Source organism: Schistocerca americana, chromosome 3 (assembly GCF_021461395.2).
Source record: "Schistocerca americana isolate TAMUIC-IGC-003095 chromosome 3, iqSchAmer2.1, whole genome shotgun sequence".
Lineage (NCBI taxonomy): Eukaryota > Metazoa > Arthropoda > Insecta > Orthoptera > Acrididae > Schistocerca > Schistocerca americana.
In genome coordinates this window covers 275856054-276000232 of record NC_060121.1, presented here as the reverse complement: position 1 = coordinate 276000232, position 144179 = coordinate 275856054, and positions in this window count along the sequence as shown.

Below are 144179 nucleotides of genomic sequence, written 5' to 3'. Positions count from 1 at the left end.
GCACAAGGCAGATATTGTATCACTAGTAAATTCTTATTCAAATACGCAGTCAGATAGCTTATCCAAATGTTAGTTTTAAGTTTTTCATGTAACGATATGTTGAGGGCTTAAATGACAGTGAAACTGACGCTCTTACAACACGCACACAGTATTATGCAGGTTAGATTCCAATTACTGGCAGCTCAGATTGCTTATCGAGTCCATTTTCACTGACGAACATAGGCAATATGTTGCATACGCGCACAGTACACACAAAATCGACTTTCGGAAATCGCTAAATGTTCACGTAATCATCATGCAAATATTACAGAATGACATTATAATCTCTCGAAACTAGCGTGAAGTACACTCTGATCTCGAAACTTCAAGCTTACTGTACACTCTCATTATTTTCTTTAACAAACACATAACAAAAGCAGCAAGAGGATAACATAATCATGGTTGCATGATAATTGTGTGGAATTCTCAGTCACTTTTTGTACTCTAGCTTTCGGAATAATTGCGCAAATGTAATTACTTTCCTGTGATAAAGTTAATTTTTGTATTTTACTTGGAGATGGATCATTTCAGGCGTCAACGCATTCCGCGTAGAGCCACGGTAAATTAGCTGCAGTAATAGAACGCATGTTGTACAGCTTACCGGGTGCAGGATCAACTGCGGTAATTTGTCCTCAGGATCCGTGGAGGTTAAGTAAGCAGATGGTGTGTAATGTGTACAGTATGATAATTGTGTCATATGCACATATTGATCAGTGTTTACTCTCACAACACGAAGCCCGGTTGGAATGCACTGCTCATCTATGTGGCTGTCTTCCGATTTGATATTACAACAAAGGATGTAATGTGGAATTCCTACTCTGAATCTGTCATTTCCGATGCTGATGAACGCACAGTTCTTAAATAAAGACTAAGGAAGCCACGTTTCCTTAAATGAAAGTCAAGTTTATAGTGTCTAATTAATACACTGGATTATTTTCCAGTAACAGGTATCGATGATCAACGCTGATAATGCAAGCCTCTCTCTTGAATAATAACAAAAAAGAATTCTATGTCTTTCAGATTGCAAATATAAATCAGGTACCGGTGGTGCAGACACATCGTTCGGTCTAATTTGTGTTCAGGGGATGCAGAAATATTGTTGCTCTAAGCGAATTTGACAAAAGACTAGTATGGCTTGGGCCCTGCGTTACTACATACCAAAGAACGTAGCTTTTTGCCTGCCGTTCTCCCTACCTATTCCTGTCAATGATTTTCCTTAATTTATGAAGAATTGCCTGTATTCGTCACCAGGGGTGGTTTCAAGAGGAAAAAGTGAAATAATGTTGAGCATACGTAACAAGACTCATGACAGCGACGAATATGCGTACGGATTGGGATCCTGTCTCTGTAGTCGACACTGTGGAAGACGACTACAAGAAATGGTCTATCGACAGCGTTGGCTACTGTGTTAGTTTCAGACAGTGCGAGTAGTTTCGATGTTTTAGTCTTCGTTGTTGATGAACAGCAATATTTCATATTTGCTCGGAAACTAGCTGTCTCTTTCGTTTCTCCTTTGACCTACTCCACACTCCAGTATCCACTTATCCCTCCTCCCTTCTCACCCTCCGAGAAATTTGGGCATCCATTAGCTCACTGCATTCCTCGCTTCCAGGTTATAAGTGTCCCACGCTCGAAAACTTAGTGGGTGACGAACGAACTTTGTTAAATTTTGGTACCATGACTAGGCACGTTTCGTAGATGTGGGCTGTAGGAATGCATTACAATTAAGTTAAAGGACTTTTTAAATAAAATGTGATCCTTTTATAGTATTTTGAATTGGAAGGCTCGTCTTACTTTTTGTTTACCGATGACTTAGTTCCCTCAACTTTACATTTTGCTCGCTGCAAAACCATGTCGAGCCGCAGTACTCGGTGGTATAGAGAACTCGAGTCACATCCATGTTACTCTGAAAACTTCTCGTTGATACTATCACGTGACGGCTATTCTCTAGCATAGTAAGATCATGATGTTATGGTCAAATGTTCTTCTTCCTAAAAAGGTTCTCATTTATTTAATTATAATAGACTGAATTCATTTTGAACTCATCTTTTTAATACAATCAAATTAATATTCGACTAATAAAGCTAAAATAGTATAGCCGAGTTTAAAACATACAGAACTGAGAATGAAACGTTATGCCAAAATTTGAAAGTGATTGGCACATATTCAACTATAGCTTGTAATCAATGACTTAATTACAAAATACTTAATAAATTACTAACATATATAAATTGAATTTTAGAAGTGAGATAGATAACAGTGATTTCTAACTTTATTCCCACTATTTTAAATTATTCCAATTTAAAATTTTCAATTATGTGCTAATTGGAGTACAATATTTTGGTTAACCTGCCTTTTGCTAACATGAATAAATTTGATGATCTTACCTCATGCGAGCAGGCGACGTATTTTCCAAGTCCAAACCGCAAGTATACATTGTTTGGCCTTGAGATTTATTGATGGTCATCGCGAAACCCAAACGAATCGTAAACTGAAACCTTCTAATGGTATTGGAGATTCTGACGGTATCATTGGAATAAGTGGCAACTAGAAGATTTTTCCTTTAAACTTTCCTGTCAAAATGGTTGCTTCGACAACATTTCCGGTGATCCTTTTGATGTCCAAACGTGTACCGCTGCATAATCTAGGTTGGTTTATATTATGGAGAAGAAGAATCGGTGAACCAATCTTCAACCGAAGATTGTGTGGTGGCGTTCCTCGTGTATTCAGAGAATTTACAAATTCAGTTGGAAAATTTACGGCTTCGTCTCCATCAACAATTGTGTCGATTGATTTAAAAGACATCAAATCATCGGGGAACAACTATTGTATCTGGAAATTAATTCCGTCAACATCAATATTTCTTTCTACCAAAATAGTACGATTAATGTGTCAATTGCGATCCAAATAATTATTCAATATATCCGAGAAGCCTCAATTAGTTCACTTTTTGTCTCAACAACAATGCATAAATTGTCTGGAAATCTGATATATTGCCTATTTTGATGCAGTTTAATTGTACCGTTTCCAATATCCAGCAATTGCTCAGAAAATACATGTACCGATTGATCATTTTGCAATTGCACTCGGATGTTCATGGTCAATCAAAGTGTCTCGACACTTCTCTATAGAAACGATTGTTTTCAACATGCTATAATTTCATCGGCAAAATTAGAGCAAGGAATGACTGGTAATGTCTGCCGGAAGTCACCAGACAGTAGTAAGACAGTAGCACAGAAGGTTTATCGTTGACTCTCAAATCTTGCATAATTCTGTCAAATGCTTCGAGCGAAAGTTTGTGACATATAGTATACTCATCTCAAATTATAATTGAGCTCTTTTGCAACACTACAGCCATTCCGATCTTTTTCTAATGTTATACATAGCGTTTGGTTTGCTATGAATGTCTAGTGGCAACTTAAAGGTTGATTGTGCCGTTCGTCTACCATCTAGTAAAGTGGCAACAATGACCTCTTTGGTTGTCAACCGCGGCACCCTTACAGCACAGTGGTACGTAGACAATATTACACGACACTCTTCTTGTCTTTCAAGGCAAGCAATCCTGGGCATACATTTCATCAAGATAATGCCCGTCTGCACACGAGAGTTTCTGCTGCTTCTCTTTGTGCTTGCCAAACCTTGCCTTGGCCAACAAGGTCGCCTAATCTCCTCCCAGTTGAGAGCGTTTGGAGCATTACAAGCAGGGGCATCCAGCCAGCTCGAGATTTTGACGAGCGAACGCGTCAGTTGGACAGAATTTACGCGATATCCTTCGGGAAGACATCCAACAACTCCAACAATCAATGCCAAGCAGAATAACTGCTTGTGTAATGAAGAGGAGATAGTGATCCAACGCGATACTGACTTCCTCAATTTGGGAAGCTCTTCTTCTTCTTTTTTTTTTAAAAAAAATAAAGCGTCCCGTTTTCTGAAACTGTAATCTTCTTTTTTATTATTATTATTATTCTTTATTTTGAGTGCTCATTTATCTGCAGCGTAGCCTAAACTTCCTTTCACGTGAGCTCGCCCACATGTTTCCGCTAGGCTAAAGAAGTTTCGCTAGCAAGACCTTACATATCCTCTATACAGCCCCGATCACTCTCCATGTGATTTTCGTGTTTTGGAGCCCTGAAGAAAGATATTAATGACCGTGCACGCATGGGTACGATCTTGGTTATATAGGCAACCGGAAATATTTTGTGAGGAAGGCTTTGACCTTCTTGTCTCACAGTGGGCTAGCTGTATTAACGGTTATGGCGAGTACTTTTGAAATAAAATATACGGGTTTCTTTCTTTTTTCTACCTTTCTTGTTTTCATTTGTCTCCCCTTTATGTGCTGAGTTCAAAATGACTCTAAGCACTATGGCACTTAACATCTGAGGTCGTCAGTCCCCTAGACTTAGAACTACTTAAACCTAACTAACCTAATTACATCACACACATCCATGCCCGAGGCAGGATTCGAACCTGAGACCGTACCAGTAGCGCGATTCTGGACTGAAGCTCCTAGGACCGCTCGGCCACAGCGGCCGGCTATTTACTGGGTGTTTGTGTCAACCTGAGACAAGTAAATATCTCGAAAACGACGCATCCTACGAAGAAAATGTTGTAGGTGGAAAGTTTATATTGATGAAGGGGACGCTTAGATGTGTTTTTACTGGCAACCTCTTAACAACTTCTCCTGCGTGGGCGGGGTCAGCTGTGTGTTTTCAAAAGAGAGCCTCCCATTTTCTTGCATACTCGGATTCTGCGCCAAAAATGTGTGCGATTCATTCAAACCATAGTTTTCCATTCGTGGTAGATGGTGCTGTAATCGTCAAATATCAAATGTGTCTGTTTTCCCAGTTAAGAACCGAGGCATTTGATTCTACATTTAATTTACGATGTAAATGTAAACGTTTGTGCTCTAACGGTTGTTAGATATGTTTGTAATTTATTGTAGTGTTGCAAATTTGATTTTACAATACAATATGGATAGACATTTCCATGCCTGGTTAGAAATTACGTTTAGCGTGATCCAGGGACAACGATGTGGGTGTAAGTTCCCATCGGCATGCTTGATATCGGAGAGTCCCCTCGCCTGCGTTTGATTCCGATAAGTATCCATAGAAAATATGCCTGTCACCATCACTTCATGGACATGTTACCCTATTACAATGTTTGTGGTTTGTGTTCCGTCAAAAGCCGCGTAGCTGCCCGCCTGAGAATTACGCCGTTTGGATGGAAACACACCCTTATGGAGGGGTTCGGTGGCGGCCACCGAAATTAAGTATTCCGATGGTTTGGAGACTCACCACAATCAACCACGCAGGGAACATAAAACTATGTTACCGTACAAGTAGCTTATTTTCCAGAAATGTCAGTTTCTAGCCGTACTATTTATATTATACTGTCACATTTGCAACACTGGAGTAATGTCTGAATATCAATATCAACCGTTTGAACACAAATGTTTCATTTCTATCGCAAATGAAATACAATCAAATGTCTTTGTTCTTAATTGCATAAACAGGCACAGTTGATATTTGTCGATTACAGCGTCGTCTACCACGAATGGGAAACAATGGTTCTGGTAAAACGTACGCATGTTTTGTCGAAGAATACTAATATGCTATAAAAATGAAGTATATACGCAAATGTAACGCATTGTGCAATAGTAGATACGACCGCACAGTGCTTAACCGTCATTAAATTTGGATACAATTGTGATTGTATAAGCGATGTGTTAAGTGTTGAGTCAAAACATCGCAACAGGGAATACATTCTGGTATCCCTTAAAATTACGTACTCGTTACCTGAAAGTAGACCTATAAATTCCTATGGCAGATTCAGAGAGCCAAGTTGTCGACGGAAGCGCGATCGCGGGAAACTTGTGCATGAGCAATACGTCTGTAGAAGACGCCATTTGGACAAACAGAACTTCGGTGACATGTGCCCGATATGTACACGTCCAGCTGCAACCCTCACGTGAACCTTTAGGACGTTACAGCCAGCTTTGCCCTGACGTCCTTGAGATGTTCCACTTTGATTCTGGACTTCACTAACGCTGGACATCCAACTCTGGCCGCTTCCAAAAGACATGTGCTGCCGCTGTATCCAACCCGCCACCCGAAGATGCTCACAGATGACTACAGACCGCATTCAGCTGAGGCGACGGCAGCCAACCATTGCCCAGTAAATGACATGCAACGTCTGTCTGCCAGTTCTGTTTGTCTCTTATTAGTCACGATTAAAGTCCTGGTAACGACAGTCAGAACATTTTTGTTGTTAATGTGCATCTCATCATTTTACTTCATTAGTGGTAAAGGAAAGAAGTCTAGCATTTTGTAACAGTGCGCAGCCCGTGGCCTGGTGGCTGGCGTTGCTACGTCTGGATCACGGGGTCCCGTATTCGATTCCTGGCGGGGTTGGGGATTTTCCCTGCCCGGGGACTGGGCGTTTGTGTTGACCTCATCATTTGGAACAGTGGCAAGATTGGACTTTGAAAAAAACTGTACTGTGAAAAAATTGTGACTTTGTACGGGCGCTGATGACCGTGCAGTTGAGCGCCCCACAAACTAAAAATTTCATCATTTTGTAATAGTGTTTTGTAAAGATTAGTAGACATGGTCTTAAACACTATTGTTAATTAAAAGAAATATTTGTGACAATATAATTTCATTCTTGCCGCTGACGCTCCTTACTCCGTTATTTGTTATGCAATGCCGCGCTCAGATAGAGATTAAAGTATGATAATTAGTAAATGTCAACACAGAAGTGTGGTGATTACAATATCTACAACCTAACGGTTGTTATACACTACCGGAAAAAATGCAACACCCTCAATGACAAGGTCATTTAATTGACAAGGGGGTGACAGTTTATCACCGTAGGAATTCAGACCAAATGAAATACACATGTTAATCTAACAGGTGCCCAAACAATCACTTGGATACACACCGTACCCCCACCACGCAGACGTGTATTCTCGCATGCAAACGATCATAAAGGTGAAATTAAATGAAATGTCAAGTGGCTAGGGTCTCACGTCGGGTAGACCAGTCGCCTACTGCAAATTTTTTTAGTTGAAGCCACTTCGGCGACTTGCGTGTCCCTGAGGATCAAGTGATGACAAAGACAGTTCAACACCCAGTCCCCGAGCGGAGAAAATATACGAAGCAGTCGAGAATAGAATCCGGGCCCCTCGCATGGCATTTTGCCGCGCTGACCATTCACGTGTTGATGGACATCATGAAGGTGACGAATGGCATGCTCTGGTGGAGTGTCCAAAGCATCTTGCGCCAATTATTTCAAGTCCACAATGTCTCTTGCAGGTCTTGGAGAACTAGCAATTTTCCACTTCATCATGTTCAATACGTGTTCAAATGGCGAGAATCTAGCGATCTCACTGGTCAGGAATGTCGTTGTACATCACGATGAGCACGTTGCGTCGCACCAGCCATATGTAGATGTGCATTGTCCTGCTGAAAAAGCACATCCCCTTCCTGCCGAAGAAATGGCTGTAGCACGGGGCAAACAGCCTGTGAAATGTAGCGGACACTGGTTGCTCTATCCTACAAAAGTACCAAATGCGGCCACGAGCTGTAACTGTCTCTCACACCATGAAGACTGGGATGGGAGATGGGAACTGTATGTTGCGGGTGAATGCACTCTGGAATAGGCAGCTCGCCAAGTACACGCCATACACATTTCTGTCCATCGTTCACATTCAGGCTGAATCTATAATCATCGCTGAAGGCAAGAGAGTGCCACCCGAATCTCCTGTCAACTCTTTCATGACACCAGAGTAGCCTTGTTTGGCGATGTGGTAGCCTGGACAGAGGCACACGCGGTCTAATCCTGTTGCAAACAGGCGGTTCCCAGTGGCCATTTGTGTCGCAGCAGGTGCAACATATGCCCTCGTCCCTGGATGATGTTTGGTTGGCCACCGCTGTTCGCACAATGCTTAGATCATGATGTGCGTCTGCACTGCAGTGCGTCTGTAGTGCAGAACCTGGTCAACTTGTGTGGAATGTTCCAAAGTCCAATACCGAAAGCAGTGACACACCACACACACACACTGGGCCGAACATGTGCAACAGTCCGTCGATACGTCCATGCAGCTTCCCGCAGGCCCACAATGCGACATCATTCAAATGACTGGAGCTGTTCAACAGGAGTGGATACTCGTCGGTGGAGCATGGTTGTACCCCATATTGAAAGTTCGCCCCTAAAAGCGCAATTACTGCCTACAGAGTCGATGCAATGTGTGAACGGACAGGCCTCTGCCATTTGATCGCTGATAATGGTGACGAATGAATCGCTAGCACTACAACCCTTCGCTATGCACATCATATATCATGGTGGCACCGAACGCAGTCCGTGAGGGTATTGCGTTTCTCTTTTACAGTCAGTACAGATGGAGCGTACAGCAAGTTGGGACTGTGCTAGATGACAATCCTGGCAGCAATTCCTGCAGTCATTGTTCTCTCTGTAACCCCAGCCACCCACCACATAACTTCGCCGTGTCACAGAAGCGATTCTTTCCCGTATTTATTACCATGGGCCAGCCGAAGTGACAGTTTTGGTCTTTACGCGTACGATGACAGACACTAATTTAGCGTTAGTAACATCCCTGTCAGACTCTTAATTTCAACTTCAAATTATTGTGCTTTTTTCCCTTTATTTGCTGTCTCCGGTAATAGTGATACTTAATACAGTGTCATTTATCTTCCGTCCCCAAAACTCTTGGATGACGGGTATCTTCATTATCACATTATGTCTTATATTTTCTGGAAACCGAATGTCCAATTATGGAAACGTACTAGAACATATTCCAGCACACGGATTCCATGTGCTCACTTTCCTGTATCGCTCCACAACGCCAGGGTTCCACGTCTTGCATCGTTCTCCCCTTCGTCGGAGGTTCGAGTTCTCTCTCGGGCATGGGTGTATGTGTTGTCCTTAGTGTAAGTTAGTTTAAGTAGTGTGTAAGCCTAGGGACCGATCACCACAGCAGTTTGGTCCCATGAGAACTTACCACAAATTTCCAATTTCTTGCTTCATTCATAGACACGACCGTGATTGCTGTTCCCTGCAAAGATCAAAAACATAATGGTGAGCTGCGCGTACATCTACGCTAAGGCGCCTGGGGTATGGTCTTTAATTAGTTTATCTACAAGTTCACCACTCTGTGTGTGTGTTTGTGTGTGTGTGTGTGTGAGTGAGTTACAGTTGTTACTCTTCATAGTGGTCTTTAAAACAAGTCACTGAAGTAGTAAATTGAACCCAAGATCTTTATGTCACTTTGGATTATTTAAAGATAAAACAATTGGTTCACACTGCCTCAGTGTAATGTTGACTTAAAGCAGTTTAAATCAGTTAACAACACAGAGCTGGCCTGTCCTGATTTCAAAGTATTAATTGAATTATTAAGACCAGAATTCAAGTTTAATTAATTCAGGGCAGAGGAAGGATGTAATAGTTTTGAGCAAATAAATGATAGATCACGCATAACCAAAGAGAATTGTATCATATTACCTCACTTATAGTCGAATTGATGAAGTGGTTCGGATTCGTACACTCTCTACCAAACAAACAATAACGACATTTTTGCGCTCATATGGCAGGCATTCTGGGTGGCATCTTCTTTCCGCACACGATTAATGAAGACCAGTGATGCATCCGTAATCATAGATTTACATACATTGTCTTTGGTTGCTTCACAGACCAATCGGCTCAGCTATGCCTTCGCGCCATAAGTTAAGAATTTTTGAGGCTAGCAGAACATTTTCCCATATTTAGTGCTCGACTCTACTGGGTAGACCCTAAAAATGCGTGCGAGTTCCTTAATGTTGTTTGATTTGATGTTGTTGATTATTTCATTATAAAATCTGATTGTTATTTCGAAATAATACCTGTCCGCCCTCTTATGTAAGACACATATTTAACCAATTACTCTTAAAAATTGTTTCTACATTAAACTAAACAGTTTTGCTATTTGCATGGCTGTAATAATTCGGCATATAGACACACAGTTAGTGTTATTACAACGTCCAACAACGCGGATATGTTTCGAAGCTCACAAATGTGGCTGCGTAAGACATAAAAGGATGATCCACTGCATCACATGGCAGTTATTTGTATTAATAAATTACGAAGCCGTAACCCAATACAGGCAACTTTATACGTATATTTTTATTTGATAAGAGAATCATCAGAAACAGGCAAATTGTGTTTGTTACTGGGCAGTTACTTTCATTAAACTATTCATATAGGAAGAAGCAGTGTGGAAATGATCCTCTTCACAACACGTGTGTTACTAAGGCCAATGGAAAATTAAATTTCTATGTCAGTTGGGAACTCAGCGTCATCACGTTCCGAGAGTTTGGAGTAAACGAAATACGAATCGGTAATTGAATCTAATACTATTATAATATTAACCGAAGTAAACATGAGAGTTAGTCGTTGTTACCTAATACTGTGAAATAAGCAGCAAAGATGCGACGTTTTTGTGACGTCACACCGAAAACTGGTTTGATGCAGCTCTCCAAGCGCTCTGTCCTGTGCAAGACTCCTCATCTGATGATAGCTAATGCAACCAACATCCATTTTAACGTTATTACGTGTTCATCTCTTGGTCCTTCTGCACAATTCACCCTCCCTCCCCTCCTTTCCCACCCTGTCACGCTTTCTTCCAGTACTAAATCGAAAAACTTTCTATTCTCTTGTGTGAATGGCTTTTCGTCCGTGTTTCATTTGCATACATGGCTACACTCCAGAACTTAAAAAGACTTCGTAACACTTAAATTTATATTCAGCGATACCAAATTTCTCTTATACCGAAGCGCTTTTCTTCACATTGACAGTCTACATTTTATTTCTTCTCTACAACGACCACCATCATTTATTTTACTGCCCAACTAAGAACTTATCTACTATTTTTAATGTCTCATTTCTTAAGCTAACTCCCTTAGCATCGCCTGATTTAATTCGCCTATACTCCATTACCATTCTTTTGCTTTTGTTAATGTTCATCTTATATCGTCACTTCAAGACACTATCCACTCCGTCCAGCTGCCCTCGCATCCTTTCCTGTCTGTGACAGAATTACAATTTCGTCTCTATCAGTTTTTCTTTAGTTTCGTTTACTAGTTGCTTTATGTACAGAGTGAACAACATCGGGGTTGGGCTACACCTGTGTCTCATTCCCTTCTCATTCACTGCTTCCCTTTCATCCCCTTCGACTTTTATAACGGCTGTCTTGTTTCTATACAAGTTGTGAAAAACCTTTCGCTCTGTATTTAACCGGTGGAGAATTTCAAAGAGTATATTCCATTCAATACTGCCAAAAACTCTAAGTCAACAAATTCTATAAACGTAGGTTTGCCTTTTTTTCAATCTACCTTCTATGTGACGTCACAGGGTCAATATTGCCTCGCGTGTACCTAAATATCATTGGATTCGAAACTAATCTTCTCCGGGATCGGCTTCTATTAGTTTCTACGTCCTTATGTAAATAATTGTTATCAGTATTTTGGAACCTTCTTATTAAAACGACAGTCTATAATTCCTCAAACGTCACGACTTACTTAATTTGGAATTGAAATTATTACATTCTTCCTGAAGTCTGACGGTACTTCCCTGTCTCACCTGGGATACCAGATTGAATAGTTTTATCATGTCTGGCTCTCCCAACGATGTCAGTAGTTCTGAGGGAATATCGTCAAATCGAGGGGCCTTGTTTCGGCTTATATGTTTCAGTGCTACCAAGTGATGTAGCGCAGTGGTTAATACACTGGACCAGCATTCTGGAGGACAACGGTTCAAACACGCGTCCGCCCATCCTGATTTACGTTTTCCGTGATTTCTCTAATTCGCTTCAGGCAAATGTCAGGATGGTTCCTTTGAAAGAGCACCGCCGACTTCCTTCACCATCCGTCCCTAATCCGATGGGACCGCTGACCTCGCTGTTTGGTCCTCTCCGCCGAATCAACCAAGCAACTATATTTCAGTGCTCTGTTAAATTCTTCTCGCAGTATTATATCTCTCATCTCATCCTCCTCTACTTCCCCTTCTATTTCTACAGTACTGCCTGCAAGTTCATTTCCGTTATACAGTCCCTCTAAATATTTCTTCCACTTTTCAGCCGGCCGGGGTGGCCGAGCGGCTCTAGACGCTACAGTCTGGAACTGCGCGACCGCTAGGGACGCAGGTTCGAATCCTGCCACGGGCATGGATGTGTGTGATGTCCTTAGGTTAGTTAGGTTTAAGTAGTTCTAAGTTCTAGGGGACTGATGACCTCAGAAGTTAAATCCCATAGTGCTCAGAGCCATTTTTTTCCACTTTTCAGGCTTCCCTTCCTTGCTTAGTACTGGTTTTCCATCTGAGCTCTTTTCTCCAAACCTATCTCGAAATTTCCGGTAGGTGATGTCTATCCTTCCCCTTGTGATATACGCTGATCAGCCAGAACAATATGTCCATCTCTCTGGTAGCCGGTATTTCCAAATTTGGCACGGATAACAACGGTGACGCGTCGTGGAATGGAAGCAGTGAGGCCTTGGCAGGTGGCTGGAGGGAGCTGGCACTACCTCTGCACAAACAAGTCACCTAATTCCCGTAAATTCCAAGTAAGGGGCAATGAGCTCTGAATCCACGTTCAATCACATGCCAGTTGCGTACGATCGGGTAGAGTTCTGAGGAGCTGGCTGCAAGCACATCGATTGGAACTCACCACTGTACTCCTCGAACTGCTCCGTCAAACTCCTGGTCTCGTAGTATGGCGCATTACCTTGTTCAAAGATGCCACTGCCGTCGGTGAACATGACTGTCATGAAGGGGTGTAAGTGATCTGCAACCAGAGGCCGATACTCCTCGGCCATCATGGTGCCTTGCATGAGCTCCACTGGATCCATGGATGCCCATGTGAATGTTTCCCAGAGCATAATGGAGCCACCGTCACCTTTTCTCCATCCCACAGCACAGGTGTCAAGGAGATGTTCCTCTAGATGCGACAGATTCTCGCCCTCCCATCGGCATCATGAAGAAGGTATCGGGGTTCATCAGACTATATAACACTCTGCCACTATGCCAGCATCCAGTGCCTACAGTCACGTGCCCATTTCAGTCGTAGTTGCCGATGTCGTGGTTTTAACATTGGCTCACGCATGGGTCGTCGGCTGCGAAGACCCGTCGTTAGGAATGTTCGGTGCAGTGTGTGTTCAGTCGCACTTGTACATTGCCCACCAGTGACCAGTGAAGGTTGGCAGCCCTGCAGCCAAGCGACAAGCGCGAGGTTTGGTGTTCTCGTAAAGATAAGTTATTTTAGATTATAAAACACATAGATTAGTACTGATTACGTGGTAAATAAGTGTATTAGTGTGCCGTTTAAGTGTACCATTAAAGGTTTCATTTCTCATTACGTAATATAGCAGAAAACGCGAAAAGACCGTACAGTCGTATTTTCTGTTTACGTTCTGCTGCAGCAAATCTATAGAATTTCGTTTAGTTGTTCCTTGCTCTCTCCAGCAATTTAACTTAGCGTACCTCTTCATTATTTAACTAGCATTTCCGGAAAGTAGCGTAAAGTTTAACTTGTTGTTTCAGAAACTTTGCACTTTTGTTTTTGTTTACACACAGTTGCGTATAGGCCAAATTTGTGTAACCATATTTTCGTGTTTATCTGTAATTTAACTGACTTATTCTTAATAAATTATTACGTTTATCATGAGTGAAAAGTGCCTGACTTGCCGTAGAATTGTTAGGTCGGGGCTTTGGTGTGATGGGTGCTGTAGTTTTTTCCATGTGGGTGACTGTAGTGGCGTGGGAATAGGGGAAGTAAATGAGACTCATCAGTGGTTTTGTAGGATTTGTAGTAGAGATAGGAAGATACTGGAACAGGAGGGGAAAATTGCTGCCCTTCAGGCTGAGTTAGACAAGGCCAGGGGAGATCTTGACAGGTTAAGGAGGGAGAAGGGTAAAGAGAGGTGGGAAGTGGCAACAGGCAACAGGAGGAACAGGCCTAGAACTTTGTCTGACAGCTTTATGGTGAATGTGGAAAATAGATTTGACCTGTTGCTTCAGTTAGAAGCTGGTGAGCCTCAAGCAGTTACAGGTGTAAACAGGGCACAACAAACTTTCAGCAGCAAATTGAAAAGTAAGAATGTAGGGAAATCAGTAAAGAGAAAGAAAGTGTTGTTGTTAGGTAGTTCCCATGGAAGAGGTGTTGGCCAACTCTTGCAGGATGAACTAGGATCAGAATACCAGGTCACCAATTTTTTTAAACCTAGTGCTGGTCTGGAGCAGGTGACAGAGGATTTAGGATCACTTTGCAAAGATTTCACTAAGGAAGACACCGTGGTTATAGTGGGTGGGGCAGGTAACAGTATTGACAGAGATCCTGGGTACAGCATAGAGTGTGACCTGGCGAAGATTGCATCAGCATCGAGGCATACCAGTGTTGAGTTTGTATCTGTTCTTGGGCGCCATGACCGACCTCATTTGAACTCTTCTGTCAAGAGAGTTAATTTGGAGCTGGAACGGCTGCTCATGTCGGGTGCGGGGTCACACATTGGTGTGGTTCATGTTGATTCTGTCAGTAGGTGGGATTATACTAGGCATGGCCTTCACCTCAACAGGAAGGGGAAGGGTAAATTGGCTGGGGAAATAGCAGGAAAGTTAAAGGGGGGAGGCACTGTCATGAGTGGTAAAATACCAGTGGTTATAGGATTCAGAAAAGACCCTTTTTTAGGGTAGGGAGGACAGAAAGAAAACAAATTTTAAGAGAGGTTAGAACTGATACAAACCTTCAGTTTGAGAAAGAAATCAAAAAACATAATTCCAGCTTATTACATCAACATAAACAGCCATTGGTTAAGAATTTTCAACTGTCAGCAGATATTTTAACTCCATCCAATTTTAAGTCAGTCAATGTGAAATGTCAGCTATCTTTATTGCATCAAAATATTCGAGGACTGAGAAATAAAATTAATGAATTAACTATCTGCATAGATGAATTAGAGTCTTCAAACCCAGCTGACATAATCTGCCTCTCTGAACATCATGTGACCACTGGTATAGAACTTTTAAGTGTTACAGGGTTTAGGTTAGCATCTCACTATTGTAGATCAGAAATGGAGAAAGGAGGAGTTGCCACATTCATCAGGAACTGTCATAAATTTAAGAACATAGACATTCATAAATTTTGCCTAGAACAGCATATGGAAGCATGTGCAACAGAATTAGATTTTCACAAAAAATCTTTCATAATATTAAGTGTATATCGAGCACCTGCAGGTAACTTTAATCTGTTTGTAAACCACCTTGAAGCTATACTGGCCCATTTAACAACCAAAAACAAAGAAATAGTGGTTGCTGGTGATTTCAATGTAGATTTCCTTAAAGACTCTCCCAATAAGAACCTATTTGAGTTAGTAACACTATCATTCAACTTAATTCCCACAGTAAAGTTCCCCACTAGGATAACCACTTGCTCACAAACAGCCATTGATAATATCTTTATAAAAAAGTCAAATGAACAAAATTATATTACAAAACCAATAGTCAATGGCCTCTCAGACCATGACACGCAGTTCCTTCTGTTAAATGTTAATACTGAACAGGATATAAAATCTGTTAAATCTGAGCTCAAGAGGGTAATCAGTAAGCCAAAAATTGATTATTTTAGGACACTCCTCAGAGACATTCACTGGACTGATGTTTACAGTGCTCATGGCATGAATGAAAAATATAACATTTTTGCTAATAAAGTGCTTACCTTATTTGAACACTGCTTTCCCCCAAAACTTACCAAGGTTAGAGCAAAGTCTACAAAGAAGCCATGGATTACTCGAGGAATAGGGGTATCTTGTAAAACAAAAAGAAAACTGTATCTGTCAATCCAAAACATTTCCAATGTTGATGCTATAGCACATTATAAGAAATACTGCAAAATATTAAAGACTGTAATACGGATGTCAAAGCAAATATATTACAAGGAAAAGATAGTCATATCAGATAACAAAATAAAGACAATATGGGATATAGTGAAGGAGGAGACCGGTAGAACCAGACATGAAGAGGAACAAATAGCATTAAGAGTAAATGATGCATTGGTGACAGATGTGTATAGTGTTGCAGAACTTTTTAACAAACATTTTATAACTGTTACTGAAAAGATGGGGTTGTCAGGTTCGGTAGATGCTGCTATGGATTACCTTAGACCAGACATTTCAAGTAACTTCCATAATATGAATTTGACCCTCACTACCCAACAGAAATAATGTCCATCATAAAATCTTTAAAATCAAAAACATCTAGTGGGTATGATGAAATATCAACAAAGTTAATTAAAGAATGTGATTCTGAGCTAAGTAACATATTAAGCTATCTGTGTAACCAGTCGTTTATCAGTGGAATATTTCCCGAATGGCTGAAATATGCTGAAGTTAAGCCACTGTTTAAGAAGGGAGATAAAGAAATAGCATCAAATTTCCGTCCAATTTCACTGTTGCCAGCATTCTCAAAAATTTTCGAAAAAGTAATGTACAGTCGTCTTTATAACCATCTTATCTCAAATAACATACTGTCAAAGTCACAGTTTGGATTTCTAAAAGGTTCTGATATTGAGAAGGCTATCTACACTTACAGTGAAAATGTACTTAATTCATTAGACAAAAAATTGCAGGCAACTGGTATATTTTGTGATCTGTCAAAGGCATTTGACTGTGTAAATCACAATATCCTTTTAAGTAAACTAGAATATTATAGTGTAACAGGAAATGCTGCAAAATGGTTCAAATCTTATATCTCTGGCAGGAAACAAAGGGTGTTATTAGGAAAGAGACATGTATCAAGCTATCAGGCATCATCCAACTGGGAACTAATTACATGTGGGGTCCCACAAGGTTCCATTTTGGGGCCCTTACTTTTTCTTGTGTATATCAATGACCTTTCATCAGTAACATTACCAGATGCCAAGTTTGTTTTGTTTGCTGATGATACAAACATTGCAATAAATAGCAAATCAAGTGTAGTCTTAGAAAGATCAGCCAATAAAATATTTGTAGACATTAATCACTGGTTCCTAGCCAATTCTTTGTCACTAAACTTTGAAAAAACACACTACACGCAGTTCAGAACTTGTAAGGGGTGTCCCAAGAGTATATGTCTAACATATGATGACAAGAAGATAGAAGAAGTGGACGGTGTTAAATTCTTGGGATTACAGCTTGATAATAAATTCAACTGGGAGGAGCACACCACAGAACTGCTGAAGCGTCTTAACAAATCTCTGTTTGCAATGCGAATTTTGTCAGACATAGGGGATATAAAAATGAAAAAGCTGGCATACTATGCTTACTTTCATTCCATAATGTCATATGGGATTATTTTCTGGGGTAATTCATCAAGCCAAGCTAAAGTTTTCCGGGCACAAAAACGTGCAGTAAGAATTATATGTGGTGTGAACTCAAGAACATCCTGCAGAAGCCTGTTTAGGGAACTAGGGATACTAACTACAGCTTCCCAATATATTTATTCCTTAATGAAATTTGTCATTAAAAATATATCACTTTTTCAAACCAACAGCTCAATTCATGGAATCAATACTAGAAATAAGAATAATCTTCACAAGGATTTAAAGTCACTTAGTCTTGTACAAAAAGGTGTGCATTATTCAGGAACACACATTTTCAATAACTTGCCAGCAGCCATAAAAAGCTTAACAACCAATGAAATTCAGTTTAAGAGAAGCCTAAAGGATTTATTGGTGGCCAACTCCTTCTACTCCATTGATGAATTTCTGAGGAAAACCAACTGATTTGTATATAAGTACAACATAACTTCTGCACAATTTCAGTGCAGTAATGTGTTCACTGAAAATTTGTGTGTGTGTGTGTGTGTGTGTGTGTGTGTAAGTATAATCTAACTTCTGCACCATTTCAGTGCAGTAATGTGTTCATTGTAAATAAGTATTACAGTAGTTGTAGTACATGTTTCTTACCTTATAAATAAATATAAAACTTTTTTATTTTAAATTCAGTGCAATAGTATTTGTAAAATGACTCTTAGTGTTCATTAAAAAATGACGATCATTCCACTTGGGACCTGTGGAATGGTACATTAGCTTATTTGCTTTAGTTTAAATATTTGTCATGTATTGTTGTTTTTCTGATATGTTCCACATCCTGGAGGACCTCCTCACTACGGATCAATTGGAATGAAAGTAAATCTAATCTAATCTAATCTAATGTTAGTTCTCCCCTGTCCTGTTTTACCAGTCTGCCCAGCCTACGACGTCTGTAATAAAGGCTGGTCGCCGAACCCCACTGCGTCTGGACGTGGTTTCACATTGGTTTCGCCACGTGTTGGAGACACTCACCACAGTACTCATAGAATACCCGACAAGTCTTGCAGTTTCCGAAATGCTCGTGCCGAGCCCTCGGCCTTTCACAGTCTGCCCTTGGTCAAATTCTGATAGACCGCGTGCCTTCTCCAGTCTAAACATGGACAGCACTCTCACTGATACTACATGCACCGTGTGTGTGATGAGGGACGGCCACCTAATCTCACGATGTCTCGAGTTGGTTCACCTTGGTTTCGCCACCTGTTGAAGACACTCATCACAGCACTCTTCGAAGTTGCCGAAAGCTCGTGGCGAGCCTCTACGCCATCAAGTCTGCCCTCGGTAAAACTCAGATAGATCGCGCACCTTCCCAGTTCTACACACTGCCAGTACGCTCACTTATACTACTTGCACCGTGCGTGTGTCTGATTAGCAGTAATTCCTTGCCAGGTGACGCTGCTATCGCCTGGACAGGTTCAAATGGTTCAAATGGCTCTGAGCACTATGGGACTCAACTGCTGAGGTCATTAGTCCCCTAGAACTTAGAACTAGTTAAACCTAACTAACCTAAGGACATCACAAACATCCATGCCCGAGGCAGGACTCGAACCTGCGACCGTAGCGGTCTTGCGGTTCCAGACTGCAGCGCCTTTAACCGCACGGCCACTTCGGCCGGCGCCTGGACAGGTTCATGTCGATACTAAGGAGGTGGTTACAATACTCTGGCAGATCAGTGTATCCTTCTAAATCTTCACATTTGTCCTCTAGCCATTCCTGTTTAACAGTTTCGCACATTCTGTCAATCTTTTTATACCTGTGTCCCCTTTTGGCTGCTTCATTTATGTGTTCTCATATTTTCTTCTGTCATCAGTTAAATTCATTATATCCTGTGGTATCCAAGGATTTCTATTAGACCTCGTTTTTGTACCCATTTAATCCTCTGCATTCTTTACTAATTCATCTCACTAAGTCACCCAATCGTCTTCTAATGTATTCCTTTCCCCCGTTTCAGCAATCGTCACCTCCATCTGAAGCTCTCAGCAACATCTGGTTCTTTCAAATTATCCATGTCCCATTTTCGTAACTCCATACCTTTTGGGATTGTCATCGATTTGAGTTTACACTTCACAACCAATAAATTGTTGTCGGAGTTAACATTTATCTTTGGAAATGTCTTAGAGTTTAAAATCCGGTTCCGAAGTCTGTCTCCAGGTTCCTTTCCTGTGTACGTCCTTCATTCACGAGTTTTGAAACAAGTGTTAGCGATGACTGAACTATGCTCTGTTCAAAATTCTATCAAGCGGCTTCCTCTTTCATTCATTTCCTCGCTCCACATTCTCCTACTACTTTTCCTTCTCATCCTTTCCTACTACCCAGTTATGGTCCCATACCATAATTAAATGTTCATCTCGTTTAACTATCTGAATAAATTCTTTTACCTCATCATACATTCTTTCAATCTCTCCATAAACTGCAGTGCTGGTTGACGTATAGACTTGTAATGTTGTGGTTGGTGTTAGTTTCGTGTCAGTCTTGCCTATGATGATTCGTTCACTATTCTGTTCAAAGTAGCTTAACCGTATTCCTATTTTCTTATAGGATATGACATAAGGACTCGTGCTGTCAATTTTGTAATACAGATATACTGTCTATAATCGTTGTAGTCTAAATTAATTTACGATTGGAAAATTAATTAAGTGAATAGAAATAAAAGGGTCATTAATCAGCCTCTAAATGATGTTCTCCAGATGGCTAGATGTAAAAGAAAAATACAGCAGAGGAGAAAGTAAAGTAATAAGTACGGAAAATGCAATGTGGGACGTGAAGGATTTTCACATTTCTGGTGTTAAGAGTGTACAATAAACATGTGGCATGATATAACACTCGAATAAGTAACAGCTGACGCAGGGAAAAGAGGTTTATTGAATACAAGTCGTCTGGTGATGCCACATAACAACGTGGAAAATCGAAAAAAAGGAAACAGGAAGAATGTGATGATACTGATATATGTGTGGATAGGTGAATCACACGTCCAGAATTGCTACAGAGTAGTTACAGGAACACTGTTCTGAGTTTAAACACTTACTCTGGCCACCAAACTCCATTGACCAGATGTTTTCAATTGGTGAGAGATCTGGAGAATGTGCCGGCCAGGGCAGCAGTGGAACATTTTCTGTATGCAGAAAGGCCCGTACAGGACCTGCAACATGTGGTCGTACATTATCCTGCTGAAATGTAGGGTTTCGCAGGGATCGAATGAAGGGTAGAGCAACGGGTCGTAAAGCATCTGAAATCCAACGTCACTGTTCAAAGTGCCGTCAATGCGAAAAAGAGGTGACCGAGACGTGTAACCAATGGCACCCCATACCATCACGCCGGATGATATGCCAGTATGGCGATGACGAATACACGCTTACTATGTGCGTTCACCACGATGTCGCCAAACACGGATGCGACCATCATGATGCTGTACACAGAACCTCGATTCATCCGAAAAAATGACGGTTTGCCATTCGTGCACCAAGGGCCGTCGTTGAGTACACCAATGCAGACGCTCCTGTCTGTGATGCTGCGTCAAGGGTAACCGCAACCATGTTCTCCGAGCTGATAGTCCATGCTGCTGCAAACGTCGTCGAACTGTCGTGCAGATGGTTGTCTTACAAACTTCCCCGTCTGTTGACTCAGGGATCGAGACATGGCTGCGCGATCCGTTACAGCCATGCGGATAAGATGCCTGTCATCTCGACTGCTAGTGATACGAGGCCGTTGGGATCCAGCACAGCGTTCCGTATTGCCCTCCTGAACCGACAAATCCCATATTCTGCTAACAGCCATTGGATCTCGACCAAAACGAGCAGCAATGTCACGATACGATAAACCGCAATCACGATAGGCTACAATCCGACCTTTATCAAAGACGGAAACGTGATGGTACGCATTTCTCCTCCTTACACGAGGCATCACAACAACGTTTCACCAGGCAACGCCGGTCAACTGCTGTTTGTGTATGAGAAATCGGTTCGAAACGTTCCTCATGCCAGCACGTTGTAGGTGTCGCCACCGGCGCCAACTTTGTGTGAATGCTCTGAAAAGCTAATCATTTGCATATCACAGCATCTTCTTCCTGTCGGATAAATTTCGCGTCGGTAGCACGTCATCTTCGTGGTGTAGCAATTTTAATGGCCGGTGGTGTACAAATCCACTTACTTACATACTTCGTAGGCCACCGTATGATGCGTGTCGGAGGGGAACTTCTACCAGTACATGATCGTTATTGAGCATATCTGGGATGCCTTGCAACGTGCGATTGAGAACAGATAACCACCCTCCGTATTCTTTCGGATTTATGGACAGGCCTTCAGGACTCATGATGTCAGTTCCCTCCAGCTCTACTTCAGAAATTAGTCGAGTACATGCTACCTCGTGTTGCTCAGTGGCCCTACACGATATTAGGCCAGTGTACCAGTTTCTTTGATTCTTCAGAGTATAATGAAGATCTGAGAATGAACATAAGTTTTCTGTCCACTATGTCGGAAGGGTTATGGCAGAAAGTACTGCTTAAACTGCTGTACAAACAAGTATTTAGCATGTTTATGGATTCGAAAGTACACATCTGAATGAAATGACGAAAACGAGAAGCTCTGCAACGGTGAAACAAATCACAGTGGATATGACTGATCCTAGCCGCTATAGAAACATGGCAGTGATGTAGAGAGGGTGTAATGAAAGCGCTATGACCTCATTCCAGAAAAAGAGGCATTCGGTTATCTAGTAGAGTGTGTGTTGGCGGTTACCGGGTAGCAATCCACTTATCCAGTACATGCTACACACGTTCTGTAGAAATTCTTACTGGCTAGATCGTGTGATGGATAGCTATACCTACTAGAAATTCATTCACTAATGCAGCTGAATGTGAGAGGACAAAACGATATTTATCTGCTAGATCGCGCGCGTTAGCACACACACACACACACACACACACACACACACACACATGCGGACCCACTCACGCACATTCACAGAGAGAGAGAGAGAGAGAGAGAGAGAGAGAGAGAGAAGGAGAGAGAGAGAGAGAGAGGGGTGGGGTGGGGTGGGAGGGAAAGAGTGGTGAGGGGAGGAGTGGGGAGGGGGGGGGGCAGGAAGAGAAAGAGAGAGACGAATATGACCCAAAGATAACAACACCCCTCTGCATCCTAAAATCATCACTCTATTGCTCCCTCAATAGACCAGAACTTCGTATGATTCATCACATAATTATACTGTGAGTTTAAATAAAATGTAGTGTAAACATACAAGATGTTCTCTTTTGTTAAATAAAGGTGCTCTTGGATAATCTTGGTGTTTATTTGATACAATATGTACAGGGTCTTTCAAAAATGACCGGTATATTTGAAACGGCAATAAAAACTAAACGAGCAGCGATAGAAATACACCGTTTGTTGCAATATGCTTGGGACAACAGTACATTTTCAGGCAGACAAACTTTCGAAATTACAGTAGTTACAATTTTCAACAACAGATGGCGCTGCGGTCTGGGAAACTCTATAGTACGATATTTTCCACATATCCACCATGCGTAGCAATAATATGGCGTAGTCTCTGAATGAAATTACCCGAAACCTTTGACAACGTGTCTGGCGGAATGGCTTCACATGCAGATGAGATGTACTGCTTCAGCTGTTCAATTGTTTCTGGATTCTGGCGGTACACCTGGTCTTTCAAGTGTCCCCACAGAAAGAAGTCACAGGGGTTCATGTCTGGCGAATATGGAGGCCAATCCACGCCGCCTCCTGTATGTTTCGGATAGCCCAAAGCAATCACACGATCATCGAAATATTCATTCAGGAAATTAAAGACGTCGGCCGTGCGATGTGGCCGGGCACCATCTTGCATAAACCACAAGGTGTTCACAGTGTCGTCTAAGGCAGTTTGTACCGCCACAAATTCACGAAGAATGTCCAGATAGCGTGATGCAGTAATCGTTTCGGATCTGAAAAATGGGCCAATGATTCCTTTGGAAGAAATGGCGGCCCAGACCAGTACTTTTTGAGGATGCAGGGAAGATGGGACTGCAACATGGGGCTTTTCGGTTCCCCATATGCGCCAGTTCTGTTTATTGACGAAGCCGTCCAGGTAAAAATAAGCTTCATCAGTAAACCAAATGCTGCCCACATGCATATCGCCGTCATCAATCCTGTGCACTATATCGTTAGCGAATGTCTCTCGTGCAGCAATGGTAGCGTCACTGAGGGGTTTCCGCGTTTGAATTTTGTATGGATAGAGGTGTAAACTCTGGCGCATGAGACGATACCTGGACGTTGGCGTCATTTGGACCGCAGCTGCAACATGGCGAACGGAAGCCCGAGGCCGCTGTTGGATCACCTGCTGCACTAGCTGCGCGTTGCCCTCTGTGGTTGCTGTACGCGGTCGCCCTACCTTTCCAGCACGTTCATCCGTCACGTTCCCAGTCCGTTGAAATTTTTAAAACAGATCCTTTATTGTATCGCTTTTCGGTCCTTCGGTTACATTAAACCTCCGTTGAAAACTTCGTCTTGTTGCAACAACACTGTGTTCCAGGCGGTGGAATTCCAACACCAGAAAAATCCTCTGGTCTAAGGAATAAACCATGTTGTCTACAGCACACTTGCACGTTGTGAACAGCACACGCTTACAGCAGAAAGACGACGTACAGAATGGCGCACCCGCAGACTGCGTTGTCGTCTATATGTTTCACATCACTTGCAGCACCATCTGTTGTTGAAAATTGTAACTACTGTAATTTCGAAAGTTTGTCCGCCTGAAAATGTACTGTTGTCCCAAGCATATTGCAACAAACGGTGTATTTCTATCGCTGCTCGTTTAGTTTTTATTGCCGTTTCAAATATACCGGTCATTTTTGAAACACCCTGTATATAACATGCAGCAGTAATCTACCAGAATTCGATTTTGATTGACTTTGTTTAAAGAGCACCAGTACTGATTTAAAATTTATGAGTCATCAAGATGAAGAAAAATATTTTCAGTAGAAAAGGTGATGAAAAATATTTTCAGTAGAAAACAGACCACAAAGAATGTTAATTTTGGGTATAACGGTGCTGCACAATTAGTGAAGTCTACGGTAAAAGTGCCTAATATGTAGCGTTTGATTTCGAGTGTACACAGTCTTTTTTTTCAGTCATGTTTCAGGTTTAATGTGGCCCGCCACCACTTCCTCACCTGTGTCAACCCTTTTATCTCTTGAGTAGCATCTGCAACCGATGTTTTCTGTTACTAGTTGCACGTAGAAAATTCCTTTAAAAATTATTAGGTTGTTGTGAGATATTGTTGATTTTGAATTAACGGTTGTTTCGCTTGGATAGTCTGAAAGGTTGCAAACAATGAATCAAAACAGAAGTTAACCTGGCTGCGTGATTTCCAAGAAAGTGTACTGAGTAGCCTAATGAAGAAAACCAGATTCTACCTAATTTCTCTTCAAAAATCGTAATACTCTGTTTCACACTTCCTCTGACAGGAATTATGACAACGCCGTAAGTGATTTATGGTCGTATGAAAGGAAGACCCTTGAAATCCAAATTGTAATTTTTTTTTGTTTTTATCTGTTGGCTTACCGGTGCGAATGACTAGCGCTTAGAAAACTATTGCTGCTATTGGAAGCTTCTAAAAAGGCGCGTCTCATTTACTGAGCGCCAATTTAACTACAGCTGAACTACAGGTGCAATGAGTAACCGTAATGTGCCTGTCTTCTAAATTACAGTTGTAAAACTTTATCTAGTGAATGAGAAAGATTGGATAATGGTAAATTACGTTAATGCAGATTCGTTTAAAAGGTTTATTGCCAGATTTAAAAAAAAAGTCGCTTAACAAAAGTATTTTTCATTATAATCAAGAACTTCCACGAAATGACAAACTCTGGAAATACTTTAAAGTTTGTAGCGAATTAAGAAATTGTTTGTGATACCCCATAGCATGCGAATTTTTAATGAGATCGCCCTGCATTGGGCGCCAAGTATGTAGTGAGCTGAGAATTGTTCTTTGCTGTCTGACGTGAAATGACATGCAGATGACTATCGAGGTAGACCCCGCGTTGTGTACCACCATGTAGTGAATCGAGAAACTGTTTCTGATATAACGTAGCATGCAAGTTACTGACGAGATCGCCCCTCATTGGGCACCAAAAATGTCGTGAATTTAGATTTCTTCTCTGCTGTCTGACGTCAAGTGACGTACAGATGAGTAATAAGATAGTCCCATGTTGGGAGCCAACAGTTTAGTGACATCAGTACCTAAATGAAATCAAGCACAATAGGCTATGAGATTAAAAGGTTGATGTATGAATAGAACAGATTGTTTAGATGATTAAAACATGAAATAAATGTATTTATTTCAATATTTTTTACACGAAACAAATCAGGAAGCCCAGAATGAGATTTTCACTCTGCAGCAGAGCGTGCGCTGATGTGAAACTTCTTGGCAGATTAAAACTGTGTGCCCGACCGAGTCTCGAACTCGGGACCTTTGGCTCTCGCGGGCAAGTGCTCTACCATCTTTTTTTAATTTTTTTATTTTTTTCTTTTATTTTTTTATTTCTTTTGGAACTACAAAAAAATCCTAAGTGCCACCGCCACTTTTCATCATATGACAAAAAAAAAAAAAATATCTGGTCCGCTTCAGGCGTTGGCTCCTGGCTAAACCTACTCCAGAGAAATATGGGAAATCAAGGTTAGGGCTATTCTTACAAACAAAATAAAATCTTCATTTTTCTGAATTTTATTTTTATTTTCATTGTTTTTATTTTTTATCTTTTTTTCTCTTTTCCTTTCTTGTTTTTTTTTCTTTTTGTTGTGTAATTGATCAGAGGCTTTCTGCGCCCCGCTGGTAATATGTTGAGTCACGTCTTCTCGAAATTGATGTGTTCCGTTAAATTGTTCAGAAATGTTCATTGGTTCAAACAGGAAACCTTCTTCTCTCTTGGCTTAACACATTCCAGCTGCGAGGCGGGTCGTGGAAAGCACTCCCAAGGAAGTTTGAGAAAAATTGTCCGTATTTTGGGTGACGGACAACGACATAATGACGGTCATTGAGGTATGTCTAAAAATCGAGTACAGGGTCTACAGTTTGTCCAAATAGGTAGTGAATGGCATGTTCGCGAATCCAATTCACAGCATTGGTCTTTGTCTGAGGAAAATAGTCACTTTCTGAAAATAATAATGAAAGGGGAGTAATCCGATCCGGAATGTCCCGCGTTAGAAAAGCCACAATACGACGAACCAAGTGCCAAACCTCCGCCGCCGGTCCGCAAACAAACCGATGTTCATCATTGTCTGGCACTCCACACGTGGAACATAGAGGTGATTGGGCGAGGTGTATACGATGAAGGCGAAATTGGTTGATGTGCATACCATTGACAGTTAAGTACCAGAGAGATTGAACATTCGTGTCAAGGTCACAGGCGAACACCGCGCGCCAAACATGACGCCAGTCAACCTGGGGGAACTTTTGTTCAATCGGGTTAGGTGGACGTTCCTAATTAGAGGACATTGTATACTGCCTTTGTCTTGAGTAAAAGTTGTCTTGGTAAGATGAGGCGTAGATAACTGAGTTCAAGAAAGAAGTATCGTATATAATGGAACTGGGCCGGAACATCTGAGATCATCACTGGGACTGACAGTGAGACCGGCGAATATGCCGACAGGAGGAGACCAGTGAGGCTCGTTGGGCAACGTGTCCATACCGTCATCTGGGAGCTGACAAATAGGGCGCGAGCTCTATCCGGCACGTGAAACAGACCTATCCCACCTCGCTCACGGGGAAGAGTAAGGGTTGCATAGTTAACTTTGAACAACAGCCCAGAGCTGACGAAAGATGCCATCGCTGCCAACATACGACGTGTCACAGTAAGCGGGAAAGGTAGAACTTGTGCTATATGGGGAACTCGGGATGCGACATACATATTTACATATCGAGCTCGTTGGAGAATATCTAGAGATCGAAGGCGATGGTCCATAAGACCTGCTCTGATCATTAAAAGGAGGCGTCGGCAGTTGATGGTGGCTGAAGGCCGGAGATCAGATGAAAAATCTATTCCCAAACAGTGAATGGTATCAACGGTGGTGAGAGGTGTAACGCACTCCACGGGAAGTCCCGTGCCAATGAACATAACTTGTGACTTACGTACGTTTAGAGCTACCCGACGCCTCACCATAAGTCGCTACCCACGTCAAAACAGCTCGAACTTCGTCGGGATTACGTAAACAGATGACTCCATCGTCAGCATAGGCCATGCAACAGAATCGGCAGCGATCTATGGACAACCCTACCAAACGTTGTCTTAGTCCACATAGTCCACATAGCAAGGATTCCAAGGAAAATGCGTACAAAATCGCTGAGAGAGGGCAACCATGACGTGCGGATCGACCTATTTTTATCGGAGGAGTGAGTCTGCCATTGTACATAATCCTGGATGAGGCACCCCGCAGAAGGCGCATCACTACCGTGATAACGGCGACTGGGAAACCCATATGGTGGAGAACGGCCGTGAGGAACGAATGATCAACCCTATCAAAAGCTTGACTAAAGTCCAAAGACGCAAGTGCCCCAGACAGACGTTGTGCCTGGGTAACGGCGATCATATCCCTGTAGCGGCATAAAGCCGTGCGGATATTATTATCCCCTCCCAAAGATGCTTGGTCTGGCGACACAACATATCGGGCAACGTTTTTAAGTCGTGCCGCCAAAAGGCGAGTGAAGATTTTCGTATCACTGTTAAGGAGGGTGATGGGCCGATAATCACTGATATTGTTGCCACCATGCGGTTTATGCACAGGAATAATAATTCCTTCCATTAAAGCGTCCGGCACAGGTACTTCCGGAGACATCAGTTCCCGACAGATGGAGGTGAAGGTGGACTCTAACAAATCACGGAAGGTGCGATAAAATTCGAGGGGAAGACCGTCGGGTCCTGGGGAGCGATTGATGGTTCCTGCCCGGATCGCATCGTGGACTTCATCATGTCACCTCTGACATCAAGTCAATCGCCGCATCTGCTGGGATACCACCGAAGTTGAGCTGTGAGACTTCCTCGATCAACTCTGGGGAATGTGGAATTGCGGCGTAGAGCTGCTGGTAGTGGGCGTGAAGCACATTCCCTATTGCAGATTGGGTTACGTATCGACGCCTTTCTTGGTCTGTTAGGACGTGAAACAATTTTCGGAGTCGATTTTGGCGTTCTTGGATGAGATGGTACATCGACGGATGTTCATGAGGCATGCGATCAGCAGTACGAGATCGTACTAACGCTCCTTCCAAATGCTTCCGCGTGAGATTGGAGATTTGTGCCTTAGCATGGTTCATCCTTGTATGGCGCTCAGGGGAGGCTGGCATCGTGGAGCATTCTCGTAGGATCCTGTAGTAAAAGTCCATAGTGCTCTTCCTCCAGGCAACAACATCTTTGCCATACCGGATCAAAGTTTGTCGAAGAGCAGGTTTTGCACACTGGATCCACCAGTATATGGTAGACGGATACGTGGGACGGCGTCTATTACATGTGATCCAAGTTTCTTCTATTAGAAGTCGACAGTCAGGTGAATTAAGAAGTGCCGTGTTCAGTTTCCATAGACCACGTCCGTGCCATACTGCCTGTCTTGTGAGAACAACGTCACAGAAGTAAGCCTCATGATCTGAGAAAGCAACAGGCCAGATTTCAGCCTGTCGAGTGTGTTGTATTAGGTTCAAAAATGGTTCAAATGGCTCTGTGCACTGTGGGACTTAACATCTATGGTCATGAGTCTCCTAGAACTTAGAACTACTTATACCTAACTAACCTAAGGACAGCACACAACACCCAATCATCACGAGGCGTTGTATTAGGGATCGCGAGATGTAGATGCGATCCAGTCGGCTAGAGGAGTGCGCAGTGTAGTACGTAAAGCCCATAAGGTCACCGTGAACATGTCTCCACGTGTCGACAAATTGTAGCCGCGTGATTGTTTCCAGAGCTGCGCATGGTGAGTGAAGCGGCAATTGATCCTGAGGTCGCTGGGTGCAGTTGAAGTCTCCACCCATGACCCAGTCATCGTGTGGTCCCATAAAAAGGAGTGTAACTTCATTCGCGAAGAAGGCATTGCGTTCACGACGGTAGCTGGAGCCCGACGGCGCATAAATGTTGACGATGCGTACACCAAAGAGAGTAAGGGCCATACCTCTGCCGTTGGGGAGGTATAGGACATCTTCGTCAGGAAGACCTTCTCGTAAGATGATGGCAACACCACTACCGGTGTCCGAAGGGGGAGAAAGATGCGCCGTGAAACCATGTGGTGGTGAAAAATCGGCGACATGCACTTCCTGAAAAAGCGCAATATCTATGTCCGCATCATAAAACATATCGCGGAGCAGCGCTAGTTTGTGGGGCGCACGAATGGTCGCGAGGTTAATCGTTGCGACACGATAATGCTGGTGTTGGAGGCCCACAGGCACAGGTGGCGCTCCTTCTTGAGGAGCGAGAGGTCGTCGATCGTGCCGGTCCGCTGAAGAGGTTGCTATTGTGGAGAGTTTGCGGGCGCGGGCGCAACCGATGGGGGCGCCACATCATCAGCACCGTCCACCCCAGTCCCTTCGATCTCCACGTCGTCTGCCCAGGAGACTGATACTGTGGCAGGGCATCGGTTGTGCACATCATCCACGCGGAGAGGAGACGTAGTTTTCGGCTCAGCGGATAGGCTGTCTTCAACGTCGACCTGTGGGGGCGACGGCGCCAGTAAGGAGGGGTGTTCGTTGCCAGTGGTCGCCTGTGGTGGGTCGTTCGCATCAGACTTTTGGTCATCAAAGAGCGGTTTTTCGTCCATCTTCGGGTCTGCATCCCTGGTATCCATCCGTAGAATGGATTCATCAGGGAGTGTACGGCTACGTTTCTTTCTCTTTCGTGTCGACCCTTGTTTTCGAACATGTCGTTCAGAGTCTGATTGCGGGTGGCTTTCGTCTGACTACGGACCAGTCTGAAGGAAAGCAGAAGTAGGTACCACTCCCGATTCAACGTCCATCTCAGTAGCAGTTTCAGTCTCAGTGCCGCGAAGATTCGGCAGGTCAGGATCTGGCGTCTGTGGCACCTCAGAAGGAATCTCAGTAGCGGTTGCATCTACCTGATCAGACGACGTCAACGGAGCCGGAAGACCCTGTGTAGAGGTGCTACCTTCCTTGGCAACCTTGGGACATGTGACAGCGATCTGAGTGATCACCGCTGGGGACGCTTCCTCGCCGACCGGCGTCTGGATCAGGCGGCGTCGCAAGCAGGCGGATCTGACGTGGCCTTCTTGTCCACAACTGGCACATGTCCGGGGTTGGCCGTCGTACATGACGATGGCTCGCACCCCGCCAATTGTTAGGTATGATGGTATATGTTTTTTCAGTTCAATTTTGACCTGACGCACACCATTAAGGACATGGTAGGTCGTGAAGGTTTGCCATTTTTCCTCTACGTAACCGATGACGTTACCGTATCGTTGTAACGCAGAGACAACTTCGTCCTTCGGCACTTCAAAAGGTAGTTCAAACACCCTAATCGTGCGTTGACCGTACTCTGCGAGTTAAAGTGTTACAGCTCCGACGTGACCATCAGAGTATTTGAACTTAAGTCCATTGGCATGGCGGCGAATAACATCTTCACACACCTCGGTGTTTGTCATTTTAATATAAACGACACTACTCGTGGTCGAAAAATGGATTTCGATAACGTGGTTAGGATCCAAACGAACTTCTTCACGTATGAACGTTTCAGCTTCATGGCACGAGGTCTCGCATGTTCAGCTGGGGAGGAAACTTTAAGGGTCGCACGGCGGTAAGCGCTCGACATGTTGTTCACGGTAAACGGACACAAGCCTTAAAGCTATGACGCGGAAGTAAACAACGCCTGCAGCGGAGCACTGGCCGGCGCGCGGGGCCGTCCACACGCTGCCACGTCTGAGAGCCGACTGTCCATCTGAGCTACCGAAGCACGACTCACCGCCGGTCCTCACAGCTTTACTTCTGCCAGTATCTCGTCTCCTACCTTCCAAACTTTACAGAAGCTCTCCTGCGAACCTTGCAGAACTAGCACTCCTGAAAGGGGGCAAACTGTGAGGACCGGACGTGAGTCGTGCTTCGGTAACTCAGATGGTAGAGCACTTGCCCGCGAAAGGCAAAGGTCCCGAGTTCGAGTCTCGGTCGGGCACACAGTTTTAATCTGCCAGGAAGTTTCACATCAGCGCACACTTCGCTGCAGAGTGAAAATCTCATTCTGGAAACCTCCCCCAAGCTATGGCTAAACCATGTCTCCACAGTATCCTTTCTTTCAGCAGTGCTAGTTCGGCAAGGTTCGCAGGAGAGCTTCCGTAAAGTTTGGAAGGTAGGAGACGAGATACTGGCAGAAGTACAGCTGTGAGGACCGGGCGTGAGTCGTGCTTCGGTAGCTCAGATGGCAGAGCACTTGTCCGCGAAAGACAAAGGTCCCGAAAACGAGTCTCGGGAGGGCACACAGTTTTAATCTGCCAGGAAGTTTCACAAACTAGGAAATGTCAGGGTCGATTACACTGGGCGTGGGAATTACTCAGTTATTAATGGGAAGGAGGGGGAGGGGGCGGGCGGTTGAGGACGAATCATCTCACCATTAATCGTGATCGTTCGTCGTGTACTGCAATCGGGAGTGGACTCTACGTCGGGACGACGCGTCGACTCATAGTCATAGCGGCGGCTGCCAGTCAGCGGCTTTCATCGACGTTCTGCGGCCTTACGGCGAGGCCCAGGTACGGTCTACGAGATGACTGCCCACCGTGTGTCGCCATAGCCGAAGTGGCGTTTCACGGTATCAGAAAGCGGACGATGAGGCGGATGGAAGAGCCTTCGTATCTTTTTGCTTCTTGGTTGTCTCACTGACTCCTCCTTCATCTCTAAACTCAAATACTCTTTCTTCCACTGGATTCTGTCAATGGCGGACCAAATTTGCAATGCCGCTTAATGACTGGTCGCCGTGTCATGACCACGCGTCTCCGTGCAACTTGGAAATTTCCTATCATGCAAAGGAAAACTTCGGCGTGACTCGGGAACTGGCGTCTTTCTTACTATTGCACCAGCCTTGGCGGCACTTTTTTCCGATGTTTCTCTGCTTTACAAAGTTGTGATACCAGCCACGCAACACTTCTTTGTAACTGCTATCCCTGCATGAGGGCTCGACATTCTTATGTTTGAGAGCAGTTTCTGCTGGCAGCCATGATTTATACGGAACGTTCTTACCGTGCAGAAAACATCTTCTTATGAACACGGCTTCTTTCACACGCCTCCCAGTGGGAATTCTTCACTTTTCTAGTACACTCCTCCCAGTGCCTGCGGGTGCTCGAATTGTCGACATGTTTGAACAGTGCTGCGGCTCGCATTGGTGCCGTGTGTAGGTTTCTGCCAGACCATATCGTTTAGTTGGCATGGTTGCTTTGTTTGTCTTCTTCTCGTGTTCACTGGCGTCACTCGGTTTCGTAAAGGTTGCCTGTCCGCTAGTGACAGCAGTGGCAGCAGTGCCGCTTATCGATATATAGTCCTGCTGCCTCATCTTTGGGGCGAACTCGTGCTTGTTCCATGTGGTGTGAGTGTGGAGTTCGGTTGGGGACACAGGAGCAGCGAGGTCCGCGCAGAGCAAAAACACACCGGGACCGCTGGCGGCGTGTATGGACTGCCGGATCGAAGGGCAGTGGTCACGAGAGTGTACGACCTCGTCGGAACCGGATCCTGAGTGTTTGAGTGCATCGCAATTCGCGTAGAGAAACCTCCACCACTGTGAAATCTCGCGATTCTCCAGTGGCTTGGGTTCGTGTTGCTGCTCGTAGTGTCGCCGAGGCGAAAAGCAGCGAGTGGAGTACCTGCGGAAGGCGGATCTGATTAGCCTTCCTGAGCTTCTAATTACTATTTACTATTTTCAGCTTCTTACATTGTTAAGTTCAGCCAGCGATATTTTTTTTTGTCTTGTGGCCGCTAGCACCGTAGTTACCCGCCCTGGGGTTAGTGTATGTAACGGCAGTGTACATTTCCTTGCCTTGCCACCGCTCTCTGGTGAGGCGTGTAAGTTTGACATCTTCTTGATTGTAGGTTGAGTGGCGTTCTTCTACCTTAGTGGTAGTCATTCCTTCTTGTTCCGGGCGCTCTAAGCACAATAATCTGTGGGCAGACCCCAGACCACCGGCTCCGGCTTTGGCGTAATTTTACATCTTGCATTTGTTTGGTTGGATGTCAGGTAGCATCACCAAGAGTATCATCAGTCGCTCGTTAGACTGCCACTAGTCCGAGTTACCATCTTGTGATCTGAATGCAACTCTTGGCTGACTTTCTCCTCGCTCGCGAAAGCGTTTTTGGTGTGACCTACTCAGAGGTTGATTCCTGGAGCACCGTCTGTCATTGGCCCTTGTGTTTTATTTTATTATTGTGTTATTAAGTTACCATCATTTGTCGTACCTGTCTGGTGATCTGTTGCTTGTATTTTTAAAAAAATTAACTTTCGCTATGCTATTCGCTGTTTGACAGTATATTTGTTAAAATTTTTTGTAATTGCCATTTTAGCATTAATGGCCTTCAGCCGTGATTGTGGTTACTTGCTTTAAAATGCTGATGCGACCACATTGGCTTATCTTCAAAAATTATTTTCTGTCCGTATTTTATGTATGTTTGTTAAATTTTTTAATAATTGCCATTTTGGGTGATAAAGGCCTTTAGTCCTGACAGTGGCTACTTGCCTTAAAATTCTGATCGCACTGTTTCAAAACCTGTTCTCTGAGTTTGACACCAGGCACACCATATATGATCGCATCACGCAACATAACATCTGAATATAAAGCACTGCAAGCACATTTGAATTTGCATTTCATTGTCATACCTTGCAAATCTGTTACCCACTCGCGATAAGTTTGTTCTGGCTGTTTTTTGCAACTAAAGAACTGATATATAGCTCCTACCACATTCACTTGTTGGTGATAATAGTTTGTTAGCGAGTTTATAATACTATCATGTGCAAGTTCACGCAGAGTAGCGTTAGGAAAGAGTTTTTTAATTAATCTGAACAGTGCACTTCCTACCGTTGATAATAGACAGGGAAGTATCACAGTACCTAGTACATTGTGGGCGATGACGTGGGCTTCATATTGGGACAACCACTCGAGCCATTCCTCCTCCTGTTCTGTTCACGAAATTGTCGAAAAGGTGGTATAGCAGCTGTTGTAGGTGGTGCTTGTTCCATCGGGCGCACAGCGTTCGCCAGTAGCATCTCCACTGTGTTGAGTAGTGCAGAAATGTGCTGCGTGTGGAACTGAAACATCTGCATTAGTTGTGTGGCATCTATGCTGCGGTGCTTGAGCGGGGGCAGGACAGATGGGGTGGGAATGTTGGAAGACAAATGTAACAAACAGACAAAAAAGGCAAAGAAATTTCTGCAACACCATCCTGAAAACACTGTTTAGCAAAAACGACAAGTAACTGTTGGAGCAAATAAGCCCCTGCAAAGTATAAACAAGAGAGAATTAAGGCGCCAGCTATAAAGTTTGTGTCCATCGGGCACTGGGTTCGTCGGATACTCATTGCCAAATGTGGGGTATTGCCCATTCGTCTCGTATAGGGTGCCTAAGGGATGCTGCATTCTCGGAATGCTATGAAACAATTCAACCAAATAACATTAGTAGTTTTTATCACAAATAAGAAGATTGACGATACTTAGCTTGTATTTACATCGTGTTAGCACAAGCGATGGGCGACATGCTATACAAATCAGGGTCCTTTGCTATATACAATATTCATGCAAGTTTGTCACACAGTTTGTGGATCACTAATAACTGCTACCGTAACTTTTCTGCTTAGCCTGTCAATATACTCTCCCGATACTGAGCGGCCGAGGCTGGCATTAGCGGTGCTTGTATTCTCCTCTTGTAGAGGTGTCTCCTGTCGTGCTTCAGTCCTAATCAGCTCACCATTGGCCGACGTCATTCCACTGCCTTCTATTTTCTTGGATTCCTTATCTTCATTCCGGTGCTTGTGGTTATGCCAGAACAACCCATGGACTGAGGAAGCGGAAAAAAATAAAAGGTACTGCCGAAATTCACAGACATAAAAGATATCCCAACAGACACTTCTTTAGGAGCACTGCAAACAAAGATTAAAGATAGAGGTAGTCGCTTGTGATGTATCAGTTTCTCAAAATGTGGCTATGGGAAGCTGTATGACAGATATTCAGTCTTTGATCATCATCAACAACATAATGACAAACTATATTTGCGTTATTGGAAGTCAACTGAAATGTTTTAGTTAAAGCTTGATCCTATTTTAACACTAGAGTGGCCGTGCCATTTTTCGTAACATGAGTGGGCAAGCGGTGCTCTTTGTATACATGTAAAGTATAGCTGTCTTTATGTTACCAAAGTAAACGTGGATGATCAAAATTACAGTTTTATGCTAGTTTAATTTAACAACAATAAAATAAACTAACATTATACGAGCAATATCGCTGTTTACTTAAACAATAATAAAATAAATCTTTCACTCTATTGCCGCACACAAGTGTTACAGCATAGTAATGAGCCACTCGAAGCATTAAACAGCGTAATTGCATCAGATACCTGCCAACCTCTTATTTGATTTCTAATTATCTTGTAGATATCTCCATGAGTGTGGGTTTGAGCTGCTAGCTCGGAACTTGGTTATTTTTTTACATAGATCGTAAATTTTTTCTCTCCTAGATTGCTGTTTATTTTATATTACTGTTACTCACTTGGAGGTATGACAACTCAACCTGTTACTGTTTTACCCGAAGCAGTAATGAAGGAATAGATACGGGCTCACATCTCTAAAACAACAAATGGAACGGTACTAAACAATGCCATTTGTGAGTGGCACACTTTATACACAGATGTGCCCGCTCAAGGGTGCAAGAGACATTGTTTCAAAGTTTGGCACAGTTTCTTCTGTAGGTACAACAGAAACGAATCCTCCTTTTTCGTGCCTTATTTGCTTATTTCGGCTAGAGAAAATTATCGTTCTGTGATATGTTTATGGTTAACAGTGCTAGTCACCGTTTTAGAACTCCAGTGAAGTAATTGATGATAAATAAAACATTAATAATACTAAGACAGTCGCTTAATGTTATAATGGAAATGATATAAAAGAATCAGAAAAGAAAAATGTAGACATTCAAGGTCGTCCACTATGAAGGAAGTGGGCATTGGGCGTCATTTTCGCAATGAGATTGTACAAACAGAATTACGTGAATAATGGTTCGTGTTCATTACGCCGCTAAGCATCTGCTGTGCCTTTGTGAACCAGCTCATTTATGTAAACACATCGCCGAAAGAGATTAAAATATAAATGAGAAGCTCCCTCTGGTTTGTGAAACTGGAGTTGTAGTAATGAGACTGTGGGTTGTAGAATCGCTTGTTACCAATGCGCTGGAAATGTTGCTTTACTAACTGATTTTACTGTGCAATATTTATTCTTGGAGTTTATAAAGATTTTAACTTCAACGTTCAGCGTCTGTCAGTTGTATGACCTCTTGAAAAACACGACCAACTTAAAAAGTTATTGCACGCACCTGACAGATACCTCAGACACATGTCAAGTTATTCGCAAAATGGACACAAACAGAAATATATCTTTGTGTTCCATATTATTATCCTGCTTTTGATTTCAGCTCTCTTCTGCTATTACTTTGTAAACATTTTTATATACAACGACGACACGAAAATACACAAAATTTTCCAGAACGTTATCAATTTGCTTTGTTTACACTCGACATGTCACAGGTAACAGCCCATGGTGACCACCAATATAATACAGTTCTACCAACTCGTACATTAACTACATTATATAAGCATAATTCGTACATTAACTACGTATATAACAGTAAATACAATTGCGTTATCTAACATTTTTTTGGCTGATTACACCCATCTGCAACTGTAGTCCCGTTTTAATATAATGGATGCGAAGCCAGAGCAAAACGAAACGTTGTGAAATATGGCAAATTGGTGTTTTCTTATTTAGTAAGCAAACAATTCCATCTGGGCTATATTATTCTCCTTCATTGTTGCTCTGCAAGTGCCATGTTTCAGGAAACACACACATTTTCAGGCATACCTCTGGCAGGGGAAAATATTTGTAATGCAAATATCACTTATATTTCTCGCACTTCTAACACAAGTCGTAATCAGATATCAAATATAGGTTGATAGCCCATGAAAGTGGATAGACTGCTACATGAACTAAAGGTCTATATTTCGATTGTGCCATTTGTTAAGAATACGAGAAACGTTCCTATAATATAATTGGCGTATAGAAATGACATCCTAAACGTTATATGCATAGTTGAAGAATAGAGGACAACAATTCAACGAAAATGAAATTATTTCCTTGTTTAGCGTTTAAGTTATGCGTTTTTTGTATCATTCTGTACCTGCAACAAGGTGTATTGTTTCGAGTAACTACACTATAGTCATTTTTAATTATATTGTTCTAACTTAAGTTCGTATTTTTAGAAATCTTATTGGGTTACATTTTCGATACAGCATCGCAGCCAAAGAATATACTAACGATGAAAGACATAACAAATCCTTACTCTGTAAATGGATTGGACACACGGACCACTGTCAGAAAAACGTTTGACATTACGCATCCATACGTGAATTGTGAGTCATTGGTATGACTCAAAGACTATATAGTCCACGTTTTCGTCTGCTGCGAAAGTCATATCTCTGTTTGTACGGTGCAGCCTTATTAGCGGTGCAGTCTTATTAGCAAATCCGGTTGCATGGTGCAGATTTTCGAGTTCGAGTAGGACCATGTGAAGACCCTCCTCCCGTGGTCGCCGCGTGGCGCTGTGAGCAGCGAGCTACCCGATGTCGATTCGTTCACACGTTTTTGTCTTGTGTGTTATGAAGACGGGCGTTTCTAAGCCGCAGCGTTCAGGATTTATGGTGAGAGCCTTTCTTGTTGGCGTTGCATTGGCGTAATTCTATTTCACATGTTTTTCAGGTTTGCTAATTTGTAGTCACGTTTGTGAGGTCATGCCTTTGTTCGATTTGATTCTTTGCTTGATTTAACGGGAATCACTGTTTATATTTACTTGAGTCAGCTGCAAATAGCAGTCGCTTTTTAGTTTAAGTTTTCACTCGCTATGGGGCTACTTTTCCGTTTTTGTGAGTGTGTGGTAGTGTAGATTCACATGGCATCTTGGAGGGCATTTATATCTTCTGCTCGTAAACTTTCTTGCACATATATTGAATAATATGTCATGTTAATGTCAAGGTTATAGATAAGTATTTTCTCTTGAAGACATCTCTTAAAAGTTACTACCTTTTATGTTTATTTTTGTACTGGTCGTCTAGCGCTTGTTCACATTAGTAGCCGGTGCGAGCACAGCTTACTGCAAATGATCTAGCTTCAGAAGAATTAGTAGTGCTGAAAACTTTTCCTTCAAAAGTTGGAGTATGTCCACATTTACCCGTAAATTTTCAACCAAGCAAGATAGGTTTCAGTTAACATGGTTCAAATGGCTCTGAGCACTATGAGACTTAACATCTGAGGTCATCGGTCCCCTAGAACCTAGAACTACTTAAACCTAACTAACCTAAGGACATCACACACATCCATACCCGAGGCAGGATTCGAACCTGCGACCGTAGCGGTCTCGCGGTTCCAGACTGTAGCGTCTAGAACCGCGCGGCCACACCGGCCGGCGGTTTCAGAACTATAAGACACGTGTTGATGCCTTACAAGGTCCAGTCAGATCTGCAGTGCACGCTTTGTAAGTAGGCTGTTTAGGTTTTTATGTTGGTAACGCCACGTAGCTCTCTGTATGAAAATCACTGTCTGTGCTGTGTGCAGCCTGTGGCTGGTTGGCATTGTTGGAATATTCTCTATTGTAGCGTTGGGCAGTTGGAGGTGAGCCGCCAGAATTTTGAGCTATTATAATGAGCGGACGAGCTGCACGTATGTCCGTCAGAAAAAGGAAATTTGCCAAACTGGATGTCACAAATTATACATATATATTATGAGTTTTGTACACTATTAAGGTAAATACATTGTTTGTTCTCTATCAAAATCTCTCATTTGCTAACTATATGCCTATCAGTAGTTACTGCCTTCAGTAGTTAGAATCTTTTATTTAGCTGGAGTATTGGCGCTCGCTGTATTGCAGTAGTTCGAGTAACGAAGATTTTTGTGAGGTAAGTGATTCATGAAAGGTCTAGATTATTGTTAGTTACGGCCATTCTTTTGTAGGGATTATTGAAAGTCAGATTGCGTTGCGCTAAAAATATTGTGTCAGTTTAGTGTCGATCAGAATAAGTAAAGAGAGAAATGTCTGAGTACGTTCAGTTTTGCTCAGCTGTTTGAAAATCAAATAACATTAGAAGTTTACCATCACAGTCATCTGTAAATTTTTTTACGGGGATGTTTCAACGTCTTTTGTACAAGAATAGACGAATTTACACTTATAGGTTGCGTTAAAACCGTTGAAGAGTTTGGTTGTGAGGTAGTTTCCTTTGATTCATGCTATACACACCCTTTACGTATTCTGTGGCAGCTCGAAAGAAAGCTTATTACCTCGAATTTCATTGACAGTGAAAAGAATGAGCTGTTGTTCATTCATGCGTTAAATTTTATACAAAGAGGAATGTTTTCAGGACATTAATACCGGTGTCACAACTACAACGAACTCCGAACTGAAACAGTTAACATGTAGTAGCGCTTACAACACCAAGACCTGTATATATTTCGAAAGTGGAAATAATGTCACGAGATACGGTTATATTCCGTATGAGGTCGTTCAGAATGAACTGGCGCAGCCCGCCGAGCTGTGTCTGGAAGCTGCTCGCCGGTGGGCGTGACCGCAGAGTCCAGCAGGCAGCCGGGACCTCCCTTCCCTTGTACCATTATCGACGATTCTTTCGGCTACAGCGGTAGCTGACCGAAAGCTGGGCTGGCCATTAAGCTGACGCCAGCAACATCAGCTGAGGACCTCTGCGTTCTTTAGCTATCTGTTGTTAGCGGCACTAGGCAGTCAAATTTATCTCATAGTGCTGGAAGTTACACGTCTGGCATCCACACGGCTCAGCACTATGCTGAGATTGACTGTGTGTGCCTTTGAGGATCTGCTGGAGAACGATCAGTTAGGCTTTATAAAAGCTAAAGACACAGGAGAGGCAAGATTGATGTACCACTTAAGACTACACAAGAACAGGATGACAGCACTAATGATTGAAATGGAAAGACCATAAACGAAGAGTCTCAGGTAGCAGGTATGTTTAATAATCAAATCTTTGAAAAAAACACAATGTGCAGGAACAAACAGAGCAAGACAAAAACCAAAAGCACGTGTTACAAAAGCGATTCATATACAATTCAGTCATATGGATGTCTCACCCTCTGCTTCTTCTGAAGTTAAGAAAATCATATATTTTCCGAAAAAGAAAGCTCATCCGAATTTGATGATGTTTCCAATAGAGACTTGTTGCCTTATAATAAGCACTGCTGTTCCTAAAATACGTAATGCGTTGAGGCTATTTTTCCAGAGAGAGGTTAAAATTTGCCATTGTTAAACCCCAGTATGAAAGGTGATAGAAGATATGTCAGTAACACCGATCCCTTACACTACTGACATCAGTTTCCAAAATTAGTATGTGGGTGATGCAGTCTAGAACAGCACCCCACCTAAGCAACAATATCACCAGTAAAGAAAAGTTTAGATTACAGAAGAGTTGCTCAGCTGTGAATGCCATTTGAATGACCGATACAACATTTAGCAAGCATTAAATAGCGAAAAGGATTTTCTCTGACCTATCTAAGGCATCTGAATGTATGACCCACAATATTCGCCTAAATAAATAGAGATTTTATGGAACTGATGGTATAGCCAACCAATAAATGTCATCTCAAAAAAAAAGGCTAACTATTGTACTTCATAATTCAACCAATGTGAGGAGCGGAGATTGTTCTCAATAGGCAGAAATCTCTGTTGGCTTCCACAAGCTCCAATATTAGGTCCATTGTTGTTTTTCGTGTATGTAAACGACATTCCGTCTGATATGTAACGAGATTTTGGTCGTACGTAAAATCAGTAAGTGGGTCAAAATCATCTATTCATTCTCTCGGCGACCACACCGGCACCGAAACGGAAGATAACAAAGAGAAGGCCGAAATACTGAATTCAGTCTTCCCAAGTCGTTTCACCGCGAAAGATCGTAACACTGTCCCTCCTTCTAATCGTCGTGTGAACGTCAAAATGGCAGACAATGAGATAACCGATCGCGGATTGAAAAGCAGCTACAATTGCTTAGTAGTGGAAAGACTTCAGAACCACATGAGATATCTGTAAGATTATGCGAAAGAACTTGCTCCCCTTCTAGCAGTAATTTATCGTAGATCGCTTGAGCAACGAAAGGTACCTAACGACTGAAAAAAAAAGAAAACGCAGCACCTCATTCCCGTTTTTAAGAAAGGACGTAAGACAGATCCACACGATTATAGACCTATATCGGTGACGGAACATGTTTTATGCTCAAGAATTATGACGTTCTTGGAAAATTAACATCTCCTCTATAAAAATCAACATGGATTCCGCAAACAGAGATCCTGCGAAACTCAGCTCGTTCTCTTCCTCCATGATATCCACAGCGCATTGGACAACGGTGCTCAGGTTGATGCCATGTTCCTTGATTTCAGTAAAGCATTTGACATCGTCCCGCATTGCCGTTTAATAAAGAAAATACGATCTTACGGAGCATCGGAGCAGACCTGCTATTGGATTCAAGACTTCCTTGCAGATAAAACTCAACACAATGCTCTTACCGGAACTAAATCGACAGATGTAAAGGTAATATCCGGAACATCGCAGGGAAGTCTGATAGGACCGTTGCTGTTTACAATATATATAAATGATCTAGTAGAAAGCGTTGGGTGCTCTTTAAGGCTATTCGCAGATGATGCAGTTGTTTATAGCAAAGTAGAAATGCCAGAAGATAGTAAGAATTTGCAGAACGACCTGCAGAGAATTGATGAATGGTGCAGACTCTGGCAGTTGATCTTGAACGTAAATAAATGTAACGTATTGCGCATACACAGGAAAAGAAATCCACTACTGTACAGCTACAATACTGATGACAAACAGCTGGAAACAGCGTTTGGCGTAAAATATCTAGGCGTAACTGTCCAGAGCGACCTCAAGTCCAATGAACGTATGAAACAGATAGTGTGGAAAGCAGACACCAGACTCATATTCATCGGAAGAATCTTGAGGAAATATAGCTCATCCACGAAAGAAGTGGCTTATAAGACGCTTGTTCACCCGATTCTTGAGTATTGTTCATCTGTCTGGTATCCCTATCAGGTAGGACTGATAGGACTGATAGAGGAGATAGAAAAGGTCCAACGAAGAGCGGCACGTTTCGTCACGGGATCGTTTAACTGGCGAGATGCTAATCAAACTCCACTGGCAGATGTTACAAGAGAGGCGTTGTGCATCACAGGAAGATTTCCTATGAAAATTTCGGGATAGCACTTTTCAGGAGGAGTCAGACAACGTATTACTCCCCCCCCCCCCCCCCATGCACACACACACACACACACACACACACACACACACACACACGCGCACACACGCACACATCTTACGTATTGACCACGAGGAGAAAATTCGAGAAATTAGAGCCAATACAGGGGCTTACCGACTGTCATTCTTCCCACGCACTATTCGCGAGTTGAACAGGGTTGGAGGGATACCGAAAGTACCCTCCGCCACACACCATTAGTTGGCTTGCGGAGTATGATGTACATGTAGATTTGTTCTTATTGAAGACGACACTAGTGTTTTAATTAATCAAAACATACATACAGAAATAGAAGGTATGGTAAATAATGTTCTGAAAAGTACTATTTATCGGTTTTCTGAACACAGTCTCATACTCAGATCGAAAAATATGCAACATAGTCAGTTCTGCACATCTAGAGAAACCACAGCAACATAAGTGTAACACATGGTGAAATGATAACTGGGATGAAGCTGTTCATATTGATAAGAACTAAACCACAGCAACATAAGTGTAACACATGGTGGAATGATAACTGGGATGAAGCTGTTCATATTGATAAGAACTAAACCACAGCAACATAAGTGTAACACATGGTGGAATGATAACTGGGATGAAGCTGTTCATATTGATAAGAACTAAACCACAGCAACATAAGTGTAACACATGGTGGAATGATAACTGGGATGAAGCTGTTCATATTGATAAGAACTAAACCACAGCAACATAAGTGTAACACATGGTGGAATGATAACTGGGATGAAGCTGTTCATATTGATAAGAACTAAACCACAGCAACATAAGTGTAACACATGGTGGAATGATAACTGGGATGAAGCTGTTCATATTGATAAGAACTAAACCACAGCAACATAAATGTAACACATGGTGGAATAATAACTGGGATGAAGCTGTTCATATTGATAAGAACTTAGCCTAAAGTGGAAAAAAATACTTTTTGGTACTCTTTAAGTTATTTAATTTAGGCACGTTCCCACTTCTAAACATTGCAAATCTAGGGGATGGACAAGTCAGTAAATTAACATATTTTGCGTATTTCCATTCTGTAATGCCCTGTGGAATAATGTTCTGCGACAACTCGTCTTTAAGAAAGAAAATCTTCATCGCTCAAAAATAATACGTGGTGTTGACTCACTATCAACTTGCAGACAGCCGTTTCAGAAGTTATGCATTTTGACTACTACTTCACACTATATTTATTCCGTCATGAAGTCTGTTGTAAATAACCCTCTACGGTTCAAAGGACCCATGATGTACGTAGTTATACTATCAGAAGAGAAAATGACTTTTATAGTTCAACATTAAGGTTGTCTTCGACAAAATTGGTTGTACAACTCTGTCACCAACATTTTTAATCGTTAACTAAATGTAATAAAAAAAATTCAGAGAGACACCGATGACAAATTTGAAAACCAACTGAAAAAGTTTCTCGTTGACAGCTCTGTAAACTGTACTTAAATATTTCTTCCAGTTTGCCTCACGTTCTCCATTTCACAATCCTGACACTTTATTTTATAACTCCCACTTTAAGGTTCAAAGATTTTGCGATAGATAGTACCACACGTGGGTGTTGTGATACATTCGTCATAGGATAGTACTATGTTTGGTAGGCGAAGGCAAGGCAAGTGCCTTTAGTATACTGCTGAGCTTTGTTCAAGTATGATGCACCAACATGACCTGTTCAAAGGAGAGTTTTGTGTTTGACAATGCATGTTAACTGCTGTCTATTTACTTTTCACAGTGCGTAATGACACAAAGGCCTTAAGGTATGTTGTATTACAGTAAAACGTTTGATTATTTTTTTGCTCTAATCTTTATTCTCACATTTGATAATGTAACGATGCGTGAATAGGAGAACCATATTTTAATTGTAAAGAAGAACACGATTTTGATATATGTTCAAAGACTGCATTTAACATGCCGAAAATTGCAGAAGTTGTGACAGTGGCGAATGCAAAGCCACTGAATATGAAAGGACCGCTGTTCTTTTGTCTTCTTGTGCTATCACATTTTGTGGTGTGAAGCTTCAACTGAGCAGAAGTAATTGCCGTAGCAGCAATTATATTTTGTTCGATAAAGGATATTTAACTGTTGTGTCGGCTCCGTTATTGATTGAAGCTATTACCTTGTGTTTTAATCCTTTACGTTATCGTTTTTGAATGTTACAGTAATTAAAATAGGCGAGATTGGCGGCGGATTGTTCGGACATAATTAGCGTCCTTTCGGTAATTACTTTTCAACCCCCATGAGATGTTTATCCCGATCGGTGTGCAACATTTTGCAGTGTAAATTGTGTGGGTCTAATCGGTTTCTGTTTCCGAACACTGTCGTCTGTCAGCTGATTCAGTTGCCTAATACAATGCGTGTCTGCAAATAAACTGCAAGCGGGTGGATTTTTGTAAGGTAGAATGAGGAATAAAAGCGGGGAATTTTCCTGTAACGCACGACACTGTGAACTTCTCCGTAAAATTATCCATCCACAATGAGGTTGCCTCCATGTCGCCGGTATTCTATTGTTCTAAATTGGCCCACGCGTAAACTGTTAAATTCTTGCCCCACCTTTGAGAAACGCCTCATGTGGCTCTCATTGCGAGACGTGGGCTAGCGCTTCATGTGGCCTCCGACGTAGGGCTCGAAAATTGTCTGGTAATTTCTGTTATTGTTTTTCATTACATCCTGTGTCGTTTTTGTTTCTGCTGGAGCGATATATTATAATATATGAAGGAAGAGCGTTGGAACGAAACACGTATTAAGAAAAATATATAAAGAAGAAATTTTATTGTATGGTATCAGGAGCGGTAACACATCGTGGAAGACAAAAGAGAAATTAAACCTAAGAGATATCCTTGTCTATTGCTTGCATATCATGAGTCACGTTGTTTTCCTTTTATAAAATATCTCATTGAGCAATTCGCAGCTCAAATTAAATGATAGTAAGTTATATGTTGAGAGACACGGAATTCTGTTAATCGCATTGTTATGAAAGGTCGTGACCAGTATGTCAGCATTTCGGCAGTGCACAAATAAGATGGACGTTAGATGACTTTCTGCAGTCATAAAAATTAGCTTCCATCTTGTTCAAAAGCAATTATAAATAATTTTTGCTGGGCGTAATCGTAACGTTTGTAATTCGTATTTTAAGTCAGTTCCAAGTAACACTGATATTCCCACATAATGACCAAAATAGGGGAATACATACCAACGGGAAAATCAGATGACTATTGAACCTAATGGCCGATGTCGGTAGTAATGTTTACTCGGCAAGAAAGAAAGTGAACCGACTCATTTCTGAAACACTCAAACCCACAAGCAGTGTCTAGTGAGGAAATACTGATAATACAGATCCATTCATAATGTTAGTTAAGAAAACCGCAATAATGATTAATAAGCGCGACAGCGAAATGGCCGCTGCAACTAGCATGTCAAATAGTTTGCCATGTAAATAGGCAATACTCTAGCAGAACGGGACGAACAGTTTACCGTGCAAATTAATACCACACCTGCCTAGCGAGGTAAGGAATAGCCGCTCCCATAGATACCGGTTTGTCGAGTATCTCTATCGAAATTTCGAAACTTAAGTAAACTTACTATGGCATACCGGAGGCAGAAAGAAGTTAACAAGCAGTGTACGGTCACTGAGGCGGTGCAGTCAACAACAGAAAACCACTGTACACCAGCTGTATCAGAGAGCTGAGAGTTTAGTACCCGATCCTGAGGAAGTTGGTCGTAAGCGCTTAGACGATCATGATCAAAGATTTTCCAAGGAACTTGCTAAGTAGTTGGAAGAAATTGACAAAGAGGTCAACGAAAAGTTAAATATCGGGTGGAAACATACTGCGACTTAACGCAGAGGCTCGAAACCGAATCCGGTGCTGTGGGTGAAACCATTGAAAATGGTCTAGCATGTATATAGGGTGTACTGAATCGCCACATTCCTGACTGGCACAAGTCACGGACTTGCACCGCGAGGTTACGGCACAGCCACATCGCAGCGAGCTCGAAGCAACAGACATTCGCGAAATGTATGAGTCGGGTAATCCTCAACGCCGCATTTACTGGAATGAAGCAGGACCGCTTACTCCCCTTTCAGAATATGTGAATGAATCTGTGGTGGCAGCACCCATGTTAGCGGCGAAACTTCTCGAAGAAAGACTACTAAAGCGTCGCCAGTTTCACTTATATTCGCCTGAAAAGAAACCCTCACACCCTGTTGTGTTCATAAAGGCAGTTAGAGGTGTCTTGACTAGATCTGGTTGGGGGAGGTGGGGGGGAGGGGGGTTCAGTTTGTCTCAGCATATATCTAGGGCGAAGGGGCCCTATGGGCAACTGCTGCTGCTGATAAACGTACCATATATGTCGAGATTTAGAACGCTTTCCTGGCTAAGTTTTGGTTAGGAGCTGTCCAGAAGCCTCTCTGGAAGGACGTTTTTAACCCAGAAGTGTATAACCCTAAAAAGCATCTCTTGAGAAAATACTTCGATCACTACATTAATGAGACAAGATTGTCGCACACAAAATTGTACTGTGGATTATAAAGGCAAAATTGCCGAATAATAGAAGTGATATTTAGCAGATGGGACCTGGATAATTTGAAACAACAAGTCGGTGTTGAGAGTTTCGGAGGGATCATTAGGCAACGGTTAACTAGAAAAGGGGAGATAAATGCAGTAGAAAACGAATGGGTAGCTTTAAGAGATGAAGTAGTGAAGACGACAGAGGATGAAATAGGTACAAAGAAAAGGCCTAACAGAAATCCTTGGATAACACAAAATGTTTTGAGTTTAACTGCTGAAAGGCAGCCGGCCGCTGTGGCCGAGCGGTTCTGGGCGCTTCAGTCCGGCACCGCGCTGCTGCTACGGTCGCAGATTCGAATCCTGCCTCGGGTATGGATGTGTGTGATGTCCTTAGGTTAGTTAGATTTAAATACTTCTGAGTCTAGGGGACTGATGAACTCAGATGTTAAGTCCCATAGTGCTTAGAGCCATTTGAACCATTTTTTTGATAAAAGGCGAAAATTTAAAAACCCAACAAATGAAGCAGGCGAGATAGAAAGCAAACTGTTGTGGACTGACAAGACAGCCAGTCCACAGTGACGGGTAACCGAAAGGCACGCTCTTAAACTCACGCAGGCTGGCGTGAGGTCTGAAACAGGATACGTATTGAATGCTATAAAGAAAAGTACGTAGCTTCTGGAATACTTAACTTTAATCCATCATTTGTATACATCGTTCTTGATGAGACATGCTTCATACGATAACTATCAATTGCTATGGCGCCTTGCTAGGTCGTAGCCATTGACTTAGCTGAAGGCTATTCTAACTATCTTCTCTGCAAATAAACGAGGCTTCGTCAGTGTTGCATCGCTAGCTAAGTCGGCTGTACAACTGGGACGAGTGCTAGTACGTCTCTCGAGACCTGCCGTGTGGTGGCGCTCGGTCTGGGATCACTGACAGTGGCGACACGCGGGTCCGACATGTACTAATGGACCGCGGCCGATTTAAAAGGCTACCACCTAGCAAGTGTGGTGTCTGGCGGTGACACCACACAAACCTTTAAAAAATGAGACGGACAGAAAGTGCAAAATTGCTAAGCCGTAAAGGCTAGAGGACAAATGTAAGGATATAGGAGCAGATTTCACTAGGGCGAAGACAGATACCATCTAAAGGAAATCAGACTAAGAGCAGGCGACCAGTTGCAAAGGATAAAGTAATCTTTACCTAGGTTTCAATAGATATAAATCTATCTTCTTCAGAAGACGGCAGTATTATAACAACATGAAGTGATATGTCCTTATCGTTTAGGCAAACATCTGCATAGTTACATTAATCATATAATATTATATGATTAATGTAACTATGCAGATGTTTGCCTAAACGATAAGGACATATCACTTCATGTTGTTATAATACTGCCGTCTTCTGAAGAAGATAGATTTATATCTATTGAAACCTAGGTAAAGATTACTTTATCCTTTGCAACTGGTCGGCTGCTCTTAGTCTGATTTACGTGGAACCGTTGCTGTAGCGCAGCTATGTTTAAAGTACTGAATCTAAAGGAAAATTAAAGAGACCTTTGGAGAAAAAAGAAGCAACTGTATGAAGATCAGGAGCTTAGATGAGAAAGCAGTCCTAAGCAAAGAAGGGAAAGCTGATAGGCGGAAGGAGTATATAGAGTGTCTATACAAGGGAGATAAATTTGAAAGCAATATTGTAGAAAGTAAAGGACATAGATCAAGATGAGATATGAGATATGATACTGCGGAAAGCATTTGACAAATCTCTGACATATCTAAGCCGAAACAAGGCTCCAGGGGTAGATGATATTCCGTCAGAACTACTGATAGCCTTGGGAGAGCCTGTCATGACAAAACTCTTCCATCTGTTACGCATGACGTATGAGACAGGCGAAATACCCTCATACTTCGAGAAGAATATAGTAATTCCAATTCCAAAGAAAGTAGTTGCTGGCAGGTGTAAAAATTACCGAACTATCAGTTTAATAAGTCATGGTTGCAAAATAATAACGCGAATTCTTTGCAGAAGAATGCAAAACTGGTAGAAGCCAAACTCGGGGAAGATCATTTTGGATTCCGGGGAAATGTAGGGACATGTGAGGCAATACTGACCCTATGACTTACCTTATAAGATAGGTTAAGGAAAGGCAAACCTACAAATATAGCAGTTGTAGACTTAGAGAAAGCATTTAACAATGTTGACTGGAATACTCTCTTTGAAATTCCGACGGTAGCAGGGGTAAAATAAAGGTAGCTAAAGGTTATTTAAAATGTCGTACAGGAACAGACGGCAGTTATCATAGTCGAGGGGCATGAAAGGGAGGCGGTGGGTGAAATGGTAATGAGACAGAGGTGTATCCGCGATGTTATTCAATATGTACACTGAGCAAGCAGTAAAGGAAACCAAAGAAAAATTTGAAATAGGACTGAAAGACCAGGCAGAAGAAATAAAACTTGGCGGTTTTCCGATGGGACTGTACTTCTGTCAGATAGAGCAAAGGACTTGGAAGAACTATTGAACGGTATGGGCAGTGTCTTGAAAGGAGGATATAAGGTGAACCTCAACAAAAGCAAAACAGGAATAATGAAATGTAGTCGAATTAAATCAGGTGATGCTAAGGTAATCAGATTAGGAAAAGAGACACATAATGTAATAGATGAGTTTTGCCGAAGTGGAGAGGATATAAAATGTAGACTGATAACGGCAAGAAAAGCATTTCTGAGGAAGAGAAATTTATTAACATCGACTAGAGATTTTAGTGTAACGAAGTCTTTTTTGAAAGTACTTGTGTGAGTGTAGCTATGCATGAAAGTGAAATATGGACGATAAACAGTTTCGATAAAAAAAAGCTTTCGAAATGTGGCGCTGCAGAAGAATGCCGTAGTTAGACGCCTCGATCACGTAAGAGCTGGGGAGACAATATTTGTGTCACACATCCTGAGACATCAGTTTAGTATGGGAGATACGTTTGGCCCTAAAAATCGTAGGGGGAGACCAAGAGATGAATACAGTAATCAGAACCAGAAAGATGTAGGTTGCAGTAGTTATTTGGACGTGAAGACGCTCGCACAGGATAGAGCAGCATAGAGAGTAGCGTCAAACCAGCCTTTGGACTCAAGACCACCACAGCAACATGCGTGTCAAGCTAATCATGAGGCCAGACGATGATTTGGAATACTTCCTCTCGGTCCTACATTCGCTCGATTTGATACATTAAGATTGGAAATACGCTAATGGGTACAGCGTTGTGCAGCCTGTCAACACCGGCGCGTACGACAACAATCACGGACGCGGTTAACGAACGCTGTAGCAACGGCGCAGCCCGTAGCGGCGAATCAACACAAATTATCCAAACACTTACACCTCGGCTGCTTTTTACCGGCATTCGTGAGATAATAACCACCATTTCAACCGGGAATACCATACAACCCGCAATAGGACCCCATAGAACGAGTCGCATTCAAATTTTGACAATAGTTGCACCAAATTCACGAAAATCGGCCACCCTCACGAAAATCTAATCATGATAAGAGACATGCGAACAATGCGAGACCTGCAGCAAATGGCTCACTAACTGAAAACGCTAATTTTGACGACATGCTAGCGAAAAATACGGAGTCTTCACCGAATTAGCCACAATCGGGAACTGTTGAGGTGACAGGTGAGTACTCCATGACAACGAACGAAGAAAAGCAAATTATTTTTATTAGCACCCGAATAACAAGTTTTCAGTTTCGTGATACGTTGGTAGCACAATATCACAGTACTCGATGTAATGCAAGCTATGAAGTGTTCAATGAGTGTTTCCCCCTAATTTCTATTTCTTGATATCTTTCGCAATCACGGATAGTTTTCTTTGTTTTGGTTAGCTTGTCATATCCGATCTGAGCTCGCGTGTGACGATATATCGCGTGTGAGCATGAAACAATGGTATCCCACATACTGGAATTTTCACCTGTATTATTTTTTGTATAAAAGAAAAGAAAAAAAAAAACGGGAACGATTTTTACGTATGAGGCTATTTAGTTCCATACGAGAATTTTATTTTTATTCCAGTTTGACAGGACAAAGTAGTATGTGGCACGCTCAGGCAAGCGAAGATGCTGAGTGTTGCACGGAAGCAGACATTTAAAAAAGACAACTGAAAATGCACAGCGCCTGCGTACTCAGTCTGATGAACCGGTGGAGACGTGGAAATGAGCGCTGAATGCAATGACGCCCCTTGTATTCTGTATATCCTGCAGTTGGTGATCAACACTCGCACTCACAAAGAACGAGATACCGATGCAAGCAACGGACATAAACCAACTTCTTGCTCAAACAGCGGGTATCAATAATGCCACGCCAACCTCAGTTGTCGACCTGTATCTTGTAAACTGAATGTGATTGAATTAAATGCGAATCAAGCACCGTTACCCTGCACTGACATTCGCTTGCTCTTAGTGATTAACATTTAAGTGACTCCTAAGCAACTAAACGTTTCATGTGAAATATTTGAGAAGAGCAGTCTTATTTGTAAATACACTACTGGCCATTAAAATTGCTACACCACGAAGATGACATGCTACAGACGCGAAATTTAACCGACAGGAAGAAGATGCGGTGATATGCAAATGGTTAGCTTTTCAGAACATTCACACAAGGTTGGCGCCGGTGGTGACACCAACAACGTGCTGACATGAGGAAAATTTCCAACAGATTTCTCATACACAAACAGCAGTTGACCGGCGTTGCCTGGTGAAACGTTGTTGTGATGCTTCGTGTAAGGAGGAGAAATGCGTACCATCACGTTTCCGACTTTGATAAAGGTCGGATTGTAGCCTATCGCGATTGCGGTTTATCTTATCGTGACACTGCTGCTCGCGTTGGTCGAGATCCAATGACTGTTAGCAGAATATAGAATCGGTGGGTTCAGGAGGGTAATACGAAACGCCGTGCTGGATCCTAACGGCCTCGTATCACTAGCGGTCGAGATGACAGGCATCTTATCCGCATGGCTGTAACGGATCGTGCAGCCACGTCTCGATCCCTGAGTCAACAGATGGGGACGTTTGCAAGACAACAACCATCTGCACAGACAGTTCGATGACCCTAGCAGCAGCATGCACTATCAGCTCGGAGACCATGTCTGCGGTTACCCTTGACGCTGCATCACAGACAGGAGCGCCGGCGATGGTGTACTCAACGACGAACCTGGGTGCACGAATTGCAAAACTTCATTTTTTCTGATAAATTCAGGTTCTGTTTACAGCATCATGATGGTCGCATCCGTGTTTGGCGACATTGCGGTGAACGCACATTGGAAGCGTGTATTCGTCATCGCCATACTGGCGTATCACCTGGCGTGATGGTAAGGGGTGCCACTGGTTACACGTCTCGGTCACCTCTTGTTCGCATTGATGGCACTTTGAACAGTGGACGTTACATTTCAGATGTGTTGCGACCCGTGGCTCTACCCTTCATTCGATCCCTGCGAAACCCGACATTTCAGCAGGATAATGCACGACCGCATGTTGCAGGTTCTGTAAGGACTTTTCTGGGTACAGAAAATGTTCGACTGCTGCCCTGTCCAGCACATTCTCCAGATCTCTCACCAATTGAAAACGTCTGGTCAATGGTGGCCGAGAAACTGGCTCGTCACAATACGCCAGTCGCTACTCTTGATGAACTGTGGTATCGTGTTGAAGCTGCATGGGCAGCTGTACCTGTACACGCCATCCAAGATCTGTTTGACTCAATGCCCAGGCGTATCAAGGCCGCTATTACGGCCAGAGGTGGTCGTTCTGTGTACTGATTTCTCAGGATCTATGCTCCCAAATTGCGTGAAAATGCAATCACATTGTAACGCTTCCGCCCTGCTCGGACGTACGTTATCTCTATAAAGCCTGTACTGCAATAAGTTCACGGGCTTCACCTTATAAACAAGGATTTTAGTACATAAGTTGACCGCGTGTACCTAATAGAAGCAAGATCGGACTTTTACTCAGTCAATAACTACAGTGATGCATCAAGCAAATGTAAAGTATAATTACTCTTTCGCATGGACAAGAAGTACACACAGTAGATGCTACCTGTAATTAACAATTCGGTCGCCAGCCTACTTAGGCAATGAGTGAGTTTTTCCTTGTACAAGTGGGTGCATGTACAAGCATAACTACACGTAGTAAAGTTGCGTTATACGGCAAAGTTTGGAACCAGAAAAATCCACTGAACTAAAGTTTTCTCTTTTAGTACTAATTTGAACGAGCTATAAATACACAACACCACACAGCAATGATTACTACGAACTACATTTTGTATATTGGTCAGACTGAAATCGGGCATAGATTGCCCTAGCATTAGCAATCTCGAAAGTACACACACTACGTCACTATTAAGGATGGAAAAACACTAATACACTTAGGATTAATATATAATTTAGCTTTACTGGTCAAATCTGATCAACACAGTTCAAGGTTTGCATGAATGGACAAGAGAAGGGGGGGGGGGGGGGGGGGGGGGGCTGAAACTGTTATAGTCGTTATACTGAAACTGTTAAGTACTGAAGGCAAATTAACACTCAAAATTTTCAATCTATGGATAACTACTCATTTGTATTACTTCTGAATAATTTAACTGTCATTATTTCTGTCTCAAATTAATTAAATAACATCGCTAACTCAATCCAACAAAAACTCTCTTCCAATTTAGTCACACTTTTGTTCTTTCTCAACATTTGCAATAACACATAGAAATTTTAGGCTCCTTTATGGCATAGATTAATCTGCTGATAATTTTCATTAACACTAACATTAAACTTTCAGTTTAGGATACTCGGGTTGCACAATACGAGGTAAGGATCCTGTCTAGGTCAGTGATCAGGATAAGTCATGGCTAATGCAATTCTGGTAAAAGTCACGTTATTATTGAACAGTCAGAAACATTTTCGACACTGGTCCACACAGATACACTTCTAAAGATGAAATAAATGTTTGACCTGTGCAAGTCGGTGCGGCGGTTGGCGGGCAGCGAGATAGCGGGCAGCACGGCACACATACAAGCACGGCTAAGGCTCACACAACATCGGCACTTTCCATCTTCTTAGCGTCGTAATCTTTCCAATTTTGTGCCTCAGAATATAGCCCTGCCAAGTAGTCGTCGGAATCGGTTCATCCGAGGCTCAATGGAATCCACTTTTCCTGGGTAGCCTCCTCGGTACAGTACGTGTACTTCCGACTGTTGCTCGCCTCCGACTGTGTTACTGTGCCCGTTGTTCCGAACCGCGCCAGTGTGCGTTTTCCCGCCTCGCCTGCCTCCACCTTTTCCCGCTCCCCTGAAGGTAGGGTATTCACCACAGGTTTTCTACTACACATATCCTAATGCATTACCTACGTATGAACCAAGTGTATAAATTACAATTTTCACATCTTACAATAGTTTTAACATTAAATACACTTTCCTTTGATTACCACATTATTCGAAATCTAACATAAATAATAATATTCATTTCAAAAGTTGCTCACAGTCTCTTTAACATAACGATACGAACCGAAAAAAAAATTTTTAAAACCTTGCTTATATTAATTTATCTAAATTCATAAAGAAAGAAATTATTATAGGTACAGTTGTCGTTACAACATGCAGTTCTAGTATAAAATATAATGAATACCCGTTTATCATCTGCATTTCTTGTTGGTGTGGCAATTTTAATTGCCAGTAGTGTATGTTACGCGTTGCATCCATCAAACAGCACCAAATCATGTGAAAAATCTACATGTCTCAACTGATTTTGGCCATGCAAGAGAGCAAATATGCTTACACATATGTGAAAAGCAGTGTTTGCTTGTTACATGAATATACCAGTCAACTTTATCACAGGGCAGCGTCGCGCGTCAAGTCTGAATGAAAAACTGACGCTGCCCCTGCAAATATTTCATGTATCTATTGACGACCGGTTTCAAGAACATCAAGCCATCCGACCTGAGCAGCGACCGGCAGCTGCCCTTCGCGGCGGTTGTGCTTGATGACGCCCTCGCACCACAGCTGACATGGCATCATTTCACTGTTATGTGCAAAATGTTTCTAGAGAACTAAACTTTCACAAGAAAAGTTAAACGTTAATGATTACTTACTTTATTAGTCAATTTGTATGTGGAAAGAACACAATTTTGAACACTCTATGAACGAACCTTTTTACGAGTGTGAACAGTGAAAAGTGTATAAAACCTGAGGTTCTGTGTGTATAATAAAGCATGATTGTAACTCATGAAAACGTTACTCATTGTAAAATTTTGAGTCAAAGCACTGGAAGTATAGAACCCATTACGGTGTCCCTAGCTCCGTCGGTTTTCTTCTCTTTGTTCTTTTTTTAACGCGAGGTGATCCCAGTTGGGGTGGGACGGAGAACTCAAAACGATAAATGACCCAAGAACATTAGACTAATTGTTGAATTCTCATCGAGTACTGAAACGTAAAAATTGATTTTGTTTTCATTTGAATACTAATCAACGATGTGATTATCCTGAACATCTTGTAAGAATTTACTATATTTGTAAAGTTTCCCTAACAAATCATTCATCATTTCCTTTTCTACACTCCGTGTTTCCTCATTAATAGGTAACATGAAAATAATATCCGCAAGATAACTTCCACCCGTACTGCCTTTCAGTGTTTCTACTATACACCGTTCACACGGTAACTAAAATCGTTCATGTGGCTGATAAAACATTTCATGTTTTTTATTCTCACAGTAGATAATGTAATGATGTGTACAAAGGAATATTTTAATTGCAAAGGAGAACACGAGTTTGATATGCGTTCAAAGCTTGCATTTACCATCTCGAAACTTCCAGAAGTTGTAGAAGTGATGAACTGAAAGCCACTGAGGAGAAATGAAGAGCGCTGAGGAGAAACGAAGTAGCGCTGTTCTTTTATCTTCTTCTTATGTTGTCACATTTTGTGATTTGGAGATAGAGCTAATCAGATGTAAATGTCGTAGTAGTAATTATATTTGTTCGGTTGATGTTATTTAAATCTATCTGTTGTGTCGGCTCCGTTATTGATTCAAGCTATTACCTTGTCTTTTAATCCTTTATGTTATGCATTTTAAAGGTTACTGCAATAAAAATAGGCGAGGTTGGCGGCGGATTGATTGGACACGAACGATCGGACATAGTTAGTGTTCTTTCATCAGTTACTTTTCAGTTGAGTGGCTGAACCCATTAGAGATGTTTATTCCGATCTTTTCTTGTCGGCATGCAATTACAACTGCGCGGATCTGATCTGCTTTTGTTTGTGGACCATGTCGTCTGTCAGACTATTCATTGGCTTAACACAACGCAGATATCCAAATAAACTGCAAGAGGGTTGATTTTTATAAGGTAAATTGTGGAATAAAAGTGGAAAATTTTCTTGTGACCCACTACTTTGTGCATTTCGTAGAATTACCCATCTTCAATAGCGGTTTCCACGTCGCAGGTCTTCTATTGTTCTAAATTTCCTCATTTGTAAACTATTAAATTATTGCTGCACCTCTGAGAAAGACCTCATCCTCCTCTCATTACGAGACGTGGGGTAACGCCTCAAGAGGACGATATAAATGTTTTCAGAGTCTCAGTATCTGCAGTACTGCGTTGTATTGAACTGTTTCCTTGTTTTAGCACGTATAATGTGGTAACGTAGTACCGAATATGTTTGACAGCTGTTTCTTAACATTCTCGGTACTGATTCATGCGACCGTTGTACGATGGCTCCACAGCAGAAAGGTGTGAGCAAATCAAAATGAGTCATGAAATCAGAGTACAATAGACTTACAGAAATTGAAAGACTATAAATCGAGGAACATCAGATGCCATCATGCTGAACAACTACCAGCAAACAGAATTTGCATACTCGCCGCTTTTGGACTCTGCCAAAATAGTTAAAGGAAAACGGATTCTCCTCGGTCTATGTTCACTCCGGAGAATATACACATTACAATATTCAAACATCGCCAAGTATTGCTAGAATAGTTGGAAAAACCGAAACGACTTACAACTACCTGTCAACATAATGTAGTAATAATCTATACATTTAACTATGGACGGCAATGTCCTGATGTATTATAGGTTGGTGTGTAAGTTCATAGTGTTTTTGCATAAGTATAAGAAACACAACAGATACACATAAACGAGAATTTAGTCACCAATAATAGATTTTCCTTCACTATTTACAACAGTCAGCCAACGCTGAGGTAACTTTGTGATTCCGCGACTGTATAAGTAACGTGGTTTGGAGGTGATGGTCTCTTCGAGCCATGGTCGGAGCGCATTTTCATCCGGGCAGAAAGTTCCTCGAAGGCTATTAGACAGAGCGGAAAATGTGAAAATCTAAGGACGCGAGACCAGGTGAGTAAGGTGAGTGAGGAATGACTTCCAAACCCATCACCTGTATAGTGTTTTCTGACAGTACAGCATCAGTTCACACAGCCTTCCTGGTCGTTGTTCTTGGACAGCTTCTGCAAGATGTCTCAGCAGTGATGTTTACACTTCGTGGAAGCAATTCGTAATGCCGTACATCACACCGTCGCTGTTCCACCAGATGCATAACATTATGTTTTGCAGACGCACTCATGTGTTTGTACAGAGACTCTTCTATTTCAGCTTAACCGTTCCTTTCTTTTTCTTGTGTTGGTACACACTGAGGTACAAAAGTCAAGGGATACCTCCTACTATCGTGTTGGACTCTTTTTGTTCGGCCTAATGTCGCAACTCGACGTGGCATGGACTCAACATGTCGCTGGGAGTTCCCTACAGAAATACTGAGCCATGCCGCTCCTACAACAGTCCATAATTGCGAAAATGTTGCCGCTGCAGGAGTTTGCGCACGAACTGACCTCCAGATTATCTCCCATAAATGTTCGATAGGAATCATGTCGGACGATCTGGGTGGCTATATCATTCACTCGAATTGTTCAGAATGTTCTTCAAACCAATCGCAAACAGTTGTGGCCCAGTGACATGACGTCGTTGTTTCGGAACATGAAATCCACGAATGGCTGCAAATTGTCTATAAAGAGCCGAACATAAACATTTTCAGTCAATGGTCGGTTCAGTTCGACCAGAAAACACAGTCCATTCCACGTAAACACAGCTCACACCATTATGAAGCTACCACTAGCTTGCACAGTGCAATTCAGTCTGCGCCACACTCAGACCTTACCACCAGCAGGCTACGGTTTTCCAGTCGTCTAGAGTCCCACCGACCTGGTCACGAGTCCAGGAGAGGTGTTGCAAGCCATGTCGTGCTATTAGCAAAGGCACTCGCGTTGATCGTCTGCTGCCATAGCCCATTAACATTAAATTTCACCGCTCTATTCTAAAGGATACGTTCGTCGTACATCCTCTATTGATTTCTGCGGTTATTTCACACTGTGTTGCTTGTATGTTTGCACTGACGTCTCTACACAAATGCCGCTGCTCTCGGTCGGCAAGTGAAGGCCATCAGCCATTGCGTTGTCTTTGGCGAGGAGTAACACCTGAAATTTGGTACTCTCGACAGACTCTTGACACTGTGAATCTCGTAATATTGAATATCGTAATTATTTTCGAAATTGAATGTCCCATGCGTCTAATTCCAACTATCATTACGCATTCAAAGTCTGTTAATTCCTGCCATGCGGTCATAATCACTTCGGAAACCATTAAATTTGAATGATCTGAGTACAAATCGTAGCTCCACCAAAGCATTAGTCCTTTATACCTAGTCTACGAGATACTAACGCCACCTCTTTATGTACATTTCTCTTTCACATGACTTGTCAGTGTAGAGATACCATTTCTCGCCACAAGTAAAGATACACGGTTTTTGTTGCTCACGAACCAACTCATGACGGGAAAGCAGAAATGTAGATATGACCACCGGTTGATATTTGTGATTTTGGCTTAGATCATGCAGTACCCATATGCCCTATTTTTTAACCTTCCCCAATGCATGCAAATGTCGCACGATGGTGAAATGACCACAGTTCATCACATTTTCCAGTTCTTGAGTACACTGACGGTGGATCATTGTGAATTAATGAGTGTAAATGATCTTCATCAAACCCCGTAGGTTGTCCTGAACATGGAGAGCTACTAATGTCAAGACGGTCCTCCTTAAAACGAGAAAACCATTTAAGAATATGCCAAGAACGTTCCGATTTGTTCTTTTGCCACTCGATTTTCTAGCGTCCACAGCTCCACACCCTACCTCCAGATCACAAAATGACAATATGTAAACTCAAATAGCAACAATGAACTATAAATAAAAAATGACAATCGATGTAGAAACTCATAGCAACCGGAATACAACATTCAAAACAATAACACTACGAACTTATGCACCAGTCTAATATTTCGGAAGCTTTTAAATAATCTTGCATGATCCCCTCACAGCTGGGACTGTTCGCAATACAAGTAACAGACGTTTCCCCGGAACTCAAATATCCGTGCGAAGACGGTAGCAGCTCTCGGGTGGGTGGGGCGCCAGCTTTGCCTTTTGTGTGCAGCAGTGGAGAACTTTCAGCGGCGCCGCAAACCAGAATCCTCGCCGCAGGTATCTTCGTGCAGAGCCTGACTTGCGCCCCCTGGTTTCTCGGAACAGCGAATAGGTGAGACTCTGAACATTGCGGCGACAGCTTCCTACAAGTATGCCTTTGTTCTCTGCGCGTTTCTGGAATACAGAATAACTACGCTGGTTTTGCTGTGAGGATAACGTGGTTTTCGTCACAGATGTTCACCACCTGCTGTAATTTTTTTCATGCACTCTGGTGCTATGTTGTTGTCCTTTTGTTTGTCACGTGTTATTTAGTCACCCACATCTCTTTTATTGTGCGACATACTATTTGTAGACTACGGTAATCACAGCGATCTTGCAGGAGAATAATTTTATTTATTCGCCTACATCAATATTGTCCCTTTCAGTTATTCCTCATGAGACACTGTACTCTTATTTCAGCGCCAATTCCAATCGCCGAAACACTTCTGGAACATTATCTTTGGGACAGCTTTTAGCTTTCTCAGCGATATGTTTTTGCTGTTCTGTACTGTAATCGTAAAAAACGGAATCCTTGTAGGCTCTCTTCGTTGTCCGTCTGTCTGTCCAACTGTTAAAACATCTTTTTCTCAGGAAAAGATAGACGAATCAAGTTGAAATTTACGTCGCATACTAAGATCTACGATCTCTTGGCGGTGTATGAGTGAGATCTACGATCTCTTGGCGGTGTATGAGTGTAAGTTTGTAAGTCAATGCAGCCAAAAGGTACGGCTATTTATGAAACATATTTGGACACTCGCAGACTGACTCATGAAAACTTCCAGAGTACATCCCGTTGATCTAGAATCTTGAAATTTGACAAGAGACAAGGTTTCCCAGGAAAAGTGAAAAAAAAAATACGAAACTGTTGATTTTTAATTTTATTGCAATGAAAAAATATTTTTTCATCGTTTGTTATCCGACCGTCTCTCTTCCGTCTGTTAAGATTCCTTTTCTCAGGGATGGAAAGACGCATCAGATTCAAATTTGTGACTTACTGAGGACTTTGATTGGTAGACGGTGTAAGACATTTAAGTTTCTGTGTCAGTGCACTCGAAAGATACGGCCATTTATGTTACACATTTTGACACTCGCAAACTCACTCATCAAAAACCGTAGCGTTTGACCTAGAACCATGAAATTTGGCAAGAAGCAAGGTTCCACATTACGAGCAAGGGAAAAAACTGAAAATTATTCATTTTTAACACGATTCCAACCAGCACTTGGCGAGTTTTTAATCTCATGTATGCTTGTAAAACGATAGCCTTTGGATTACTTTTTTCGAAGGGAAAAATGTCACATAGGACTCTGTACGGGAGATATGGAAGCTCGGGCAACACTGCTTTCTTCTTTTTAACGAAAAATACACGAAAAAGCAACGAAGAATAAAAATGCCATTTTTCTTGGACTGCTTCACGCATACGAAGTTGAATTTACAAGTATTTCTCCTTTTTGATCGTTCGAGCTTCTGCCAAGAACTCATGGTGCACTTTGCCGTTGAAATCGAAGAACACGGTTAGCACAGCCTTCACATCTGACCGGATTTGTCGAACTCTAGATGATGTACAATACTACCACTCAGATTACTGCTCCTTAGTTTTGCCTCATACCCGTAAACTCCTGTGTGATCAACTGTTTTGAGACGTTTCGGTAGTTCATCATATTTTACTTCATCTAGCTAAACCTGAAAAACTTGCATTTACCGATGTTTTTATTCTAAATTTAACAGTTTTGGTATAAATTTTGCTGTCCAGAAAATACGCAGTGATACGCGAGTATGGCGATGACGAATAGACGCTTCCAATGTGCGTTCACTGCGATGACGCCAAACACGGATGCGACCTTCATCATGCTGTAAACAGTATCTGGATTCATCCGAAAAAATGAAGTTTTGCCATTAGTTAAAAAAAAAGTTCAAATTGCTCTGAGCACTATGGGACTTAACTTCTGAGGTCATCAGTCCCCTAGAACTTAGAACTACTTAAACCTAACTAACCTAAGGACATCACACACATCCATGCCCGAGGCAGGATTCGAACCTGCGACCGTAGCGGTCGCGCGGTTCCAGGCTTTAGCACCTAGAACCGCTCGGCCACTTCGGCTGGCGCCATTCGTTCACCCAGGTTCGTCGTTGAGTACACCATCGCAGGCGCTCCTGTGTGTGATGCAGCGTCAAGGGTAAGCGCAGCCATGGTCTTAGTCCATGCTGCTGCAAACGTCGTCGAACTGTTCGTGCAGATGGTTGTTGTCTTGCAAACGTCCCCATGTGTTGACTCAAGGATCCAGACGTGGCTGCACGATCCGTTACAGCCATTCGGATAAGATGCCTGTCATCTCGACTGCTAGTGATACGGGGATCCAGCACGGCATTCCGTATTACCCTCCTGAACCCACCGATTCTATATTCTGGTAACAGTCATTGGATCTCGACCAACGCGAGCAGCAGTGTCGCGATACGATAAACCGCAATCGCGATAGCCCACAATCCGACCTTCATCGAAGTCGGAAACGTGATGGTGCGCATTTCTTCTCCTTACTCGAGGCATCACAACAACGTTTCACCAGGCAACGCCGATCAACTGCTGTTTGTGTATGAGAAATCGGTTGGAAACTTTCCTCATGTCAGCACGTTGTAGGTGTCGCCCTCGGCGCCAACCTTGTGTGAATGTTCTGAAAAGATAATCATTTGCATATCACAGCATCTTCTTACCGTCGGTTAAATTTAGCGTCTGTAGCACGTAATCTTCGGGTGTAGCAATTTTAATGGCTAGTAGTGTATTTCTTTCACTTTTTTCGCGATTTCGCTGGTTGATGATGTGCTTGGGTGTGCACAACACTCGTCTTCTTCAGTGTCTGACTGATGTTCTTTGAAACGCTTATATCACTCGTAAAACCTTGTGTCACTCATAGTAGACTCATCAAATGCAGTGTTTCTCGTTTCTAAAACTTTACTACACTTTATGACGGTTAATGGTAACATTTTGAGAAGTTTGTTTAAATGTCTTTATTCAAACGCAACAGGTGTCGGAGGGACAATGCACCGTACTCAGGCTCCTCTATTGACAAAAACTGGACCTGTAAACCAGTTTTCAATACTGGTAGGGGATAAAAATCAAACTCGGCGTCGGAAGACCTGTTCATAATCCACAGCTGTTACGGTCGTATGGGAAGTTGGTGAAAGGTCCAGTTTATGCCAATAGAGGTGCCTGATAACGGTGCGGTGTGCCATCGAAATCGGTCGCATTTGAATTAATGACTTAAATACATGGCGGTAGATACTACCATTAATTCTCATTTATTGAGCATCCCCTACCAGTATTGAAAACGTGTTTATAGGTCCAGCTTTTGTCAATAGAGGAGCCTCAGGACGGTGCATTGCCTCACCGACACCTATTGCGTCTGAATAAAGACATTTAAACACACTTCGCAAAGTGTTACCATTGACCGTCATAAAGTACAGTAAAGTTTTAGAAATGAGAAACTGCATTTGGTGAGTCTCAATTCAAAATAGAAGCTGGACACACGAAACTTACAGCAATTTATTTGGTTGTGATGGTATAGTTCAATACTAATTCTCTAATACGTTTTTATAAAAAATAAATAATCATCGAGTCTAAAAAAAAAACACATGTAAACTTTTTGACGGCTGACAATAGATTAAATATACGTTATGACAGAAGTTTCACATACGCTTTTAGGCATTTTATCAACACAACAATCGTGTCAATCAGATTTATACAACATTCAAAATATTACAAGTTCGACGTTACAATTTTGAACGCATGTCGTATTTCTATTATTTTGATTTTTAATACGCAATATATCCTGGCTCTCGCTCTATATGCGTTATCGCGAGAACTTTCAGAAAAGATTCTTGTAATAAACTGGTGACAACAGACCGGAGTGCTTATGAATCAGTACATATGATGAAACTGTATATATGTATGGACGTTCCACATCTCCTAAATCACAGGATCGATTTCAACCGAACTTGATACACCTATCTCTCACTGTCTGGAAAGACTCACTGAGGAAGTAAGAAACATCTACTTCTCAAAGAGTGGAGGTGAAAAAAGGGACATCCACAACTACATCTATATGGATACTCTGAAAAATCACACTTAATTGCCTGGCAGAGGGTTTATCGAACCACCTTCTCAATAATTCTCTATTATTGCAGTTTCTACCAGAGTGCGAAAGGAAACGAACACCTGTATCTTTCCGTGCGAGGTCTAATTTCCCTTATTTTATTATGATGATCGTTTCTTCCTAGGTAGGTTGTCAGCAAAAAAATATAGCTCACGGTGCCCTAATAGTCATACTATATTGAACCAGTGTTTTTGAACGACAGGAATTAGTGACTTGCAAACAATTTTACACATATTTCAAACCCTCTCGGTGACATTCTCCACAAAATGATGAAAGGAAAAAAAAAAGCTTTATCGTTTACCACATTTACGCTGTTCTTGCATGATCTTTTAATTTATTACCTTTATACTACCACCTGTATTTGCAACATATTCCGCATGCAGTATCCACATATGCCACTGGATGAACCTGCAAAACTATATTATAGCTTAGCCTCCAGAAAAAAACAGTATAAATTAAGTTATCGATACTCAACAATGGAAGAATATTCATTTGTAGTATCTTTGTCATTTTGTACAAAAGGGATGAACGTTTGTTGTTTTATTGTCTTCTTGGTTCTGATGATCTAGCTGACAGACGCAAATTTTTCACGGTCTGTAACTAATACAATTATCTGTAGTAACACTAGTAATGTTTTGAATATTTATGAAACTGCTGCTTATAAAAGTTGTGTTTTTGTCAGTAGGAAGTACCTTTCCTGTCCATGATTTAGTTACCTAATAATTAAACGTTGCCCTGACCATTTTGTATAGGCTCATTGTTGTAGCGACGCCATTAATGATAAAAACGATATAAACTACTTACATAGTCATTTAATGCTAAAGGTACTAAAAAGAATAATCTCAATAAATACAAAACGGCGTCTTGTAGTATTTTCCAATTCATTTTTGGCCAGTGGTATAGTTTTATTGCCGGCGGCGGTGAAGTCGCGGTTCTAGGCGCGCAGTCCGGAACCGCGCGACTGCTACGGTCGCAGGTTCGAATCCTGCCTCGGGCATGGATGTGTGTGATGTCCTTAGGTTAGTTAGGTTTAAGTATTTCTAAGTTCTATGGGACTGATGACCACAGCTGTTAAGTCCCATAGTGCTCAGAGCCATTTGAACCATTTTTTATAGTTTTATTAAGAGTAATTTCTATAAATGTGTACGCTGCCATTTTACATAGGCAGCTATGCTGGGGCATCAAGCTTCACAGGAAAAATAATTAAGCGTTGTGTTTAATTGGCTTATCACGTAATATTAAAGAATGATTTATTTAATCCATCAGGAATAAGACGCATGTCTTCATGTTGGAATACGTATCATATTTCTGGCGATAGCGCCCTGAGAAAATTAAGCCGCGGCTTTTAACAATCATAAAAGGGAAGTTTTAACAAAGCATTTCATTCGATAATCAGAATATTCTCTTTCAAAAAAGAAAAAAAGTCTCGCGATAATATCATTTGGCGACACGTAGTTTAGGATATATGATGTCATAAACAATAAGATGTGTGAAAATGAAACTGCAGGAAGAAATTCTCCAGAGATACAGGTGAAATATGTTAAATACATGTGCAAGATATGTGTGACAAGTGAGGTAAAGCCAAAGGTAAAAAGCTCCTTCTAAACCTCTGGAAATATGTTACTTACCATTTGGAACAAAATACTATGGGAGTAAGAACCAGCAACCTCCTAGTCGGTTTGGGGTGATAATGTGGAGGAAGAATTGGGGAGATGAACGGACATAGAGGGCTAGGAGTAGCTGGACAGAGACAAGTGGAGGAGAAGATGGACAGAAAAAGAGAGAGGGGGAAACAGAGAGAAAGGGAAGAACAGAGAGAGAGAGGAGGGCGAAGAGATGGACAGCAAGAAGAGGAAGGAGGAGAGTATCAGAGAGTAGGGGAGGAAGAGAAAAACAGAGAGAGGAGGAGGAAGGGAAGGACAAAAAGAGGTGGGAGAAGGAGGTGGACTTAGAGAGGGGGAGGAGAGGGGTGGACTTGGAGCAGGATATAGAGTGGGGACAAGAAATGGACATAGAGGAGGAAGGAAGAGATGGACAGAGGGGAAAGAGCAGATGGAATTAGACGAGAAGGAGATGGACAGAGGGGAAAATAACAGATGGACAGATAGAGGGGCAGGAGGAAGTGGACAGAGGGTGGAGGGGAAAAAGAGGGGGAGATTGGAGATGGACTAATAGATGATTGGATTAAATACATACCGATGCAGTGCTGGGCACACAGCAAATCGAAAGTATAATATATCTACAGTGGCACAATCACGTTTCTTAGCAATGCTAGTCTATATTTATTTGTTTTGTACTTTAGATCCTCTGGTTAGAGCATGCTGTTCGAGCAATGAGTAGAGTTAGGGGCCTTTCAACCAAATGGCAGGAGAGCTGGTGGTATGACACAGGGAGTCCCTATTGGAAACATTTGGGAGGGTGTTTTCAATTCTAGAATTTTCCTTAGAACGATGGCACACCTCAAAAAAAAAAAAAAAAATGCAGAAACTGGAAGATGGAAACTACTTATAACGCAATTCTGGAAAGATGTTTCCTTGACAAAAATTAATTAACTTGTAGTGTATGTGTAAGTGTACTTGTAGCACGGAATGATTTTTTCGACATATGTAGTATGAGACATCATGTTTTATGTAATAGGTCTGTAGCTGTTTAGAAATCGAAACGGTACGTGTTTTAGTTTGTAAGCAACGTGACTTCTGTGTGTTATACAATTTATATTCCAGTTTATATCTGCCAAGTGCCTACTGTAGAAGCAACATAACTAGAAGATTCTTAATTTGAATGGAAATATAGTGTACGCTAATTACCAAATAGGGAATGTTACAGAATCTCAGAATCCAAATGTAGACGGGAAGTTGCCTAGTAACTTTTGGGGGGACATAACGGCAGACGTAAAACTAATCCACATGATGCGTAAACTAGGGCAGAAACTTGGGTCGAAGAAATTTACTTCATAAATTTGTCATCAGTAATGACAACTTCCTTGCATATTCGAATGGACTGGTAACATTAGCGGTTATGATTTTTTTATTATTTCCATATCTTTTGTACAAAAAAATATATACTACAATATCCTAAAATACACTGGTGTGGAAAACATTCGCATGGTATGTCACTGGCAAACAACATATCTCGATGAAATTTGGATCATACAAAGAGAGCGCCGCTGCGGTATAGTACGGAAGATCACGGAATGAAATACACAACGGGACGAACAAAAATAACTTTTTATTTAAAGACAATAATTACACCAAAGTCACTACGATTTATGATGGCCCCCTGGACATTGCAAAAGGCGGGATATGGTTCTTAAAAGAGTGTGTGATCCTCACAGTCACCAATGTCTATTCTGCAAAGTGCTCCCATGCTGGCTGGCTACAGGATTGGTCAGAAGTTGTCCTGATAGCGCGTTCTATTCCTGCACAAGCGCTGTTGACAACTGCTGGGTGTCTGCTGGGGCATCTGGACGTGCTACAACACGTCTCCCCAACGTATTATTCACGTAATAGATGGAATTTACATCCGTGGGACGGGCAGGCCAGTCCATTCGGCGAATATCCTCACGGCCCAAGAGCTCCTCCACCGGGGCTGTTCGATACGATGACGCAATCCTTAAAATTGAAGTCAGGACCGAATACTCTCCTAAAAAGACGCACATGGGGAAGTAGTACAGTGTCACAATAACGTTGACCAGTTAGTATATCGTCTTCAAAGATCTGAAGGTCAGTATGCCCACGCAACATAATACCTCGCCACACTATAAAACAAGGACCACCAAAATGATCCTGATGGACAATGTTAGTGATTATATTATGTGTCCTAATCTCTTCAGATATGAGGGTACATCCTGAATCACTATGAAAAATGCAGGGTGTATACGAACCGGGAGATCTGGGAAAAAACCCGGGAATTTTTTCGTCCGGGAGAAAACCGGGAAAAACTCGGGAATTTTTTAGAATTCCGGGAATGTGTCATTGTTTTAGTTTTCAGTAAAATTTATGTGATTTTGACTGGTAAGAACCAATACTCCAACAATACTCCAATACTGTATCCTGCGTCTGCAGGATAATACTGCAGCAACAAAACATTAACAAGAGGAAGAAGAAACGAAAATAAAACTTAAGCCACAAAGGAAATCCGCCGTATACAACAACAAGACATAGTGCTCATACAAGCGTCTGCCAACAGCAAAGTGTGTCAAAGGCTTTAGAAAGACAATGCAGTGATTCATAACGACAAGTTGCCTCCGATGAGCGTGACATGACAGCTGTTGACATTAGATTCGTTTGAGCAGTTCCGGGGAGGTTCTTGTGCATGCGCAGTTGAGTCGCGTGTGGGTAGTACCTTCTCCCGCTTCTGTCTACGGATGTGTGGCTTGGCGCCACTATTTAGTATTTTCCCGGTTCTGAAATATCGTAGATCCGGGGCTGATGCACAGAGCAGTTTTGGTGGGGAGGTGGGTAGTCGCCACGTGACCTGTGTTTACGTTTAGTGATTTTGCTGTTTCCTCTTCATTTATTACTCTCACATCAAACGAAAACAAAACGGATTTCTGTGGCCGGGAGCTATCAAATGAATAAAAATACGTTCACATAATTACGTAAGGCTAAAATATGTTATTATTTTCAGGTTTTATTTCCACTTTTCTGACAGTCAGGCATTAATCACCTTGCAGAACAATGAAGATATTTTTGTCGCTTTGATAAAGATATTTGGCTTTTATTAATATTTTGCGCTGAGGCAGTCAATTTATTTGAAACGAAGTGTTAATTTCACACTGTTGGCTAGTTTCAACTGATCACTGCATTTCAAGTGCACGTTTTCCATCTTCTAGCTCGCATGGCATTATGCCATAATAAAGAACCAAACATAATACAGTACTGGTACTCAAGGAAAAGTACGCTGAATTTCTTAAATCACAGAGCGTTTGACTCTCAATTAAAAATCAACTCTTTGAGGACGACCATCTAGAAGAATTTCGAGCCCAGAACATCAGACATTTACGCCCTTATTAAAAATTTTGCTGGCACATTTGTGTGCTATATCTTAAACTGTAGCACGCACAAAAAAGATCAACATTATATGTGGAAGCTTAGCTTCTCTTGCAGCTTAGTTATCTTCGAGACTACGATTATATGTGAAACCTCTGTTTTTCTTGTAGCAACACTATGTATATTAATTTAAACCATCAACTTTTCTTATTTGTGTGTTTGTGCTACATTGTGATCTTGCTATTGGCTGACTACATCATGAGTTGGCGAGATCACATGACATGAGCTATGACTGGCTTACAAAAGCGTGTCGCAATCTCGATTTCCATGCCTTGGAAAGTAACATGCGGTGTTAAATGGAATTCGTAAAACGAAAATATGCAGCCTACATGTTGCTGCTGCACATCAAAGATCTTTCCAAAACGTGCCCCCCCCCCCCTCCCCCTGAGTTTCTTTTTCTAAAGTGCCGGGAAATTCTACGTCGGCGTATAAAACCATAAACATTCAAAAGACTGATGAGTTTTACAGTGCTGAGGAAAAGTATACCCTCACATAACACGGGGAAGAATGTATTTTCACGCAGGAGAAAGTGTATTTTCAACCGAGAAATCCGGGAATTTTTTTCCTTGTCTATGTATACACCCTGAAATAGATCCCCTCTCATCTGAGAAGAGCACGTGATCCCACTCCTCATTGATCCAGTCCCTATGCTCTTGGCACCATCGCACACGTTGCCGCCGATATACAGGTGTCAACAGAACACAATGTACTGGTCGTCGGGCAAAGAGACTACTACATTACAATCGCCATACCACCGTGGTTGGTGAGGCTCCGTGCCTTGTGGGCCTTTTAAATATGGTTTCGCGTGGGTCCCTTCTTGCCTGCTGCACAATATGGCGGTATTATGCTACTATAGTTGACCATGGTGGAGCAACTCTTCTCCTTCAGGCAGGAGTGCCTGTGGTTCGGAATGCTTCCCGTGGACGTGAAACAATGTTATGAGCACTGCCAAAATCCTGGTCTGTGCTCGTCGCACTTCGTTGTTCTTCCACTTTTCCGATGGTTCTTCCCAAAATCAAATCATCCAGATGGTGTTTCTGGGCCCTGTTATAATGAGGAACACCACCACGGTAATCACTAATTGACACACATACACACATACAGTGTGACGAACAAGTTTCTGACAACGACAGGGTGACCTACACTTTCACTCAGTTCGATAAACTAATTGGTATGTTATGACGCTTTATCTATCTCGTCCTTAGTGTTGAAGAGTAACGTAGATCTAAATTTAATTTCTTTGGTTGCATGTACTCTAGTTGTGAACATCACGCAAGTTGTCTGGCACTGCAGTAAGCATTTGTACGCTACTGCAGCTAGAGGAACGAAGCATATGAAGTAAGACCCTGATATACTAGGGGACAAATTTATTTCAGGATAAACTGCTAAAATTTTAAGGGTATTGTTTCGTCATTATTGTAGGAGAATGTCATGGAATAGTATTTTGTTTTACTGCTTTGCACAGATCATAAATGTAGGATTGTCAGGGCCGATTTGATTGACAATTGACACGACTCGACACTTAGGCATATGGAGGGATATCCATTTTATTTTACCATATGATAGAATCGGTGATGGACGAATACGTGGGCTGCTGGGATGGTGTTCGCATCATGTGTCTATCTCCTTTCAAGCCGATGTGGTGTCTTGTAGCCTTTGAATGTCAGCCAGCAGCTTTTGTCCCCACACTCCCATGTACCAGCGGCTTTGCATACGACGCACAGGTCAGCTTACCCGGTCTCTTCTTACTTGCATCCTAGTTAATTGCTCTCCAGGCAAAACCACCACTCGATACTTGTCGCAGCAGTGTTGTTCTGGCCGAAGCGGCGCCTCGCTGATTCCTGGTGGACATGCGGTGTCTGTTATCTGCAGTAATTAGATTGGAGAGGCGGTATACAAATCAAATTTAGAGTTTTAGCTCTGGCGGCCGGAACACAGTTACAAGTTTGTGTATCCAAACGTTCGAGCTAAAGCAAACCGAATCCGACCCGGAATGGAAATTGACGCTATCCCAAACTGACAATAGAAGTCCGGATGAATGCCGGAATCAGACTCAGTCTGTGAAGCGGGCAGACAACGGAGTGGCATGCCTCCAAAATGCAAAATCAGAACTATTTTAGAAAAAGCATGCGACTCATTTAGTAATATGTTGCACCAAAGTCTTCCAGAAGAATCCTCGGAATGACCCCGAGCATCTGAATGCTTCTCCGGATGACAGTCTCAGTGACAAAATATCTCTCTCAGTTCTCCCAGTAAATCTCCATAGATCTCTCTGAAAAGCTCCCAGAATGATCTGTCCTAAAGAACTCTGAATGACCTCTTGAATGGATCCACTGGTGAGTTTTTCCTTCTTCCTCCACTCTATCCTTCACCATCCTGTGTTTGAAAGGCGGGAAGTCCTTTGGACTCTTTCACTTTATTGATTCATTTCATGCGGACACACTCATTTAATGAGTTAGGATGACACTATGACAGATATTATGTTTTTAAAGTGAGTTGACAGTGGTTGTGTGTTGAGTTTATTGGTAGCTAATTGCATGGAGTGATTCAGAAGTGACACGTATAGCAAATGCGACTGGGACCGTTAGTCACTGCTTTCACACAGAAAAACGCTCGCTGGTGGGCACGGACTGAACAGCACGGGGTCGTCTAGCCATGGTCAGACAAGTGCCCTTAGTGGGTCACAGTACATTGTCCCAGACGCTTGCAATAGAGTTTTTCACCCCTTATTTAGCCAAGTCGCGATGAAGCGATGTCGCGATAATTGTTCCTTGTCGAGGTCAGTACATTCTTCAGGTTCTTCAGGTATCAACCTGATGTTTCATGGTGGACCTTATTGCGAGATCCATAAGCGCTAGAATCGTGAAAACATTTCACCATGGTGGCTAAAATGGGTTGGAAGGCAGGATGCCCGACACATCGCTGACAGGAGAGCCACTGCGTTTCTTAGATTCACGTAGCCATTAAGCTGCTTCCCGTACACGAAGAGGAACTGTACCTCCTTTGGGATGCCGACGCTGACGTCTGAAGACGAGTAGAATGAAAATGCAGATTGTAACCTATTTTTCCTCAAATCTCCAAAATCATAAAATTCCTCGATATTTCACAGTTTTTCCCGATTTTTCGGGAGAAATTACCCACAATCCCTATTTTCATTTTTACTATTAAATAATCAAGGGAAACGCAGGAAATAATCCATTTTTCAAGCGTTATCGCCTTTTTTTTCAAAAGTTTTGATCATTTTCAGGGATATATACCAGTCCCTTACTCATTTCATTTCGAATTTCCTAAGAAAATAAGTGAAACGAATCGATTTTTTAAAAATACTTTTTTAATGTTTTTCTTCTTTTAAAAAAATATTTTTTTTGTAAGAAGTTATGAGACATCGTTCAGTTAAGAAAAAATAAAAGTTTTGAAGTTTTTCTTAAATAATTTTTTGTACTTTTAATAACTCCAGGGTGGACGCCTGTTCCACCCTGAGACTCCGTAATAAACAAATGATAAAGTGTAATTAGTAATAAATATATTTTTCCCTTAAAACAAAGTAAGGAAGGTAAGGTAAGGTGAGGTAAGTAAGGTAAAAGTTTCAATGGAATTCCGCACCAGCTGCATTCACAACAAAAATTCCAAGTTATGAATTTCATTATCACTATTTTTAAATTTCTTAATTCCATTGTTTCTCAGTTTGATCTTCTCATGTGCAATAAACTGAAAATCTTAGTTTCAAATATCTGGCAAAATAATCTTAAATTCATTATTCAGCTCCATAAATTTTTTTCTCCATATTTAGTACTCAAATATGCGATGGAATTTAATCAATAACTATGTTGAAAAACTATTTGACATTGTAACCATAAAGAAACGTATTAATGTTTTCTCTGTAATTGAACATCCTTTTATGCATCATCAGTTGTATGAAATTGAAGTTCATCTCTTGCTTATAAAATTTGTATGGAAGGACATGTACTTACCAACAGTAAAATAAAGAAGAAGAAAGATGGAGTGCTTTATGCACTTAAAATACTTGATAGATTTTTTAAAGATTATAAAATAGTGGTGCGGGAAGAGGATCTAACTGTGATTGTTACATGACTTCAAGTGCTTGAGTTGCTATTGATCGATGGGCAGATTACAACGAAACTGCAGTTGAAGAAACACATGCCCTGCCAAGTGAATGTAAGATTGTAGTAGAAAGCACAGAAGTTCATGTATCTATGGTTAAATATGAACCTTATCCTTAGAAGCGAGAAAGATTATACTGAAAAATCGTAATACCGATATCTTTTTATGAATTGCAAACTGTTAAAGACACTGGATGGAATGGTAGGAAGAATTTCGAGTCATGAATAACGAATTACTACAACTCAGTAGAATGTGACATGCCTTATTCTATTTCTGTTGTGTTTCAGATTAATTGTGATAACAAGGAGATAGCAGATTCATCCCTTTACGATCATGTTATGCTACGAACAATATATTTGTAAAACAATAGATATGAAATATTTGCTCAAGAAATGTGGAACTTAGACACACCACATGATTATTTGAAAGTATACGATACGTTTTGGGATTTTAATGGAGAAAAAATTTGTATGGAGCTCAACAACAATTTTAAAATTATTTTGTCTGACAGATGTTTGAAAGAATAACTGGCTAAGATTTCCAAATTTTTATGGATGAAAAGCTTAAACTAAGATACAACAAAATGAAGAAATTTACAAATAATAATAGTGAATCTAATGATTTGGAATTTTCAGTGTGAATGCAGCTGGTGCTGATCTCCATTAAAATTTTTACCTGACTTACTTTACATTACATACCTTACTTGAAGAGCATCCTCCCCAGAATTGATAAAAATATAAAATACGATTTAATTGAATATTTTAAAAAGATTAGTTTTAGTCGAGTGATCCACGTCACATAATTTCTAACAAAAATCTTATTTCTTAAAAAAGAAAAAATGTTAAATAATCGTAATATTTCTTAGGAAATTAAAAATAAAATAAAATGCTTAAAAATAAGGAAAATGCTTGATGAAATGGGTCGTTTCTATGTGTGAAATTTGGAGAGAATTACAAGTAATTTTACGATTTTAGAGATTTTGGGAAAAATGAGGTACAATCCCCATATTTATTCTACTAAGACGTGCTTGTGGGCGCTCGTTCTACGTGATAGAAAGCAATATGATTAGAGGAACGGAATTTGCCCATTTTCTGGAGGGAAGCTTTACTGAGAGCAGAGAATTATGCAACTGGCTTAGAGTAGCGCTGCTGCATTGTGATTGGTTGTTTTAGCTTCTCTAGAGTGCTTTGCAGTGGGTATTTGTGGAAGTGATTGCGGAGAGACTGAGAAGTTAGGGAAATAGATTCTGGCTCTGGCCGCGAGTGTATTCAAGTTGACTTTTGGCGTGGTGTGTTTATTCAGTCGGATGTTGGCGGCAAGGCGAGGCTGATCATACATCTGGATTCAATCCGGAGACTCGGTTGTGGATCCTGGAACGAGACGAGTAGATGCAGATCCCTAGTTTGCAGCATTGCAGGCACCCACAGCTGCAGCACATTACGAACCTTTAAGGCGCAGTTTCACCATCCACGGAGTGCTCTTTCGAACATCAACAGTCGCTATCCGATTTATAAACATCGCGGTAGCCTACAGCTTCACGGTTCACAATCACAGTCGAACGAAACAGTCAATCATTTCGCAGCATCCATAGTGAAAGTGAAAGTCCAAGCTGATTTTCCACCACTCCCAACCTTGTCAACCATACATCGGTCATACGAGTACTTCATTTCATTAAACAGGAGCTTACATATAATGAAGATTGTTTATGCCTGTTCATATCCAAGTTGGCTATTGCTTTTGTAATAAATCTATTATTATCTTGAGTGTCATATGTTATGTGAAAATATGTATTATTAATTTGTACATTTATGTGGGACATAACAGGAGTTATTTTGGAGCGTTATACATTGTGTCAGCTTCACGTTCAATACAAGGTGATCAAATTATTCGTTTTCGTATAACTATCCCTTTGCGTATAACTTCACAGTAGCGTAACTGACGATTGGTTCTGTGCCGTAGAAGATTCCGGGACAGAAGTTCAATAGATGTGTAAGTAGGCTGCATGGGGGCTATGTAAGTAGGCTGTTTAGGGTTTTATGTTGATAACGCCACGTAGCGCTCTGTATGAAAATCACTGACTGTGCTGTGTGCAGTCTGTGGTTGGTTTGCATTGTTAGAATATTCGCTATTGTAGTGTTGGGCAGTTGGATGTGAACAGCGCGTAGCGTTGCGCAGTTGGAGGTGAGCCGCCAGCAGTGGTGGATGTGGGGAGAGAGATGGCAGAATTTTGAGAGCGGACGATCTGGACGTGTATCCATCAGAAAGAGTAAATTTGTAATACTGGATATCATGAGATGATATATATATATATATATATATATATATATATATATATATATATATATATATATAATGACTTTTGAACATTATTAAGGTAAATACATTGTTTGTTCTCTATCAAAATCTTTCATTTGCTAACTACGCCGATCAGTAGTTAGTGCCTTCAGTAGTTAGAATCTTTTATTTAGCTGGCAGTATTGGCGCTCGCTGTATTGCAGTACTTCAAGTAACGAAGATTTTTTGTGAGGTAAGTGATTCATGAAAGGTATAGGTTATTGTTAGTCAGGGCCATTCTTTTGTAGGGATTATTGAAAGACAGATTGCGTTGCGTTAAAAATATTGTGTCAGTTTAGTGTTGATCAGAATAAGTAAAGAGAGAAATGTCTGAGTACGTTCAGTTCTGCTCAGCTGTTTGAAAATTAAATAACGTAAGAGGTTTACCAGCACAGCACTTTATTATTTTTTCTAAAGGGAAGTTTGAGACGTACCTCACATACCTTCCCACTAGACGAGACACTTTACATAAATTCTCATTCCCTGTATGAATTTTCAGAATTTTTGTGGGAGTTTTTTGTGATGCAGTCAGGTCAATAATGTTGTGTAGCTCAACACCTGGCAGGATTGAGCTTTTTTATGCAGAACAGATTTACAGTCAGAAAATTTCGATTTAACGACCAGTTATGGCTCTGAGCACTATGGGACTCAACTGCTGAGGTCATTAGTCCCCTAGAACTTATAACTAGTTAAACCTAACTAACCTAAGGACATCACAAACATCCATGCCCGAGGCAGGATTCGAACCTGCGACCGTAGCGGTCTTGCGGTTCCAGACTGCAGCGCCTTTAACCGCACGGCCACTTCGGCCGGCTAACGACCAGTTAGTTTACTTATGTTACAGGATTGTGACTATTTAGACCCGTGGTATCTACAGTTGCTGTGCGCGAATTTTTGTGAGTGTGGTGGTCTATGGTTTCTGTACATGCGTTGTTGTTGTTCACGGCGTCGATAACAGCGTTGTTCATTTTCTGAAGTGTGGTATATATATTCAAGTATTGGGTGAATAAGATTTATTTTCTGAAGGGAAATGGAAATTCGTCATAAAATTTTTTGTTGTTTCTGGCGCGTTAGTAGCACAATTACAGTATCTAGTGTCTCACGTCAGGTAAATTCACAAGAAGTTCCACTGGATTTAAGCCAGTGTAAGGAAAGCTCTACGTCGTACGAAACGTATACAGTGTAATCAGACTGGCCCCGGAGTGCCAAATAATCATACAAGACGCGAGGTTTGTGCAGAATGTACAGGCACTCCGCACAGAAAGAAATAAGGACAGTAAGAGAGTCATAGCACACCAACAGATGATGAGCGAGCATTGATGCGAGTGAATTTCACAGTATGTCTTTTGTTGTTTGTCATATTTGCTGCAGAAAATTCCATATCCGGATGAAATATTTCTGTGCAGGTGCAGAATCGGTATAAGAGTGATCAAAAACGAATTGTAGGTGTAAGAACTAAACAAAGGAGGTGAATTTCTTTCAACGGATTCATGGTTGTTTAGAAGCAAGTGGAGGTTGAAATTCTTCTTATTTTATTTTTTATTTTTAGCCAGTCTGGTGTAAATTCTAATAAGAAATACGATGTCAGTAACATTAAAAGGAACTGCAGGCGTTGAACTTCTCCTATCTTATGTGTCGTATTTCGTACCATTAAATCGAGGTGTGGGGATATCGGTAGCCATTTCGCGAGATCTGTGCATATAAGGTGAAATGCCGTTTTCTGAAAGAGATGGACCACCAGGAGATACCTAAAGATACTGATCACAGGTGAAGGGCGTGCATTGTACACACTATGACAAGGATCAAGATGTTGGTACCCGCACCTGTCAGAAAAAGACGTGACAAGTTAAAGTAATGGTTCCAGGTAGAAATTAGATCAGTACTGAAAATGAGATGAAGCAGAAGTAGATTCCAGATATATTGATGTTGTAGTCAGTATCACAAACATTTCAACAAGGAATAGGACGATCAGTTTCGCCAACAAAGCTAGTATAATCCGCAGTATGTCGATCAACTGTTACGTGTTACCACAAGTTACTGCACCACCAGTTCAGTGATTGAGTCCAATCCGTCACACAATTTTGTGCTAATCAAGAAATGTGTTTCACAGACTAGCGATGAAGATAGTTTGGAAGGAAATAGCAGTTTTGTGCTTAATTGGGTCACCCATCATATGGAAGAAATACACCTATCAGAAGCATGAGAAATAACGACTACAAGCAATGATATGTCTCTGTTCAGAGTTTTGCCGCGCGAAGTGGCCGCGTAGTTTAGGGCGCCATGCCACGGATTGCGCGGCCCCTCCCGCCTGAGTTTCGAGTCCTCCCTCGGGAGTGGATGTGTGTATTGCACTTAGCATAAGTTAGTTTAAGTTATTTTAAGTAGTGAGTAAGTCTAGGGACCGATGACCTCGGCAGTTTGGTCCCTTAGGAATTGGCACGTATTTGAACATGGAGAGTTTCTGTAAATATTGAGACAGTGTCAATACATTATATCGTAAGCCTTGGATAGCTGAATTTGATAGACAGATGCTACCTTCTTGGCTTTTAGGATACAAATTAGAATTTATCTGAAGCCATAGGGAAGGGCTGGTAGCCGAGAACATGTGGGGTATTTCAGCCACCCCTAGAATGCATAAGAATTCAGAGATGCTTTCCTCACTATTGTTGGGCACGTGAGACTCAGAACAGAAGGCAAGAAGAGACAGTGATGTGTATGGATGTAAAATCATTGCGATTAAGAAACCCTGTGAAGCTCTTTGATCATTAGTAAAGAAGAATCAATTTTGGGACGAACGATGTAACACAAGGAAAATAATCCGTTTCTGCTGCATGAAATTACAATTCAATTATTAACGAGTACTTGTGGGAAGATGTGGAGATAATTTGAGGGAATTAAAAGTTTCCTCAGAGAGACAGAGTTCACCTATGAATCACTAAATACGAGAGAAAAGAGAAGGAATCATAATGGAAACTTTCACGAGTCGTCAAATAGAAACTACTATACGAGAAAATCAACAGAGATCAATCATCAGGAGCACATGTTTATGCGCAACAGCATTCAGAAGTACGACGGTCTGAGTGAACAAACAACTGGAGGAACAACAATCGGAGTTTCAAGCGAAACAGGGGAGATCGGTATAGGAGACATCAGGAAGAAGAAATTTTAGAGGTGCGATCTCCAAATCCGTCAGACGAGCACCGTAATGAGAACCCAGCATATCATTAACGGGTTGTTGTTATGGACTCAAATTAGGATAGGATTACTTTGTTTAATTTGTTGTTTAGTTTGTTTAGTAGCGATTTTAGTCTAAGAACATGTTTGCCTTTGACTAATGATTTGTGTCATCCAAGGGTTGCCGTAATTAATTGAATGTGAGTCATTCAGTTCGAAAGAATATGAGTGTAATGTATAATTTCCATACTTGCTTGCTATTTCTACTATATTGATAAATAAAATGAGAAAATGTGTTGCAGATTCACAAGAATAATTTCTGCAATGAAACTAAGTGACATGGGGGTGTGCTCCTTCCATTCTACCTTTCTTGATGTCTGTTGGAGACAGAACATTTGTCATCCTACTCCCAGTTCAGAGAGTACAGGTCTTTTTTTCCTAGAGTTGGTCAACTTTTTTGCTTGTTCTTAGCGTTACTGATGTTCGTTTGTACTGATGTGATTGGCCACACCTAAGCTGCATGTTTTCCCGAGTTAAGTTTTCGCTGGTCCTTGTTTTGTGTCCACGCCCTGGTTACGTATCTGACGCAATCTCAGCTGTTGAGCTTTGTCCGCGCTGGTGTAGCTTAGGAACCCATTTATAGAGTATGTCTTGCAAGGCGCGCCACATCGGAGTACATGTGGAGGTGGTTGGCTTCTTTTTCGTGAAGTACTGAGATTGGTAATATGAAGAGTGCGAGTCATTCTGAAAAGCGACTCATCATGCAGCATCAAATGAATTTGTAGACCAAGAGTAGGGATCTTATAGATCACACGCTGTGAACAGCAGGAGTCGTTCCTGTTAATGTACCAACTGTCAAGTCGAGGCCAAAGCACATGAAATGAAATTTTTGTATTTGAAGCTGTGGCCGAGCGGTTCTAGGCGCTTCAGTCCGGAACCGTGCGACCGCTATGGTCGCAGGTTCAAATCCTGCCTCGGGCATTGCTATGTGTGATGTCCTTAGGTTAGTTAGGTTTAAGTAGTTCTAAGTTCTAGGGGACTGATGACCTCAGATGTTAAGTCCCTTAGTGCTCGGAGCCATTTGAACAATTTTTTTTTTGTATTTGAGAGCCTGTATCGTATCATTACTGCATAACTATGAGTTTCCAAAAGCTGGAGGTTCATGCATGACGATTACTGAAAAACATGTGGACCATTTTTACGACCACTATACTGATTCAGGAAATCTGTCAAAACGAGCCGTGGGTACTGCCGTCACGGTCATGTAGACCTGCGAAAGCCATGAGTAAATTTTATTCAAAGGTATGTGAACCCAGCTGGATAATTGTTTTTTAGTCCATGTTAATACAAAGGTGACTACGATCACGTTTTATTTATTCATGAAGATTTAATATGAAAGCCCAATATTTGTCCCGAATGTTTTGTTGTATGTGTGTTTCAGAAAATATTCACAGAAAGTGTAGCTGATATCCGACCGTGCACGTCACTACAGGGAAAGTTCAGTGGGGCCCAAATTAGTAAATTTCGTAAAATATTCCGTTAGGTTTAATTTCACGCCAGTGTTACTGAAGGGTGGTTCTGTGCCATAGAACATTCCAGGGCAGAAGTTTAGTAGAGGTACCTCACATACCTTCCCACACAACGAGACACTTTGTAAGCTCCCCATTCTGTTGTCTTGTCACTGATGCTGAACTTTCCACCGTATCATATTGTCATTCATGGGCTCAAGTAGCAATACTACCCAGTGAACGATCCACGCTGAGTTACTCCCTCCTGTAAGTCTTGGTTACAGAATACCAGCCTTTTCGATCTCGCTTTGAAAAGTCTCTAGATGGGGCCAGAGTAAAGCACATGAACTCTGGCAACGTTTCCGTGCAGTCTCCAGTTCTCCAGTTGAATCACCAGACAGTACCTGCGGCCACTTTCCTGGTGGCTTACACAATGGATTTTTTTGGGAAACCCGCTTGTATTGCTACACCCCGCCTGCCCACCGTTCCCTCTGACAAATGGCATCTAGCGACGGTGATATATCTTGTCACACTGAAAATATCTGACTCAATCTTACTTGCAGGTGTGAATCAAGAAATTAATAAAACTCCTTGCTATTAAACTGCCGTGGTCAAATCGATTTCACTTTTAAACCCAAAGCTTCGTCTCCATTTTGGGAACTATTTTCATCTCGGATCGTAGCTTCTTTGAGTGTCCGATTCACACTCAGACCAGCTACTGACTGCATCAAAATTCCGTTTACGTGTGCTTATGCGCAGTGGCGTGACGTCACAAGTTTTGAATACACGGGCGAAATTGGCCTTTGTCGCCTGTCGTCGTCCGCTGCTGCTGTCACCCCATGGTGGAAGACTCTTACACATCTACTTCAACACCAGAATCACGTGCTCCTCCTTCCTATTGAAATTCCTGGAGCGCCTTACAATCTCTATGGTCTCTCTGTATAGCCTTTCACGGTATCCGCTAGTGGCTCCCAATTCTTGAATCCCATGAAAATGAATTTGGTGGTCTCCTGACTGCAAAACATGTTCCGAAACAGCTCAACTATCAATATCCTCCATTCTAGTCGTTTCTTGACTTTCTTTTTATAGTACACCACAAATAAAAGGAATCCTATAAATTCCTGCTTTTTCCAGCGGTCGGCGAGCATCCTTGGCCAATTTTAGATGATTTTGTATCTGCTGTGTGGATTTGTAGATTACCGCGTTATTCAGTTTTTTAAGATTTCTCCTAGGCGTGTAGTAACGTTCTTAATGAAAGGCAGAAAAACTTTCAATTACACAAGCGCTTGTGCATCGCTATGATTTCTGCGCGGTGGTTTTAAAACTCTTTTGACCTCAGCGAACGAAAGACCACTCTTGAGCAATACATTCTGAGATGATTTAGTTCCGCGTCAAACAGCTCTGGTTCGAACATTTTATTGCTCTGTGCGCCAACGTTTCAATGGCACCCCGCTTTTGTTGTGGGAGGTGGTTCGACTCCCGACGTACGTAACGGTCTGTGTGCGTGGGATTGTGGCAAACCGTGTGGCTTACACTACCGTCTTCTTTCTTGAAAACTAGCACATCAAGAAAATTTAATCTTTCACCTGCCTCTTCGTCCATGGTAAACTGAATTTTCCGATTAATCTCTTTGAGATGTTTGTGGAAACGAACTAGTTCCTCTCTGCCAAGCCTTCACAAAACAAACGCATTATCCACTGTCCGGAACCAAATATTCTGTTTCTTGTTGGTAGTTTCCACAGCTTGCACCTCCTCGAATTTTTCCAGAAAGAAATTTGCTGTAGTTAGGCTTAAGGGACTTCCCATAGCCACTCCATCCGTCTGTTCATAGAGCTCATCGATCCGTTTGTAATATGTGGTTTTCAGGCAATATTTAAACAGTTCTGCAACATCGGAAAGAAACATCCGATTCAGCTGTTGCCTCACAACCACATATTTAAAATGGAAGGATGGGTTCTGTGAACAGACGGATGGCGTGGTGTGGGAAGCCCTTTAAGTCCAGTTATAGCGAATTCCTTTGTGGAAAAATTCGAGGAGCAATCAATGGAAACTGCCTACAACAAGGCGAATATTTGGTTTCGGTATGTGGATTATACGTTTGTTATGTGGAGACGTGTCAAAGATATACTGAAGCGCCAAAGAAACTGGTATAGGCATGCTTATTCAAATACAGAGATACGTAAACTGGCAGAATGCGGCGCTGCGGTCGGCAACGCGTGCATAAAACAAGTGTCTGGTGCAGCTGTTAGATCGGTTACTGCTGCTACGATGACAGGTTATAAGGATTTAAGTGAGTTTTAAAGTGGTGTTATAGTCGGCGCACGAACTGTGGGACACAGCATCTATAAGGTAGCAACGAAGTAGGGATTTTGCCGTACGACCATTTCACGAGTATACCGTGAATATCATAAATCCGGTAAAACATGAAACCTCCGACATCGCTGTCGACGAAAAGATACCTAAATAACGGGACCAACGACGACTAAAGAGAATCGTTCAACGTGACAGAAGTGTATCAATTCCGCCAATTGCTCCAGATTACGATGCTGGGAACCAAAAAGTGTCAGCGTGCGAAACAGTCAATGGAAGATCGTCGATATGGGGCTTTCGAAGGCGAAGGCCCACTCGTGTATGCTTAGCTACTCATTGCACGACACAAAACTTAACGCCTCGCCTGGGCCCGTCAACACCGACATTGGATTGTTGATGGCTGAAAACATGTTGCCTAGTTGGACGAGTCTCGTTTCAAATTGTATCGAGCGGAGGAACGTGTACGGGTATAGAGACAACCTCATGACTCCATGGACCCTGCATTTCAGTAGGGGCCTGTCCAAGATGGTGGAGGCTCTGTAATGGTGTGAGGCGTGTGCAGTGGGAGTGATATGGGTCTCATGATACGTCTAGATACGAGTCTGACAGGTGATACGTACGTAAGGATCATGTCTGATCATTTGCATCCACTCATGTCCGTTGTACATTCCAACGGACTTGGCTAATTCCGTAAGGGCAATGCGGCACCCCACACGTCCTGAATTGCTACAGAGTGGCTACAGGAACACTCTTCTGAGTTTAAATATTTCCGCTGGCCACCAAATTCCGCAGACATGAACGTTATTGAGCATGTCTGGGATGCTGTGCTCCAGCGTGTCAGTTCCCCTCCAGCACTACTTCAGACATTATTCGAGACCATGCCACGTCGTGTTGCGGCAATTCTGCGTGCTCGTGGGGGCCCTACACGATATTAAGCAGGTGTACCAGTTTCTTTGACCCTTCAGTGTAAACTATGTTGTTTCTACAAACATCTCAACGGGATTCATCGGAAGATCCAATTTACTATAGATGAAGAGGCAGGCGGAAGATTAATTTTTCTTTTCGTCCTAGTTTTCAAGAAAGAAGATGGAAATGTAGGCCACACGGTTTACCGAAAATTCACGAACAGACCGTAACTTACATCGGGGTTCGAACAACCATCCACGACAAAACTGAGGCACTACAGAAACGTTGGCTGATAGAGAAAGAAAGTGTTCGAACCAGAGCTGCTTGACGCGGAATTAAAACATCTCATCAATGCACAGCCCAAGAATGTTTATTCGTCCGCTGAGGTCAAAAGAGCTTTTAGACCATCGCGCAAAAATCATATCGATGCACAAGCACTTGTGGAATCGAAAGCTTTTCTACCTTTCATTAAGCACGTTACTGACCACATAGGAAAGATCCTGAAAAGCGGAATACGGCGGCAATCTACAAAACTACCCAGAAGGTACAAAATCATCTAAAATTTGCCAGGGAAGCTCGTCTAGCGCTGGAAAAAGGAGGAATTTATAGGATCCTTTGCATCTGTGGGGCGGTGTATGTGAGTGTTACAAAAAGATGGTCAAAAAATGACTGACTAGAAGAGCACAAGGGAAATTCCAGAAGGGGGGAGATTGGCAGATCAGTGGAGCGTACTTTGGAGCAAGAAGACTGTCACATTCATTCTGACAGGACTCAAATATTGGCTACCGCAAGGGGATACCATGAAAGGTTATAAAGAGAGGTCATAGGGAGTATGAAACATCCAGGGATTTCAGTATGAAGGAGGTCGACGCTAAACTGAGTGACATCTGTATTTCGGTACTGCAGAGGATGTGTACCACTCTTCCATCATAGGCTAATATCAACTGCGGACGACGGCAGTCGACAACGGCCAGCTGCGCTTCGGGTTTTCAAAAGATGTGACGTCACTACAATACGCGGAAAGACGTGAAAACGTAGTTTCGCTGCAGTCAGTAGCGAGCCTGTGTGTGAATCCGACACTCCAAGAAGCTTCGATCTCCTGCGATGTCCTCTGCAGATAGGGACAAATCGTTGGGTTTAAGAGCCCGGAACGTTTTATTAATTGGTAAATTTCTGGCTGTGAAAGTTTACATTTTACAAGTGGATCAAGCAGTGACTTTCAACACTGATTAATCGAAGGTAATCATGGGGATTTAGGTGAACAGGAAGGGCGTTATCCCCTTATAACAATGCGAAAAGCCAAAATTCTACTCCATAATCGCGATGTATTCCGCATTCAGTATTTACATGGGAACCGAAAACAAATATTAAACATCGAAATCTTTAGTAAAGAGTTCACTACAGTTCGGTATCAAGTTCAGGTGTTATCAAGCATCATTTAAAATAAAAGTGACAAAAAATTTAATCAGTGAAGGCCATATAAGATTGAGACGAGCGAGAGAGAAAAATGTTAACAGCGAAGATCAGCGGGGCAGCTACCTTACGTAGGCTGTAGCATCTCACCGTGTTGTGCCCTGCCGGTGGTGGGTGGCGGCTTTCCACGACTTCCTCTGTGATGGAAACCAACGTTACGTGTTGCCTGCTCTAGGACACCGACAAAAGTGGGGGTGAGCGACTCTTCCATTTAAAAATCTAGTCGCAGTAAGGAAACAGCAGACTGTCAGGATGGACACTATATTCTATTGCCACACTAATCAGCCAATCCTACAAAGAGTTAAGTCTGTCTTACCGTCTAGTTCTGGGGGGGGGGGGGGGGGGGGGGGACGACTCTCCAGATCTCTTAGGTTGCCGTTACTTAGCTGGTTCCAACGTCCCACTACCTCCCCGAATATATCTCTGCGTTCCTGGCGTTTTTCTTGAAACGAAGAAGCTTCTGTGATGGTCACTTTGATGACCAAAAATAATTATAGTATGAGAGATGTTGCCTTAAAACTATTCTGGCCCAATAAATTGGGAGGCGAGAGTGCTCAGCCAATTTGACAGAAACCAGGTTCCTTGCAAGTGCAAGTACACCGCTGGCAATTGTTGTGCTATCTTCCGTTCTTGTATGACAGCTTACCGTACCAGCTAACGCACATCTTGCGACATCCTCGCCATGAATTATGAACCTATCCTAATGGCCTGGGAAGCCATAATTGGTTCGCAGTTACGGGACGCTCTCTGGGGATGTGCGAGCAATCAATCAATCAATAGTTTATTCGTAGTGGCCAGTGCCGCTGCAAGTCTGCTAAAGTACCTGCCGTAGTTACAGGTACCACATCAAGCAGGCACTCTTTGGTAGAGTACAGCGTAGGGACTAATACTTTACGATAAAAGTCCGGGTTGCCTTTAAAATATCTAATCTTATCTTAACGGCTACAAAACACGCAGTGAAAAGCTATTCACTGTGACTCATCTAAATCTTGGACCACAGATATTGCGGAAATGGAAACTGCTGTTGAAGTGCGGATTTCACAGAATGCTCAGGTAGTCATGGGCTTATATTATTAGTCAATAAATAGATTGTAATAACGCTTAAGTAATATTTAGAAGTAGTATTTTTTGTGAAAATATACAGTTTTTAAATGGAACAATGCTTATTGACATTAACAGACTCAAAGTGGAGTAAATTAGAACACCATTGTTGTACGTTGGAAGATTCTAAGCGAGTCGTTTAGGAAATATCTTATTTTGAAAAGCTTCCACAGCGACAATTGATATGTGCTATTCAATCTGCGTGCCTGCTAGGTACGGTGTTATTATATTTGCTTACAGTGTGCTTGTGTGTTCCTTGAGTGCATTGCGGCTTGATAGTCAGTTAGTGTGTGATAATGCTAGCAGTAGGTCGTGAGTGGGCGATGGGATTTACCAATACAGAAAAAGCCACATGCTCATGGTGTGTGAAGAGTCTAGGAAGAATGCGGTTCGTCCTGGTACGGTATATGCACCAAGATATCCCAATAGACATCAACCATTTCGGAAATTATTTATCAACCTCTTCAACTTCTTACGTGAAAGTGCTAGTGTCACACCTAGACGACGTAACAGAAGGAAACAAGTGACGACAGAAGAGGGGGAAATTAATGTTCTTGCTGCTGTTGCATTTGACATGGACGTTAGCTGCACCCCCCCCCCCCCCCCCGCCCCTTAAGCCGCCGAGAGCGGTGGCGCAGCGGTTAGCACTCTGGACTCTCAATGGGGTGGACGACGGTTCAAATCCCCCTCCCCTACACATTTAGGTTTTCTGTGATTTCCTTAAATCGCTACATGCAAATGGTGAAATGGTTCCTCTGAAAGTACACTGCCATTTCCTTCCCCATCTTTGCGTTATTGTTGTTGTTGTGGTCTTCAGTCCTGAGACTGGTTTGATACAGCTCTCCATGCTAATCTATCCTGTGCAAGCTCCTTCATCTCCCAGTACCTACTGCAACCTACATCCTTCTGAATCTGCTTAGTGTATTCATCTCTTGGTCTCCCTCTACGATTTTTACCCTCCACGCTGCCCTCCAATGCTAAATTTGTGATCCCTTGATGCCTCAGAATATGCGCTACCAGCCGATCCCTTCTTCTAGTCAAGTTGTGCCACAAACTTCTCTCCTCCCCAATCCTGTTCAATACCTCCTCATTAATTACGTGATCTACCCACCTAATCTTCAACATTCTTCTGTAGCACCACATTTCGAAAGCTTCTATTCTCTTCTTGTCCAAACTATTTATCATCCATGTTTCACTTCCATACATGGCTACACTCCATACAAATACTTTCAGAAACGACTTCCTGACACTTAAATCTATACTCGATGTTAACAAATTTCTCTTCTTCAGAAACGCTTTCCTTGCCATTGCCAATCTACATTTTATATCCTCTCTACTTCGATCATCATCAGTTATTTTGCTCCCCAAATAGCAAAACTCCTTTACTACTTTAAGTGCCTCATTTCCTAATCTAATTCTCTCAGCATCACCCGATTTAATTAGACTACATTCCATTATCCTCGTTTTGCTTTTGTTGATGTTCATCTTATATCCTCCTTTCAAGACACTGTCCATTCCATTCAACTGCTCTTCCAAGTCCTTTGTTGTGTCTGACAGAATTACAGTGTCATCGGCGAACCTCAAAGTTTTTATTTCTTCTCCCTGGATTTTAATACCTACTCCAAATTTTTCTTTTGATTCCTTTACTGATTGCTCTTTGCCATAATCCGAGCATATGATCCGTCCCTAATGACCTCGATGTCGACGGGACATTACACAGAATCTTCTTTCCATTTTTCTTCTTACCGCACAACTGCAGGAGGAAGTAGAATGAGTCAGGTAAGTGTGATACGCATTTCCCATCGAGTTAGGTTCCACTCCTATTACATCTCTCTCCTTTAAGAGCTGCAAGGAGCGATTATGAGAATCGCGTTAACTTCTGTGCATTGCAATTAAGGCAGGGTACTCCAATGTCTCATGTCCTTTGTTTAACGATGAAGCCACATTTACCAATCCTGTCCAGGCAAACAGTCGAAATATACATTATTGCTCTACTGACAATCCCTATCGGCTTCATCTGGTGGAACGTCACCAACCATGGAGTGTAGACGAGTGGTATGGGATAGTGAACCATCGGCTCGTAGACCCGTTTTTCGTAGACAGAAAACTGAATGCGTATAAATAACAGGCCATCTTCCACGGATGATAGAACACCTTCCTCTTCAGACTAAGAGGAACCTGTGGTACCAACATGATGGCTGTCCAGCCCATAGTGCACGAAGCATCACAGCATGTCTTCACGAATTGTTTCCAAATCGCGGGATTGGACGCTGTGGACCTGTACCTTGGCCGGCCTGTTCCCCAGGTTTGAATGCGTATAAGTAACAGGCCATCTTCCACGGATGATGGAACACGTTCCTCTTAAGACTAAGAGGAACCTGTGGTACCAACATGATGGCTGTCCAGCCCATAGTGCACGAAGCACCACAGCATGTCTTCACGAATTGTTTCCAAATCGCGGGATTGGACGCTGTGGACCTGTACCTTGGCCGGCCTGTTCCCCAGGTTTGAATGCGTATAAGTAACAGGCCATCTTCCACGGATGATGGAACACGTTCCTCTTAAGACTAAGAGGAACCCGTGGTACCAACATGATGGATGTCCAGCCCATAGTGCACGAAGCACCACAGCATGTCTTCACGAATTGTTTCCAAATAGCGGGATTGGACGCTGTGGACCTGTACCTTGACCGGCCTGTTCCCCAGGTTTGACGGCAGTAGACTTTTTCTGTGGGGAAAGCTGATAGACACTGTCCCTAAGGACATAACAACCAGTCCTCATGACATTCAACGACGTGTTATTGCAGCCTGTTTGGACATCTCCGCTGAAATGCTAGCATGTGTGGAGCAGTCGTTCCACACTAGGCTGGAAGTATGTATTGCCACTGCCGGTGGTCATTTGAACACAACCTGTGATAGTCAAATCTCTCGTTACTGGTTAGAATCCACATAACTAGCGCATACATTTGTGTTGTTCTTTGGTGTGTGCTAGAGCAAGTATTGTGCAAGTGTCGGCGTGGGAATGTTGGAAAATACGAAATCTCGCAAACGACTCGCACTATAATCCTGCAACAAACACTAACAACATTTTGATTTATCCTTCTTTTAGTTTGTTGATATCAAGAGAAAGTGTTCCATTTAAATGTGTATGTTTGCCAGAAAACGCAATTCCTATGTATTATTACAAACTGTTTACTGGCTAACAATACGAGACCCTGACTACGGATCCATTCTCTGAAAACCGCACATCAACAGTACTTTCCATTTCCTCAGTATTTGCGGTGCAAGTTGTAGTGATTCACCCTGTACACAAGTAGAGTGCCATTACAATTCAGAGAGATAAGGAAAGAGGAAAGAAGGAAATTTACTGTGTATAATAGAACACAGTCACCAGTGATCTTTATTTTACAATTTCTATTCCGTACTTTGGCCCATATGTACAGATACTCGTCTACATTGAGCTTCTTCCTTCTTCTTGTAGACAGAGTAAACGGCTTATCTGGCACCGAAGTCCCATAAGGAACCTGAGAAAGAAATCCTGTACTCTCTGCTATATTCCATGTCATCCAAGCCAACATGTTATCGTCTGGAAAAACGTCAAGGCCAACATAGTGGTTAATTCAGAAAGGAATGTTATTTTATCTGTACAAAGAGCGAGCGGTAGAGGAAGCCAAAGAGAGGCTTCTAAATGGGATAGGGGGTTCCTAATTTAAGTTTAGTGGGAATAAACAAAATTTTAAAATTTGCCAATGACATTGTAATTTTGTCAGCGATTGCAAAGGACTTTGAAGATCATTTGAACGGAATGGGTCCTGTCTTGAAATCAGTTTACAAGACGAACAAGAACAACAGTAATAAATGGTGACGGATTATTGTCAAAATAAGTCAGCAGAAGCTGGGGTAATCACATTAAGTAATCAGAAGCAGAATGTTATGTATACTGTTTTGATATTTTGGCAGCAGAATGACTGATGATAGAAAAGGTAGAGAAGATATAAAATGCAGACTGACAATAACAAGAATACTGTTCCTCAAAAAGAGAAATTTGTTACTTTACCGGTAAAATGTCAGGGATAGTCGGTTTCTGACTTATCTGTAGGGAGTGTATCACTGTATGGAAGTGAACGTGGGTGGTAACTAGTTGAGACAAGAAGAGGATAGAAGTTCTAGAAATGTGGTGCTACACAAGGATGTTACCGATGAGTAGGTAAGACACCTAATGAACAGGTACTGAATCGAATCAGTGAGAAAAGAGCATGCCCAAGGAATGGATACACTGATCAGACATTTCCAGGGCATCAAGAATAGTTAATTTGGCAACTGAGGGAAGTGTGTGGAGTAAAATGTAGGGGGAGACCTAGGCTGCTTCAGATTAATCTAGGTTCCAACACCTGCAGATGAAGAGGCTAGCACAGGACAAGTAGAGAGCCAAACTTCATGCTGGCCCAGTATGCACTGTTGCCAAATTTACGCAAGACAGCGGCTCTTCTTGGGCGTTCCTCCCACCTCCTCTCCCCCTGGGATGCAGACGTGGCGACATCACAACTAAATTTATATGCAAATTAATTAAATTAATTGTGCAAATTCAAAAGAGGACAAATTTAAAAAATGGCGGCAATTTCAGAAAATAGCATCAAATTAAAAAATGGTGCAAATTTCACGTTTTGGAGCCCTAATTCACAATAACACCACCAGAGGGCTCTGCTGGACTCCCCCTATCCTCTCCCCCACTCCTATGAGGTCACCCACGCCCCACTGCCAACCCACCACCGGAAATGGCAGGGAATGGTCAGTCTCTGTCCAGCTGCAGGAGAGTGAGGTCAGGTTGTACTTAATTTATTTTGAGCGGGAAACTGAAGTAAAGATCGATCCTAATTATGCAGTTAAGGATATAGATCGGTACTAATGACACATCTATATGCTTAATGCTACACAACAAGCGCCTAAAATCGTAATACAGTTCGAAAACTGGCGATGTCATACAACTGGGGTTATCCTGCAGGAAAAAAAATCACAATACTACTCGAAATTAGTAGCAGATGTACTCAAAATAAACAGTAACTCTACATAGGATGAGCCCTTTACCTACAAGTCGAAATAAGTCTATCTACTCCGCTTGTGAATTGGCGGGAAAAAGGCTGGAGTGGAAGGTACTACCTTTATTTTTGACGGGAAATGTGTTCAACTGACATGTTGGTGTCGGACATAGAGGAGTTTAATAGCTGATGACTGTGTCTGTAGCCTCCTACACGAGGAATGGAAGGACAAGCGTAGGGGGAGTACTTTCTACATCTACATCTACATCTACATCTACATCTACATCTACATCTGCACCCATACTCCGCAAGCCACCTGGCGGTGTGTGGCGGAGGTTGCCTTAAGTACCTCTATCGGTTCTCCAATTCCAGTCTCGTATTGTTCGTTGAAAGAAGGATTGTCGGTATGCCTCTGTGTGGGCTCTAATCTCTCTGATTTTATCCTCATGGTCTCTTCGCGAGATATTCGTAGGAGGAAGCAATATACTGCTTGACTCCTCTCGAAACTTCAACAAAAGCCCGTACCGAGCTACTGAGCATCTCTCCTGCAGAGTCTTCCACTGGATCATCTATCATCTTCCACTGGATCTATCATCTCCGTAACGCTTTCGCGATTACTAAATGATCCTGTAACGAAGCGCACTGCTCTCCGTTGGATCTTCTCTATCTCTTCTATCAACCCAATCAGGTAGGCATCCCACACTGGTGAGCAGTATTCAAGCAGCGGGCAAACAAGTGTACTGTAACATACTTCCTTTGTTTTCGGATTGCATTTCCTTAGGATTCTTCCAATGAATCTCAGTCTGGCATCTGCTTTACCGACGATCAACTTAATATGACAATTCAATTTTAAATCACTCCTAATACCTACTCGCAGATAATTTTATGGAATTAACTGCTTCCAGTTGCTGACCTGTTATATTGTAGCTAAATGATAAGGGATCTTTCTTTCTATGTATTCGCAGCACATTACACTTGTCTACATTGAGATTCAATTGCCATTCCGTCCACCATGCGTCAATTCGCTTCAGATCCTCCTGCATTTCATTACAATTTTCCATTGTTACAACCTCTCGATATACCACAGTATCATCCGCAAAAAGCCTCAGTGAACTTCCGATGTTATCCACAAGGTCATTTATGTATATTGTGAATAGCAACGGCCCTTATGACACTCCCCTGTGGCACACCTGAAATCACTCTTACTTCGGAAGACTTCTCTCCATTGAGAATGGCATGCTGCGTTGTGATATCTAGGAACTCTTCAATCCGATCACACAATTGGTCTGATATTCTTCCGTATGCTCTAACTTTGTTCATTAAACGAATGTGGGGAACTGTATCGAACGCCTTGCGGAAGTCATGAAACACGGCATCTACCTGTGAACCCGTGTCTATGGCCCTCTGAGTCTCGTGGACGAATAGCGCGAGCTGGGTTTCACACGACCGTCTTTTTCGAAACCCATGCTGATTCCTACAGAGTCTCCAGAAAAGTCATTATACTCGAACGTAATACGTGTTCCAAAATTCTACAACTGATCGACGTTAGAGATATAGGTCTATAGTTCTGCACATCTGTTCGACGTCCCTTCTTGAAAACGGGGATGACGTGTGCTCTTTTCCAATCCTTTGGAACGCTACGCTCTTCTAGAGACCTACGGTACACCGCTGCAAGAAGGGGGGCAAGTTCCTTCGCGTACTCTGTGTAAAATCGAACTGGTATCCCATCAGGTCCAGCGGCCTTTCCTCTTTTGAGTAATTTTAATTGTTTCTCTATCCCTCTGTCGTCTATTTCGATATCTGTGCGACAATCTAGAGAAGGAACTACAGTGCAGTCTTCCTCTGTGAAACAGCTTTGGAAAAAGACCTATAGTATTTCGGCCTTTAGTCTGTCATCTTCTCTTTGAGTACCATTTTGGTCACAGAGTGTCTGGAGTTTTCAGCAAATAATGGTGGTGCAGTGGGATGGACTGGAGATCTGTTTCACAACTCATAGAGACTACTGCCTGTGCTGAAGCTGTTCGCGCTTCTGAAATGGCCGTTCAATCCACAGTTAAGCACGCCCATCATCGCCCGTTTTTACCGACCGCATGTGTGTCTCGCTGTTTGACGTCGTTGTTTGCTACAGACGCCTCCCGCTTCATTGCTGTGGCCCCTACTCGACAAACACCTTGCAGCCCTGGTGCTCGAAATTCAAACAAACTGTGCTCCCTTTATATCTCGACAGCCTTGTCCCATTCCACTGCCCTACGAGAGGCCACCTTGGTATAGCTGCTGAGTAACTTTAACATTGATACATGGTAAGAAGGGATACGGCAGTAAGCTATCACTGGAGTGTAGGAAAGCCAATACACACTATCAGAACTGATGGAAATTGCTTCACTGTTCTAATTACACATCGAAATTGTCGTGAAAAACGCATAACTCGTAAACAACGGGTCATACATAACATAACATGCATATTGAGAATAACAAAAAACATTATAGCCACGAGGTCCAGGGCGTGTTGTCACGGTCCGCGCGGCTTCCCCCATCGGAGGTTGGAATCCCCCCTCAAGCATGGGTGTGTGTGTCATTGTTAGCGTATGTTAGTTGAAGTTAGTGTGTAAGCTTAGGGACCGATGACCTCAGCAGTTTCGTCATATAAGACTTTACCACAAATTAAAGAAAAAAGAAAAGAAGGAAACAGTATTGTAATAACACATGTACCACGAAAACTGACCTCACAAGATCGCATCAGGAGGGACTGGCGGCAGCTGCACGTGTGTTCACCTCAATGTGCGGTCACGGACTAACCAGCTTAGAATCAGTCTTATCTCCAAACTGCCCGCACCCCATCCCTTCCTCCTCACCGTACAGTAAGAATACAGGCCTGTTTTACACTGTCGCTGATAAAGTACACAAAGAGAGCCATTCTCTGGTTGTGATATACTGTTTTCAGTCTGCGCAAATCAGTCACAAATGGACAAAAGTCTACAGAATAGGACGCTCCCTGCACAATGGTAAACGTATTTCTCGATTTCTCGGGAAGGCTGGTCCCCCGAAAAAGAGCGAAACACCTGACTATCCGTCCCAGATGAACAGCGGTGCGCTTTCAAACGTTCTGTGCGTGCCAGCCCTGGGGTGAGTAAAATCAGGTTTATGCAGGAAAAAACATTGAAATAATACGTCCCGCGTAAATGAGATACACTCGGATCTTTATACTACTCGTCTCACCCGTACGCCGATCAGCCCGTTCTACCCCCTGACAGATGGAAGGCAGTTTCCGCCGCTGCATTCGGTTGTATCCCGATATCGCATGCGTTTATTCCGCCTCCTCATGTAAACCGTCCGAAGGTTCTCTGGTAGAGGTTTCAGACGTTCCCTGTACCGATTAACAGCTTTTGGTATGCGTCTGTGTGTTCTTGAATACTGTGGCAGGATGAGACATTCCGCCTGCCTCACATCATGTCGCCTTTAGGAACATCCACGTAAGTAAAATGCCTGTTAACAACGCCCTAGGTACATCCGTGGATTTTTGAAACATCTTCTGGAAAGAATTCGCACACACAATCATTTATGGATGTTGGTGTAGACAGTGGATGAATAGACGGTGAAGAAATTTAACACAGCGCACTTGCTCCTTGTGGAGTAACACACTGTGCGTCTGCCGAAAGTGTTGTCATTCTTAACAGCTCGACTGCTGTAATCTCAGCTCATGAATAACCACAAACACTCATATGCTGCATGAAGTATTACTATCGTATATTCGTGTGATTCTTATACCTGCTACAACGAATATAGTACCGACAGACTTCACCTCACATCGTGTAAGGGATGCAGCTTTAAGCTTTTAAAACGAATATTGTGACCTCAACCAGTATAAACAGCAGATACTGTACTAAAATCAAAGAAATCTCCGGATAAATAAGTATAAACTGACTCTCGTGGTATGAACATTGCTACAATGAATACTGAACCGAGAGCGTTGAATCTTGCGTGGAATGTACTACAAAATATGCACCTAACACCATCCAGCAGTCCTTAAACATACACTGAGCTAGCAAGTGCCACACACTGTGGTGAGCAGAAGACTTCCCCAATGACGTGCACCTAGTAGGACCAAACAATAACAAGATAACCAACATTGAGCGAAGATTCCGGGATGGATACACGTGTTTTTCTTGTGAGTATCGCTGTGTCGATTATTACGTTAAAACTATACATGTATTAAAAATAGTGGTTGTGAGTGTGGTACTGAGGTACGGTATTTCTTCCTATTGTTCATTAAAAACTGCGGTCTTCCACTACCAGCTACAAATGCCGCACTGCACGTTGGTTGTGATCACATTAATCACGTATTAACCACTCGGTGGGAAGTGCACGATCGTGCCGCCAAAAAACAGGACGCCACGTGATGTAAGATCGTAACAGTCATCCATCTTAGCAATCCATCTTAAGTGATACTATCTCCACAGGGCTGTAGGTGAGTAGAAACGTGTCTCGTCTGCGAAGATTTTTACTTGAAAGCTCAAGAAAATAGAGGAATCTGGTAGTACCACTTGTATTTTTTTAACAAATACCGATGTCAGTGATATACGAGGGTAATCCCGAGAGTAATGCCTCCTATTATTTTGTAAGTACGTGGACCTGTTTATTTCTACTATGGTTTACATCAGTTTACAGCTTGAACATTTAGCTATTTTCCGACATAATCACCAAATCACCATTTATGTTGATGCATTTTTGTAGACGCTGTGGCAGTTTTTGTATGCCCATGTCATGCCAGCTCCCCGCCATGCTGTTCAGAATGTTATGAACCTCTTCTTTCACCTCGTCGTCGGAGCTGAAGCGCTGGGACCACAATTAACGCTCACAGGTACAGTGAGGCTCTGAAAAAACTCAAACGGGCAATTCAGAACCGGAGAAGAGGAATGTTGAGCAAGGACGTACACATTCTCCATGACAACGCCCGGCACATCGCTCGCCAAACCGTTGCCCTCCTGCAACAGTTTCAGTGGTACCTTATCACCCACCCACCGTATAGTCCTGACTTGGCGCCCAGTGACTATCACCTGTTCGCTTGCTTAAAAGAACATTCGGCTGGAAAGAGATTCAGCTCCGACGATGAGATGAAAGAAGAGGTTCATAACTTTCTGAACAGCATGGCGACGAGCTGGTATGACATGGGCATACAAAAATTGCCACAGCGTCTACAAAAATGCATCGACAGAGATGGAGATTATGTCTAAAATAGCTAAATGTTCAAGCTGTAAACAGATATAAACCATTGTAGAAATAAAGAGGTCCATGTACTTATAAGAAATAGGAGACCTCACTTTTGGGATTACCCTCGTAACAGATTGCAGAGCATCTTTGTACTTTACACAGTCATCTAAGGTTTTAATACTAACAATCATGTGTGTTTCTCATGTCAAGAGGACCAGAAAATGTCTCTTCCAGTAGTGTTTCACCAGAGAGAGAGAGAGAGAGAGAGAGATACAGAAAGGCAGAAAGAGCATGCGCTCGCACTACTCTGCTCAAATAGGTACGAAAGGTGATCAAGCGTATATGACATTCTAAAATGAGCAAAGTATCGGAAATACCTCTTCATGAGGACTGTATATCTGGAAATATAAATTTGTTACGTAAATCTACATCTCCCTTATGATCCTTCTGTTTCCCGAAAGGTCTCCAAATGTTCTGTTAAGAAGGACTTTAACTATCTGTGTGGAATGTGCAGGACATTCGTCATGTTAGTACCAAAAGCCTTGCCGTATTTTCAGTGTTATGTCGTGCAATAGCTGCGGCAACATATGTAATGGCAACTGTAGATACTTGTGGCTATTTCATGTCCCGTCAATAAAACACTGAAAAATCGTGTGATTCCTGTAAATCTCACACCACTCATTGACAGACGAAGGACGTTGTTTATCCAGTTCTCTCTTCAAGGGACGTTGCTCAGCTTACCAGCAGCGCAGAGATTGATTTGCCCTTGTTTTATTTATGAAGTATCAACCGTAAACAAAATCTTCTGTAGAAACGCCGCATCACTTTGCAGTTTTCGTTGACAATTCGGAAAACTAACTGACTTTGAAAGTCGCTGTCTTGAAACTGTTGACGAAGGAAATGTGGTAAGGATGAAACGTATTGGGATGTGGTATTTGCAACAGACTCCTTTGGCTGATCTCACTCACATTCAAGTTACCTCGTAGTAACATCGTCATTTACTTCTACATATATACTCCGCAAGCTACCTTGAGGTGTGTGGTGGAGTGTACTATGTATACCACCGTCACTCCCCACCTTTGTTGTGCCAGTTGCCATTGGTTTGCGTGAAGAACGACTGCTGGTGAGCCTCCGCGTGGGTTTGAATCTCTTTCTTATTTTCTCTTCATGGTCTTATCCAGAGATATACGTGGGTGTAAGCGATATGTTTACTTACTCTTCTACGAACGTATGCTCTCAGAACTTTAAAAGTAAACCGCACCGTGATGCAGAACACTTCTAATGCCAATGGACTTGCTGAGGATCTCGGTGCCTACTAACTGCACCTACTCTCCTGTGGATCTTTCCTATTTCCTCTATCAATCCAGTCTGGCACAGATCCCAGATATTGGTCGAAAGCGTGTTTTATAAGCTATCTCTTTGTTGACGGACTACATCTCCTGAGGATTCTTCCATTGAATCTCAGTCTGGCATCTGCCTTACCCGCGATTAATTTTATTCGGTCGTTCCCCTTTCAATCTCTCTGTACGCATACTCCTAGATAATTTATGCAAATAGCTGCTTCCGGTGATTTTTCTGCAGTCTTATTATCGTACCATAACGGGTATTTGGGTCCATATATATGCAGTACGTTGCATTTGTTTATATTGTGGATCTATTGGCACTAACTCCACCAAGCATTGACCCTCTGCAGGTCTTCCTGCATTTCGCTACCTTTTCTAGCGTTGCGACTTCACTGTGTACAACAGCATCATCCGCGAAAAACATCATGGAACTTTCGACGTCCGACGTCTACTAAGTCATTTAAGGATTTTGTGAAAAGTAACGGTCCCATAACACTTTGACATTTGAACAGTTTTCTCCGCTGAGAATGAATATTGTTCTCTGTTTGCTACAAAATTTTCATTCTAATAAGTTTCCTTTAATTTACGTCTATGGTCACAATCTTTTTTTTTAACAGATTACCGGTTTCGGTCTTTAATGACCATCATTAGATCTGTTTCATAAAAACTGCTGATTCCGCATTTAACATTTGACGATGCCATTATGGCTGCAGTACATTAAGGGCTTTGTTTTTATGAAACAGATCTGATGATGGTCATTAAAGCTCCACTAACTTCATCTGATAGAGAACTCAATAAGATTTTTACTGTATCTCTCTCCTACCATATATCGAAGACAAATAGCGTCTGTGTGCTGGCACTGAGCACATGTGAAAATCCTATTAAATATATAGGTATTGATCTATTGCACAGACCAGTGTAAAGTTGCATTGCCAGCAGTGCAGGAGGATGACCGTGTCCCACAAACGATACTATGTCTCAAGAGACGCTCCCTGTGACCCTGTGTCTTTGTTTGCAAAATTGCTTTTTTTCTACTGTAACAGGCTTTGTACACTGCTATACATTTTGTTTCTTCCACCACAACTTCAAGGTCTGTGTCAGGTTCTAAACTGACATTAACAAGTTCTGATCCATTGTCTCTCACAAAAACTGGACGTCACACAGTGTAAATCATGTTGTGCTGCTGCTACCATAACATACAACAAACACTAAATGATTTTAAATAAAAGACAGTTACAACATAAGGAAACTGTAATAGTTTGGCAGCGTTGTGTAGCGTTGCCAAAATACTCTCCAAAGGTGATTGACGACCTCTACATTTAACTCATCTGTCTCAGTGACAATCCTGATGACTCTGTGTTCCATTTCGATTGGTTCCTTATACTGCAGTCATGTATGCGATCGCTGTTTCATTGCTAGCCGCCCCCGGAAAGTTTTGCCCATCCACCAAAACTCTTTATCCATCTCAAACAAGCGATGTCAGTCAATCATTATGTGGTACCGAACAGTGTAGCAGTGGATGGATGGGATGGAAAAGACACCGTCGATGTGCTGTAATAACAAGCATCACAGTTGATAGTGTGAACAATTTTAGCAGTTTCACAGTAATTTCAACACCAACCAATGATGCGACTGTATGCTTTCCAATTTCAGTATCATTGCTAAACCGAACATCCTCATTGCGAGAATCATTGCGAATGTAGATAGATGACTGTGTAGAACGTCCACTCATTGTTAATTCTCGAATCAATAAATCATATAAGTATACCAGGCAGCAATCTCCATATTTCTAGCACCTTGAGCTTAGAGCATAATTTACGACCTGTCTCTATGCAGATGCGAGTCACAGGGCATTCTCGCAGTCTTAGGATAAAATTAGAGACTGAAAGATTCCCTTGCACTGTCTTTTACCAACCCATGCTGCAGCACCATTACTGATTTAATCTGCAGCTGACCAGAAGTAGACCCCTACGTTCCATGTCTCATGAATGAATGGAGCTTGCCTTGTCGGCGCCCAGCATCAACACAGCGCTGCCAGCGCGTCTTCCACTGTTTGTAGCACTTCTGGATGGCCTTGGGCTTCATGCTGTCAAAGACTCTCGTCGAAGCCTGCTGGATGGCGTCGATGGAGCCGAATCGCTTCCCTTTTAGGCCTTGCTTGATTCGGGGGAAGAGGAAAAAGTCATTTGGAGCCAAGACGGGGCTGTAGGGTGGCTGCGGCAGTGTTGTCACGTTGAACTTGACCAAAACTTCGGTGTGAGCGGGCGCGTTGTCGTGGTGGAGAATCCAATCGCCCTTGATCGCCAGGCGGGTGCGGCGAACTCAGTCCCTCAAGCGGAGGAGCACTCCAGTGAAAAAGTCACCTGTGACAGTCTGCCCACGAGCAACAAACTCCTTGTGAATCACTCCTTTACCATAAAAAAAAACCAATCAGCATGCACTTCACACACGACTTGCCCATGCAAGCTTTCTTGGGCTTTGGCGAGGAAGCAGTGTGCCATTCTGAGCTTTGATGCTTCGACTCAGGATCGTATATGTAGACCCAGGTCTCATCACCAGTAACCACTTTCTCCAGAAGGTTTGGATCAACATTTAACTTTTGGAGCATTTCCTGGCAAACAGTCATGCACCATTTCTTCTGATCCACCGACCAAACTTTTGGCACCAGTTTGGCACACACTAGTCGCATCATCAAATTCTCCATCTCAATCCTCCACACCATACTCTGACTCGGTTAATCGGAAATTAACCTAGTACTAAGATGACGGTCATTGTTTAAAAGTTCTCGCACTCTCTCCACATTTTGATCCTTTCGGCTTGATGATGGTCTCCCAGAGTGGTCGTCATCTTCAACATTCCCATGGACATCGTTGAAACGTTTGTGCCATATGAAAACCATTGCATGGGACATGGCTTCTTCCTTAAAGGCCACTTTGATCATACCAAGAGTCTCCGTGGTGGCTTTGTTCGGTCACATGCAAAACTTAATCACATAACAGTGCTCCAAGTGCTGCTCCAAGTGCTCCTCTCCCAATTTTCAGCCGAGGTCAATGACATGCTGCAAGCGATGCACACTCTCCAGGGTTCTGGAGGCAACTGCCACAGTGTCAGTTCGTTCCCTGAGACCCTCCACTACTTCCCCCACCTGGCGGAACTGGCCTGGGCACGCTCCCATACTCAGAAATGAATCAGTCTTGAAACTTCTGAATCACACCTTGTATGTACGAGCGTCTGGTAGTCGCTACTGTGTGTCCTTTCATGAGGGACGTATTGATTCACCACATTGACAGCTGTAAGGGGGAAAGGAAGATTTGTTTTACGTCAAAAATTATGTGCACTATGGATACTGACGTTTGTTCCAGAACCACTGCAGTCAAGAGGAGACAATGCCAGTACATTGCTTGGTGTCAGACTGCAGCAGCAATCCTAATATTTAAATGTAGTTACCGTAAATATCTGTCTGGTTCCCAACATTTTTGTGAGTCTGGAGGTCACCGTAGAAAGCACAGCAGCAAGCAAGCAGGATGGGGCCAGAAACAGCATTGCAGCAGATGCCTTTATTCTGAGGTGGGGCTTGCCCATCTTTTGCACACTGGTTCAGAGAGTGTGAGAAAACTTATGACGATTTAGCTCGCAGCTCCCCCTTGATGGGTAAATAGTGAACTAATATTCATTTTGTGTTGAGTTGCCTGCGGGACCGAGTTTGTCACAGGTATAGTCTGTGGAAATTTGAAAATATTCAGTACGAGTGTTTATTCTGGGAGTATTGACAGCATTCGAATTCCACCCACTCATATCTTCCTGGGGTAGGGGGTCATTCACGGATGGCTGGCCTCCCAATGGCTGACACACGCTTCTATGGCTTCAGTCATGGGCCGCATTTATGGCAGCAATTTCCTCTGTCAGTGCTGCATTGTAGCATGGTATGTGGGATGTAGTTGATGAGATGCAGACCACTTTGGTTGGTTTAGCTGTCTGTGCAATATGGCGATCTGTACAACATGGTTTTGCTGCTGGAAGTCTCGTCTGCAGATAACAATGGCAGACAGTGCTCCTACACCGGCAGCTGCAGCTGCAGCATTTTGACAGGTAAATTCAGTGACGGAAGCTCTGTCCCTTTAGGATCATCAGAAAGAATGCAATTAGTATTATTCACGGCTATTTTTCACGCAGACAAGCTGTGACATCTTGAAAGCTCCTACAACAACAAAATGGTTCAAATGGCTCTAAGCACTATGGGACTTAACATCTGAGGTCATCAGTCTCCCTGACTTAGAACTACTTAAACCTAACCTAAGGACACCACACTCATCCATACCTGTGGCAGGATTCGAACCTGCGACCATAGCAGCTGCGTGGTTCCAGACTGAAGTGCCTAGAACTGCTCGACCACAGCGGCTGGCCCTACAACAACAACAACAAAAGCGACCGTCAACTATTTCTGCAAACACATTACAATTTCTGTGAGAGCCAGATATGTGATGGACAGGCTCTGCCATTAGAAGCATTGGGAAGAATGCATCCTATGTTATTCTGGCAAGCATTGCAAAAGATTTCTATATCCAGTTTGCTGTTATTTACATAGACCTTAGATATCAGTATAACAATGGGAACATTTTAGTGCACCTGCATGGGTGGGTCACTATGCAGAGATTTCTCACTTGGCAATTAGGCCTGCTCTGGACCGGTAGGTACAAGCAGTGTCTTTGTAAACACATTCGCGGATGGAGGTGTCACGCATGTCCCGTTAGGACTGCAAGGCAGAATGCACCCTATAATATTCTGGGTAGCATTGCAACAGATACCTATAGCGTGTTTAGAGGGGACTTAGCATGTGACGTCAGTGTAACATTGAGAAATTTTTAGCTGCATCTGCGATGGTGATTCGGTATGCAAACATTTCTCTCATCACTGGACCCACAGCTTTGTCTCAACCATTGTTGTTAGGTGAACACGTGCGCATCCGGAAGGGGAATTGGCTACTATTTACACAGGCATGTGACGTCAGTATAATAGTTAAGAATTGTAACTATATACTCAAAAATAGATGCGTCTTTTACCTGTTGGCTGTAAGTGGTAGCAGCATGAGAGCAATAGCTCACGCCCAAGTTCGTTTATCCGGTGATGGATCATGTCCGGAGATGGCAGCGTTGGAGCATGTGCGAGTTGGAACCTCTGTAGGGAAGAGTTAGCTGATAAGTTTTGGTCGAATTTCATAACGATTGTAAAAAATCGATATTAGTTGTGATGAGTGTTTGTGTAGTACATTGGTTCAAATGGATCTGAGCACTATGGGACTTAACATCTGTGGTCATCAGTCCCCTAGAACTTAGAAATACTTAAACCTAACTAACCTAAGGACATCACACACATCCATGCCCGAGGCAGGATTCGAATCTGCGACCGTAGCAGTCGCGCGGCTCCGGAATGCGCGCCTAGAACCGCTAGACCACCGCGGCCGGCTATGTAGTACATTATTTTCCGGTGTTTAAGCGTTGTGAGAGTGTTAGCAGAGCATTATATATGAATTATTTTGACAGTTTTATGCATAGTGAACATGTCTGTTACATTATTTTGTGAACAGGTCTGTAGGTTGTGCAATGCATTTTTTCGATATACTTTAGAATTAGCAGGCAAGTTTACAGAGCATTATACATGCACTGTTTGCATGTCTGTACATCAGTGTACTGCATTATTTCGGTAATTCAGGAGGAGTTAGCAGGTCTGTATGTTATGTAGTTGGACCCAAAGCACGTCAGAGTGAGTGTTTTATATTAGTGTAATAAATGAACAATGTGAAATTCATCGTTAAATAAATCCTTCCTATTCAGCATCCACCAGCCGGTGTGGCCGTGCGGTTATAGGCGTTTCAGTCTGGAACCGCGTGACCACTACGGTCGCAGGTTCGAATCCTGCCTCGGGCATGGATGTGTGTGATGTCCTTAGGTTAGTTAGGTTTAAGTAGTTCTAAGTTCTAGGGGACTGATGACCTCAGATGTTAAGTCCCATAGTGCTCAGAGCCATTTGTACCATTTATTCAGCATCCCAGAACAGGCTGAGTCCTTTTCTCACCACTTTTCCCCCAGACCACCATGGGACAACAGTGCCCACCGGTGGCAGTGCTGTGTACTAGGTCAGTTAGACTCTGGACCTCATGTTGAACACGCTGGATGGAGCTACTGCCTAAAATTGTTTAAATGAACATTGAATGCAAAATAAAGGCTTACACCTATCCTATCCAGCAGCCCAGCACAGGCTGAGTCCGTTTCCCGCCATTTTTCCCCAGACCACCATGGGACAACACCACTTTCTGGTGGCAGTACTGTGTACTAGGTCAGTTGGACTCTGGACCTCATGGTGGACACACTGGTTGGAGATACTGCCTCAAACTGTTTAAAGGAACACTCCATGCAAAATAAAGTCTTATGTCCATCATATCGAGCAACATATCACAGGCCGAGTACTTTCCCCACCAATTCCAAGGAAGAGGTGGCGGCTGGATGACTTAAGTCAGTGGAGGTAACCTAAGTGACCATTTTTCCCTCCATTTCCTTAGGGTAGTGGAGGTAGTCCAATTGATCTTTTTTCCCTGCTAAGATTAGAACCTCCCACCATTTTCTGGGACGTGTTGAGGGGGGAGGGGAGTGGAGGGTTTTAGGTTAGTGGAGGTAGCCCAATTGGCCGGTTTTCACGCGAAGATTTGAACTTCCCACCGTGACATCATTGCGATGTTGCCAAAGTTATCGCCGCCATCTAGGATTCACCATCTTGAATAAATTAGGCAACAATGCAGAGTGGGTCCAGAACCCTGTTGTCCTATCACTCTCATAAAGGGCCATTGCGCACTGCTGGACATAATAATGCATGTCTTCAGTTGGCCAAACAACACAGAAAGCGGAATGTAGCTCTCAGGAACTGTATAGTTTAGTCCGATTAGGCGCAATTTCGCCTCTTTTCAATTAGGCACTTAATCCGCAGTTTGGAGTATGTGCCTCAGAGAGGAGATGACTCTGTGATGTTTTAGGAGTGTTTTTCAAACCATGACTTTGGGGTACTCTTTCATGATTCCTTGAGAACGAACCAGAATTTACTCCAACAATTTCATTGACATAGCGTTGCCCTTTCTTCTACATCTTCAAGATGAGAAAGTTGTGGACATTCTTGTCTTCTACAACAAGAGCAATGTTCACAAGGCAGGACGCTTATCTTACCGGTATGACGAACTCTCAGCTATAGACAATAGCGCACTGCATTTCGACTGCCCCTAAAGCACCATATCTTAATATCATAAAAAATATCTGGGGCTGTATGGAACGGATGGCGAAACGTTTCAGTCAGCAGGCTGTAACTTTGTTTTAGTCTTTTCAGCTTCGGAAGGATTGAAGTAAAAGAAATAAATTAGTTCAAGCTGTCACCGTCTGAGCCGGCCAGGTGGTCGAGCGGTTCTAGGCGCGTCAGTCTGGAACCGCGCGACTGCTACGGTCGCAGGTTCGAATCCTGCCTCGGGCATGGATGTGTGTGATGTCCTTAGGTTAGTTAGGTTTAAGTAGTTCTAAGTTCTAGAGGACTGATGACCTCAGATGTTAAGTCCCATAGTGCTCAGAGCCATTTGAACCATTTTTCACCGTCTGCCGTACCATCGGAAGGAGCTCACCTGATGTTCTGCTGCTCTCCAGACCGTGATGGCGTCGGATTCTTTTCAGGTACTGCAGAAATTTCGATTTCTGATTGAAATTAATTGATTAATGAAGAGAACAGCGAAGCCTACAGACTAGTATCAGGCAGCTAAAGCGCAAGCAGATATATTCTCGTAAATGAGAGGCAGTCTCGACTTGAAGAGATGATATCTAACCAGTCTACAATTCCGGACGACACGGGCGATCAACAGACTTGCTCTGGCCCAAGTCACAATTGCCTGAAAATACATAAAATACGAAATTAATAACGATAACTATTCCAGTACCTGGAGAGAATTTTGATACAGCTTAGTTAAGACGAGCTCCAGGAATCGGAACGCAAATTAAGGTAAAGAACCATGACTAGAAACACGTTGATAGCACATGGACCGGAGCAACACGACATAAGACTACCGATTTAAGACTGATGAAACAACGAAGCTGATCTCTCGCGCTGCAAACCGGATATTCGCTTCTTAAGCACGGCCAGCTTTGTCATGAGCGTTCTACACCGAATGACTTGACAAAAGTCGGACGTAACTCTTCATGGTTGCTTCCAAGGCGTTAGTAACGAATACATGAATCGCAACATGGCGGTGTCTACCGTGCGACTGATGGTCTGAAGTAAAGCGTAACAAATACTGTCACGAACAGAGGCCGACAGGGCGTCTCCCTGTTTTGTAAACGCGGGTTCTCGCACACTATATATGTCCTTCGAGAACAAAAGGTCGCTGCTGCCAATGTAAGTGGGGTCGGGAATGCCGACGAGCAATTAGGCTTTCAGCCGAGAGGCCATTTGGCCCGCCCACACACATGGTGGCGCCAAGCGTCTGGCGGTCGGAGAGGCCAGTGTCTTTCCACGCAACCGTCGCCTTGCGGTCGATTTTTTTAAACCAATGGCCACTGGAACTCCTGCAATTTTACGCCGTTTTTAGGGGTTTATGAGTTAAGTGACAGACAAATCCAGAAATTTCTATATCCCCACCATCCCCTCCTCCTACGCCGACGTCTCTCTTTCGCTTTACGTCAGGCAGCAGCTGTCCATATTTGTGGTTCTGTCGCAACGTACCAACGATGACATGGGACCTCGTTCTCCGGATGACACCACAGTACCAGCTTCAGCATCTTTCTAAGAAAACCTGGCGTAACAGCTGTTTCAGTCGAAGTAAGATAATACTACCCAGTACAAGGGAAAGCATTGGCGGTAAGGAATAAGTGTAGCAGGAACATTTGTTAGACTAATAACAGGATGGACTGTCGTGAAGGACAACAAAACGGGGCGTAGAGTATCATTGACGTACCGCTGTGCTTTAAGTGTGCCGCAAATGATAACCAAAGCGATCCTGCTTTGGAAAGAAATCACACCCCAGACAATCATTCCTGGATGTTGGACCATATGGTAGACACAGTCAGGTTGATATTGCAGCGCTGTCAGTGACGTTTCCAGACTTGTCTTCGCTGGTCATACGGGCTCAGTTTGAAGCGCGACTTATCACTAAACACAATGATACTAAAGTCAATGAGATTCCAGGCCGAAGACGCGTCTGGAGACATTCCGGACAGGTGTACGACGACTCCATTCCATACACTGTTTTATTGCCCTCCATGGCAAGCCATCCTGGTCTTACATTTCAGCAAGGTAATGCCCGCACGCACACGGAAAGAGTTTCTACTGCCTGACCTTGGCCAGCAAGGTCACCGGATCTGTCCCAGATTGAGAACGTTTGAAGCATTATGGGCAGGGCCCTATAACCAGATATCGGATTTGACCGTTTAACGCGCCAGTTGGACATAATTTGGCACGTTATCACTCGGAAAGACTTCCAACAATTTTCTTGATCAATGCCACGCCCAATAACTGCTTGCATTAAGGCCAGACGTGGATCACTGATTTGATAGATTTGTGAATAAATCATTTTTATTGTATAATAGTTTGTTTGCCTGTACCGGTATATTCCATCTACCAGTTTCCGTCCCATTCGGATAAGTCCTTTGTTGCACTTTTTCCCTTTTTTTTTATAAGAGTGTATTTAGCAAGCATTTTCGACCGTGGTGGAAGGTATTGGGTCATATATATCGGGGAAGATCAGTTTGGATTCCGTAGAAATGTTGGAACACGTGAGGCAATACTGACCCTATGACTCATCTTAGAAGCTATATTAAGGAAGGGCAAACCTACGTTTCTAGCATTTGTAGACTTAGCGAAAGCTTTTGACAATGTTGATTGGAATACTCTCTTTCAAATTCTGAAGGTGGTAGGGGTAAAATACAGGGAGCGAAAGGCTATTTATAATTTGTACAGAAACCAGATGGCAGTTATAAGAGTCGGGGGCCATGAAAGGGAAGCAGTGGTTGGGAAGCGAGTGAGACGGGGTTGTAGCCTATCCCCAATGTTATTCAATCTGTATATTCATCAAGCAACAAAGGAAACAAAAGAAAAGTTCGGAGTAGGTATTAAAATCCATGGAGAAGAAATAAAAACTTTGACGTTCGCCGATGACATTGTAATTCTGTCAGAAACAGCAAAGGACTTGGAAGAGCAGCTGAATGGAATGGACAGTGTCTTGAAAGGAGGGTATAAGATGAACATCAACAAAAGCAAAACGAGGATAATGGAATGTAGTCGAATTAAGTAGGGTGATGCTGAGGGAATTAGATTAGGAAATGGGACACTTAAAGTAGTAAAGGAGTTTTGCTATTTGGGGAGGAAAATAACTGATGATGGTCGAAGTAGGATATAAAATGTAGAATGACAATGGCCAGGAAAGCGTTTCTAAAAAGAAAAATTTGTTAACATCGAGTATAGATTTAAATGTCAGGAAATCGTTTCTGAAAGTATTTGTATGGAGTGTAGCCATCCATGTATGGAAGTGAAACGTGGATGATAAATAGTTTAGACAGGAAGAGAATAGAAGCTTTCGAAATGTGGTGCTACAGAAGAATGCTGAAGATTAGATGGGTAGATAACTAATGAGGAGGTATTGAATATAATTGTGGAGAAGAGGAGCTTATGGCATAACTTGACTAGAAGAAGGGATCGGCTGGTAGGACATGTTCTGAGACATCGAGAGATCACCAATTTAGTACTGGAGGGCAGCGCGGAGGGTAAAAATCGTAGAGGGAGACCAAGAGATGAATACACTAATCAGATTCAGAAGGATGTAGGCTGCAGTAGATACTGGGAGATGAAGAAGCTTTGTAAGTAGGCTGTTTATGTTTTCTTTATGTAAGTAGGCTGTTTAGGTTCTTATGTAAGTAGGCTGTTTAGGATTTCTTATTGGTAACGCCACCTCTGAATGAAAATCACTGGCTGTGCTGTGTGCAGTCTGTGGCTGCTTTGCATTGTTGTAATACTCGCCATTGTAGTGTTAGGCAGCTGGCTGTGAACAGCGCGTAGCGTTGCGCAGTTGGAGGTGAGCCGCCAGCAGTGGTGGATGAGGGGAGAGAGATGGCGGAGATTTGTAATTTGTCATGAACTGCTATATTTATATATGATGATATCAAGGTAAATACATTGTTTGTTCTCAATTAATATCTTTCATTTGCTAACTATCCCTATCAGTAGTTAGTGCCTTCAGTAGTTTGAATCTTTTATTTAGCTGGCAGTAGTGGCGCTCGCTGTATTGCAGTAGCTTGAGCAGCGAAGATTTTTGTGAGGTAAGTGATTTGTGAAAGGTATAGTTTAATGTTAGTCAGGGCCATTCTTTTGTAGGGAATTTTGAAAGTCAGATTGCGTTGCGCTAACAAAATATTGTGTGTCAGTTTAAGCACAGTCGTATATAAATTGTTCAAAGGGGACGTTTCATATGGCGACCCTGCCAGGATACCTCACTGGAATCTTCTGATTTTTCTTGTAGTTTGTGTAATTAGTGTAGATTTTGTTTATTGCTAGCGCATAACTGTAGAGAGAATCTCCTTTGTAGTTGCAGTCTTTCATTGTTGTACAGTAAAACAGTTGTGGCATGCATGTAGATTTGCACCAAGTATTTCGCAGCTGCGCTGGCAATTAAGTAGACATTATTTCCATTGCTATGTTATTATATTTTTGCTCTTCAAATTGTGTTTTTCTGTGTTGTCGTGTGAAATACTGTAACAATAATGGCGTGTGAAAAACGTAATACTAGGCTCCAAAGTAAACTGAGAAATGACAGTGAAAATGAAAGCAGTGTGTTAGCGCCACCGAGTAATGAATTAACTGATGTTCAAAGTAGTAATTTGATAATTGTGCATAGGGAAATGGAGCGGGCGGCAAACAATGGCGTGGACAGTGAAACAATTAGTGAAGAGGGAAGCATTATCGATCGATCGGTCGGCAACAGCTCGCCTCAGGAATCCGAAATGATAGGACACAATTTTGCAAACACTGTAGATTCAGGTTTTGCGTCCTCACCGTTTTTCAAATGAGTCAAGACACGTTTTCCGCTTGTCAAAATGTGAATGTTGCCGGTGCAAATTCACTGCCGAAAAGCACTGAGGAACATGTTTCAGACACCAGTGCATTGTTATTACAGTTAATGCAACAAACGGGACAAAGGCTACAAAAGTTAGACACAACGCTTGAACAAAATCAGAAACAAACACAGCAACAGTTACACACAATGGAACAAAATCAGAGACAAACACAGCAGAATCTTAAAAAGTTAGACACAATGGAACAGAATCTTCAAAAGTTAGACTCATTGGAGCAAACTCTTGAACAAACACATGAGGATTTAACTACTGAGTTACATCACATTGAATCGAAATGTCAAAAAGTCTGTAATGACGTAAAAACACAAATTTGTGAGCATTTCCAACCTATTTTTTCGCGTCATGAAAATGCATTACAGAATCATGAAGCAGCCATAAAAGAACTGCAAACTATTGTTCATGAAAATCACAACACCTTGCAAGCTAAAATTGACTCAGTTGCATCTACCGATTCGGTTACGCAACTTGCAAAAACTCAGGAAAACTTAAAGGACACAGTAGATACTCTGAAACTTGGTTCAGAAAAACATACAGAGGAAATAATTTCACTATCGGATAAAGTAGCAGAACTTTCAGATCAGTTCACTAACTTATCTACCAAGGTAGATGATGATCTGAATGACACAAGACCTGTAGGCTTCACTGACACAGAAGAGTATGAACAAATAAGAAAATTCAAACAAAATCAGAATCAAATCAATACACAGTACAAAAGAGAAATCCGAGCAGTGCAAGATCAGTTGGCACAAGTAGTACAAGAATTACGTATTTCAGAGGACACTCGCGCCCCAATACGGGAAGAGGGACACAGAAATACGGAACAGCCACAAAATAATAACACAGGGCACTTCGGAAATTGTGAAAGAAGTTGGCAAGGTACGCCGAATTTTGAGATGGAACCGCCTAAACGACGTAACAATGACCGACATGCGACTTGCCGACATGATGATTTTGACTATAAGCTGTTCATTACTACACGTAAATTCAAAACATTTAAGAATTCTGGCAACGACATTCATCCACAAGCATGGCTCCATCAATTCTCTCATTGTTTTCCTCCCAACTGGTCGTTGGAACACAGATTAGAATTTATGTGTGGCTACTTAGAGAATGAACCAGCTGTAAGAATGCGATCGGTCATTCACAATTGCCACAGTGAAGGAGAATTTTACCATGCCTTCCTCTCAGCATATTGGTCTCAAGCTACACAAGACCGTGTAAAACATGGCATCATAATGATGAATCATTTCGAACAATCTGAATTCTCCAGTCTTGTGAAATATTTTGAAGACATGTTGCACAAGAATCAGTACCTGTCAAACCCATACAGCCCCTCAGAACTCATCCGCATTTGCTTAATCAAATTACCTGAACATTTACGACATATTATTTTGGCAGGACGTTGCAAAGACGACATTGAAGCTTTTCAGGGACTGTTACAAGAACTGGAAAGTGACACTGACAATCGCGGAACGCAGGAACACAACAATTACAGGTCACATCCGTCACAATTCCGTGACGACAGAAGCAATAACTATACACGACAAGCCTATTCTTACAACGTAAATCGTGACCAAAACAGACACCACCCGTATTACAACCACTGGCAGAGTAATAGTTACAGAGAAAGATCGCATTTCCGTAGTAATGAATATGACAGAGATAACCATAGAAACAGACAATATGGGAACCAAAATAATTATTATCAAGGGAGACAGAATAACTTCAGACGCAACAGTTCGGCGCACAGTTACGATTCAGGGAGAAATTCTCCACCACATGACGGACAAGGAAGAAACTACGGAACCCACCGACATGACGACAGACGATATATTCGTAACGACAGACCTGAATTGCATCAGAACTGGCGGGATTCGAACAGAGCAGGGCCTTCTCGTCAGAGTGAATTTGTAGAAGTTAGGTCTCCTAATCCCAATAACGACGCGCGCCAACAAAGAGACAGACAATGACTCGCACAGCAGGCAGCTGCGTGCGGCCGCTGGCTCAGGGAAAAATAACAAAGACGCTAGCCTTGAGAAAAGATTTAGCATTCTTTACCGATGTAAACAACATGATAATTGCTTTGAAGTTGAAAGTCTGCATACTAGGAAGAGTAAAGGATTGCACCACATTTCTCATGTAAACCCATTTATTGACAGATAATCTGCTTTTTAACTTTGTCTTTGCTATAAAACTTTTCACTTTACATTACTAGTATGCTTTGTCAGACTTAAGAAACTGTTAACATGCAACAATGTTTGAAGTTAAATATCCAATCAAGAACCAAGAGAACTTACTTAAACAGAAATGACGAATGCATTGTTATAGTGAACAGACGTAACAGTGTTATTGTGTGTGTACATTCTTGCTTGTTAGTTGCACGATTACGTAACGACTATAAGGCTCACATACTTAGAACATTTACCAGTACTGCTAATGAGATTTTAATGCAACATTTTGGTTTACTTGAAAATATATTCTGGATTTAAAGTACTTTCTGTGAGATACCAGATGACACAGAGGTTAGTTTATGTGACAGCTACACGATTTTATCACGACGCTACTAATGAGTGACAATTTACAATGTTGCTTTTGCAGTGTTTCTGTTTTATATCTGCACAGTTTTTCTGTATTATTCTGGAAAGTAAAACATGTTTTAGTAGTAACTTTTATGGTATAGCTACAAGGAGACAGCCTTTTCTGTAGCACAACAATACGTTGCAGCACAGTACTTTCTTCATCACGGCAATAAGCGTAATAAGTATGATATCTATACGCAAAGCATTTCACTTTTGTTTATCATGAGGTAAGTACATTGACTTCTGCAGAACTTAGCTTTCAGAGGACGATAATTACGACACTTCCACAGAATTATCTTACAACAAGATGCACATTTAGCGCTACAGGACACGCATTTCAGTGATTAATTTTGTACTTAAAACATTTATTTTTAAAGGTTTTTGAATTACAAAGAAAGTTTTCCATGATACATTTCATTCCATTGCTGTAATCTGTAACACCTGAGGGTATAATTAAATTAATCCTCAGGGGGGTACACGCTTACTTTGTGTACCATGTGTGTGGCAACCACAAGGAACCCTAGCTAATATGGTATTTGCTTATTCAACTTTACACATCGGTACCATATTTCTCTAACACACAAATTACACAGCTATCTGATCATTTAACTGAGAGAGACAAACATTTATTTTTACTATATCAGTGACAGATGTTTACGTAATTACACAGTTGGATAACTTCACACTTATGAAACTGTATTTTGTCTGTACTTTGTAAACTGTTCATATTTTTTCGGAATCATTGTGATACTATGAGAGCTTTGAATGATGTATTTGGTATGAGATCATGATTTTTAAAGTACGTTTGAGGCAGATGACACTTTTGACATGAGCAGAGAATTTTTTTAGGCTTAGAAATTATTGGAGGAAGCTACGACGATTTTGAGATTTGACTGAAGTGTTATGATGTTATTATTACGACGACGATGTGTATTATGTTGTTGAGGAATGTTTATTATGCTACGTATTTCTCATGATGAAATATTGAAGAAGTGTCGACGAATATGTATATGTATAATGAGGTAAGGAATAATGAGTAGTGTTTAGGGACTCTGATTTATGAAAAGGATGTTGGAAACCAAGAAACGTACTTTAAGAGTTATGAAATGTGTGTGTATATGCATGAATGTATTACAATGCAGACGAAAATTTTTTGGACACTGTTATATCAATAGCATTTTGTTTCTACAGATTTGCAACGCTCATTCTTGACCTGTGAAATATTTCTATGTGAGACTGTCACTGTAGCGGAAACTGCTGTCGTAAATATTTCCGTACGAAAGTTAAGTGACCACCTGCACGTAATGCGTCGCGGGCACCCAGCTGTGTCAGACGCTTGGAGAAAAAGTCATTAGCGCGTGCCTTTCAGAGCACAGGAAGAAAGAAAAAAAAAGAAAGGGAAGGCCATTGTCCGCGCTACTGACATCTCCTTGTTGAAAGCATACTGTGGAGCTCGTAATTTATGATATTTACTGAAATGCCTAATGAAACGATGAGAAACATTTCACAGCTATTGCCTTGCTAGTTAAGAAAAATGCCATATGGCTTGCTTTATGTATTTATTTACACATTTTGTTTAATATCAAGTTTCTAGCTGCACTGCAGCATTGGTTAAAATAAAATTTTATAGATGTACTAATATAAATATTTTCTGTCTACAGATCGAGTATATAATAATTTTTTTCAAAAAAATGAGGGAGCACAAAGCGACATTTACCTTCACAGGAACTGCATTCATAATTTTCTTTTCAAGTACTTGGTAATTTCTTTTGTAGAATACATTGTGATGCATCACTCTAATGTTAAGATGTGACATAGGTATTAGACATGGCCATTTTAGTGTAATATTTTTTCTGCTTGCGCTATGTCATGTTTAGGTATAAGTTGCTGCTGTTTGCCAGGCATAGTGTTATTGAATTTGACTTTTGCTAATTTATACTGTAGCTTGCTTTGCAATTTTCCATTTTTTTCATTGCTGTTTATAATAATTGTTTTACGTGCTGCTGCATTGCCTCGTCCCTTAGTTTAGCATCTGAGCTCAGTAGATTTAAGTTAGCTTAAGAGGGGGTAGACTATATGAGAAACTGACTATGGAGAATAGGTAAAGAATGCATTGCGAAGTTATATAAAAAGGATTTGGGCCCAAATGAGTATTGTACAATCAGAAATAATTATTTTGAAAGAAATATGAACAGAATACAGAAAGCATGATTGGATAAGATTTTTTTGGTGGAAGCAAAGGTTGAAATAAGACGAAAGATCTATAGAATGAAGTTTTGGGATGGACTGCAGTACCAAATGTTACACTGAAAACGAACCCTGTCCTTTCCTTTTGTGTTATCCCAGTACGTGTTTGTGTACCCTTGTGTATTTGTTTTCTTCCTGTCTCTGTGTAGTTTCATAGAATTTTTTCTTCTTTTAATATTAAGCTACATTCACTATGATGAGGAATACTGTTATCCTCAAATATAATTGGCATTAATAATATGTTATTTACTTTGTAAAGATGTTAGATATTATTAATTCTGTTCTGTTTAATGCTCATGTGTGAAGTTGGTGTTTCGAAAGTTACTCTGATCTCTTATGTATGTACTCATGTCATAATTCCTGTAACGCTGATGTATATGTTATTTCGATTCTTTTGTAAAGCCCATATTACTACAAATGTTATCTGTACTATTATGTTCTTTAATGATGTATTTGTACCTTTGTAATTGTATTCTTATGTTATTAAATTGTAATTGTCACCAGTTCATGATATTATTAACTTGTTAGTTACATTTCACTGCACACGTTTCTGTTGGTCATAGTATATGGACAATATGTGAGAAGTAGGGACTGTTAGTGTTTGCACGTGTGTTAATAATTCAGCAACGGACTGGATAACAGCATTGCTGGTTCTAAGGACAATTCCAAAAACTTTGTGAGTGCACAAGTGGTGGTTTATGGACTTGCTATATTCTCCGCAAGACTCTTCGATGGTGAATGTGCACCTGCACAATCGCAACAGATGGCTGCTGGTCATCTCTACAAGGACTACAGTGGGTCTACACCTCTGGTGGCCCACCAATACCATTATCTCTACCAGGACTATAGTGGGTCTGCTCTGCGATGACCTACCAATACCCTTCAAAATTTCGACTGACTCTGCTGTGGGTTTGCTCTGTTGTGGCCCATTACCTGTCAGCATGTCGAGAGTCAGCACTGTCTTTCCATTGGAAGGACAAAACTACTTCTTCAAGACTGCATGGAAATCCACTACTTCCGTGTGCATTTTCTTTTACTGCTCAGACTTTGAGACAAACACTGCTATTCTCCTGTTATGTGCGATTAGGACTGTCTTTATGGACTGTGAGACAATTTTAGCTTTTGACCAACATTGTATCAATAAGTGTGTGCATTTGATATCTTTGTTATTGTAATTATGAAAAATTTTATCAAATCATTATTGGCCACTGCCCAAAAATATTTTGTAAAATTTTTTGTGGGGAGCATGGGGGCTATGTAAGTAGGCTGTTTATGTTTTCTTTATGTAAGTAGGCTGTTTAGGTTCTTATGTAAGTAGGCTGTTTAGGATTTCTTATTGGTAACGCCACCTCTGAATGAAAATCACTGGCTGTGCTGTGTGCAGTCTGTGGCTGCTTTGCATTGTTGTAATACTCGCCATTGTAGTGTTAGGCAGCTGGCTGTGAACAGCGCGTAGCGTTGCGCAGTTGGAGGTGAGCCGCCAGCAGTGGTGGATGTGGGGAGAGAGATGGCGGAGATTTGTAATTTGTCATGAACTGCTATATTTATATATGATGATATCAAGGTAAATACATTGTTTGTTCTCTATTAATATCTTTCATTTGCTAACTATCCCTATCAGTAGTTAGTGCCTTCAGTAGTTTGAATCTTTTATTTAGCTGGCAGTAGTGGCGCTCGCTGTATTGCAGTAGCTTGAGCAGCGAAGATTTTTGTGAGGTAAGTGATTTGTGAAAGGTATAGTTTAATGTTAGTCAGGGCCATTCTTTTGTAGGGAATTTTGAAAGTCAGATTGCGTTGCGCTAACAAAATATTGTGTGTCAGTTTAAGCACAGTCGTATATAAATTGTTCAAAGGGGACGTTTCAGCTTGCACAGGATAGAGTAGCGTGGAGAGCTGCATCAAACCAGTCTCGGGACTGAATACCACAACAACAACATCCCACTGAAATACTGGGTGGTACCACATCGGACAGCTAAGCTAGTTGCAATAGAAGAGGTCATAGATACATCGCAACAGTGGTTTGATCCAATACAAAAGGAATGCTGTCACTTGTGCACAGTGACAAAGTGAGATTAAGCTGAAGATGAATAAAGGTATTTATTTATTCGTGTTTTCTTCTTATAATTGTACAACTGACCAAAACCATTTAAATGAATCGTCTTCTTCTTCACCTTCTACTACTGCTGCCGATTCTCTTCGTGATCCGTTAAGCGACGGTGGGTCCTCATTGTGAAGGGACCCGCACTGTGCCTTCTCGTACCGACCGCGTTGTAACACGGTGTCGGAAGACAACGACGGTGTTGTCGAGCAAGAGGCACGGTGCACCGCACAACGGACGGCATGTAGCCTATAGACCGCCCGTTACCGGCGGATGTGGCGGCCGTGTAGCTCATCCATCAGCCGCCTCACAGCCCGGCACTGGCCTTTGTCGCCGCCGCCGCCTACGCCCTTTCCGTCCTGTCACGCACCTCCACTAACGTAGTCACTATCAATTACCGAGCGTCAGTGGCCATTCTACTACGAAATGTGTTCCTGAAATTCTGAAATTCTCGCTTTCGCAACATAGTGACAAAGAAATGTTACATAACAAAAGGAGGGAAGGTTAAGGTCCACATCTACATCTACATTTACATCTACATACATACTCCACAATCCACCATACGGTGCGTGGCGGAGGGCACCTCGTACCACAACTAGCATCTTCTCTCCCTGTTTCACTCCCAAACAGAACGAGGGAAAAATGACTGCCTATATGCCTCTGTAAGAGCCCTAATCTCTCTTATCTTTGTTTTCTTTCCGCGAAATGTAAGTTGCCGGCAGTAAAATTGTACTGCAGTCAGCCTCAAATGCTGGTTCACTAAATTTCCTCAGTAGCGATTCCCGAAAAGAACGCCTCCTTTCCTCTAGAGACTCCCACCCGAGTTCCTGAAGCATTTCCGTAATACTCGCGTGATGATCAAACCTACCAGTAACAAATCTAGCAGCCCGCCTCTGAATTGCTTCTACGTCCTCCATCAATCCGACCTGATAGGGATCGCAAACGCTCGAGCAGTGCTCAAGAATAGGTCGTATTAGTGTTTTATATGCCGTCTCCTTTACAGATGAACCACATCTTCCCAAAATTCTACCAATGAACCTAAGACGACTATCCGCCTTCCCCACAACTGACATTACATGATTGTCCCACTTCATATCGCTCTGCAATGTTACGCCCAAATATTTGTTTGACGTGACTGTGTCAAGAGCTACACTACTAATGGAGTATTCAAACATCACGGGATTCTTTTTCCTATTCATCTGCGTTAATTTACATTTATCTATATTTAGAGTTAGCTGCAATTCTTTACACCAATCACAAATCCTGTCCAAGTCATCTTGTATCCTCCTACGGTCACTCAACGACGACACTTTCCCGTACACCACAGCATCATCAGCAAACATACGCACATTGCTATCCACTCTAATCAAAAGATCATTTACGTAGATAGAAAACGACAGCGGACTTACCACATTTCCCTGGGGCACTCCAGATGATACCCTCACCTCAAAATGGCTCTGAGCTCTATGGGACTTAACGTCTGAGGTCATCAGTCCCCTAGAACTTAGAACTACTTAAACCTAACTAACCTAAGGACATCACACACATCCATGCCCGAGGGAGGATTCGAACCTACGACCGTAGCAGTCGCACGGTTCCGGACTGCGCGCCTAGAACCGCGAGACCATCTTGTGGTCTTTTGAAAGAAATTCGCAGATTTTTGCCTGACAAAAAGGAGATGGGAAACCTCATTTACTTTGGGAGAAAGTACTGTCCCCAAATACTAGCTCTACTAATGCGCAGAATCACTCAGAAAAGTAGCGACAAGTGACGCTGCGATGTAGTTGACCTAGCTGCCAAATCGTTGTATCGTTCTCTGACGATACAAGGACCGTATAAATACAGACATAAACATTGTAACCATCAATGAATGGATTCACTATCGGAGCAAATGTTAAGAACCAATAGAGAATTTCTTGATCGAAGGCATATTCCTCGGCTACACAGGTTGTCATTCCAGCATTACTAACACGATGTGTGACATGAAACATGAGTCAGAAGAAAGGAAGCATTCTCGCTTTTGAAGCCGCGTCAATTCAAATAAAATCCTTGAGCATTCGATGGCCATCTCCGCCATAGTCGTCAGGAGTTCACTGACTGCCGGGCAGCACCGGTGACGTCAGGTGGCGCTAGGGGCAAGCGCCACGTTTGAAACTGCCGCTCCAGCGTTGCGCATATGTTTTTTTTTTTTTTTTTTTTTCTTTATTGTATTTCAATTCCCCTATCGGGGCGGGCTGGCAGCAGCATATGCGCTGCTCTTCAGCCGAAAGACAGAGAACAAAACAATAGAAGACATTTAAAAACAGCAAAGGAGAGAAGAAGGCGAACATAGATATAAAAAGGGAGAACATCATGGAAGGCAATATACAAAAAACGGGGTGACTGTAAAATGGAGATAAAAAACTGTTTAAAAGTAGCACACACAAAAAGCCACACACTGCGACAATTAAAAGAAACACAAGGCACAGTATGACTGGAGCATAAAGGTGTTGACGGCTGGCATAGCACACAGCGTAGCACTGACGGCGAACCTCAAGGCAGCACACAATTAAAATCACACCTCTTGACGCACACGAGAAAAGCACGAAACACAACACTGACGTGGCACACTGATGTTGATCAATACAGAGGATCTGCCAGGTTCAAGGAGATGAGGGAGACCTGAAGAAGGGAGGGAGGGGAAGAGATGGGGGAGGGGAAATGGGGGGCGCTCGGAAGAGGGCCAGGGAGGGAGGGATGTGGGAAGGAGAGAAGCAAGTATGGGGTGCAGGGTCTCAGGGGAGGGGGGGATGGAGGAAAATCCGCTCTGGGAGAAGGAGGAAAGAGGAGAGGGGGGCCCTGGGGAGGGGGGGGGGGGAACAAGGCCGGGTTACAGTTGGAAGGAAGGGTATATGTCACGGCGAAGTTCGTCATCCGGGAGGGGGAGGCGTTGGAAATTGCCCTGATGAAGGAGATGGAGGGTGTGGAGGTGGAGAGAGGGAGGGATACAGCGATAGAGGCGCGGCAACGGGCGGGGGGTGGAGAGGAAGGAGGAAACCAGAGGGTGGGGGGGATCAACCCTGCGAACAATGTAAAGGATGCGGAGATGTTGGAGGAACAAGAGGAGGTGGGGGAAGGGGATCAGTTCATACAGGAGCCGTGTGGGGGAAGGAAGGCGGATACGGAAGGCAAGGCGGAGCGCATGGCGTTCAAGGATTTGGAGAGCCTTGTAAAAGCGGGTGGGGGCGGAGATCCAGGCGACGCTGGCATAACAGAGGATAGGACGGATGAGGGATTTGTAGGTGTGGAGGATGGTAGAAGGATGCAATCCCCATGTCCGGCCGGACAGGAGTTTCAGCAGGCGGAGGCGGGAATGGGCTTTCTGCTGGATCGTCAGGAGATGAGGGGTCCAGGTGAGGTGTCGGTCAAGGGTGAGGCCAAGGTATTTCAGGGTGGGGGTGAGTTGGATAGGACGACCATAAAGGGTGAGGTAGAAATCTTGGAGGCGAAAGGAGCGAGTGGTACGGCCTATGATGATTGCCTGGGTTTTGGAGGGGTTGAGACGGAGGAGCCACTGGTTACACCAAGTGGTGAACTGGTTAAGGTGGGTTTGGAGGGTACGTTGAGACCTTTGAAGGGTAGGATAGAGAGCCAGGAAGGCGGTGTCATCAGCATATTGGAGAAGGTGAACTGGTGGGGGTGGCTTGGGCATATCAGCTGTATACAAGAGATAAAGGAGAGGGGAGAGGACAGAACCCTGGGGGACGCCAGCCGTGGGATAAAAGATACGGGAGTTGGTGTTGTGGAGGGCGACATAGGAAGGACGGTGCGAGAGGAAGGAAGCGACCAGACGGACAAAATTGATAGGCAGGGCGTAGGTTTGGAGTTTAAAGAGGAGACCGGGATGCCATACACGGTCATAGGCATTTTGGAGGTCAAGGGAAACAAAAATGGCGGAGCGACGGGAGTTGAGCTGGAGGGACAGAAGGTGAACAAGGTTGAGGAGTTGGTCATCAGCAGAGAAGGAGGGTCGGAAGCCACACTGGGTAAGGGGGAGGAGGTGGTGTTGAGCAAGGTGCCGATGGATACGGTGGGAGAGGATGGATTCAAGGACCTTACTGAAGACGGAGGTGAGGCAGATGGGACGATAGGAAGAGGCGGCAGAAGGGGGTTTGTTGGGTTTGAGGAAGAGGAGGATGCGGGAGGTCTTCCACAGGTCAGGGTAGAAGCCAGTAGAGAGGATGACATTATAGAGATGGGCGAGGACAGTGAGGAAGGAATAGGGGCTTTCTCGAAGGTGACGGTAGGTGACACAGTCGTGACCAGGGGCCGTGTTGCGTTTGGACTGGAGGAGAAGTTTAATGTCTTGTGCTGTGATGGGAGTGTTGACGTCCGAGGGGGGCAACTGCCCCAAGTACTGGAGACTAGGAGCAAGTGGAGCGACTGAGGTATCAGCACGTTCCATGACGGTGGGGAAAAGAGAATAATCAAAGTGGGGATCATCGGGGATGGAGAAGACCTCGGAAAGGTGGGAAGCGAAGTGGTTGGCCTTACTGAGGTTGTCTGGAAGGGGGCGATCGTTATGGAGAAGGGGGTAGTGGGGAGCGGAAAGGGAACCAGTAAGACGATGGAAGGCAGACCAGTACTTGGAGGAGTTGATAGGGAGGGTGGCATTGAGTCGTGTGCAGGTCTGGCGCCAGTCCCGGCGTTTCGTTGCTGTAATAAGGTTCCGTACGTGTCGCTGTATTTGCCGGTGGCGTTGGAGTGTATCCCTGTCACGAGTGCGGAGGAAGGAGCGATAGAGGCGGCGGGATTCACGGAGGAGGAGGACAGCCCGCGGAGGGAGAGTGGGACGGTGTGGGTGGATGGTTTTAGTAGGAACATGGGCCTCCACGGCGTCAGTAATTACCGTCTGAAGGAAGGACGAGGCGCGGATGATGTCGTCAGGATGGCGATAGGTAAGAGGGTGGCTTTCGACCTGGGTGGAGATGGAGTCCCGGTAGGCAGCCCAGTTGGCACGGCGATAGTCATGGACGACCTTGGGAGGGGGTGCAGGTTGCGGAGCTGGAGGGGGGCGGTTTGCAGACGTTATGGTGAGAAGGACAGGGAGGTGATCGCTACCTGTGGGGTCAAGGACGGCGACAGTGATACGCCCAAGGAGGTTGGCGGAGGCAATGACAACATCGGGGGTGGTGTTACTTTCGGGTCGGGTGTGCTGGGGAATGGGAACAAGGTCACCCTGGATTGTGGAGAGGAACTGATGCCACCGCCGAAGGGCAGCAGGAGTGCGGCTATGGACGTTGAGGTCGGCGGCAATCACATAGGTGGAGAAGGTGTGATCAATGTGTGAGATGAAGTCATAAGGAAGAGGAGCAGTGGAGCGGACATAGATGGTGGCACAGGTAATGGTGAGGGAGGGGAAGAAGACGCTAAGGATAAGGTGTTCAGTGGGGTCATTGAGGAGAGGTTGTGGCCGGACGGGGATATGCTTAAGGTGGCCAATCGCGACTCCACCCTGCGCACGAGGACCAGGAGCATCAGTGCGGTGGAGGATATAGGGGGAGGAGCGGACAGAATGGTGGGGCTGGAGAAAGGTTTCATTCAGGAGGAAGGCGTCGACCTGGTGGTGGGAGAGGGTGTGCATGAGGAGGTATTTGTTGGAGCGGAAGGAGCGAATGTTCTGGAAGAGGATGCGAGACTCGTGCCGCGCCATGACGGGAAGGAGGGGGGGAAGAGAGGGAAGGGAAGAGACTTAAACTAGGGTGTCGAGGCGGGTGAAGGTGAAGTGGGCTTGGTTGTGGGAGTAAGTGGCGAAGGTGTTCAGGTGGAACACAGAGCGAGCAGCAAGGGATATTTGTTGGAAGGTGTGCGGGCGCTGAAAAGGGTGAATGTTTTGGAGTACAACGGTAATGAACCGGATGATGTCCTCGGCCGTGGGGGGTGGACGGAGGGAATTGTTAGGATGGACAGGAGGATCGACGGGACGAACTGGGACTGTAAGTTCAGGGGTGGCTGGAGGGGGTTTAGCTTTACACTTGTAGGAGTATGTGGGATGGGGGCCATTGCAGGTATTACAGGAAGGAGGAGCAGCGAGGTTGGGGCAGTTCTTGAGAAAGTGGGAGGCCTTGCAATGGGGACAGGTGGGGGGGTTTTTGCAGTTGGGAGTCAGGTGGTCATTGTACATCAGGCACCGTTGGCAACGGTAGGATTGGGGAGGGGATTTGGAGGATTCAACAGGGTGGCGACGGTGGTATATCAGGGCACCCTGGGTGAGGAGATGGTCTATGGACGGGGCGGACTCTGAGAATACCCGCATGAGGTAGGTGGGACCAGAGGCATTGTGGATACGGCGAGCAGAGCGGATGTCCAAGTCCGGGTGGGAGTTCAATTCTACCAACACTTCATCCTCTGTGATCACCGGGCTGAGCTTGGTGATCACAGCGGTGTAGGTGGGGGGGCGACGGGGAGGCTGGGGCTGACGAGGAGTGGAAGCGGAAAGGAAGGGTGTCAGAGAGGCGTGGGGGCCAAACATAACCCGTGGGAGTTTTCGCAGGAGGTCTGTGTGAAAGGATGGTGATGGGGACTTGATAAGGACTGAGTCCCTGCGGGGAATGAGTTGGGAGATGGGAGCACCAGGTAAGTACTTTCGTATTTCCTTGGTGAGGGTACGAGCGTCGAGGAACTTAGGATCGGGAGTGGACAGGACAAAGGTGTGGAGGGTGGGGGCCAAGGTAGGGGTGGCAGGAGGAGGGGTGGTGTCCATGGTGACGGCAGGGGGAGGGGGAGGGGGAGGTGGCGTTGATTTTTTGTGGGAAGTGGCGGGAGCAGAGTCGGTAAGGACGCGCTTTTGGGGTTTTTTGGAGACTGGAGGCTGGGAGGAGGGGAGAGGGACGGGGAGGAGAGGGAGGTGGCGGGTGGCAGATCCCTGTGGCGTAGTGGAGGCACCGGGAGAAGCAGCTGGTTCAGTGGTGGCGATGGTGGCTCGGCGCAACGTGATGCGTGCGGGAGATGCAGAAGACGAAGCGACGGGGTCGGTGAGAGAGGGGAAGCCAACCACCTGAGGGGCGGCAGCAGAGGCGGCAACAGAGGCGTACGTGAGGGCGGGGGTAGTAGTGGGAGCTGTTGAGGGTGTGGAGGCTGGAGGAAGGGTGTAGAGGTGTGGGTATACAGCAGGGGAGGAGATAGGGGGGTGGGTAAGTGGAGGAAGGGAAGGGGAGGTGGAAGGAGGGAGGCCAGAGGCGGCACTCCAGGAAGTGACTGTGGGAGAGGGGGAGGGGGAGGTGTAGATGACGGTGGAGGTGGGAGTACTCATTGCAGACGAACGGCGACGGACAGACGGACGTGCAGCAGGCGGCGTCGGCGTCGGCGTCGGCGATGGGCAGCGGCGAACAGCAGGCGGCGTCGGCGTCGGCGTCGGCGTCGGCGTCGGCGTCGGCGTCGGCGGCGAACAGGCGGACGAACAGCAGGCGGCGGCGGCGGCGGCGGCAGCGGTTACGACGACGGCGATGGACAGCCAGCAGGCGGACGGACGGACGAACGAACGAACGAACGAACGAACGAACAGCGACAGCAGCGGGCAGACAGACAGACACACACACACAATCTTCGAAGACGGAGATTCCACCCTGAGAGTAGCCCAGGCTTTGCAATCTGACGCTTTCGAAGGAGGGGATCCAACCCTCTAGATGTGCGCATATGTCTTTGCTTTCTTTCGATGTCCAACGCCCGCCCCCATGTCCTACTGAGTGTGTACCACTGGTCTCTGTTGAAATTGTTGTTGTTTAAACGAATATCGGCCGCTTCTTTTATAATGGAGTCCCAATATGTTGATGCATGAGCAAACACTTTTGTATTTTCGAACTGTATTTTATGTCCGTTTTCTAGGCGTGGGAGCGGCAGTTTCAAACGTGGCTCCTGACCCTGGCGCCACCTGACGTCACCGGCGTTGCCACGGGCAATAGCTCCGCTAGCTGCCCGGGGCGAATTAAGCGCGCGCGCCACATTGGGTCTATCTGATTGGCTGCTGATGATGTCATGATGCCTATATAAGCGAGAAACAGTAGCAGCCCTGGCAGTCAGTGAACTCCTCGACTTGGGAAACCAAGTGCACTGGTGCCCGACCACAAGGTGGCCACACCTGTTGCTGGAGTGAAGGCACGCTCCAACATGAGCCAGATGAAGTAAAAGAAGAAACGCAAGCGTCAGGAAGATTCCGACGAGAGGACAACTTCCAACACACCCAAAGGCGTGATCCGCTCACCCTACAACACACTGGAGTACGAAGCTCCGTGAATTTGCGTAGCATAGACCCGGCAGTCAGTGAACTCCTGACGACGATGGCAAAAATGGTTATTGAAAGTTCGAAGATTTTATTTGAACTGACGCGGCTTGAAAACCGAGAACGTTTTATTCATGTATGCCGTCGCGAAAGACTCCGAGGACAGAAAGGAAGCATTATGACTGCCAAAACCAAACGAACTTTAACGTCACATAAGATCATCATAGGAAAAACTCAAATTGACTGCTCTCCTAGTAGGTATTTTATATGATGCTAGTGGCACTAGGATCCCCACGAGGAGTAATTAGTTGACGGTATTCCTACTTCCAAAATTAAATTTATCCCAGAGAGGAGTAGGATGTGGAACTCAAGAAATCACTACAGATTACACCCGATTCACTCTATAAAAGAAACAATCCACATCCAAGCCAGAGTTTTTGAGTGGCGTAAGGAAAGTTTCACAGTACCAGCGTCGTCGACGAACGAAGGTGACGAGAACTGAGCTATAGGTAATAAGTATTTAACCCTTAAACTGCACGTTCAGTCTGAGCAGTCGCTTGTCATGTGCACGTCATTTTCAACTGATGAGTACAGGGCGATCATTATTGAACTATATGAGATAAAATCGTCATAAATTCTGAACGGATTGCGTCAGGACGTTCAGAATGCACCGGTTGGCGACGGGGCATGACGGGGATGAGTATGCGCATGGTTTGATTTGGCTTAGCGACGAAGCCCACTTTCATTTTGTGGGTTCGTCAATAAGGAAAATTGCTGCATTTAGGGGACAGAGAATCTGCATTTCGCGATCGTGAAGTCACATAACCCTCAACGGGTGATTGCGTGATGTGCAATACCCAGTCACGGAATAATCGGTGCGATATTCCTTAATGGCACGGTGACTACAGAACGGTACGTAGAGGTTTTGGAAGATGATTTCATCCCCATAGCTCAAAGTGACTTTGTTTTGGACAAGATGTTGCAAGACGGAGCTCGACCCCATCGAAGCAGTAGAGTGATGTCCTGGAGGAGCACTTTGGGGACAACATTCTGGCTCTGGGGTACCCAGAGGCCACTGGCATGGGCTTCGATTGTCCGCCATATTCTCTGGATCTGAAACATGCGACTCCTTTTTATGGGACTACATTAAAGACAAGGTGTACAGCAACAACTCCAAAACCATTACTGAGCTAAAAACAGCCATTCAGTAGGTCATCGACGGCATCGATGTTCCGACACTTCAGCGGGTGATGCAGAATTTTGCTATTCGTCTGTGCCACGTCATCGCCAATGGTGGCAGGCATATCGAACATGTCGTAACCTAAATCCGAATATCTGTAGTGTCGTTTACATGTTGAATAAAGTATGTGCACGATGTAGTTTGTAACTGGCTTACGTTTATTTTCATATAGTTCAGCAACTGTCAACCTGTATGTATGACACTGTAGCAGTCTGTCATCATTACTCGGAAAAAATTAAGAAGGGAAATGCAGCATATTCGTCTTAAATTGTTTGTTTTTGTAATAATTACAGAAAAATAATTATTTCTTCAAGAAGTTACATCATTCGGAGACAAAAAATATATAAGTCACTACATTAGTAAAATTTCAAAGTGTGCTATCTCTCGAAGGGATGACCACCATCACGCGATCTCCTTCCACGATGACCCTTCGTTTGCTGTCGGTGATGAACCTCTAGTATCTCCTTAATGAGTTTCTGCAGAAAATTATGTACTGAAATATATCTCTACACGTGAGTCGCATGTAACGCATGCGCATTCAGCACAGACATATCTACAAAAAGAAAAGAATACTTTTTGGTACTATCTTACAGTTTTTTGTACGCATTCAGCTGAACTTAGCATCGTGTCACTGTTCTCGCGGGCCCCCATATTTTCAGTGTAGCTTACGATGCAAGCTACTTTTCTTTCCGCATCATTTGCGCTTCTGTCAATTTTGTCAGTCGCTGTGATTTCGTTTTTATGAAGAGCTGAAACCCTAGTGACTTCCCGCTTGTCCTGTCACTTGAGAGCAAGAAATTTATCTGTTGATTTGTTTAAACTTTTCTTTTCTTTTTTAGTAAAGGAGGTATGCCTATAAGTGTTTGCTTGAAGTTCCACAAACGTTAGTCACTCTGCCAAGCAGACAAGAAAATAGCACCGGTCTAGTGTATCTATTGTCAACGTACAGTGTATCACCTTTACCAAGGTAGCGTACCAGTAAAGAAAGAACAATACTTTCAGATGTTCCAACATTAACACAAAAATCAATTTCTAAGATTAATTTCTCTTTTTACGCCCGTTGCTGAACTGATATAAATAATAAAGCCGAGAACACATCCAGTTTCACAGTTACAAAACACAAAAAATATTTACACCAAATCTTGGATGGAATGCGCTGTGCGAAGAAGACACAACCTTTGAAGAGAACTAAACTTTCGTCAGTGCACTTTTTTTTTAAAGTAATGGAAAGCATCTGCAAATGCTTTTCTTAGATGATCCATAAGTAGCCTAATTTTCGATTCTTCGTCTTCTCCAGGGTCCTCATTGTTATCAACAAAGAGTAACACTCTTAGTAACAGAAGGTACCTGTCTCTTGGAATGATTGGCGCAAACACTGGAGTAGACAGATACGGATTGTCGGTTCAATAACAGCCCCGATTTTTCATTGGCGTCGTTGCAAAGGTGCTCGTAACATAAATTACATAGCCCAGCTACGTAATTAACAATTTCTTGCTTCCAGAAACACTCATACTCAGTAAATGAATCACCTAATATGACGATTTCGCAACTGGAATGGCTGTTACCGAAATTTTTCACTGTGGGGTCCAAATTAGAGTCTTTCCGTTTAAAATCATCTCTTTTTTCCCTTTTAGCAGATTCGTCATGCGTACTCTCAGGCTCATACTCGGAATCGGAGGAAAAGGTGATGGTAACATCAAAATATGGATCTGCATTTACTGCCTACTGGTTAAGCATTTGTTGGCTCACTAATATTCTGAATATTTGTGGAGATGAATTCACCTACAGGCTCATCGACATCACTCTCTCTCCAACCACAAATCAGCTGTATTAGGCATGACGAAGTCCTTGTCATCACTCTCATTTAGAAGAGTCAGCAGCTCATTTTCTGTAAACGGACGGTAACTTCGTGTCATTTTATTTGATAACATGGAAAAAGTAGGTAATGTCACGATACAAATGACGTCCAAGGAGTAGTCAGTATTCAGTAAGCAGTTCGGTAATTCCCAGTATTCCAACAATTAGACCACATACATGTACAACAATCGTCTCCGATTCGGTGCCCGGGTAGTACAAGTTTTACGTATGTATATGATTTTAACAGAGGACTGCTGTAAATATACACGCTTGGAGCACGGAAACGGTCACCATACATATATATCAGATACAGTAAAACGGTTAATCTCTCCAACATACTGTTTAAAAACTGAATGTTTCTCAATAGTATTTAGAATTCTGTTCAAGATTGCAGTTAATGACTTTAATAACTTCTGATCACTGATGATTTGTTTTGTATACAGTTCGAGTTGGCAACCAGCCCTTATTCCTGGAAAGATATCCCTGTTAAAGTTTCGCTTAAGACAGAACAGAAGCAGTTTCTCTGTCTGTCTCTATTTAATACACTTCAGTAATAAAGTCTGATTGCTCTGATAAGTCAAGGAATTTAACCTAGGGAAAAAATTACACCTTCTCTGAACAAGTGTTAAATACACTAGTTATGTCCGTGTAGAATGCTTATTTCTAACGAATTGTGAAAACTAAGATCTGTAGAAGCTGAACGTTCTGTAATCAGTTCACCTAATGAAAGAAACTACTTCCGCAGAAGTAGAGACTCTCCACTCCTTGTCATCTCCGAAGATTTCATTGAAATACTTTCCTTCATGACACTGCAGCCCAACCTTAACTCTATATTTACGCGCAGTGTAACGAAATGATTCGCAACGTCCTAAACAAGAGTCACTAAACAAATATCACGTTTTTTACAAGGAAAAACACGGAATGGGTATCTACACCTGGCAATGCAATTCCAGTCTTAGAATACCATTTTACAGAGAGTTGAGAGACAAAGCTCAAAAAACTTGGCGGTACTATCATTTGTACAGTATTGTCGCTACCTTATACACATCATATAATGCTTAAGAAATGTTGTGATAACTATTTCATTAAATACGTCAGCTCCAAGAGACAATGGTGTGGACGAAAATTAACGGATAACTAGTGAAAGGAAGGAACCCAACGTTTGGCCGAAATGGTGATATGAAACTAGGGAAGATTTAGACGACCAGACGAACATTTGAACCCCTTCTTCCGAAAATTGTGTCCAGGGTTATAGTCACTGTGTTTCCCAACTCGTCTTAGGGCGACAGACTTGTGTCCTGTATTCATTTGTCCGTGGAAGTTAATTTACTTCGAAAAAATGCAGTTTTCCTGAGAGTCTTTCAATAACTGTTCATAACAGAGAAGTGTTTTCAAAGACATCGGAAAATTTTGGTAGATTGCCACTAATTCTCCTTAAGTTACACTGTTCTTTGTTCATAAGTCACGCGACAGATAATAATTTGAATAACAGGAAGTTAAATTAAGTTTATGTGCGAGAGGCGGCCTCCTTGCTGTTTCTTTTTTTTAAAGTGACATGTGTGATGTCAGCTACGCATATTTCTTCAGAAAAGATGGAATTGTCTATAACATGTAATGAGTGTTACAGGTTTCACTCAGGTATTGAACTCATCGAAAACAGAAATCTCATCGAAGTTATATATTTTTGAGAGCACACGTGACAAATCATGAAACAGCTTCTACTTTATTTTAGGAGTATAGGAGGTAAAGACACACAGGAAGTGGATAGAGACGAAGACATTGGACGTAGTAGAAACAGCAACTTTATGCGACAAGAACACGGAAGAAAGCAGATATGCGTCAGCGAATCGCACCACGCTGGAAACACGCCAGATCTGTAGATGCCTTGACCCCTACTTTCCTATCAGTTAGTAAAATTAAAGTCCGTTGCTCTGCTCCTCCACATTACCACTGAATTACGGTCATCTACGAAATACAACAGAGTCCACGTTCCACCTATCATACAACAGCGATCCACCAGGAATGTAGCGGAACAGTAGTATTAACGACACTGTGGCGAAACAAGCACTGTATTATTTGAGAGAGACAGAGGCGAGCGAGTGTGCCAATACTTATCCCAGTTCACTGCTAGTACCGCCACGTCACCACAAGGCGTCAGTGCGCATCACACATGTATTGCACCATAATTTAAAAATAGAATTAAAAGTTTAAGTTGCTTTTCCAGACTTTGTTAGCAGGTGCTTTAGTTTATTAATTTGTAAACTGTCAAAACTCAGAATGATCATGTCAATATTTTTCCCTAAATACATAGTTTTAAGAGAAAAATAAACGACGCTAAATAATAAAGCTAAATACCCAAAAATCGGTGCAGATATAAGTCAAAATTAACTGGTGCAAGTCTCAACGTGATTAAACAATTGGTCATAATCCGTATTTTTAAGAAACATTACAGGTACTAAATATTAGACTTAGGAATGTGAAAATTTGTATGAAGCTTCAGTTCAGCATAAAAAGACAATAAGAAATTCAGTCTTCAGTTTCAGGGTAAAATTTTCTTAGTTTACCTAGGTTTCAATGCCAATAATGGTATCTTCTTCAGAACCTATAAATTAACCCATACGGAAATACATTAAACATTGAAATACATCATCAATCTGATGATTTCATAATAAGGAAAATCGTCATACTTACAAAAATTAAATTATTTTGAGGGCCAAACGTTGGCCATGTCACCGAATAAAGCTAATACAGAATGAAGACGTATAATCATAAGATTATGTCTGTCAATACTAAAAACAATAAGAAAAACGTAGACGTAGCTACGCCGGGCCAGAAATGAGGGTCACACGTAAGCAACAAGGAAACTACGCGTCGTGAACAGTTCCGTGGCAAGACAGGATTCGAACCCGCGACCGTAGCAGCAGCGCGGTTCCGGACTGAAGCGCCTAGAACCGCTCAACCACAGCCGCCGGCTTAATTTTTGTAAGTATCACGATTTCCATTATTATGAAATCATTAGATTGATGATGTATTTCAATGTCTAATATATATCCCTAAGGGTTAATTTATAGGTTCTGAAGAAGATACCATTATTGACATCGAAACCTAGGTAAACTAAAAAAATTTTACCTTGAAACTGAAGGCTGAATTTCTTATTATCTGAACAATTTACGGTTGCTGAAGTGCTACAGTATATTAAAGATTTGTCAACATAAAAACATTATTTATGTAACCCCTATTGAGCTACCTCTAATAGTTTTCTATTAATTTGCAGAAAACTAAATTTGGAATTAGAAGCTCCTTATTTGTAGTAGATTAAGTATCTGTTATAATAATGCTAGAAAGTTTTGGTTAGAGTACATGATGAAACATATTAAATTATAGAGCTATAAGAAGTTTCAAGGCCTGGATATAAATGATAAGAAATACAAGGTCTCCTAAAGTTGTAGTTCAGAGGTCAGGTTCTACTGCCAGTTCCGTTCTGATAATTCTATAAATGAAGGAGAGCTAAAACGTTTTCTGTGATTTTAACCAACCTAACTACATGCTTACAAAAATTACGAAGATTCTAAATTAATACCCAACAGTGTTATAAAATATTATGTTTCCGAGAAAGTGGCCATTCAGAGACTGCTACCGTGAGCATAGAGCAGATGGCAGAAGGTGTTCCCTCAGCCGTCCGCTGCGCCAATATATAAATACAGCCCGACAGGCAAGACTAGGGGCGGTGCCTCCATGCAGGCGATCATTGTAGGCAAAACCACCTCTTCCTTCCGCGTCCTTGATTTCTATCTAGCCATCTATTGCCGTCCTATCTCCCTCACCACCACCCTTAAGTACCTTGGCGTCACCCTCGACCGTCGCCTGTCCTGGACCCCCCATCTCCAGACAATCCAAGCCAAGGCATGCCCATCGTGCCTGAATCTCCGCCCCCCCCCCTACCTTTTACAAATCCCTTCAGATCCTTGAACGCCATGCTCTCCGCCTCGCCTATCGCATCCGTCTCCCCTACCCCATGCGGATTCTGTATGACCTCATTCCGTTCCCCCACCTCCTCCATTTCTTTGAAAAGATACAGATCCTCTACACCTCCCATAAACTCGATCCTCCTCACCCGCTTGTCTCCTCCATCCTCTCCCACCCCCACCCGCTGCTGCGCCTGTATTCCCACGTCCCACCTGCTCTCCATCTCTCCACCCTCCTTACCCTCTCCCAAGGTGGCTTCCGCCAGCTCCACCTCCCTGATGGTGTCCTCCTCCGCTCCATCTACCCCTCCTACCAACTTCGATCCTCCCTCCCTCTTCCTGTGTTTGTTCCTTTGGGCACCCTCCATCCCTTCTCTCCCCCTTCCCTCCCTCCTCCATTTCTCCCCACTCCTACCCTGGGCTTCCCCTCCCCTGTCCCTCTACTCCCCCTCCCATCTCCCTCTTGACATCTTTGTTCACTCCTCTCCCCCCCCACCCTCCCCCTTCTTCCCCTCTTGGCAGGTCCCCAGACTCGCACACGCTACGTGGACATTCACGCGCCGGGGATCATCGCCATCAGTGTCTCGTGTGTGCCGTCGTGTTTTGTGTTCAGTGTTCACCGTCAGTTTTGTGCGTCGCGTCAACAGTTTGTAGTGTGGATTATCGTCGAGTGTGAATGGCTCCGTGTTTGTATTTATGTGTCTACTGTTTTATTACCCGGCTTTATGTAACTTACGTGTATGCTTTCTGTTTTTTCTCATTGTCTATTCTATGTCTGAAGAGCAGCGTAGAATGCTGTTGACAGCCTGCCTGTTGTACAGGTTTTAAAATAACAATAAAGAAAAAAAAACCAGACTAGGCTCACTGCGCACCCAGCCTTTGTACAGTCCGCGCCAGTCAAACGCCAGAGTGCGTACTGCCTCAGATGACGTCAGAGACAGGCTGTTGCTTGTCGTATATTTTCAGCAATAATAGAAAGTGAACTCGTACACCGACATGGATCGCTTAGATTTCGCAGGAGTGACTATTAGTGTGCCACTACATGTGTTAGCAAATCCGCGTGGATAGTGGTGACAATTATTTTCCACTTTTATGGCGAGCAATTATTTTGACTATCAGAAGTTAATTAATTGGAACTTACCATAAAGGTCGCCTTGGAACTGCTCATAGTGCTGTTTAGGATACAGTGATTTATTGTCAGTGTGAACATAATGAATATTACAATGTTGAGCATGTGAAACTTTACCAAATATACCTAACAATCAGAACTCAAAATCATCATTTATAATCATAGTCCTAATCCCGCTGAGCAAATAGAGAATAGAAACATTTATTTCTGGGGACTGGACAAGAATGTGGACGTGCAGATGGGGAACTATGGTCAGTATGTTCGCTTTCTGGCTGACCACAGAAATAGTTTCCAGGCTCTCGTAAAAGACGGCGAACAATACTCAAATAACTCCTCCTACTACTTATAATTGTTATTATTAACCCGCCACCCCACAACACGACAGATCGTAAAGTGTTTAATGCGACCTGCAACGTTTCTGCGGCGGTGGGTCACGTTTTTAATAACCATGCGCAGCTGCATAGGATTCCCAAAGACTCGTTAGCCGTTGGTCTGTGCACTCTTCTGTGTGGATTAACTGCATTATGTCGGAGCTAAATGAATTCGAACGTGGGCAAATTGATGTTACTCGTATGGTGGATGTTACCGTAACCGAGGCAGCCGAAGTATTTGGTGTCTCTAGAGCCACAGTATCCAAGATTTATATCGCATACAGGGAAAGTGGAAAAACATCATGCACTAAGTCATAAAGCGGGTGAATGTGTGTGTTGACCGATCGTGACAGACGGTCATAATTGAGGAATGTGACGGAAAAATAAGAGGAGGACAGCTGCAAAAGCCACTGCAGGACTGAATAACGAAGTTGCTAACCACGTCAGCACCAAAACAACGCAAAGGAATCTCCATAGCCAAGGAATGGCAAGGCAGTGATGGAAATGACTCGGTGTCGAAACCGTTTAATTTAGCATATGCAACAATGGATGAAAGTCGTTTGATCGGGTAAGTCTTCTTGCAAAGTGTTTACATCTTATGACCGAGTTTACATCCCAGGAATGAAGCATGGTGGCGATTCTGTTAAGATTTGAGCAGCCATATCTAGGTATTTCTTGGGCCCTATGGTTTCTCTGCAAGATTATGTGACCATTTTGGTTGACCGTGTCCATCCTACAGTAGAACGTTTGTTTCTCAATGGTAATACTATGGTTCCAAGACGACCACTGTTCACAAATGGCTCTGAGCACTATGCAACTTAACTTCTGAGGTCATCAGTCGCCTAGAACTTAGAACTAATTAAACCTAACTAACCTAAGGACATCATACACATCCATGCCCGAGGTAGGATTCGAACCTGCGACCGTAGCGGTCGCTCGGTTCCAGACTGTAGCGCCTAGAATCTCACGGCCACTCCGGCCGGCCACTGTTCACAGCTCACATCGTCCAGTGCTGGTTTTGTGAGCACGAGAATGAGTTTTTGCATCTACCCTTGCCACCATACTCACCAGATCTCAATTTTATTGAGCCTTTGTGGTCTTCTTTGGAGAAAAGGTTGCGTCATCGCTGTCCATCTTCATCATAGTTACCTCAACTTGCCACTATTTTGCAGGAAGAAGGATGTGATTCCCTCGAAAACAATACACTACCTGTAATTATCCATTCCGAAGAGACTGGGAGCTGTTTTGAATGCTAACGGATTCCCTTCAACGTGTAGTCATGGTAATGTTGTATTTTTGGTGTTTCCATTGAAACTTCTTAATAAAATTATTTTTACTTAAGCTGCAGAGAGAAACTGAAGTACTGTCTCTTTGCTATATTTTTATCATTTCATAACTGCCCTACAGAATTATGCTTGACAAATACAACTCAAACGTATTCATTTATTTATGACTCACAATATACAAGGATAACGCTACCTGACAATTACTTAACACAAAGGCCCTGAATTAGAAGAAATCCTAACAAGAACCCATACATTTCATAACTCACTTACCTCACAGAAAATCTTCATTACAAGAACTACAGCAATACAGCAAGCATCAATACAGCCAGCTAAATAAAAATATTCTAACTACTGTAGGCACTAACTACTAATAGGCATGTGGCTAGCAAAGGAAAGAACTTTTTGCAGGCGTACAATTTATTTAGCATATTTCCTTAATCATGTGACAACCAGATCGAAAAATTATATATTCGTCAGTAATTCCATTATCATTTTACATTAAATCTCCATGACGGACACACGCCCAGAACATCCGCTCGTGCTAAAACTGCAAATCTTCAACACTGCTAATTATTAACCTCTAACCTTCACTGCTGACTATACACTTGTAACTTCCATCACTGCTGGCTATCCACTTCCACTCCCCATCACTACTGGCTGTTCACTTCAGACTGCAAGTCCGACCAGCCACAGAGTCTCTTACAGAGGGCGCACAGCGCTGTCAGTGATATTAGTGCAGACTAAAGCGCTGCCAACATACAAACACATAAACAGGCTACTTACACCATATTTGTGTCCAACTCCTGTATGTACAGGATCTGAGCAGAAGTAGCAGGATATCACTTTGGAATGTGATATTGACCAACGGACGTAACGAGAGGCGGACCAGTCATTGTAAAAGGTGGCAGGGAGTACTGTGTATCAATAGTGAAGCTGTAACAGCAGAATGAGTCAGTCAGGAGAACCCATTGACTACGGAAGTGGATGTCACCTGAGTAATAAACCCATTAGGGATATTTAAAGCGTTCTAAAGCGGCCCAAATCGATTGTTGGTAACGTGATAGTGAAGTGGAAACGCGAAGGAAAAACCAAAGCTAAACCAAAATCGGGCGTACCACCATTACTAATGGACAGGAAGGGTCGAGCGTTGCGAAAGATGGTTTTAGAAAATCGCATGAGAACAAAGGAAGGAATCACTCGTGAGTTCTGAAGTGTTCCCAGCAGTCCATCTAGTACAATAACTGCGCCTGGGGAGTTACAAAGAACGGTGAAAGGTGGTGTAGAAACTCCTCAAGACTCGCACATTTCTGCTGTCAATGGTCCACCACGCTTAAGAAGGTGTAAAGCGCAAGCCAGTGGACAGCGGATGACTGAAAACGAGTGATTTGGAGCAATGAATTATACTAAACGGAAGCGTCAAAGAAACTGCTATAGGCATGTATATTTTCATAAAGAGATAAATAACAGGCAGAATATGGTGCTGCGGTCGGCCACGCCTACGTAAGACAACAAGTGTTTGGCGCAGTTGGGATATATGTTACTGCTGCTACAATGGCAAGTTATCAAGATTTAACTGAGTTTGAACGTGGTGTTATAGCTGGCGCACGAGCAACGGGACACAGCATCTCCAAGATACTGATGAAGTGGGAATTTTCCCGTACGACCATTTCACGAGTGTACCGTGAATATCGGGAATTCGGTAAAACATCAAATCTCCGACATCGCTGCGGATGGAAAAAGATCTTGCAAAAACGGGACCAAAGACGACTGAAGAGAATCGTTCAACGTGACAGAAGTGCAACCCTTCTGCAAATTGCTGCAGATTTCAATGCTGGTCCATCAGAAAGTGTCAAGGTGCAAATCATTCAACGAAACATCAGCGATATGAGCTTTCGTAGCCGAAGGGCCGCTCGTGTAACGATTGCACGACACAAAGCTTTACGCCTCACCTGGGCCCAACACCGACATTGATCTGTTGATGACTGGAAACGTTGGCTGGTCGGACGAGTCTCGTTTCAAACTGTGTCGAGCGCATGGACGTGTACGGGTGGGGAGACAACCTCATTAATCCATGGACCCTGCATGTCAACAAGGGACTGCTGAATCTGGTGGAGGCTCTGTAATGGCTTAAGGCGCGTCCAGTTGGAGTAATGTGGGACCTCTGATACGTCTATATACGATTCTGACAGATGAAACGTACGTAACCATCCTGTCTGATTTCCTGCATCCATTCATGTCTATTGCGCATTCAGGCGGACTTGAGAAATTCCAGGAGGATAATGCGGTACCCTACACGTTCAGAGTTGCTACAGAGTGGCTCCAGAAACACTTCCTGAGTTTAAACACTTCCAGTGGTTACCAGACTCCTCAGACATGAACATCACTGAGCATATTTGTGATGCCTTGCAAGGTGCTGTTCAGAAGAGATCTCCACCGCTCGTACTCTTACGGATTTATGGACAGTCGTACAGGATTCATGGTGTCAGTTCCCTCCAGCACTACTTCAGACATCAATCGAGCCCATGCCACGTCGTGTTGCAGCACTTATACGTGCTCGTGGAGTCCCTACACGACATTAGGAAGGTGTGCCAGTTTCTCATTCTCTTCAGAGTATATCCTGTGGCAATCCGATGGATTGGTTTAGATTTAGCGAATGCCTGGAGAACGTTACCTGCATTGTGTGTAGTACTAACAGTGAAGTACGAAGAAGGTTTCGTTACTGAACAGAGGTGTTTTTTTGTGTTTAGGGCGTGGTTCCCTTGCTGTGCTTACGAAAACATGAAATGCGGGAATGTATGAATACATTCTACAGCATTGTGTACTGCGTACAGTACGGCAACATTTCGGAGAAAATGATTATTTGCATCAGCATGACAACGCAACCTTTCTATAACAGCATCTCTGAGCCAATAGTTTTCGCACAATAACATTCCTTAAATGGATTGGCCCGCCCAGAGACTCAACCTGAAGCTGGTCCAACGTCACTATCTTCTCTGGTTTCGGCTTTTGAGGATGAATGGGCTGGCATGGCTCCACAGACATTTACACACTTCATTGAAGGTGTTCACAGCAGAGCTGAAGGCCTCATAAAGGGTTGGCTCAAAGAACTATGGGACTTAACATCTGAGGTCATCAGTTCCCTAGACATAGAGCCACTTAAACCTAACTAACCTTAGGCCATCACACACATCCATGCTCGAGGCAGGATTCAAATCTGCGACCGTAGCAGACTGAAGCGCCTAGAGCTGCTGGGCCACACCAGCCGGCCTCATAAAGGGAAGGGTACACACAGCCCCATGTTAATGTCTACTAAAGGACGGATATTTGTGATCAGATAGTGTGGCTGTAGAATAGCGCAGACTGCTTCACAATTATTTCCTAACAAAATAAAAAATATTTCCTAAATTGAGTCCATGTCATTAATTTCAAATTCTTCTGGGGAGAACATGTGCTAGGGTGGCACAGTACGTATTTCGGGACGCACGGTCCTATCGGAACGAGACATACGGACTCCAGATATATTCCTAATATCCATTTCCTGAGTTACTATACAAGTTAGTTTAAGATGTTACACAAACAATGAAAGATAAAAGTTTTTTTTGCTGCAAATAATTTTTTTGTTTTAAAGCATTCTCATTTAAAATTTATACATATTTATGGCATTAGAACCAAATCTGAAAATACTCTCTGCACACTGATATTGGTTACTCAATATCACGGTTATGGAAGAATTTCCGAGCTTCTTGAGGTGTCGAAAACTGCTGTCTACAGAAAGAAGTTCGGCTGTAAATTATATGTTTACAGGTAAATAGATAATTATTCCATGTACTTATCCATCAAATAATCAATTAGTTGGCGTGCTGTCTCACAGCTGGCGTTGCCAGGATGTATAATGGTGCGACATGTTTGGATTTTTTTCCAGATTTCTTCCATGATTTGTGGAAAACAAAGTTTTTTTATACCATTCAGGATTAATTGTTGTTCAGTTCTCTAAAGCGATGTTAGCGATAGAAACAAGCGATCTTTATCTATGAAGTCCTTTGCGAAGGAAACACTTAAGTTATTTCTAAATGATAAAACCATTGTAAATATCCACTTGGCTGTCAAATTCTTTGTACAAGTTATCCTTTATTTCATCATGTATTATATTGCATTACCGGCCAGGGTTGGCCGGTGCCTATGTTGAAATGCCCCTAACAACAACACCAACAAAGTAGACACGTAGATCACTCAAAAATTATTTAGTGCTACGTGGGAGACACTTACGCCCTCTCCTCCCCAACTCCTACCCTCCGTCCACAGACAGACACACACACACACACACACACACACACACACACACAGTCACTCACCCTCTCACTCACGACTAATGTATTTAGCAGTACAATGTATCCTTTCGCTTCCACAGATGTAAACATGTTCGTTATAACAACGTAGGAACAGTTAACGCTCAAAGAATATGCTTAGACAACGACATTTTGCAGAAAGTCAATGTATAACAGCTGAGAGAGCATAGTCGTCTGACAACAGTATTGCACGTATAACTTAATTGCCTTAAAGAAAAAAATCTTACTTAGTGTAAGTTTAAACTGTTTACAATAACGTTACTAGCACAATCAATTCTCTTCGTTATTGCTGCGTAAAATATATCGGTGTTTCGTTAAAAGTAAGCAAGAGGTAAAAGTGGTTTGTCGTGTTGATTAGCTTGTATCACACTTAAATATTTGCAGTAATGTCACCAGTATAATAAACTACAATTACCGTTACTGTGTTAAACATAATATGGTTTCATAATATTGCAATTATGTTAAAAAGTTCCTCGTATTCATTAGCTCACACGGTGCTTCACGCTCCACCCTATCAATGGCTTTTTTGAAGTCAACAAAAACCAGATACAAAGGAGACCAGTATTCCATGGATTGCACAATAATGATCCTCAAAGTGTTGATTTGCTCTGTGCAGATCTCTTTCTCTGAAACCAGCCTCTTCTTTGCTGAGCTTGCTATCCATGAGCACTCTGAGACTATTTAAACAATCCTTGAATATACTTTACAGGGTATTGACAAAAGTGTGATGCCACGCCAGTTGTTGCACTTTGCCAGGTCTCCTTTCTTGATAAGCATTCCCTTCCTCCAATCTTCCGGGATGACTTTTGTATTCCAGATTTCTTGGAACAGGGGCAGTAACACATCTGCTGTTACTTCATAGTCTACCTTGAGTATTTACGCCACCACACTGTCTACACCAGGCGCCTTGTTATTCTTGCAGGTTTCAAAAGCCTTGATAACTTCGCTCTTGCTGGGTGGGTGAATATTGATTTGCAGTGCAGGCGTCTCCTGTTGGCCTAGTTCTTCCTGCTGTTGTTCTTCTTGATGGATCAGGGTCATTTCGTATACCTCACTGAAATATTCCTTGCATAGCATTAGCTGCTCCTCGCTGTTTGTCAACAGTTCACCCTCTTTCGACTTCATTGGCTTACTTTCGTTAAAGCTTTTCTGGGACAGCTGTTTGGTGATATTATATAGCTCTAACGAATCTCCCCGTTCTGCTGCCTCTTGAGCTCTTTCTGCAAGCTGTTCTACCCAGTTTCTTCTATCAGATCTAGCGCTTCTCTTCGCTTGCCCATGAACTTCATTGTACCTTGCCCTTAGGCGTTGTTTTTCTTCAACGTCCATACACTGGTTGATCAAGGCCTTTATTTCGCTTCTTTCTTCAATCTTCTGTCATGTATGATCAGATATCCATGGCTTCCTTCTGGTGTCCTCGACTTCTAACACCTTCTCACTTGAATTTAGGAAGGTTTTCTTGATTTTATTCCACTTCCTCTCCACTTGCGTTCTTGCCTCTTCCTCACTTCGATCCTCCACTTCGAATGACTGTATCCTTTTTTCAACTCCAGCACAAACTCTTTTCTAATGCCGTTGTTTTGAAGTTCTCTAATATTGAATCCTTATTCCCTGCAATTTGCGCCAGCCGGAGTCGCCGAGCGGTTCCAGGCGCTACAGTCTGGAACCGCGCGACCGCTACGGTCGCAGGTTCGAATCCTGCCTCGGGCATAGATGTATGTGACGTCCTTAGGTTAGTTAGGTTTAAGTAGTTCTAAGTTTTAGGGGACTGATGACCTCAGAAGTTAAGTCCCATAGTGCTCATAGCCATTAGAACCATTTGAACCCTGCAATTTGCATCTTCATGACCAGTAGCAGCAATCTTTAACCGTACTTCAGCTATTACAAGATGATGGGTACTTGCGCAGTCAGCACCTCTTCTAGAAATTGGAAATTTGTGGTAAGGTGTTATGGGACCAAACTGCTCAAGTCATCGGTCCCTACGCTTACACACTATTTAATCTAACTTACGCTAACACAAACACACACACACCCATTCCCGAGGGAGGACTCGAACCTCCAACGGGGAGGAGCCACGCGGACTGTGACAAGCCGCTTTATACCGCTCGGCTACCTGCGCGGCTCACCTCTTCTGTTTCGCACTTCAAGAAAGGAACGCCTCCACATCTGGCTAGTTGCAAAGTGATCGATCTGATTTGGTGTCTTGCCATCTGGTGACAGCCATGTTATTTTATGGCAGAGCTTTTGTGGGAACAGTGATCCTCCTATAACCAGCATGTTCTTAAGGCACATATCAATAAAACGCTGTCCATTGTCATTACAGGAAAGTACAGACTAAAGATGTGTTCTTATCTTATGATATGCGGAGAATTGTTTTCAATTTCTTGGTAAGATGGTGGTTCCGTTTTCCCATATGTGTATGTTCCAATCCCGCGAACTCCGATAAATAGCGCACTCATTTGAAGAAAGAACGCACTTCCGAGCTGGAATGGTTAGGAGGGCTTCCAATGCTTCTTGCGGGCTCTTTAAGCCTTCGTCCGTTAGCTCATTGATGGCCATTATATAACTGACACATTAACGAGCATATGTTTCTCCTCGGGTTCATGGGCGACGAGCGTGAGGGGCACCTAATAAACTTCCAAGGTGAAAAACTTCCTTGCCCCGCGTGATCAAAGTCTGACAGTTTGGTGGTTCCTTAGTGGAAAGTTCAGGAAAACTATTCATGACCTATGTCATACTTACGTTTTGTGCTTCCGTTCGTGGAGCCACACTTATCACTAAACGCACCTCCAAAGGGAAGTCGTTGGTATTCGCCACTGTTCTTCACCATACACGAAAAGGCAAATAATGAAATGGTCAACACACATATTTCATTCTCCTCTCCAGGTGGTCACGTTGCAGTTCACGTGAGGAGCACTGTTACTCTGTAAATGGGAGGCTCACATCTAAAATATCTTACTCTGTTACAAGCATTTCAGTTCAGGTGTAAAAAGACGTTCTGGTTCACTGTAGGTAGTACTATAATTAACTTTCTTCGAGTATGTACGCCATAAGATCATGCTAATTTAAGAGAAACAATGTCGTGCCACGGTAACATCTTATAGAAGGAAAACTATTAGAGGTGGCCCACATCTCCATTGTGTACGAAGGTAGTTCAATAAGTAATGCAACACATTTTTTTTCTGAAGCAGGGGTTGTCTTATTCAGCATTGAAATACACCAGGTTATTCCCCAATCTTTTAGCTACACAACACTATTTTTCAACGTAATCTCCATTCAATGCTACGGCCTTACGCAACCTTGAAATGAGCGCCTGTATGCCTGCACGGTACCATTCCACTGGTCGATGTCGGAGCCAACGTCGTACTGCATCAATAACTTCTTCATCATCCGCGTAGTGCCTCCCACGGATTGCGTCCTTCATTGGGCCAAACATATGGAAATCCGACGGTGCGAGATCGGGGCTGTAGGGTGCATGAGGAAGAACAGTCCACTGAAGTTTTGTGAGCTCCTCTCGGGTGCGAAGACTTGTGTGAGGTCTTGCGTTGTCATGAAGAAGGAGAAGTTCGTTCAGATTTTTGTGCCTACGAACACGCTGAAGTCGTTTCTTCAATTTCTGAAGAGTAGCACAATACACTTCAGAGTTGATCTTTTGACCATGGGGAAGGACATCGAACAGAATAACCCCTTCAGCGTCCCAGAAGACTGTAACCATGACTTTACCGGCTGAGGGTATGGCTTTAAACTTTTTCTTGGTAGGGGAGTGGGTGTGGCGCCACTCCATTGATTGCCGTTTTGTTTCGGGTTCGAAGTGATGAACCCATGTTTCATCGCCTGTAACAATCTTTGACAAGAAATTGTCACCCTCAGCCACATGACGAGCAAGCAATTCCGCACAGATGGTTCTCCTTTGCTCTTTATGGTGTTCGGTTAGACAACGAGGGACCCAGCGGGAACAAACCTTTGAATATCCCAACTGGTGAACAAGTGTGACAGCACTACCAACAGAGATGTCAAGTTGAGCACTGAGTTGTTTGATGGTGATCCGTCGATCATCTCTAACGAGTGTGTTCGCACGCTCTGCCATTGCAGGAGTCACAGCTGTGCACGGCCGGCCCGCACGCGGGAGATCAGACAGTCTTTCTTGACCTTGCGGCGATGATGACACACGCTTTGCCCAACGACTCACCGTGCTTTTGTCCATTGCCAGATCACCGTACACATTCTGCAAGCGCCTATGAATATCTGAGATGCCCTGGTTTTCCGCCAAAAGAAACTCGATCACTGCCCGTTGTTTGCAACGCACATCCGTTACAGACGCCATTTTAACAGCTCCGTACAGCGCTGCCACCTGTCGGAAGTCAATGAAACTATACGAGACGAAGCGGGAATGTTTGAAAATATTCCACAAGAAATTTCCGGTTTTTTCAACCAAAATTGGCCGAGAAAAAAATGTGTTGCGTTACTTATTGAACTGCCCTCGTATATTAATAAAGAGCCTCCTCTAACTGCATAAGAAACTATCAGTCACTACACCAATTTGATTTATTACCATAAAACAACAAACAAATGATTTACCCATTCAATTAAGAATGTAAATATTTAACAAGCGGTCAAAACGACTGTAATTACGAAATATAGTTTTGGCACAGGTAGGTGGATTCATGAAGGCGTAACGTAAACTATATTGTGGATACTGCCAGTGACTGCGTAAATAGTAGGTGATTCAAAGACAGAACTTGTAAAAATAAGTACCAACATCAGCAGAATCTCAAAAGTACGTGATGAAGGTAACTAGCCGGCTGCCAACGTTAAAATTGTGCTGTTAAGCCTGATGGAAGTTAGCTAGCCTCGCATCACCCTCGATTTGGTGACTGCCTCGCCGACTCATTCGTCCACTCTTATATGGCATGAATGTGGAAGAAAGTAGCAGTAACGGCAGAAT